Source organism: Aptenodytes patagonicus, chromosome 2 (genome assembly GCF_965638725.1).
Source record: "Aptenodytes patagonicus chromosome 2, bAptPat1.pri.cur, whole genome shotgun sequence".
NCBI lineage: Eukaryota > Metazoa > Chordata > Aves > Sphenisciformes > Spheniscidae > Aptenodytes > Aptenodytes patagonicus.
In genome coordinates, this window is record NC_134950.1 from 95,591,490 (window position 1) to 95,728,659 (window position 137,170).

General features: G+C 43.2%; 5 protein-coding genes across 10 annotated transcripts; 3 read left to right on the plus strand and 2 right to left on the minus strand.

Annotated features, from left to right (window-relative positions):
• The first annotated feature begins 42,189 nt into the window (after positions 1-42,189).
• On the plus strand, positions 42,190-55,874 carry NQO2 (N-ribosyldihydronicotinamide:quinone dehydrogenase 2). 5 transcript variants are annotated; one of them, XM_076330459.1, is made up of 8 exons: positions 42,190-42,266; positions 42,860-42,919; positions 44,565-44,729; positions 46,233-46,363; positions 48,556-48,669; positions 50,081-50,182; positions 51,336-51,516; positions 52,776-55,874. In XM_076330459.1, exons 2-7 carry the CDS (start codon positions 42,913-42,915, stop codon positions 51,507-51,509), a joined length of 693 nt encoding a protein of 230 aa, XP_076186574.1. In that variant the 5' UTR covers positions 42,190-42,266; positions 42,860-42,912; the 3' UTR covers positions 51,510-51,516; positions 52,776-55,874. The 5 variants fall into 5 exon arrangements, with proteins under 5 accessions (XP_076186574.1, XP_076186573.1, XP_076186576.1 ...); XM_076330458.1 differs by having other exon boundaries at positions 42,867-42,919; XM_076330461.1 differs by having other exon boundaries at positions 42,867-42,919; positions 53,231-55,874.
• A 4,702-nt stretch (positions 55,875-60,576) lies between these two features.
• Positions 60,577-84,169, plus strand: RIPK1 (receptor interacting serine/threonine kinase 1). Of its 2 annotated transcripts, XM_076330463.1 has the most exons (12): positions 60,577-60,656; positions 65,271-65,482; positions 67,162-67,315; positions 67,782-67,919; positions 69,524-69,752; positions 70,603-70,752; positions 71,990-72,066; positions 75,258-75,348; positions 77,636-78,196; positions 79,916-79,987; positions 82,225-82,377; positions 83,287-84,169. In XM_076330463.1, the coding sequence occupies exons 2-12, from the start codon at positions 65,331-65,333 to the stop codon at positions 83,571-83,573; spliced, it is 2,064 nt and encodes a 687-aa protein (XP_076186578.1). In that variant the 5' UTR covers positions 60,577-60,656; positions 65,271-65,330; the 3' UTR covers positions 83,574-84,169. The 2 variants fall into 2 exon arrangements, with proteins under 2 accessions (XP_076186578.1, XP_076186579.1); XM_076330464.1 differs by lacking the exon at positions 82,225-82,377.
• A 9,018-nt stretch (positions 84,170-93,187) lies between these two features.
• Positions 93,188-111,290, plus strand: BPHL (biphenyl hydrolase like). Its single transcript, XM_076330467.1, has 7 exons — positions 93,188-93,290; positions 96,449-96,552; positions 99,109-99,275; positions 103,289-103,442; positions 105,816-105,947; positions 108,541-108,664; positions 111,182-111,290. Exons 1-7 carry the CDS (start codon positions 93,190-93,192, stop codon positions 111,267-111,269), a joined length of 870 nt encoding a protein of 289 aa, XP_076186582.1. The 5' UTR covers positions 93,188-93,189; the 3' UTR covers positions 111,270-111,290.
• Positions 111,291-111,556: 266 nt separating this feature from the next.
• LOC143156652 (tubulin beta-1 chain) lies at positions 111,557-114,270 on the minus strand. The gene is made up of 4 exons (XM_076330466.1): positions 114,172-114,270; positions 113,418-113,526; positions 113,045-113,155; positions 111,557-112,831 (listed from the first exon to the last, which is right to left on the minus strand). Exons 1-4 carry the CDS (start codon positions 114,226-114,228, stop codon positions 111,771-111,773), a joined length of 1,338 nt encoding a protein of 445 aa, XP_076186581.1. The 5' UTR covers positions 114,229-114,270; the 3' UTR covers positions 111,557-111,770.
• Positions 114,271-127,381: 13,111 nt separating this feature from the next.
• Positions 127,382-130,017, minus strand: LOC143156654 (tubulin beta-2 chain). Its single transcript, XM_076330468.1, has 4 exons — positions 129,910-130,017; positions 129,289-129,397; positions 128,889-128,999; positions 127,382-128,675 (listed from the first exon to the last, which is right to left on the minus strand). Exons 1-4 carry the CDS (start codon positions 129,964-129,966, stop codon positions 127,615-127,617), a joined length of 1,338 nt encoding a protein of 445 aa, XP_076186583.1. The 5' UTR covers positions 129,967-130,017; the 3' UTR covers positions 127,382-127,614.
• Between the last annotated feature and the right edge of the window lie 7,153 nt (positions 130,018-137,170).

Sequence of the window (137,170 nt, forward strand, 5' to 3'; positions counted from 1 at the left end):
TTTAGCATGGCCTGTAATCCTACAAATCCGGGGATTTTTCTACTTCTTTGTGATATGAGGATGATAAATTGAGTAATCCCCACTTCTTGACTTTGCACGCAAATGTATCTGGCAATGCCAAGTCTTCAGCAGCAACGACCGTCTTCTAGGTAATTGCCTGAAAACTAACAAACAACCAAACTGATACCGAAACTGAACCTTCTTAAAAAAATTAGACAAAACTTCTGCTTTGACAGTACGTTGAGCTTACTATGTTAAAATAAGTAAGTAAATACTCTCTACTTCTTATCTTCAGATCTCACTTTCTGTAAACCCTGAGCTCACATTCAGCCATCGGCAGAAGGCATGTCGGCTATCCATGATCTGTCAGGAACTGATAAGACCTAGGCTGGGTTCCCCTGAAGCAGCGTCACAACTTGGTTCTCAGAGGTAGCAAGAAGGGAGATAAAAAGGATGACTGGTCAGAAATAGCCAGTGCAATGGTTTTCCTCTGAAACAGAGTGATTTGACAGAAAGGAACTGTTTCACCAGAAAAAAATAATGAAACCTTAAAATTCATAAATAGCACTGGGCTTGTTTTCGAACTGTGCTGAGAGGGAGGTCAATGGAAGGGAAAGAGCTTGGAGGACTCATTGCCCTCTCTTTTAATACTTCTACTTGGTAATAAACATTGCCAAAGCATTTCAAAGCCTGTTTTCTGGATAGAAGAGATAGCACCCTGATTTACTGCCATGTATCCACAGAGCAGAATTCATTCATCATTTGATAAATTCACTGTCTTAAGGCCAAATTTGGCTTTTATTATGTCACTGTGAATCTGCAGTAACTTCATCAAAATCAAAGATGTTGCAGCAAGCTTTAAGTCCTGAAACTGAAGGGAGTTACCAGTGTAGTTTACTTTAGCAAAAATCAGCTTGAGAGAAGCTGCTCTCAACAGGCAGAGTAGCTGGAAGACCATCATCTCCTTCTGCCTCATACTCCTCTCGCTTCCCCTTCCATTAACGGATAATATCAACAGAATGTGGAGTATGCCAGGATGAAAGGGCCGAGCCAGCAGATGAGGACAATGTGGCACAAAGGAGGGTTTTGCGGAAGGCAGGTCTCAAAAAAAAGGAACCGACAATTCAGACAGGAGGAACAACGCTAGAGAATGGCTGAGAAAAGCGTATAGGATAATTTAGATGTAGGTTAGCTGCCATGGCAACCATGTACCAAATTACTGCACTTCTGTGTCTCTAAACCTGCCAGCAGCTACTTTTGTTTGTATGTACTTCAGGCTTTAAAAAAAAATGAATCCACCTTAAAACTCATGATGGATTGCAAATGAAGTGCAGATACTGGGATTGCTGTGGGGTGCTTGGTTTAAACATTTAGAAAATAGAGATAGAAAAAACAATAGGCCTTGAAAATTCTGATTTCACTAAGTGATTAAAAAATACATAATTTCTTTAACATTTATAGCAGTCAGTTCTAACCCTTAATTTATACTGCTTTGACTTGCACATATTTACCAGGTCAACCTGACAATTTTACCTCCAATGCGTATATAAGAAAGAAATTAGTCCTAGCAGCAGCTCTGTTTATTTTTCACTATGAGAAACTGCCATGTTATAAAAAGAGTAAGACATTTTCTTTTAATCCAGGATTCTTTGGAAATATGGTAAAATGTTAGATCCCTAAAGAATAGGAACAAGGCTATCAAAAAGCATGCTGCGAGGCACATGTATATTATTAGTTACTAAGAATAGTCCATTGCTGAGTGTGAGTGAAAATATCCAAATGCATTTGCTTGATAAGCTAGGTATGTATTCGTTTCTCTGGGCACACGTCAAAGTGTCCTCAAATGGAAAAATAACGTTATAATAACCTAACCTCTGCTTCCAGTTCATATACATGTAATCCTAGGGAACACAGCCTTCACAAGACCCCTCTGCAGGAAGACAATAGACCATAATATCCATTGGACTTCTCTTATACAGTCCATGAAAACTCTTCAGAGAAGAAAGCCATCAGTTTTGAAGTTCCCATTGAAACTTGGTGAACATCACTGAGATGTCCAGCCATCAGTTGAGAGCCATTAGGGTGTGACCCGCCAAAGTCAGCAGGAATCTTTGAATCGGCCACAGAAGCAGCTGTGGTCACTGCCAGGAGGTAGCTCCTCATCCCTCCGCCATCACATGATACTCAAGTGTAGACTGTGGTATTCAGTAATCATGGCCTGCCTCCAGCCAAAACACTGGGCACAGATCTTTATTTTGATGACGTTTTCCCAATAGCTTCTGCTTAATGGGATATGTCTTAAGATTTCCTGTGTGTGAAAAATTGGAAACAGTTAAAGCTGCAGTTCTCTATTCCATATTTTGTTTTCTCAGCCAAAGTCTAAGATAGTAGCCCTTAAATACCGCTTATGAAAAACACAACCCAAATACTTACATTTCCAATATATTCACTACATTCTCCAAGAACATTCAGTTACTCTTGAGGCCCTTGCACTGTTGCTTGTACTGGTGGCTTGCTCTTGATACAACAATATTACCATCCAGAGTTAGTTATTCGATTTTCCTTGCAGAGTTTTCACTTGGTTTCGTTATTTTGGCCTGTTGCAGTTATCTATCTGACTGTGGCAACAGAGTCCCTCCAAAGTTGCCTCCAAGCTACCTGGTTACCTAGAAAGTCTGGCAGTGTGTCTCCAGTGCATCTGGGATTCTGCATGTCCAGGACACTTCAGTGGGCTGTCTGTGAGCCGTCTGTGGGGCAGCTGAGAACAGGAGATGAGTGGGAAGCAGAGCACAGAGCATGCTTACAGCCAAGAAACATGCCTCTTTGGGTGTATAGGTGTAAACCACTAAGATGTTCTCAGGTTAAACAGTGCCCCTTGCCTGCCTGCCTTCTGCAAGTTATAATAAAAAATGTGTTTTCTCTCTAAGTATATGGCCAGCTGAGACACCCTGGATCAGTATGGTTGCAACTACTCTCAGCAACTGTTTAATACCTTTGGGGATGTGAATCATGTCAAGCTCAGGAAGCAGTAACAATGCCAGGACTTCAAATTCTAGTGTTTGCCTCTGTATCTGTCTCCCCATACTTCTGCAAATCCCCATTCTTCTAACGTCACCTCCTGCTGAGCACTGTGTCTGCTGAGCAAAGTATCAACTGCTGACAAACTATTCCACTGTTGTGGCCCAGTTAAGTACAGATTAACATTTGATGTTGGTATGTAAACCTGTATTCCACTGCACACGGTGTAAATTCTGGGTCATTAAACTAAAGACATTTTCAGACACTATAATATCCCATATGCCTTGTCCAGCACAACAGGCACAGTCATCAGTAAAATTATGTCACAGAAGATAAGAATTACTAGTCTGGGATGCGTCCCGTTTGCTTTCAGGTTGACAGCTCATTGATCTTTTCAACCAGTGTCTTTTCCCAAGGGAAGAGCTACTGGAACTGCTGATACTGTCTTCCTGGTATACACTCTGTTCACTAAGCTGATGTCTGTCTCTTTCTGCACCTACTGGACACCTTGCAGTTGCAGGATGTATTGCTCGCATCTGTCTCTGAGCTCTTCAAGTGTTTCTGTGATGTTTTATTGTGGTATTTTGGAGTCTCAGTCATCCCCTGTGCTAAAGCACCAGCAACACCCAGCAAGCTTCTAACCTCTCAAGGGTTAATTCAGGGTCTCCTTGTGGTCTCTTCTGAGGCTTTTTTGTTTGTCCTGATCCTTTGGTCCTTTGTCTGGGACTTGATTACATGCACGACTTGAGACATTGGTTCTCAGGTTGTATACTTCTCTATAGTTTCACTTTCCTTTGTGACTCCAGGTTAGATCTACTCTCTCGAACTGTTCATTTTATGTAAGGCTATAAGAGCAGCTGTTCTAGGTCATAGCAAAGATCCATATAGCTCCACATCTTCTCTCAACAGTGGCAAGCAGTGGACACCTGTAAGAAACAGGGTGAGTACAGAGGATTCCTTCCCCTTTTATATCTTCCCGTTTCTGGCAACCAGCAGGTCAGGTTTGTGAGCCAAGGGCACACCCTGGTCTGAATGTTAAGCTGGTGGTTTTACGTTAACATTTACAGTGACTCCAAGATTTCTTTCTTGAGTGACAACTGCTCATTCAGAACTGTTTGCATTTATTAGGGCTGTATTCTTCCCATTCTTCCCATATGCACTGTTTTCGATTTATCAGCATTGTATTTTCTCTGCCATTTTACTACCCAGCCAGTTGATAATGTGAGATCCCCGTGCTACTTTCTCAGGCAGCTTTTGGTTTTGACTATTGGAAACAACTTTGTATCATCAGCCACCTTAGCTATCCACCATCTCTTCCAGCCCATTTGTGAATGTGTTGGACAATGCAGGACTTGGCACAGTCTCCTTCCCCTGCCTTCCTCTTGCAACTTCCTTTAATTGTGAAAAATGATCAGTAGCTCCCACCTTTGCTTTTCATCCTCTAACCACAAAAGGACCTTCCTTCAAACTAAGGCTTTTTAATGAGCCTTCTGGGGTTTGGGGAATCCTGTGAAAAGATTTCTGAAAAATACCATTATACAAATGCTGGGGGAAACTGGAATGGGGAGAAGGGTGGGGAGCAAGGAGATGTATTTGTCTCTGAGACCAGAAAGTTTTTAGTCTTCCTTCTGTCTAAGCTTCCCCTTAACCTGAGAAAATTGTGTAGTCTGCCAGAGCACTACTTGTGAAAAAGCAGTATATTTCCACTGAAATCCATCTGGCAATGCTGATGACACAGCCTGAATGTTCTGCTTATCAGTAGACTACTAAGTTTTGTTTCATTAACTCATGTCTTTGAACCTGGTTCTGTAAGCAAAAATACTTTTGTCTCTTCATGGTGAACAATTGTACTTTGTTCAGAAAGAGTCAAACCCACCTGGAGGGAATGCAATAGTCAAACTCTAGTTAGACTTGGGTAGGGTTAATGCAAATTTACACTGAAGTCCACGAAGGCACAGTCAGGGTTTGTTTTTTTACTAACAGGAACAGCTTATGCTGCCAGTGAAGTCAACAAAGCTTTGTCATTGATTTCAGTAGGAACAGGAACACGATTTGTCATACAAGATTCACTTGACCTAAGCTTTTTGTAAATAAAGAAATAAGACATTTCAGGAAATGTCACAGTGTCTTTTTTCATTTGATTATTATTTCACCTGCTTTGATGGTTACTTTATTTGTCGTCTGGCAGAAAATGAAACTCATTTTATACTCTTTTAATATCTGAACAGAGCTATAATGCATGTAGATGGGCTTGTATTTAGGAGTGGTGCCAACAGTGAGTAATTTTAATATATTATATAGTTGATAATATCTGACCAAATATTCTAGAATAAGTCACTATAGAAATGAAGGTAGGTTTCCTGTGTGGCTTACAACATCATACTAAAATACAAAAGAAACCTGGCTGGGTTTCAGTTATGAAATAATAGATACTGAGCCATTTTCAGATTTGCTCCATATTGCCAAAGTGTTTAAGCAGGTGTGTTTCACAAAGTTTGTGAAACAAAAGCTCAGCTGAAAGCAAATCAACATTAGGAAGCAAAACCAGTGCTGAGTGATAGTGCTTAAAAACTGAGAAACAAGAGTGGTTTTAAACAGCAACTGAAAAGATGCTTTGATGTTTTTTAAAGCACTCCCTTATACTCTAAAAACATGTTACAGTGTTCTGCAGTTACGTACAAGACATTGCATCTTGTATTAGTGTTACTTCTGTAGTTTGGATTATACCCATAAAACATCGACTTTTTTCTTGTAATATGAGCATGTCAGCAGTTTTTGAAGATTAGGGAAACATGTTCATGAACCTAACTGCTAAAAACCATTCTTTTTTTTCCAGAGCATTATCTTACGTATACAAATGGGGGAAAATGGCAATGAACCTAAAAGCCTCAGTATCTTCACATGTCCAGCGATTATCCTGCCAGTTTGTAGGAACAGGCAAACCCCTTTGCCTCGAATGCAAGGGTAGGCCAAATATTGTTTGCTGAATTCAAGTGATATCTGTAATCAATATCTTAACTCGACCTCAGCTGAGAAAGTACCCTTCCCTTGCACTGCGAGCTGAATGCCTTCCATCATCGCACAAAATGACAAGCGGTCTCCCTCTGAAACATGACAAGGCTCAGCAGTAGCACAGGCAGAAGTATTTGAGTCAAAGACTGCTATCAGAGGCAAAGGTGGACAACATGACCTGAGGGGAAATTAAGAAAGTCTTAAGAATTTTGACTGATTTTACGTAAGTCCCTAAAAGCCTTGAATTCACTTGAATTCACTGAAGGCAAATCACTTCATACCTTAAAGTGTACAGAAGCCTTTTGACAGCAGGGCTTGTATTGTGTAGCTCTCTGACATGACTTAGGAAGATAAGACATGAACAATGGAGAGTTATTAACATGAATAACTTTCCATGCAAATTGGAAAGAGATTTGCAATCTCAAATCTCAGAGATTTGAGATCTCTGAGATCTTTCTTCTCACCACAGAACAATAGGATGGCTGTGGCTTCATGGCACCAGGTTGTCTGCAGGGCTGAACATAAAATATCACAGTAGGAAAGAAATAACAAAGACAAAAGCTACTAGAACAAAACTGCTTTCAAAAATGAGCTGGGGCAGCTGGACCACAAGATGCCTTTTCCTGGAAGTGGTTCCAGAGATTCAGTGCCCAGAAAACATGCCTGAAAAGCCAGAGCTAAAAAACAACTGCAGATTTGCTAGACCTGAAGAACTTCATGAACCTAACGCATGAATCTAAACACCTTCGCCAGATTCACCTTCATTCCACATCTTGGGGTCAGCAGGATTATGACAGATGTATTTGCAATAGGCTAGCATCTATACTAATCAAATATGTTGGCCTCTTCGATACAGGAAACAGAGAAGCAACATAAAGAGATGAGCAAATTAACATTTCCACATATCGCTTTGTGTATTCTCTTTTCTGAAAGAAGAGTCTTCAGTAGAAAGGATGTAGGAAGGAGGAGGGCTAGTGGTGGTTGTAGGTATTGGGATACACGTCCCCTGGGGTAGGTAGTTGCTGCTGTGACTTTCCCAAGACATATTTCTGCTATGTGTGTTGTTACGACTTACAGCTGAGCAGCAGAGCTGGTGCTAGTCCAGGTGGCAATAGCTTGTACTGGTTGAAATACCAGTCCCAAGAAGCTCAAGGGAAAAGAAGTTCACACAGCAAACAAAGAGATAGCAGCTGTTCCACTGGCTCTTTTGTCCTCTCCTTGCTGAAGCCTCTTCCGCTTACACATAACTGACACCCATAGGAATGATCATACAGAAGAAAGGTATTTCCATTTGATGTTTTGGTGGACAATCTTTGTAGCAGCAGGATGCTCTCTGAAACACGCAGACCTCTTTGGTTTATTCACACCGACACTGGGGATTATTTTGGAACACAAGTGACAGGAAATAATGTTTTCTGCAGTTCGTCAGGAAACGGAACAAGGCAAAGCACCGACTCTCGAGGAACAGGCGCCATGACATCCTGTCCATGGTGCACAGTCAGTGACTGTCCCTAAAAGAAATCTGAAACAGGCCTTTTGTAAAAAGGGTTGATTTTGCTGAGTCAAATCAAACTACTCTATGTCTCTGTCTTCAGAAACTCCCAACATAGTTTATGTTCTATTGGAAACCAAAAGGTGACAGTCGGCCAGCTCCGGTCCATCAAGTGCAACATTCACTGACATGAATAGAGCTGTATGCCTTGCCCCTAAGTCTGAAACTTTTCTGACAAATTGCTGATACAGAAGAGGTCACTCAACCATTTCTAGTACTGAGGAGGGGAGGGGAGGTGGGACGGACGGAAGGAAGGAAGGAAGGAAGGAAGGAAGGAAGGAACGGAGGGAGGGAGGGAGGGAGGGAGGGAGAGGAGGGAGGGGGGAGGGATTCCCTCAGAGTAAGATTGCTGTATGCTGATGCTTGGAAAGTCTACATTGCTGCTGCCTCTATGAGCCTTTCTGTGGTTACACAGAGGATTTCGGTCTCTGTGCTATTAGTCTGGCACCTTCAATGCATACTTGATTCTCTACTGAAAACTTTGATGCTAAATCTTAAAATCAAGAAGCTGGTTTCCTCTGCCTGTGTGGCAACGCCAGAACGAGGAAGAAAATGTCAATGTTTTCTGTTGCAGTGATGAATCGTTACTCAATCCAACAGCCAAAGCACAGGTTTTCTGCGTATGTGGAAACAAGATTACCCTGTTTCTGCAATACATATTTAGCCAACTTCCCTTTTATCCTTCCCCTTAATCTTTGTCCCTCACTCATCTCACCATTCCTCCTAGTCCCCTTCTTGCTCCCAAATCACAGCTCCAAGCCTTACTACCTTTCATTCTCTAGAGACCAAACTGCAGAATGAAACATGAAGGGTAGATGGGTCAAACACTAATTACCACTGACTGCTTGCTTCCCTTTTTATGAAAGTCTGCCTTTTACCTTCATTTCTGCCCTCCAAGAATCTGGGCTTCAGCCACTGAGAATGAAAGCAACCATGCAGAGTAGTTTGATTTTGGACCTTTTTTCCAGAGGAGTGGCTGAATTTTTATGGCTAAACTGGTTTCCAGTATAAAAGTAAAGTTGGGCTTTCGAGTAAGCCAAAATATCTACTTTCTAAACCAGGTTATGGGAAGAAATGGGATGAAGAGAGATGAGAATGAGTATTGTTAAAACTTTAATGCTTTTACCACCAAATTAATCATTTTCCATGAAAATAATATATTATTTAAAATTAATCAAAATTTTCTATGGGGAAAACACATCTCAAGTCAGTAAGCCTTCCTTCCAAACTACCTGTTGATCTGGAAGCTTTGGAGCTTGAGAATAATTCACAGGTACATATATTACCTAAACGAGCAGGGAACATGCTGCTGTGTAAGATACGGACTCAGAAGACTCCATCATGGAAAAGAGGTGGCTGACAAAGGATGTGTTTAGAGATCTATTAAAGTAGGTGCCACAGGGAAAGTGAATAGGTAATGGCTGTCCCTAGTCTCTCCTCCAATACAAGAGCTAAGGGGCATCAGATAAAACTTGCACAGAGCAGGCTGGAACAAAGGAAGTGGTCCTTTATACATTGAGCTAAACTGTGGAAATCCTTGCTGCAAAAGAGTGTGTGTACAAAGGTGCTGTATGGGCTCAGTAAGCGACTGGAAAAATCCATAAAGGATCACTGAATAGGAAAGCCTTTGGCAGTGGAAGTCCATGAGCTACACATTACTGAAGGCCAGAAGAAGATTCTGGAAAAATTTCATTATATCCTTACCTTACCTTTTAATTCCCCCCTAGGCATCTGCTCTCAGCCACCATTGGAAAAGGGCTAAAAGGACATTCCATCTGACCAGTCTGACCAGGCACAACTGTTCCTTCGTTCTTCAACTTTGACTCAAAATAAGGATCTTTTATATACAGCAACATCTACTGCTCATTGAGCTCACCAAAGGTATTGTTCAGCTTTATGAATTCAGCCAGACTTAACATCTCAAAGGCAGTTCTACTCTGTAAAGTGCTTCCAGTAATGGGGTTTCAGGTTTGTCATCTTCAGTACTTCCCACCATAAATGTTCTTATTTTCATGTATAACATGATAGCATAAATCCAGCCTGATCTCTAGAGCTCGTGATGGCTTCTTTCCTTCTTGAAATTTTTCTCCAGAAGATCATATTATGTCCCTTAGTATTTTCTATGCAAACTCGCTGCTTTCAGAGTGACTGGAATATAATGTGAAACAAAGGAAGTGCTCCTGTATACATTGAGTCAAGCTGTGGCAGTCCTCGCTGCAAAAGACTGAACTTTTTCACACAGAACTGAATCAGATATCGCCTCCTTTAGTTGGTCATGACTGCAAGCTGGGCAGAGATAAAATCAGGGGAAAACCCCTTCTCTGGTCACCAATGCAAGTGATGATGTCAGCTGTTCCTACAGAAGGTGAAATTCTTCCATGGTGACTTCAGAACAGAGTCACATTTAAACTGGCCTTTGGCTCTTGGCTTTAGACACAGATCTCTTTTTAATGAGCCTTCAGTGACCCTATCATGATGTTAGTTTGGTGGCTGACCAGAGAGAAGGTTGCTATTTCAGCAAAAATGCAGGAGAAATGGTGACAGTTATATGGGCAGCAGCAAAGTCAGAAGCACTACACTTCTTGGAAATGAAAGACAGGCCTTGAAGTTACTTATAGATTAAGAAACAGAAGAAAACTATCCAGTTCCTGAGACCAGGTACCCACCTTAGCTGCATCCTAACATCAGCTTGACTGGAGTTTGACCTCAAAACAGAGCTACTCCTATTTCACTGACACTTTGGCAGTGAAGCCTAGATGCACAATAATCTAGAACTTACACAAGGTGCAAGTCTCTCCCTAGGACCTGAAATGTACTACTTCTACTATGAATTTTACTTACCAGCTGAATAAACGTCCAGGTTGCTGTTTAGCTAGAAGTCAGCTACATGCTTTGCATGCTTGTTGTGTGCTTGTGACATTCAAGCTGTTGTTTCATTATGTTGTGGCCCCCTGAGACACCCTTTGATAATAAAGTAGTTCTGCCTTGCCTCGGGCAGGGTGTCACTCTGTGTGTGTGGCATAGAGGTGAGAAAACTGAGTTGGTCCGGCACCTACACAAGTACACGGCATTACTAGATTGTGAGATGTAACTCCCAGTCTCAAATATTATTACTTATGCATTTTTTCCATCACAGTTAATATTCTGAGTAGTTTCAATTGTCATCTATGGGTAGAATTTTCAAAACCGCAAAGTGTCAGCCTAACTCTGCTTCCACCAAAATCAACAGCATTTTATTGACTTTGGTTTTGGGTGATGGTTGCGCACTATGAGGCATTTCATCTTGTATTTTGAAAGCCAAAAAGAACCTCCAAACAGAATACCCGCTGTTGAAGGCATTCTGGCTAAATTAAATCCTTCTTTTTAATTCTGGCTCTCATTCCCCAGAATATTTTAAACATTAGGAAAGGTATCTGACCATGAACATTTCAGACAGATGGGGACATAAACCTGGGTTAGAAATATGGGCAGGTCAGCCACTGAAAGAGATAAATTCTGCAAAATCACGTAAGAATTAACTGTCTATCTACCAATGTAAGTAAAACTTAAGTTCTCTTATCCCTAGAGCTCATAGGAGTTTTTTAGAAACGTCTCGATTATTTCTGTGCCATACTTCAAGGGCTTATACGAAATTGCTTGTGACCTGCCAGTCCTGAAACCTCATTCACTGACAACTTCTGGCACTTTATCCTAATGCTGAAATCATCCTTTTAAAATTAAATGATTGTACCATTCTCCAACATTCAACACAGTCCTCTCGAGTTTCACGCCTGGTCACAGGGCGGGTGGTTAAGCACTCAAACAGGTGCCCAGAGAGACTGACTGTAACCAAAACCCAACTGGGCAAGGCCTGAGCAACCTGATCTGACTGTGACATGCTCCCCGTTTTGAGCAGGAGCTTGGACTAAGTGACCTCCAGAGATCCCTTCCATCCACAATTAGTCTCGGACTCAACGATTCTGCTTCTTTTTCCCTTATATTACTTACTGCTAAGGGATCTCACATAAAAACGCAGCTCTTGTAGCTCTCCCCTGCTAGCCTTAGCCTTTCACAATTTTTTTCCCTGGACCTTTCCTCTGCCATCCTAATGAATACCCTATTTTGGTATTTTCTCATGGTGTCTAGCCATCAGCTTTAAAGACAACACAGACAGAACTTTAAGCCTTTCTCCCAAAAACCTTCTCCACAATCTCAGTCATCGAGACAACACAAACATCTTCAGCTCAGCCTCGCTGTTATGAGCCATCTTTTACTTATGCAGCTCTGTAAACCTACATATTCAAGCTGTATCTAAACATTGCAGTTTCTTTGTACATCAGATCTCTTACACTCATCCCTTCCTTTCAGTCACCAGGGATCTAAAATAGGGATCCAGAGATCTGAGTTTTATATTTGGTATTATATCTACTTCTATACATCATTTTGTGGGTTTTTTTCTGTAGTCTTTGATGACTCACTTAAGATATTCTACAGTATCACAGAATTTTTGCTTTCCATTATTTTTTCTTCTGTTAAAAGAGTTCATCTCCTCAGTTGATTAAAAAAGATAATTTCTTTAAGCTAAAAATGAAGATTAATGATCTTAGCTCTCCTTCCAGTTCTCATGTCCCATCTTTATTACTGGATGACAGGAAGGGTGGTAGCAAAGATACTGGATCTGAGATTCATAAAACTTGGGGTTATTTCCTGCATTTCAGTAGGTCTACAGTGCAGAGCTTCATATGAATTAGTTCAAGGACAACAGTAGTTCAGCTGGAATACATGAAGACTTTGAAATGTCTAATTTACATTGTGAAAGTAGAATTCTTTATGTAAAGCTACCTTTGGTATCTATTTACCTATTGAAGTCTAAAGGGTAAACATATCCAACATCTTTGCAGCCAGGAATGTATTTATTATATGTTTCCAAAGCATAACTGGACATCCACTCTTTTCAATGAATGTAGGGATCTAAGCAGAAATTAAGGAAAACACCAACAGGTTTTACTGCTTCATCTTTTAAAGGGCAGCCTTTTAAGAAATGCGTCTTTCCTTATGCTGCAGCCTTTCAGAAGAGATTCCTACTTTCTAAGAGAACCAATGAGATTAACTTCTGTCATTTCATCTTGGTCCTGTAAGTAAGGCTAGGAAATGCAGCTGAAACTAAAACCTTCCATACGGTTTCTGTTTTCTGTGCATATTTTTGATTATCAGGTGACATATGTGGGTGGGGGAACTTCAAGATTAGCCTTAATCAAATCTCAGCTTTTGCTGGAAGTTCCCAAAGCCTTTCTCACCCTTTGCTCCTTACTGAAACAGTTTGCTAGTTTTGGGTGCATTCCAATTAGAACTTAAAATATTTGGGTTTGGTTTGTTGTCTTGCAGTGTTCCAAGTACTTCCAAGTTTCGTTTCATCATTCAGATATATCCCTTTAGTCTTCCATCCTGAAGTTAGCTCTAAGATATTACCTCTGTATCTGAGATACAGACCACATTCCAACAAATCTTCTGGTGATTTCCAAAAGACTTTTAGGCTGAATAAGGAAGAAAAAATTGATCTTCTACCACAGGCAATGGAGACAAAATTTACAGGACTGAAGCAGACTGAACCCATACTGACGGCAGCTTCTTGATACCATTTTAGAAAGAAAGGATGAAAGATAACTTTACTATGTTTCTGTGTAGAAAGATCACTCATTCCAGTAATGATCAGCAGAAGAACTTTCTAATATAAGAGGGTGGGTTCATAAAGCGAGAGTTAGAGAGTGAACAAATAATCCAGAACAAAGTAAACTCTTTTAACCATCTTTCTCAGATGAAAAAATTAATCTTCATAAAAGGAAAAGGAAAATGTAAACTTAGAGCTAGAATTTATGATCAGAAAGAAGATATTTGTGAAAGAGGTTGATTTCACGCAAAAAAGCCCAGCGGGGCAAAAATGTTAAGACGAGTCCTTACAGCTATTTAGTGTCTAACAGAATGGGTCTCGTTCTGGTTGAGAACTTTAAGGATGTTACAGAGTATGTGCTAAATCATACCAGAAGCCATCAATTTCTTTCAAGTGATAACTGATTAAATATGTTGTGATTTTCCACCTCACTTTAGCTTGCTTTCAGTTGCTCATGCCTTTTCTTTAGCTTTCTCCTCCTTCTCACCTCACAAGTAGAAGTTTTTATCTGCTCTCCTCATTTAACATCTTCTCTTGCCATCATGATCCTTCCCTATTCCAGCTCCTGGTCTATTTTGCACCTCCTTGCACCACTCGTCTCTCTTTTTCTTAACCTTTTTTCCTGTCTCTCTGTTTCTCCTCCCCACACAAATAACCTTGATTATATTCTATCCTTAAGTCTGCTACTTCTACAGCTTTTTCTCTCTCATGTCTGTTGGAATAAGATTCACTAGGGAGCAGGTAAATATAATTTTTATTAATAAGGCAAAATGCCTAAAATTATGGCCAAAATTCACATATGAGAAATTGATACAAATATGAGCCACAAATTTGTCTCTTCAAAATCAGTGCAATGTTAACATAGCTCTTCCTGTTGATTTTAAAATGTATTTTTCTGAACTCTATCAATTATTTCTAGTTGTTAATTTCCAATATCTGTGTTATTTTTCTTCCTTTTCACCATGTACCTTTATTAGTTTGGGTTTGTTTTGACTAGTTTGCATTGCATTGGTGAGGTTTTTGGTTTGCGCTGGGTTTTTTTTACCAAACCAGCTACTCAATTTTTATTCTTTACATGCATTTTCATTTCTTTTGACTAATTCATCCTATACTACCAGTCTTCTCCCTTAACTAGCTACAGCTGTTTCCTGCAGGCTTTATGCTTGGAACATGGAATAACTCTTTCTTTTAGAATTATTTAACAATGTGGTCTCACTTAGCAAGTAAACCTAACTAATGACTTCGGATACTCCAGGTATGTTGAACATGGCACCTATAAGCGCACTGTCTAGAGTTGTTTTTTTAATTACATCTCAGGCCTCCCCCAGTTCAGTTCCTGGCAATTGAATTTAACTAAACTATTTTCAGCATAGTCTCTAGTGACTTCTTCTTAACCGAAGCTTACAATTCCAGCGTTGCAGGCTTCCCGTTCTTAGTCTGCCAGTTGTTGTTGACACAACTACAATGTCATTTCTGAAAATTTGACGCTCATTGGCTTCAGGGTCTCCATTCTCTCCTACTTCTCCCCCGCCCTCTATAAGAGCTCAGTGCTCCAAGGGGGGCGGGGTGTTCTGTCAAACCTGGGTTTGGTTCCCTTCTCTTCTTCTGCCCCTTATCTCTGAATAACCACTCCCCGGTGCGCTTAACAACTTCATGCTCATCGCTTACAAATCCACATTTCCACTCTAGGCATGAATCATTTTAGCCAAGCTAACAACTCAGCCTGTCTTTCTGACAGCTCACTGTGGATGTGTAATCATCAGTGTAAGCTTAATATGGTTAATCATTCTCCCCCACTAATTTCTTTTCCTAGCTTTGGCAACACAGTCTTGCACCATGCAAATGTTTCAGCAAAGACAAACTTTCTACCTTGATATTTTGATTTAATCTCCTTTCTTGAGACATCTCTTATTCTTGCTTTTTTATCATATTAAGTATAACCCTACCAGTCTTCTGTTTGAAGGACCTGACACAGTCTAGCCCTAATCTACTTACTGCGTTGTTTGCTATTGAAATGCTGAGTGTGAGAGGGTCCTTCCAAATAACGTGTGATACAGCCACCTATCAAATGTTAAGATCTACACCTTTGTATTTTCTTCTATCCTACTTGTGTGTGCCTTCACATTTCCCTTTAAAATGTTCCTTTGTTGTGAGTCCTAAAAAATTATGCTATAGTGAGATCAATTCAAGTTCCCTTTTCCTTATCAGACTGTGTTTCCCTGTTATCTTTTGGGGTTACTGTTCGATTATAAGCTCTAAGAGGAGAGAACCACCTTGATAGCAATGGGTTTTGCAGTACCTGAGTAAAAATTCTGAGTTTAATAGAAATATATGCAAATTAATAAACAAATGAATAAATAATATGTTGTCCTTGTATTAATGCTATGGTACTCTACAGTATTCCTAAACACTATAACACTTCCGTAATTTATACATTTTCCAAATAAAATTTGCTTCTAAAGAATCCTGGCTGGGACTTGTAAATGTTTGCATAACTCAGATGATTGTGTACCAAATTATACAGTTTAATCATACTTATTTACTAGACTAGCTGCATCAGTAGCTCCCTTACTCTGCCACAGTCAAGTAAAATGAGTATACTGTAAAGAATCTACTACAATGGCAAAGTGTTGCACAAAGCCTCCTGCAAATGAGTCTTACTCTAATTTCCAGGCACACCACCATATAACATGTATTTTCAGTCTGGACACCCTGGGAAATCAATAAGCAATAAATAAATACAATACAAATGAAGAGCTCTGATGAGCTCCCTAACACTTATATCTGAGCAGATTTTTAAAAATACTTTTTTATAAATCAGCATCCAGTGCATTGCAGAGATCTGTCTACATGTGCCACTACTGGAATATGATATGAGTGCCAGGGAAGGTGATTATGCTGTTGCATGACCCAAAAAAAGGCTTTCTACATATAGAGATTTATTTAACCAGTGCAGATTCTTGATCTATATGTAAGATTTTACAACAGTATAATTGGAAAGAATAGCTACAGAGGAACATCCTAAAACTGCTAGAAAATAAAAACGTGAATTGGCAACTGAAGATCATCTATAAATATATCATGTAACCACTTACTATACAGAGACACATGTAAAAAATTTAGGAAAAGGTGGCAATGATAGAAAGAGCTTAAGAAATAGAAATTCTACAGATTAGACAAACTTTTTAAAAGGCAGAAGTAATTTGACTTTTAGATTTTTTTCTGAATTTAAATGAATGAGTTTGCTCTCATTAAATGCTGTGTGGCATGCTATAATTAATGTAACACTGCACTCTACTGAGTGACATACCCGATTTGTTTAAGGAGATGCCAAGGTAAGGAAAATAAAAGAAACCTGTGCTTTTCACCTTTCAGGGAAGTTCTTACGGGATCCAAAATTGATTGACATTTTAATCAATATCTGAATATTTCTTAATACATCTTCTGCTATCACCTATATTATAGTTTCATAAGATGGGAAAAAAACAGCACCGTACTCTTTCTAGTACTTCATCTATAGTAAGATCAAACCACTAACACTTCCATTATCATTCAGCTAGAAAATTATATTCTGGTCTAAAGATCCTAAAAACTTCCATTGGCTTGGATAGGTTCAAAAAGACTTCTTTTTCTGAGTTGTTCTCACAGAACAAACTACTTAAATGGAGGCAAATGTATGTATAAATTCTTATCCTCAACACAGCGTAGGATGATGTCCACAGTTAACTTGACTTAGTGATATGTTAGATCAATGGCATAATGCCAGTAATCAAAATTGGACCTGGAAAAAAATATTGAAAGAATGTGTTCAACTGCTAGATATATTGACAAGCAGCTGAGCTACACAGCCTGCTTCCTATTGTACTGTACCTGCCCACGTATTCACACACATACAGGTATCTTCCCAGCATAACGTCTTACCAGCTGGTGACCCAATGCGGTAGATAAAAGTTCTACATCCCAACTAGTGAACCTAAGCTTTATTTTTTAATTCTGCAAACATCAGAGGCCTCCTCTGTTCTTCCTTCATCTGGTGAAATCCTGATGTGTTTACTCAGCTTTTCCCCAGTGCTTTATCAGGCAAAAATTCCCACCACTTTCCACAACTTGCTTTCACCAACTTTCCAAACTCACTGTTTCCAGGGAGTGGGACCAAGCGGGGCCAGCTTGTTTCATCATGGAACAACTAGTAGGCTTAGCTCTCAAGTCTTCAGGTCTTCCAAGTCCAGTTCCACCTACTGGTGTGCACTGAAGATTGTCTACACAGATGCCTTTGTTTCTCTGAAGCAATTTCTAGGTCCTTTACACCCCTCTCTCCTCTTGTCCAGTTGCCTGGGACTCACCCAGCTGTGGCTGAATGTGGATTTCCCCCTAAATGGGGAAGTTCCCCAGAGCAGACAGGACTTACAGAGAAGTGAATGCAAGTCTCCAGTTGTACTGAGCATTGAAAAGATTCCCCAAGGGACTAATGGAGGGACAATGAATTTCTTTCCTTGAACTACCTCCTCTCTGAATCTTGTGCTCACACTTCAGAAAAAAAACCCCAAAAGCAAACACTGGAAAATATGTACAAGAATCATGATAGTCTAGCAGAGGATGCCTAGACAGAAGCGGAAGCAGGGATAAAGAGTATTGTGAATGCAGATAGGACATTTCTTCAAATACTGGTTTTGACAAAATAGCCTGGGCTTCTGGGAGCTGGACCTCAATAAAGACTGAGGAAAACCTGAGGACCACGTTCTGCTCTATCACACTTGAGAAGCAGAGAGAAGAGCTGAAACTCTCAGGAAAGCTGGAAGAGAGAAAGTTGGCCCAGGGAACAATTTCCAGATCCAGCCCAGGATGTCTCTGGAGGAGGTAACTCAGAACAAGAGGACAGGACAGGCCAATCCAGCTGACCTTGGAAGGAGTCTGGCTGTGTCTGCATATATAGCTTTGTTGTTAATGATGCTCCTTTTGTGAAAACGCTGCCCTGCTGCTTAGCCCGATTACAACACATGAATCCAGTCCTACTTCCAGAAGAGGCAATAGGAGTTTGACCTCAATGGGATCATGAAAATTGAGATCCATACTGTACCAGACATTGTTCTACTACATTTAGTTTAACCCCACCGAAACATGGATGAGGGCAAGAAATAATCTCTGTGGTATTATTTTTCCTCTAGTATCTACTGCTTTGACACTTCCCCTTTTGTTCCACTCTATACTGTGTTCTGTCTCCACAATTCACAAACTTTCTATTCTCCATATTCTTCTTCTTTCATTTTGGTTTAATGATTCACCCGCATCTTCTTTAGGGTCAAGAACAGGTTCACATGATATGATGTGTGAAACGTGGGGGCATTTACAGGAACTTGGAAGTACTTCTGTAAACATTCCTATCAAGAAAGGAGCTTTGTAAATCAGAATTTGGGGTTTTTTCAGATAAAGTAGTTTCACAGTGTCTTCAGTGGTTTCCCTTTGTAGAAAGAAAGAAACTAAAAATAATCATTATTATATCATAATGGTATGATCCAAATAGTATCAGAACAATCTTTAATTAGCTCAATGCTTTTTGCATCTGATAGTGACATCTTTTGTTTACACTGAAGTAGTGCAACCAATATTCTTTTCTTTGGATCATTGCTTTGAAGGGTAAATTTTGTAGCTGCAATTCAGTGGACACATGCTACATAGTACGAATTCTTTCGCCCACAATTCCAGTTCTGCCTTTTCTCTTGTGTTAGTGATGAAATGAAGATTCAGACAAACACTGAAATTTATATCTGGACTTGTAACTGAATCAGATCCTGGAGCTTCTCACTTGACATCCCACTTCCTTCCTTGTCTCTACACTGCATCTTGAGATAAAAATCTTCTACTAGATCCTTATGCCACAGATACTAATTCATGCTAACTTATTACTTTCTCCCCCTATTTTAAGAAGGCATGAGTGAGAAAGAGCCATAGGGAAAAAAATCTATATTAATCGTTTCCTGAAGGGTGTCTGTCAATATATCTTGTCATAATCTAAATCAGGGACTGACTTTTATGTGAAGAATATGAAAATGGAAGAAATTAGAAATTAAGACCGTGAATCTCAGCTCTAATATTCTCTTTTTTGTATGCACAGATAGCTTAATAGCAGCTTCATTACCAAAGAAAAAATGAACTTAAATCAATCATGTAACCAAAAATCCTAGAAGGAAAAAATGCTGTTCAGACTAAAATAGAGTTATTTTGCTATTTTGCACTAAGAAACATTTTTTTTTAAAAAGACAATAAAGCAGTAAAATGAATTTCAGTTAGATACTGGACATGACTTTACTCACACCAGTGTTGCCTGGAGAAACTTGGGTCCAGATTTAATCTTTCACAGACTATTATGCTCTCCTTCTCTTCAGTTTGATAAAATAAGCAGCGAACAAACAATATAACAAAATATTTAGGTCCATGGCAAAGGAACATGACTCTTATTTGTACTAGGTAGTGCATCAAGATCAATGCACTGTATTCATGACAAGCCTTTTCAACTGTAATTGGTTTGTAGTCCCTGTCCTAGAGTCTTGCTCCGTTGTTGATTTGAATGCATCCAAAATCTCAGTGAAAAATACCCCAGATCCAGGTTGAAGTGCTGCCAAATGGCCATACTTTGTTTTACCTCAGTGAATGACCCAAGTCAAGCTCTTCAAGAGAGTCAGCCATCAGATTGCACCTTTTGGTTAGCCTGACCCGCAGCCTGAGGCTATTGTCACCACACTGATCTTCAGTACCTAACTTACTTCAGACTGCTAGGCAGTAAGTCTGGGTACTAAAGGCCACAGTAAGAGTAAACGCTGCATGATTTTAATCAAATATGCTTACATTATAACTTTAAATAACTTCTGCCCAGTGTAGCACAGTTATGGGCGAAACCAGCAGCTGCTCCTAGTCTAATGCCGCTACACCAAAACCCCTTGACAGATTTGACTCTTCCTCTCCACCGTCCCCCGCTCTGCTTCCCCCTCTACAGCTCACCCTGTTCTAAGGGCAAATTCCCAGAGACCTCCGTTCCCCTGTTTGTCATTTTCTCCAGAAGGCATCTGACAGCTGTTAGCAACAAACAAGGATTTATTTTCAGACTTCAGACAGGTGAACCTTTCTTTCACCAGCCCCAATGTATTGCTTACTCTTGGGAAACAAGTAGCTGTGTGGCAATTGAAAAGAGTCAGCCAGTATTTTTGCCACTTGAACAAAAGTGCAAAAACGGACACAAGCACCTCCATGTGAAAGGCTGATGCCTTGCAAATGCAGCCAACAGAAGAAACAGCCACCTTCTCTGCTTCCCTGAGTGGCCACACTGGACCTGTCAACTGGACTGTGCAAAGCGTTTGTACCCACACCCAAAGCATGGAAAATCTCTACAGTGCTGTGCTAGGTTAAGAAAAGGGACCCCCCTGCAATTACATCTGCAGCTCTTCTCTGCTCTGAAAACTTTTCTGAGTGGGAGTAGTGAGATGAAGCAGAAAGCTGGCTTAGCTCCTGAAAGTGCCAGATGGGCACTGGAGAGAAAGCTTGCCATAAGCTGCAAGCCACAGAGGACAACTTTCCAGGAAGGGAAAGTCCCAGAAACTATCAGCAGGAAAAAAGCCCGTGGGAAAAATGAGTCACAGCCTTTTCTAACCAAAATTAACCTCACTTCGGGTATCATTGAACATTCATTCTCTCGTTCCCCTGAAATACTGAAGGGAATGACCAAGTACCAGACACAGATGAAAGTAACTGTTTTCCAAAACCTGTGTGGTATCTGCATGATGTGCCTTTCCTTCATGCCAAACATCTTCTAAAGGAATTCTATTAGCACTCTAGGGTGCACACAAACCACTTGCTATCGATATAAAACATCAGTCTATCTACTTGCTGTAGCAGGGCTGCAGTGATTTTCAAATCATTTCAGACAGGGAAACACACCAGATAATGACAGCTATTTAAAGGAACACCACACAATTTCTACACACTAACCAGCACAAGCAGATTCCTCATAGCGCACAGAGGCAAAAGAAAACCTTCCACAGCAGGGCCACTTCTATTTTCTTTGCTGCCAAGTCAGTATCATACTTGCCTTTTGACTGATCCCTGAGAAACTTATCTTTGCAACACTGCATTTTGCTATTTTCCCATTACCTCCTGCTTGAAGCCTGGAGGGAAGCACAAAATGGTATAAAGATGATCCCAAATTTGTGGCACTTGCAAGATATCCAAAGCTATTCAGTTTCTCTTTTCCACAGACGCCCTCTGAACAGCGCTGGGCAACTTGAATCATCTCTGTGCTCAGTCTAATGCAAGAACAATTTATTTTTCACAAGAGTATAGTAAGGTAATTATATCAAACACTATGCTAGTGGAGTCATTCAGATACCATAAAACAAACAAAACTTTGTTCATAACCTTTTACATGCTCTTCAAGAAGAGAGGCTGGGTGGGGAGCAGAGGGATTCTCCTGGGTTGGAGGCCAAGCAGTAACATTTAGGAGTTTTCTGTAATTACTAACCTCATCTTGACCTGTGAGTTTCAGAGAAGGCATGCGGTGCCTTTATCATCCTCGTTACCTATTGCCTCTCACTTGCAGAGGATGTGGGTGCTGTGGGCTACCAGAAAATGTTGGTAGAATATGCTCCTCTTGCTTGAGAGCACATTTCACAATGAAACTAACCGTTCATAAATAATTCCATACCACAGCCTTGGACCTTGTTCGTATCTGGATGGGAGATATCAAGCAAGCCAAAATGCAAGCGCAACGTTGGGACCTGCACAGCAGCACTCTTGTCTCTGAGTCAACCTTCCCTCAGGTACAATGAGCTGAAAGCACTGTGCTACTGCCCTGTGAAGGAGAGAAACACATCAGGGATCTTCTGTCAGTTTTGGCAAATGTAGGCTGTAAAGGTCAGTGTGGTGGTCAAATTCAAGCCATCAGTTATGGATTCCCAGTAGTACAGATTCTAACTGGATCAAATGCTAATTGAAATCAACCTGAACTAAAACTGAAATTGCGTTTTAATTTCATTCATAACTTTCTTCTCTAGCTGGTTGGATACCATTGTTGAGCACAGTAAATATAATTTGTCATCCTCCTGTATATTTGCCAAACCTTTAGATCCCTGGTAATGAATGGAACTACATAAATGTGAGATGATTACTTTCAAATTTGCCAGGCAACTCCTAAATTTACACAACTAATTGACCTTCCTGCATATTTGCAATATTGTGAAAACTGGTGGAAACTGGGTTATTGAGTGTCCCAAGTGGTCTCCATGAAATTAACTTTTCTAATAGTGGGAGAGAAGAAAAGGAATTGTTTAGAAAGGGAACTGTATAAGCCCTACAAATAAAAACTGAAGAGCTACAGTTCTAGATGGAGGAAAAACCCTCTCTGTAAAAAGCATGTGGGATTGCACCAAGCAGCCAGGGAAGATCCAAGGTCACAGAACCAGTAGAGATGCATTGATTTCAGTTCAAGGTTTTTTTATGTTTTATATCCAGTCAATGTATCAAGCTTTTGGACCTTTCACAAAGGAAATACGTATTATATAAATCGAGGGGAAAATGGCTACCTCATCTTCCTTCAGTTAGTTACGTGCAAATATTTCGCAACAAATTCTACTTCAGAAAAAAAAACGAGGATTCTGTGTTTTAGTGCAGGCCTTATATTCTGTCCTTTGCTTTTATTACTTATGTGAATACATGCTTTTCATACAAGTACACGCATATGTACATATATTTAGTGACTAAAAGAAAAAGAAGATCACAGAAAATGAAGGCAAATTTATGTGACTGGAGATGTACTGGTTTTACTCTTACATACTAGCTCACTGGAGACTTGGATCTGAATAAGCTATGCCTGGCACACCACTGAAGTAACATGGCAAGTAAAGGTGCCTTCTGTAACATCTGTTACGTATCCTGTCCCCTAATTACACGGGGGGAATGGGGGATAATGACAGCATAAAATGATTTTCCTGGAGCCGATATGCCAGAGGGGAAATTTTTTCACATGCCTCTAAACAAAAAGTGTCTTCAAGGGTCTAGCTTTGCTTCACCATCAAGTGGGGACTTCCCTTGATGGGGAAATCCCTAGCTTCTCTGTCATAGTGACTTTCCAGCCGGGTCTGAAAGGGACTAGAGTAGCCCCTGCTAATCAGACCCTTGACATTAAATTGAACGAATTACATAAAGTTCAATGAAAAGATTTTTTAGCATACTGCATCTATGTAAAAAAAACCCCACAAATGGCAGCCCATCAGTACACCACTATTCAAGTTCTGATAACGTCTTTGAAGTCAAGACTCAATTTCTTATGGTGATCACGGAAGTGATTGGCAGAAGTCCAATTTGTATAAATTGTAAAGTATCGGTGATACATTATAACCTCATGCAAAACATCCTTAGCAGACTTTGTCCTAGTAACAGTCACAAATAAGTTGAACTGAAGAAAGACCGAGAAGAGAGGAAATCATACTGGTTTAATTTTTTAAAAGGACAGTTAGCAAGTTCGCTGGAAGATAGGGCTGGTCTTTAATAAACGGACATGGTGGCTTTTTGGTACTTTTTTTTTTTTATTTTGTTTCAAAATAAATTACTGGAATTTTATTTTAGGCTTTATCCCATGCTTTATCTCCACACACACTTCTAGAATTCCTCCAAATCACAAATTAATTTCTTAGCAGACAAGCTTTTTAGCTTTTCCCCTCTCTTCTCAGAACTCAGACATTCTAACCCGGAGCCTCTCACGTTTCAAGGCGGCCAGACTTTACACTCATCGGTAAACTTGAGACATGCTCCTTTACCAGGAAATACCTTTGTCTTCATGCAAAGCTCTTCTAAAGCAATAGGACAACAAGAAGGTGGTAAATTTGGTGCAGACAGCACGATGTAGCAGTTCACATTTCTGAAGTAAAATTATGGCTCTCGGTATTTTCTTAGAAATTAACCACAAAATCACTATACGAGTCTGGTCAACTGGCTGCCTGCTAGAAGAGCTGATACAGAATCCCATTGCTGGGACCACGCTGGCCCCGGGGAGCACCCGTAGGGAATATAAGAAGCGTAAAATGAGAACTGTACAGCTTCACTCGATTTCTGAAGAATTAAAGGAAAAGATGGTATGCATAAGGTCCAGAAGACATAGGAAGGATATCCAAATGGCCGAATTTTGTCTTTGTCAAAACCCTGGAAAGCAAGGCTGGCTACTAATGAAGGGATGGGTGTACTCAGAGAGGCAGCAATCATCAGGGCAACAGCAGCAGTTGCTTCCACCATTATTCTGTTGCCCCAAGAGCATCTGAAGTCTCTCCTAAGCCCCACCATATCTCATCTCCAAATTCTTCCATCTTTATCTACCTCTACCCAGCCTTGACATCTTCGGGCAAGTACTGGTACTGGGCTGGTCCTGCCTAACATGCTGCCTCAGTAAGTCACGGCAGTGAACGTGGTGGCACTACTCACGTGTGAGACATTCTGAGCCACCAACAAGGGAAGAGTTTTCTGAACAGGCACGGAAATGAAACAACATCCAGTCATAGAATACAGATACAAGGAAATGAAGGCTCAAACACCTCCTGGAGAAAGGGAGGCCCATGGGCTAGGTGGTACTTTCGTTACTCATAATGTAGTTTCATTATGTATGTGGTCCCTTTGCTTTCTCTCACAACTTCCTTTTCAAAAGCTTGTGCAGTACACATGCTAAGATACCACGCTACTATTGCATTGGAGGCAGCCTCTGCATCACTGCCAGACTCCTCAGGATCTGTCCCTTTCTAACCCCTTCATACAGTCTCCACTATTTTTGTTGCACTTCCTAAGCGAGCTCAAAGTCTCTTCTCTTCCGAGCCCTTCCGCATAACCCTCAGCAAGGCAAATATAAAGAAAGTCAAACAAACCCCAAAGTATGCAGCAGGACTTAGATACTACTACAGCAGCCCAACAGGGGAAGGAAGGAAGCACAGGACTTTTAAACAACTTCTCCTTTTTCACAAGGTCTTCCTGCGAGCGCTTTTGCAGGCCAGCATTGTAAAGTAAGTAGCTACAGTATCAGGCTGCAGTCTGATGCAATCGATTCACTACATAGGATTTTCAAACTCATGGGGTTCAGTATTAAGTTGGGTACTTTGAAAAGCTTGTTGCTGTAGGCTTTTTTTTTCCCTAGTATTTACATGGAAAAGACACTATACAACAGAGCTGAGCTCAACTCCTCTGCAACAGTTCCTCCATAAAAGCCGTGACTGACAGAGGTTGCAAAATGTCTTGGTTTTGTTTGTTTTGTAATGCAGACTACTACCAGGAGCCTTAATATTATTTATTAAGAATATTAAACTAGCACGTCCCATGGATCAAATCCTACAGAGTCAGCTATTGGCAGGGTACGTCAGCTGAAGTTCTGTCCCTAGGTTCATGTTAGATTTAGTGACAGTGGAGGCTCAAATCCCAACAAGATCAGCTCATCCCTCCATCTTTCAAACTAGAAAGGTGAGATACAGATGTGAGACTTTTTCTGAATATGGCTTCATTCCCAAGGAAGAGTTTTGGAGTACAGACACTGAAATATAACTTCATTAAAAACTGGGATAAAACCTTTTGGCTTCTCTTTTATAGAGGAAGTGTCTATGATTGCAGCTGTGCTTAGACTGTCCACAGTAATTATGTACACTGTTGCATAGCTATTTTAATTAATTCTAATCTATGATCTCTTAAACTGTATGAGGACTTCCGACATTGAGTAAACTGCCAGTACAATTGAAGATTTTTATGTCTGTGACAGAAACGGTATCTTGAACTACGTACGTTAGCTTAATAAACACAGGCTATTAAACAGTAAAAGCTGACGTTACATTAGGTAACTCACCTGAGTGCTTAAACCTTGTACCCCATGAAGTTAAGAGTAAGTAAAGACTCGTACCCAAGTCAGGGTGAGCCCTTCTGTTGACAAAACAATGATTTCATTTATTATCATAGTGAAGATTTACATCTAAGACTCACAGTGTTAGTTTCATTCAAGTTATTTGGTTTTGATTCTGGGTCTTACTGAAGACTTTTTCTTGGTTTTCATGCCTACAGCTGTTTTCCTGTTAGTCCTGTGCTATCTCTGAAGGCAGCGCAGGTCACTCTATTTGGAATATCGCCTACGCAGGGAAATAAAGGCTCACTTTCTTTCTTCTTTCACAGTTGCATGAAATCGCTTGCATACAATAATTTCTCTCCACACACCCACACTCTTTGTTTAAGAACCAAAATTATTAATAAGATTTGGCACATGATATTGTACAATCTTGGGATCTGGGGACAAATAGAGTTAGTCTTTAAAGCCCCAAACCCAAACTCACACATGCTGCAGCTTAACCCTTGGCTCTGCAAATGTCTTTCTAACTCTAGGGGAAGCCAGAGGAAACCTTCCTGAGTAGCATCTCTCACACATGGCAGCACTGCTACAATTGTCATGATTTCTGCTAGATGCTGCTGGTTCTGAGCCATCCTCCCCTTTACATAACGCGCCTATCTGTCCCCTAGTGCGGAGGGGTTAGGTATCTTGTGTAATACACTTTCAGCCTAAACTATTCTTCTGCACAGCCCCCGCCTGTGAGTTCTGCTGTGGCCAAGGAAAAAGTGATGCACATTTGACGTCTGACTAGACCACTGCCATTTCCTTCTCATCGCACAGATTCCCCACCTCAAGAAGAACTCTCAGCGGGGTTTAGGGGAAGGCGAACAGTAGGTGACGCTGAGTGATGATGATGATATGGACACAAAAAATCATCAGAAGGTGCTTGGAGACACAGACAAACATGCATTCCCACATCTGTTTCAAACAATTTAAATGGTATTTTCATAATCTTTTGTATGAATCCTAGCATGTAATTGTAAGCGGGCAGTTTTCCAAAACACAACTGTATTGTGGAAGTGGGAAAGCAAATAATCAATGCTATGGGATACACAAAGAACTATTAAGACGTAGTTCTTCTCCAGAGACCTTTCAACATAGTGAAAGAATGATTTTGGGCTTTATACTGCTCCAGGGTGGCAAGTCAAGCAAGGAGGTTGGATATGGTAATCAAAACGAAATTGAAATTTGTCTTAAAGAACAATACTTTCCAAAAGCAATGTCATGAAGAGAGGACACTGGCATTAGCAAGTCAAGTGTCAACCCACATCAGAAACCATAAGAGCTTCAGGAGCATTACTTGCCATGTGCATGCATGCACGCAAAGAAATGAGTCACTACATCACAAGGGATGAAACCATTAGAGTTAGTGAACACTGCAGGCAAGATATTCACACAGCCTTACCTCAAGTCATGCCCCAGCACACATAAGGCTCAGCAAAAACCTGGCGTGTTTCCAGCAGGCCTGAAAACAATGCTGTACTTCGGAACGTATTGCTGGGGAGAATGGTTTGACTAAATGTCTCTGCAGCGTAACCACTGACACCTAGGAGATTATGCAAGCAGTTTGGTATTTGTCCTATGATTTTTATTAGAGGAACGCCCAGAGGAATCCAAGTGTGATCTGTACCCCATCATGTTAGGTACTCAGTATTATGCAGGTCTGCCTGTACTGCTACAGATAAAGTAAGAAGTCCTGCCATGAAATGTAGGTGTTTAAAGGAGAGCAGCGTAGACACATCTTGGTCAAAGGTTTTGGTAGACAAACAAAAAAAGGAAGAAATTGGTTTCTCTTAATCCCAGGCTAAATGTTCCTGCTCAACTCCTGTCATATTGCTAATAAAGCAGATGACTAGTTATCCACAGAGGTTTCTATTACCTTACTATTTTTTTAAACTCAATTCTATGACGCATTTACACAGACCAGGAACATGTAGTACATGTTCCTGTTATTCCTCTCATCTTTCCATTGATGTTTATTTTTTTATATCCTTTCTTACAGTTAAAAAAATAACTCAGGTCAAGAGATCGCCGTATTGCATGGCAGCAAGACCTCCTAAGATCAGCTCAAAACCACCATCACAATTTACAGCTCTCCTGTGAAGCAACACAAAATTGCTCGGTCACAGCAAAGTTATCCTTGAGCAGGGAGCATCCAAGCTTCGTCACCCTTGGGCCCTTCTCACGCAGGGGGGCATGATGCTGTCAGCCTTCATACCACGTGTGGACCGTGATTCCCCGGAGCGACAGCAGCAGCAGGGGAGGTGCAACAGAGGTGGTGTCTCTCCTGCAACCAGCTGAGGCAGAGGGAAAGCAGGTGTGAAGGAAGACTGGGAAACAGCCGTGGATGCTTGGCTGCCCTTCCTCCCCTCACTCTCCTGGAAGACTCATCTTGGGCACTAGCCTACCTTTTGAAATAAGCATTCATGATAGCCAGCATTTTCATAACACTAATGCTTTAAAGCCCTTTTTTCAAAGTAGCTTTTCGTTTCTGGGTGCCCAACCTGAGCTTGCTCTCAACAACTGCCTACTGCCAACGGGTCTCTAAGGAATCCACTGGAACAGAAGCTGTGTGGCCCTTTGGCACCAACCCCCCCCCCGGTCTTTTTCAAGATAGGCATCCAAAAATCAAGATGAATTAGCTTATATTAAGTGAATGAACGCTCAAAACAGGAGTCTACGCAACTTTCCCCTGCCCAAAGAGATTGTCAGTGGCAGAGATGAAGTGTTCATGCTTCCCAGTCCTGCACGTCTCTCCCTGACTGTTCTAAACCTCTTTTGGTTTTGCCTCTAAACCAAAATAATTTTTCATAATTGTATTCACTATCACAAACATTAATGCACACTTTTCCACATAAAATTCTGCTCCCATAGCAGCAGTTAGAGAGGAAAAAAAAAGAAACATATCTTGCTATGCTATCTTCTCACAAGGTAAAACTGCAGTAGTGAGGGATTCTGTTACGGGACAGAACAATTACAAGAAAAAAAAAAGAAGACCATGATGTCTCTTTATCCAAAAATGTATGGAGAATCCTTCAGGTTAAGTGTTTGAGTTTGCAGGAAGAAGAGAGGGAAAGGAGCTCATCTCTCTTTCAATTTTCCACTTGGGGTTTTGTTGTCAGCTTTGACTGCTGTATAGCAGCTGCTACATTGCTCTTCAGGTTGAGCCCCTGAACCACAGCAATTAAACCCAGAACAAATTATTTGGGCTTGTGAGGTGGTGTGACGCAGGATGCTAAATGACAGTAGGCCACAGAAAAGGCCAAAAAACCCAATGGGGGAAGTAACGCATATGTTGAGTGCTGTGAGAGCTATGCTGAGTAGCTGCACGGGTAACTGAGTTTGGGGGATTTCTCAGCTCTGCTCATTGCTCTTGGGGTTTGCAATACTGCAGGTAGCAAAGAAAAAAGGGGGGAGGGGAAGGGGCCGGTGGCACAGATGTACAGTAAGGAGGTACTTCTAAAATGTGACAGCGCTGTTCAGTGGTGGTGGATCTGCACGACTGGTTATGGTGCTGCAGGGAAGTAAGTTTGTGCTTGTGCCTTTTGTGTAGGAGGTCCGGGCACAAATGGGGATACCCCACAGCAATGTAAAATAAAAGATAAAAGCATGCATATAGCTATATGATTAATGCCACTTAGTGCATGGGACATATCTCTTTGAACCATACACTAGTCTTTGCCAACTATGTCATGCAGACCAAGCGTAGAAGCAACCTAAAGTAATCATGATTTTAGTTCACATTATAGCAACGAACTTAATCAGTATTTCTCAAACCAGAACTCTCAAAGAGTAAACACTAAGCACATGCAAATAATTGAATTAACAACAACTTGTATGAATATGTAGTTTTACATCACCCTAAGGTACCTCCACTCTGCCATTTCCCAAAAACTCGTATTGCTTGGTCTCTAAGACTGTAATATTCCACCTTGCAGGGCAGCTTACCAAGCCAGGTTCTGCACCTGTACTGCAATAACACCTCCTTCTGTGGGAATGCCTTTCTCCTTTCTGTGCATGTGGAGGAGGCATATATGGGCAGCGGTTACATTTCTGTTAAGACTACCCGTTCACACCTCTGATGACTGCAATCCTGAGAGGGGCGGAGTAGCTATCAGATATGGTAATGCTCCAGTCCTGCAGAAGCTTACATTATATATTTAGTATTATAAAAGCTTGTATTTATCTGAGCGCATCAAAACAGCGAGCATCACAGCCCAGGCCTGCTTCAGGCGTGAGCAGTCCACGGCAGCGCTTCGGCCCTGACCTGGCAGGGGCTGAGAGGTTGGGATACAAGCAGCCGTTTTCCCGGGGGTCACTAACCGAACCCCAGCTGCTCCCCAGGACAGCCCCTTTGCTGGCTGCAGCCTGCATCGGGGCAGTTAACAGAGAAGAGCCGACATGGACATCCAGGCGAAGAGGCATCAGGCTCAGGAGTCACAGGGCCACAGAAAGGCAGATTACCTGCAGCTGGGCAACAGTAACGCAAGAGCAAGTAATACCAGGAATATGTCTTGAATCATCTGCTTCCCCAACCATTTTGGCACATCCTGAGAGAACAGCTACCCACAGCCCCCGACTCCCATACCCAAAAGTCAGCATATATCTTTTTCTGAGTGTGCACGTGCCAATTTTTTCATTTTCTTCCTTCTATGTTATAGCCCAATGATTAAGACTGGATTCAAACCCTGCCTCCCCAGAGAGGATTTTATCACTGGTTTCACACCTCAATGCACCTCAGCCACCAAGCCCCATGATACTGCAGAAGAGCAGGAGGTGAGGATGGGGGGGAAGCCAGACACCTCCATGCTGAAGAGACTTCAACCAGTAAAACAGAGCTGAGGAACCCAGAGCCTTCACACAGCAAGGCTGTAGCCTGGTGGCTGACCCTGCTAGTGCAGAGAGAAGTTTGGATCCCAGCTCTGGCTCCAGGGACCGTCCCTGCATTTCACACTACACAATCATTACCTAAAACATTCCTGGGCAAATCCTAAGTCAGAAAGTTTGCTCCAGGTGGATTTTAAGCATAACAGATTGGCCAGCAGAACAGTTTAGAGGGCTGAAATTTTGCACATAGGCAGACTGGAGGTGGCTATATTGTTTGCTGAGTCTCCCTTAGTCTCCAAGCATCAGTTTGCCTATCCATCAGATATAAATTATTATTCTTCGTTTGTATCAAATACCATGGAAACAATATCTGTTCTATGAGTAAACTGTTAAATGTACAAGTGAAAGTCTATCTACAAAATAGACCAAGAAAGGATGGTGGAGGTAACAAAATAGCTGCTCAGCAGAACCATGCAGAAATGAAGTGATGAAAAGGAGTCATGAAATAAATCTGAAAGACGGCACGTGTAGGATGACCATCCACATACATAAGTATCTGGCAAACACAAGAAAGATTTTGACTAATTCCCTATTTGTTTTGCAGCTTCACCAATACAGGCGAAAACAGACTGGTATGGGGGTGGATCTACTGCTCAGCGTGTCTCAAGTAGTTTAAGGCACGTAACAGTGCCGTTCTCGGCTCTCCAGCACCCTCCTCTGGGCTTCGGCCAGGCAAGCACCGTCCTCCCTTTTCTATTGCTCACCACTGGCCGAATTATTTAGAGTCGCGACACTAAAGACAATAAAACGCTGCTTTGCTCCTGTTGAAGCCTTAGAGAGTCTTTCTGTGGCGGAAATTCAGAGGAGCCTCCCCCAGAATTATGTCGTCTGCAAAATTATTCTTTTGAACACTGGCTAGATAGTTGGATTTGTTTTGAAGCTAATCATCACAGACTTGCTCGCTATTTCCAATGCCAGGTTGTTAATCTTGAGCATGGGTAGAAGACTGTGTGTTACAACAATTTTACTTTGATGACTTTTTTACCTTGATGGTCAACATTCAGATCACGGGATGATGTGTTCATGTACAGGACTTGATCCCATATTATAGCTTGATTCCAAGTCAATGAAAGGCTCGACAGTAACCGGGGAGCAATCACCAAGTTACTGTCATGGGTACGTCCCATAACAAACCTTGCCAGGGTGAGCTCACGGCACACTGAGCAAGTGGGTGCTCCCTCTCATTTTCCTGGCCTTCTCCCCAGGTGGTCTGCAGCTGCACAGAGGGACTTGTCAGCAGATGTTTCAGACAAGTACTCTGTCATGTAAGAGGAACCTACAAAAATCCTTTTGGAAAGAATACCTAAAATTAGTTGCTTCTGAAATACGTTATGTCACACATCACTGGACTCACCAGAGGCAGCACCTTACGTACCTGCTGATGCCTAACTAGAGCTTATCAACTTTATAGAATTATGTTCATCCCCCACCGCAACAGGCTTCAGCCAGCAGCTAGCCTCCTTTCCAGCCTCACTTTTCAAATCTAAAGAAGCATCCACTTGAATATGAAAACAGCGTCATCTTGATGTATGACCTTTTCTCCATAATAGACATGTAAATCTTGTATCTGGGATAGAAAGTAACTTTGAAGCACAATGACTATAGAAACAGGTCTCCCAAGTTTTTGTTTCAGCTAAGGGAAGAATTATTGGCATAGAAAATTTACTTTCTCCCTCCTCTGCCTCTCCCCTGAAAAAAAAATATCCCTTTAAAACTCTGCTTGGAGCTAGTGTTCAAAATCAAACAGGTAGAGCTGAGGAATATCAGCAGATTTTAAAGTACCTTCTCAGAAAACTACGCTCAGATGTAGTCATGTTTTTTAATATCACAGCTAACGCATTGCCACTCTCAGTTCAAATGCTCCATAAAGTGCCTTCCCTTGAAATCAAACTGCCTATTTATTACCTCTTTAGGTACCAGTTAATATTCATTCCACTCTATATTTACATGAACAATTCCACAGGAAGTTGAGGGAGAGTGCAGACACACCCTATTGCCTTTTGCTATCACAAATGGGGCGAAGAAAGACAGTCACGCTTGGCAAAGATTCTCATTATTCAGATGAAAAGGCAAATCCTAGATCTGCTGTGCTTTACACACGAAGACTGAATCTATAGTCAGATGTGAAATTCCAGCCTGTGTTCAAAAGAATATCTCAGGCCAGACTTCTCAATCAAAAAGTACAGAAGAGATTACTGATTTACAAGTAACAGATTTATGTATCCCAGAATTCGTACTTGAATGAACTAGTCCCCTTACTTCCTGGCAAAAATCTGCTAGCAGAAGCTGCAATTAAGTTTCAAATAGATAAAAGCCTTAAATACATATTTCATTTATATACTTTAGTAGTGTTAAATATTTAACATTACAAGGTTTAAAAACAAGCTAAACAACTGATAAGAATTGTTTCCCGGGACACTATCCCTGTTGATGGTTTGCTTTTCATTTAGATACTATAGACTTGTTAACCCCAGAGGTTACCATTTTCAATTTCTGTTACTTACTACCAGACAGAGAGACTGAGAAGAAAAACAGGTCACAGTAAGAGGCTGTTAGTCACGCAGACCTCCTGCTTCCTTCCTTCCTGTTGCACAAGTCCGTCAACTCTTCTGCTCTAAGGAGAGAGATCGATATGAGGTCAACTGTCATCCTTATTACCTGACAAAAGAAGCCTAGGAATAACTACAGTGTTATTGTGACACGTATGGGGATACAGACCGATGCAAAAATATTTTCTGTAGGATATTACTTCTCAACTTCTCTTTTTTCCTTCCTTTTTCAGTGCAGAACTACAGTACACACTGGTTAGAACTGCTCTCCCAGTGGTCGTGTTCTCTGCAATAGTCCCAGAAAACTAGTATCAAATAGGATTTCTCTTATACTAATAATTTGTTAGCATCGTTTTTCCTTGCTGCTTATTATAACCGGTGACAAAGGTTCTTAAAACATTTCCTCTAGGACAGAACTTGCATGAAAGATTAAAAAGTCATCCTTGGTGAAGGCTTCACTTCTGCTATAAAGACAAACCCTTGCACTGGGCGCTAGAGGGCACAACAGATATCCTTTGGATACACGGTATTTTAAAACCTTAATATACTACTCCAGAGACAGAACAATGTGTACAATAAACTTTGTATTAATCCTAGGAAAAGGCATAAGGAAAGCTAAAATAGTTCCTGCATGATTATATTCTAATTAATTTTTTTTCTAAGATAGACGACTGTACCTTGCACCCTAACACACGTTTTGTAATTTGTATGAAGAAAATGCACACACACACAAATATGATATTAGCATTTCCACATGAATTTATACAACAGATATCAAGGATCACAAAATTGTGTGCTGTATCATCTGATAAAGTGGGGGAAAAAAGAAAACGAAATGCTAATCTAGTTCAGTTGCTGAAGGAATCAACCAACCTAAGTGCTGTATATGTTTGTATTTTACACTGGCATCTATAATGTTTTTGATTGTGTTGATGACTCAATTCATTGTTGGCTTGAAGCAACAAACCTGATTATTTCAGAGTAGTTTAGGTCTTGAACTTCAGAGAGTCTTATTATAATATCCAGTAACGTATTTTTAGCATGCAGATTTTAAAGTTAGGCCATAAATGGACATAACTTTGAGGCAATAAAATGTGTTAGTTACTTCCTCTCTCTTAGATGTATTTGAAATGCAGGATTTTCTTATCTTTCTCCTATAATCAACTCAAAATTTTTATTTCAATGCTCGCAAGATATTAGAAGAGAATGTAAATAAAAGCACTTAGTTGTTTTTAGGTATTCAGATACTCTTGTTTTGACCCTTTTTACTTTTTTTTACCACCAATTGACAAACAACTTTTTTTTTTCTTACGGGATGCTAGTGTAGGAAGTATTATTCAGACATGTCTGGGGAACGAAGGTCTTTGTCTCTGCACAAAGCAGTATGACGCATGAAGTAGACGCATGATACAGGGACGCAGATGTCCCTGTATCACTGTACCAGCATATCACAGTTTTGACCTGGAAAACTCATTTCATTTCAAAGTGTAATCTTTTGGTGCCATGCCTGCTCGTGGCTCTACCTAGTTCCTTCTCCCTGCAGCCACTTTGTTAGCTGCAGTTTTTCAGTCTTCCTCCTGCTTCTACTGTACTTTGTTTGCTGTATAAATTTTGCTGGCACCATCACAGCAATAAGCACTAGGCTCACTCTAAACACTTCCCAGCAGAGGCCTTTCTGGTTTATAGCTTCTGACTCACCCTAAACTATTCTACCTCAGGTATTTTATAATGCTGTTCTTACAGCACCCAGTGCCAGAGAGTAATTAGCCTCAGCATGGTAGTGAAATACGAAAATATCCCTTATTTCCTTACCCTTTGACATTATATAGCTCAGTTTTATACACTTGGAAAACTTGGGTCTTTTACATACCACTGACAATAGCTATGGCTCAAAAGGCTGTGGGAATCCAAGTATTCTGGCAGGGGAGGACAGCATTCATCTCCCCGTAACCACCTAGATGCTGCCAGATGTCTGCTGTAAGCCAAGTGGTGGGTCTCCTTCCACTAGCGTGGAAGGCAAGAGAAGGGAATTGCATCTGAGAGTGACTAACTCTCTTAGCTCTACAGGGAGTTTAGACTTGATGCCCTAAATTTTACACGGCTAAAATTAGGAGAGAAGAATCCCACCTGCATGTCTACCTAAGTGGAGAGCAGTTACGTGGGTATAGGTTAGAGCGAGAAGAGAGAGGTTGACTGTTCTGGGTCCCACAATTTAAGAAGGATGTGAAGGTCTTTGAATGCATCCAGAGGAGGGCGACAAAGCTGCTGAAAGGGCTGGAAGGAATGTCCTATGAGGAGCGGCTGAGGACTTTGGGCTTGTCTAGTTTGGAGAAAAGGAGGGTGAGGGGTGACCTCATTGCTCTCTACAGCTTCCTGAGGAGGGAAGTGGAGAGGGAGGCACTGATCTCTTCTCCCTGGTATCCAGTGATAGAACGCATGGGAATGGTTCAAAGCTGTGCCAGGGGAGGTTTAGGCTGGACATTAGGAAGCATTTCTTTACCGAGAGGGTGATCAAACACTGAAACAGGCTTCCTAGAGAGGTGGTCGATGCCCTAAGCCTGTCAATGTTTAAGAGTCATTTGGACAATGCCCTTAACAACATGCTTTAACCTTTGGTCAGCCCTGAATGGGTCAGGCAGTTGGACTAGACGATCATTGTAGGTCCCTTCCAACTGAAATAGTCTAGTCTATTCTATTCTTGACTGTAATCCCCTATGTCATAACATTTGCACCACTACAGCATCTTTGAAGTGGGCTTCCTAAAGCAATGACAATATTTTGATGTCCTGTCACTGTTCAAAGGGACTGTTATGGGTTCAGGAAGTTTAGTTCTCTGAAAGCATAGCCACTGGACAAGTATTTCAGGTCACTGAGCTGGTTCTCTCCAGTTCTTAGCTGAGTTATATACACCTTATGATCATGGACATTTTTTATTACTAAACTAAATAACTTCAGAGCAATATTAAGAGTAGATACTTATTACTGAAAATAGAATACAAAAGCTTCTTGGGAAAACAGAGAGGATTTTAAAAGTACTTTGTACAAAATGGAGCTTTGTTGGTGTGCGGAATATGACTGAGTGGCTTAAAATCAGTGATTGCTCATGGGACTTAACCGGTAACAGTTCAAGAAAGTACTAATGGGCTCATTAAGGATAACAGCTGGTTTCAAAGAAGCATAAAATACTTAGGAACAAAATAAACTGCAGATAGAAATGTGTCTGGCTTCTAGAATACCATTTGGCAGCCCGAGGCTATCCAAACTGACATCCTACCTGTCAACTAGTGAAGGAAGAGGAGGGGAAGAGCTTGCAGACAGCATGACCCTACATCTCAGCATAAGAAAGGAAAAGAAGTCAGTGAAATTTGTCTCCATACTGGGGAAGAGAATCAGGAAGCAACTTTTGATGAAAAGGTTTATATGAATGATTCTCTCCCTTTTTAGTTACATGTCCTTTCCAATTTTGCAAGATACTTCATTTCACTAGAGGACAGGACCAAGCTGTCAAATATGCCTTGTTCCTAGCTAAGAGATTTCTTGACCAGTACTTAGCAAGTTTTTACCTTGGAAAACCACCTAGGCCCACATCAAGTCCTTGATTCCCATTTTGCTATAAATCTCTCTATAATTGATCATCATCCTGCTAGGGCTACTTTGCTGCCTTCCTCATACTTCCTGGTTTTTTGGGTGCTTTGTTTTCCCTTATTTTTCATATCTCAGTCTTGCTTTGTCACGTAAACTTTATCCATCTGACCACGCTCCAAGCCTATGGAAGACATCCAATACACCACCACCAGAAGCATAGCAACAGAATTATCTGACCTGGGAAGTAAAATATATCTTAAAAGGAAAGGGAAAAAGTTAAGGTTAATGTCCGATGAAAATTCCTAAACTAAGGCCACTTGCTTAAGATTTCCAGGTGCGGTCTCTTAGATTTCAGTTTAAATGTTTACCTTGACATGAACCACAGTTTCCTACTTATGAGAACTTTCTCTTTTCCTTCAGTTAATGCTAATTGTGCTTCCTTGTAGTAGGAATGATTGAGTCCTCAGAGGGAACTGTGACAAAACAACTAATTTTCTTTCTAGGCCAGATATTTAATTAAAAAAAAAAAAGACAGACTTAAAATCACATAAATGACAGTTAGGCAAAATTGAGCTCCTGCTACCTTCAAAACTTTCACCCAGTTGATGCCTAACCTTAGGTAAAGAGAGCATGGGCTTTTCTTTTACAGCATAGTAGGGGCTGTGTATGTACCCAACTGCTGTTGCACGTTAAAGGTTTCAGCAATGCTTGACACAAGGACTGGAGCCTTCATGTTCCAAGGTCATCCCAGTGCCTAAGTGACAAAATCATGCCTGCATTCTCTCTTTTCCTTCACCGAAACCCAAGATATTTTTCTGCAGTGAAACACCTTCACCAGGAACTGATGATGTACCCACTCCAGAATAGCCCGCAGTTTGATGTGGAGTCACTCTTTAAGAATGGGTGTTTGGTTTCCCTCAAGCTGAAGACAGAATTAAATCCAGCTCTTGAACTTCCTAAATAAGTGGTCCAATAAGCAAATACTGCAACTGTATAAAAAAAGAGGTATCTCTGCCCTCCTCAGCTATGTGTCCAGCCCCCTGCCCCAATAAAACCAACAGAAAAGCATGTTCCTTGATTAGTTTTTCAGAGGAAAAACATAGTTATTTATCTTCACTAGAGGGTTTGGGGCTACAAATCAAGAGCAAAAGTATTTTAGATAACAGTAGAGAAGTGTACCTAGAATATCTCTGAAGAACAATATTTAAGCTACCAACTTGTGCCAAATTCCTCCTATAGGTGAGTCATTCACAGAGCAGAAGGGTTGTTTCTAACCTATATGGGAACTAAGACTAGCACCGTGTTCTGGATGCCACTCAGGAGGCCAGGCAATTAAAAGTTATTTTTAGTTTCTTTGAATCTTAAGAGATGCTTATAGGAGACAAACCATCCAACCTGGCCTCACATTTAAAATAAAGGGCTCTGAGCTGACTACAACCACGCAGAAGTAAAATCTTCTAATTATGACAGATAATTCCACACAGACATCAGCTCAACACTCGGTAGCACTCAAAAAAGCAAATTTTACAGTAGGAATTATTAGGACCACAGAGCTGAAAATCATTATACCACTGGGTAAGTCCAAGGCGCATCCATACTGTGAATACTGTATGTAGATCTGGTTCCCTCACTTCAAGAAATGATACAGCAGAACTGGAAAAGGGCAGAGAAGAGCACTAGGAAGGACTGAAAGTACAGAGCGGTTTCTGAACAAAGACTCCCTGAAGAACTCTCTTCGGTCCAGAAAAGAGGTGACTCAGGAGACACATGATGCAGGTCCACAAAATCACTGACAGAGGGGATGAGCAGGGACTGATTCTTCACTGTCACTTCCAGTACAAGAACTAAGGGGCATCAAATGAAGCTGATAGGAACCAGATGCAAAGCAAAAAAGAAACCCAGTTGTTCCTCACACAGCAGGAATTGAGTCTGTGGAAGTCCTTGCCAAGGACAGTGCACTTTTAAGGAATTGGCATGGATTCACAGGGAGACTGGGAAAAGTGCTTGACAGAGAGGTAAATTGGAGGTTACTATATAAACCAACTACAACATGCCCAGGCCTGAGCTGAAGGTAGCTGCAGGCTGAGAGCAGTGGGGTCAGTATCATACGTGCTTACCTGCTCTTACTCTTACCTAGGCATCTACTTGTGAGCAGGGTTGGAGACAGGGTACTGGGTTGGACGGACCCTTGGTCTGGATCCCTACCATAATTTTCATTTTCTTATGTTCTCTGTCTTGTGTTAGAGAGATAAACAGTTCGTGTCAATTAAAAGCAAGAGAAACTGTAAATATCCAAGCTTCCTATGAAGTATGGCTCACTCAGTCAATGCTCATGAACGGCTGACAGCAACAGCCAAAACAACAAAAAAACAAAACAACAACAAAACAAACCCCTTTTCTTACTGCAAAGGAGGACTGGAGAGAGGAATATCAAATGCGGGGGGGGGGGGGGGGGGGGGAGCAGGGGAACAGATAATAAGAAACATTCCCAACCTGCAAAATTAGTATCTCAGAGGGTGTTTGAGCTACTGCAACACTTTCCTGAGTGCTAATTAACTTTAAAGGAGGTGGGGGAAGCAGGAGAGGGAGGAGGAGGCTACAAGAAACTTCACTCTCTTCCACACAGTTGCCCAAACAGCAAAAATAAATGGATTCCTAAAACTATGCAATTTGAATTTCATAAAGAACTCTCTGAAGAGCTCTGAAAAACTAATGGGTGCTCACAAGATTGTTAAGAAATTGCTGAATGTGGCTGCTGAAATCCTTATAATGGCCAAAGACAAACATGAAAGGATTTTTTTAAATTTTGTAAAATTATTAGAGATCATTCCAACAATATTTGAGAGAAAAGTATCTTAGGATATATTAGGAATTAACACAGAACTAATCCTGTAAACCTTTACAACGTTACTCAGTAGGGGGGTGGGGGGAGGAGGGGGGGGGCACCTCTACAGTGAGATCACTGCTGTCAATCTTAGGTGGAGAAAGATTTAATGATTTTATGCTCTTCAAATTCATAAACGCCTCAAAGCTGAGACTACAGCTTTCATTTGTCTAAAATCACAATGCACACCTACAGTGTTGTAGTATTTTCATTTCAAAAGCCTGTTATTTATCAGTAGTGAAATAAAACATCTTTCCTCTTATGCACCTGTGAAATTTTTTAACGTAGGTGTCTATCCATCTGATGCATCATTGATGTGTTCTCTGAAGTCCTTCCTCCACAAAATATATTCCCTTTCTAATGCTGTTTTTATATTCAGGTAGACCTTTTCAAATGTTGTTAACATTAATAATATATATTGGGGAGGACAAAAATATTTTGCGCTCCAAAAGAAAATCGGCCATTTACTTTATACATGTTATGCTCGCTCTTTACATTAACCTCCAAAAGAGACCAAGATAATTGTGAGTCCAGGAGCTATGTCAAAACCTGGGCGGGAATCCAGGAGTGTTTCTGATACTCCATGTAAAGATAAGACTGAGCATGTGTTGGCTCCCACCCAGCCCAGAGAAAGCTTTGGATGTGTGGGCTGGGCAACAGCCATCATTCACTCTGACCAGGCTCCTGATAGCAGGAGATAAGGATAGGAAGGGAAGCGGGACCCCAGAGGAGGCTGCATGCTGGCAGAGACTCGGCCAATGCGCAGGTGATGTCCAGGCAGAAACAATTTCTAATGTAGGGTGAATGCTGAGGAGGAAAGCAGGAACAATTCCTAATATATTAGGAATTAACACAGAACTAATCCTGTAAACCTTTACAACGTTACTCAGTAAGGGCGGGGGGGGGGGGGGGGGGGGGCACCTCTACAGTGAGATCACTGCTGTCAATCTTAGGTCAATCAAAAAAAAGACCCCCTGGAAATACTCTAATATTCAGTGAGTTTTGAATGGAGAAAAGTTAGCAGGAACAGTGTAATTTTTTTTCTTTACTGTTTCTGTGAGGTATCCTATTAAATAGTCTGTCAGATAATGTTATGCAGGTACAGTATGTAAACTACTAGCATTTTTCCTTTAGTTTGCCATGTCTTACCGTAAATAGACTTATGCATTAAGGGGGAAAAAAATGAAGGAAAACACATACTTTTGGCTTGGTCATTTGTATGAGATATAAAAAAAAATTCTAATAAAACAACAATAAAACTCAAAGTCTTTGGGCTACGTCCATTTCAGCTTCTTTCCTAGTTTTTGCCCAGTCTTCACAAAAGTGAATTCTACTTGCTAGCAGTAAACAATTAAGAGCTGTTGGTATTAGTATAAACACTGAGTGTTTTGTCAGAAGGTCTCATTATTTCTGTTACCAGAAGGGATGAAAAGACAAAAATAAGACATCCTACCTGAGGGGAAGTAAACTTTAATTCAAATCTGGGTTTCTGGAGCCCCTGCCCAGTTCTTTACCACACTGTTTCCCGTATTACCAGGAGAGTGCAGCCAAGCAGAATGTCGCTGCCCGTTTCCAGAGAGGGCTGTCCCCTGTGCCTGCAGCACCATGTGTGTCACCTTCTCCTTGGGAAGCTGGGGAAGATAGCTGAGGGATGTGTGTCTTCCCTGATCCTGACAGCATAGAGGGCAGAGGGTGAAAAACGCAGATGGTGCAAAGTTTGCACACAGGTCGTCTGCTCACCCCACTGCAAGAGGACACAACTCAGCCGCTTATTGCCCTGGGCTTTCGGCCCAGTCACTTGATTTCCGCCTCAGATTCTCCATGCAAAAAACACGACTGGTGGTACTCGGCCCCTGGTAGATGCATGAGGACTCGCCGAACGCCTCGAGGAGATGGAGGGGTACCCATTGATGAGCCGCCGCCGTTCCCCTCCGGCGGCACTCGGGGATGAGCAGCACCCGTTATAAAGAAACGCCAGTAAGTATGTGATACACCGTGTGTATTAGTAGTACTTATCAGGCGTAGTAACAGCAGCGGGTGACGCGCACCTAACGGGTCCGATGCCTCTAACGGAGCCGCAGCAGCGGGCGGCGCCGAGCCCGCCTTCACCCCCGCCCCGCGCTGGCGCGGCACTTTGCGCCGGGCCGGGCCGGCCAGGCCAGGCCAGGCCGAGCGGGCAGCGGGGCCACCGGGAGGGCCGCTCCCAGCCCCGCCGCGGGGGTACACCGGGCCTTGGGCAGCAGGTAAAAGCACCCCGGGCCGCGCCCAGCGGGGAGGCGGGCCGCGGCGAGCGGCACAGCCGGTGCTGAACTGCGGGGCGGCGCCGGCAGCGCCCACGGCTCGCGCTGGGGCCGGGGGGGTCGCGAGTCGTTTTGAAACCGGTTTTTAGCGGGTAGCACGAAAAACGGGAGCAGCGCCCAGCTCTTTCTCCGGGGAGGCGCTCCGATGCGCCGTTCAGTCCCTGGGCGAAGCGGGTGTGCGATAGCCGCTGGGCGCTAGTCCGACGGCGAACCCACGCTCGACACTCCCGGCCGAGAGCTGGGTGAAGCCGAGCGTGGGGCGGCGTGCGGAGCTCGCCCCTCCCGCCGGCGGCGAGTCCTTCAGCCGCCGAAAGTCACCGCAGGACAACGCTTACGGCCCGGCACGCCCTCGTCCTCCGGCGGGTCGCGCCGCTGCAGCGCACGCCTGTGCATACACACGCACACGGGCGCTCACACAGCGTTCTCCCCTCGCAGCCCCTTCGCGTCCACACAGAACGGTACATTTCCTACTGAAACAGCGGTTTTCCTTGTGCCTTTTCCTGATGTTTCTCACATAAGCAAATTTGTCGGTTGAGTTCACAGGCCATAACAGATTCCCGAGACAGAAGCTACTCGGTGCTTCCAGAAAATGGCAGGTAAGAACAAATACTAATAAAAATGCTGTTCGCTTCAGGCCTGGGCACGCTGGTATGTGGCATATCTGTAACGTTTAGTTGGGATACTGAGGTATTACTTTTTCAAATGACTGAAATTACTTCGGTAAGTGATGCCTTTGAAAACTCCAGTCTCTCTGAACACTCTCTCTGAGTGCCCTCAGCTCCACTGGAATGGGAACAAACCAGCAGCTTGCAGGATTAATCTTGTTGCACCTGTGAGATTGCGTCAGGTCCAGCCACTGAACCACCTGTTTGCTGAGAGTTAGCAGCAACAGCAAAGAGGTAACTGCTCTTGATATTCCAGAATAAGTTATGGAGCAGGGGTTTAAATAGTTTATACACGTGTTAAATTTATCATAGCGTTTGACCACAAATTTTAATAGACTTTTGGCAAAGCTGTTGTTTCATGGATGCTATGCACACTGGAGAAATAATAACCCCTTATAATTTAGGTTAAAAATGAAGTATTGTTTCTTCAAGCATTCAGCTCGGGTTCTATTAATTAGCTCTGACACCTTAAACTTACCTGTCACCCTGCTGGTGCTCTGGGCCGTACAGCTTCTGTGTCCCCTGGAGAAACTGAACTCAGGAGATGCCTGAGTTTTTGTGTCGGCTGTTAGGAACCAAGAGCTGCATGTTTTGCAGATCCAGTCATTTTCAGTAGTCCCTGGAAATTTCCCTCTCTGTAGTGTTTATGCATAAACAACTACTACCCCATAAAAGTATTTCACCTTTCCCTTGTGTTCAGTGATGAATGATTTTTTTAGAGAATTATTAAAATTGAATGGCCTATGTATAAGAAAACTTTGAACAAGTAAGCTCTGATACACCTTGTTACATCAGTTTAAGAAGCTCCATCCCAACGTATCTGTATTGCCACTCAGCTTACCTTAAATCCACTTTGTCAGCAGCTTGAGATACACTAGACAGCTCGCTCCCACATCTAAGAAAAAAATCATGTTGCTTTCTACTGAAGTCGCTGTGATGATGCTGAAGTGGGATCGTGGCATCTTAAACATCTACCCTGATGTTGTCACTTCCGCAGCACTGAACTGGAAGATGAGGGGATCCCACGTTGCAGTAAGGAAGATGCTCTGAGCTCTCAGAAGTTGTTTCCACAACATTTTGAGGGAATCTAAGCTGGCACTGCTTTGATCCCAGCCCGCCCCTCACGCTTGTGCTTAGCTTGTCTGACCCAGCCTAAGGAGCTAAACCAGCAGACAGCTTCTTTTTTTTCTTCTGTGGATGTGTGAGTTTTTTGGGGGAGGGTAATGGAATCGGATAAACACAAATGCTGACTCAAGAGGAGGGACTGGCTTCTGCTGATGTAGAGCAGTGTGACCTGCTGTGGAAACGCACCCACTGTCCACTGAGTTCCACCTAGGAAAGCCCAGTGTAGCACAAAATTGCTGGGTTGGGGGTATTCACTGATTAGTTCCTCATGAGTCACTCATTGCTGCCGAGCAGGAGTCAAATGCTGCCACTGTCATTCTGGTTTCACTAGTTTTGTGCCGCTGGGAAAACACACTACAGATAAATGAAGGACCAGGCCCCGGCTCCACAAACTGTTTCATATCTGCCTCCTATACTCAAAGGTATCTTCTGTTTTTCTCTCTGCCTCCAGGGAGAAAAGTCCTGATAGTCTATGCACATCAAGAGCCCAAGTCCTTGAACGGATCTTTGAAGAGGGTTGCTGTAGAAGAATTGAGCAAGCAGGGCTGCAGTGTCACAGTGTCTGATTTATATGCCATGCAGTTCGAGCCAAGAGCAACAAGAAATGACATTGTTGGTGAGACTAGCCAAAATACACTTTTTTCAACAATAACGACGAGACAAACTTTCACCTTGTCTATCCTGCTGCATTAACAATCCAGAATCATGCTCTTAGGTGCACTCAGAAAAATAGTTGCTATTATTTTGTACAAATATCCCTTAACTAACAAGACCCAGCTTTTTATTTTCTATTAGCATTGACTAAGAAATGTCAGTGTAGGAACCCAACAAGTATCATCTTTATTTAAATAAATCTGATCACTAGAAATGGCCCCTCAGTCAGAAAAATGAAATGTCTGTATAGTACGGATTTGTGAAATGGTGTTTTGCCTTTAGACTAAAGTGAGTGAGGGAAAATATTATTACAGTATTTGCAGTCAGCTGCAGAGACATTCTACGAACCACCTTCTCTTAACGAAGACTACAAATGCTTTCTGCCAGTTAGCTCCAGTCACTTAAGTGCTTGGGCTTTTGAGTTGTCTTGGCACCTCCTGACGACCTTGAAGCAGACAATATGATTACTAAAAATGACTAGATGATGCAGTTAAGACTTGAGAAAAACTGTGATGCTCTTGTTAGGTTTATGTGATATTTTCACTGTGCTCTTACTAGCATTTAGCCCCAGTATTTTTCCAGGTTAGGAAACACAAAGCCATAACATGATCTGCGACGGCTGAAACTCTCTTTCTTTAAAACAAGAATCAAAAAGAAATAGCACAGGTCCAGTGCAAGCACTGGCAAAAACAAGAAGAAACTTATTAATGACCAGACATAAGCATTTCGAAAAGTCCATGCCTGAATACGAACCTGGTCTCATAGTGACATTACTGAGAGGGAAAAACGCGTTAGCACGTGTCCACAATCAATCTCTGAAGTCCATTTCTCATGGGTGAGAAATGCCTTCAGAACCATTCTGTGACTTGCTAGAGTTTAGTTCATGAGGCTACTGCCTCTCTCTTCTGCTAGAGATTGATGGTCTACTAGTTGAATCAGCAGAATGAATGTATGTGTCTGATTCAGCCATACATGAATCAGCTCACCCAACTGTAGTGGAGTCAGCAGAGCCGGCCAATACTGGTTCCCCAGGCCCTGATGAGTTTCCCAGTTACAGAGGCTGAAAAGCAGCTACATAGTGCTTGTGACTGCGTGGTGGTTTCAGTAATCCCTAATGCAGAGGCAGGGCAATTAGCAAAATTCTCTTAAATCCTCCTAAATCATCCACCTGCATCACCAGAGTCTTGAGCCAAGCTTAGGTCCTCTTACTGCGCTTCATATGTTGCTACAGAAAGGCAAAAGTTGTAGTACTCTCAGACACTACATTCCTCTCCAGTTTAAAATCAAATCACCATCAGCTGTGATGATGCTGAATATCCACCAAAAAAAAAAAAAAGAAGGAAGTGGGGAAAAAATGGAAAGCAGTAACTCAATTTAGAACTGTAGATTGTAACCTGTATTTAATTCTTATCTGGCTATGATGCTAGAAACAAGGCAAGCAATGACTGTTCACTTCTACCCACAGGTTGCTTGCATAACTCAGAAGAGTTCAATTACGGCGTGGAGACATGGGAAGCTTACAAAAGAGGAGGTTTGTCCAGTGACCTGATTGAAGAGCAAAAGAAGGTGCAGGAAGCAGACTTACTGATTTTTCAGGTCATTATTTTAAATTGTGTTAAAAGACTTCAGTTGTAATGTACAGGGTTGAACAAAAGAAAAGCAATAGTAGGTGAGAAAATTATAGATTGCATTAGGAACATTGAATCTAGCCAGAGTAAAAAGAGGCAGTAGCTCTGCCATCAACACAAAACAGTCTGTATCCAGCGTAGCAATTTCAAGGTGTCAGGTTTATTCTGATAGGATGTGGATTTTAGAAAATATCAGAAATACCAGATCATGTGTAAGCATTATTCGTGCTAGCACAGTATGAATTTTTCATACAAATAATGGCTCCATGCTGGCATTTTTGAGGAGTAGGAAGGCATCTGAAATTAGAACCTTAAAATACCTGAGTAAAATTCACAGCAGTGCTTCACTTAAAAATTAATATTCAAAAGTAAGTCTGATTGCATGGGTTTTGTGAAGACTGGTCCAAATCGATTGCATTGAGCAACTCAGACCAGAAAGTATTGAGTGCAAAATAATACTATAATTCTCAGTATGAGAACCATGCCATGTTATCAGGCAGCCCGATACTATCCCTTTGTCTTGGAGCTCACACAAAGCAAACACAGATTGGCAGGCAGAAATGTGCGTAAGGGCTTAAGGCAGCCCCGCCAAGTTATAGGTTTGGGATACAGTAACAGACACCAGACCAACAGCTTTAGGAATAAACACTTTATCTCTAAGTAATGGTACAGTAACAAATACAGATCAGTAGTACAATTATGCGGGTCATTACAACAGCAAATCCAGTAATTCAGTAGCACAACTGAAAAGACAGCAAATCTACTCATTCACCAACACTGGGCCAAACTTAATATCTGGATGCATATACACGACCACGGATGTCAGGCAGGCTGGCAGAAAGCAGGGCAAGGCTTATTTTCTGGGCAAGCAGCTGGGAGCAGCCAGCAGGCTCGGGGAACTTGGACCTCCCCGACCGGCCTGTCCTCATTTATTGCTGAGTTGCAGAAGCTCTATCTGGATTTGCTAATGGATCATTAAACCCCATCTCCGGTCCCCACTGTGCCACCTCTGTCCTCGGTGTCTACAAGTCCCAGAAGTACTATATAAGGCAATACTAGCCTTACATTTCTGTGTGTGCCTGTGTGACTGTTGGCCTTAGGCATAGCCTGTATGTATTCCACTGTCCGATTCTAGATGAAATTTAGGATGTGACCATATCTCAGTTAAGCATTTCACTGTAAGTCTTCATCATTTTTACACTATTGCTTCTGAGATAAGTATAGTAAAACATCCCCCGAAGGAAGTGGTTGCTTTCTACTTTCTGTCTGTAGAATGCTATGAAGAGTTGAGTATGTTCTGGTGCAGAAAAAAATAAGAAAGGAAAAAGCCTCTGAAAGACACCATAAAGTAATTTAAAATTTACAACAGACTGAACTCACCATTTTTAGAGACAGTGGTGATTGCCCAGTTTCCACATTGTTTTCATCTTGAATTAAGCCACATGTGGTTAAGCTTTTACTGAATTTCTTCTGTACTGCAGTGTGTACAAAGGTTTAGGGGTAGCGATGCATCCTAGAATAAGAGTCCGTAAAGCATTCAAGATAATGCAAATAAGACGATAGCTTTAGGCTGTAGTCACATGGGGTAACTGGAGGATCTAGAAACAGAAGGTCCTACTGTTAAAGAAGAAGTTTTCTTCTCAATAAAGTGATTCAGGGTCATCATGGCAGCAGGGTGTGAAAGACAGTCTTTCTTAAGATCCCATGGCATTTGTCAACAGACTGTCAAATCAGAACTGATCACCAGATGTCAGTCCTGGTAATAAGGCTCTCTGTATGCATTTTGGCCACATTCTCCATTAGATCCTATGTTCCTTTTGCATTTCAGCAATAGGAGACACAATTCTGTAGAGTCTTAAGTTTGAATTAAATGGCACCTTCCTGCTTCATGATATTCCAACTTTAATTTGTGTGGAAGCCCTCACATTCACCATCGTGTTAGTGTGCTATAGATGCTCGGGTATGTACCTGAGACTACTACAAACAGAAGGAACTTCAGTTATTTTTGCCAAGCATAGTTACTGCCTCTCCTGACAGAGAGCTGGAAGAAGGCATGTACAAGATCCGGAACAGATTAAGAGAATAGGATTTGGCCTGTAGACCAGGCCTAAGGATGGCCTGTACTCTCTGTGCTAACGAGGTAATTTACTTTTTGCCTAGTTTCCCTTATATTGGTTCAGCATGCCAGCAATCATGAAGGGCTGGATGGACAGAGTCTTGGTCCAAGGATTTGCTCACGAATTTCCAAACTGTTACGATTCTGGTTTGCTCAAGGTAGGTTTTTGAGATTGTTTTATTAAGATCAAGGTTTGCACAATGCTCTTGAGGCTATTGGTCTTCCTTTTCCATTATATTTGTTTAAAGCTGTCACTTTACGCTCTCCTGAAATAATGCTTCGGTAACATGTTGAGTAACTTTCTGGCTTGTTAAAACTGTCAGAAAGGTAGTACAATAAGGAGAATGCAGTGGTTCCTAAAGATTTAAGCAACCTCCTAGAGATTTTTAGTTGGCCTACAAAATGGGCTTTATAGGTGTATCAGAGTGCACTGGGATGGCATACAGCTTGCAAACAGTTTAAATCGATCCATTTCCTAAAACTATAGTCTGTCATTCTTCTCACCACCGTAGGACTGCACAAATCTGTAATGAGTGACATACTAGAATAGGTGACAAGATCCTGTTCTGGCATTAGATGTCAAAGATTGGAATTAAATGATAAAACTCAATCAGAAACCTGAAATACCCAGTGCACGAGCCTCTGTCCCAACTATCTCCTTTCAACCTTTTCTTCTCTGTAGCTTATAAATTAGGCAAGATCAGTATCTCTAGATGACAATTCACAAATTTTTAATTTTCCATGGCACCGGGAATATCCCTGGAAAATTTGGCCCACTGTCTGATGGATCGTATTTGATTACAGCTGCAGCATCCAGAAACAATCAATATTAGTTTCACATTTATGTTCGCTGCATATTAATCTCTGTAATTTCTGATCTTCTTAACAATTGAAACATTCCAGTTCGTTTAAATTTCAGAAATGGCTGCCTCACTGAGATGAACAGGAGTAATCCCCAATGATCATAGCTGCATGCTGAGTGCAGGCTCAAGGCAGTTTGGGTACTGCACTAGAAAAATGTTATTTCAATTACGGAAGCTAAAACTGAGAGGATAGAAGCTGAGCACAAGCCCGTGGCTAATACCATAGTTACAGAAGCAGAAGAAACACAGGGGTTTAGAACACCTGAGGACTATTTGCTCTCAAATTATTCCTTGGCAAGGGACAAGCAAGCCCAATTTTGAAGGGGAACTGTAGCATTCAATTTCTGCATTCAGGAAGGACAGGAATAAAGATATTCTCAGTAACAGAGTGCTTTCCAGCCACAGTTCTCCAAACATTGCACAGGGGAGAACAAGGGTGAGCCCTGCTTCATGCAAGGGTGTCAGACATGTAATTCCTTTTCTTTTTAACCTGTCTCTGCCCAAAGGTGTGACACACACTCCACTGTCTATTTGTATGTCATTAATCTTTGCCTCAGAGCTGCCACTACACATAAGGTCTGGGAAAGAAGAGGACACCACCTCCTCTAGAAATTTATGCTGTCCAGGTTCCCCTGAATATCTCTTGAACTACTCAGCCACTCTTCTTTAAACATGCCTAACTCAAGCGCTGCTTTCTTAATTCTAGAACAAATTAGCCCTGTTTTCTTTCACCACTGGAGGAAGCAGAGAGATGTATGCAAAAGGAGGTATCAGTGGTGATATTCGCTATCTCCTGTGGCCCATGCAGGTATAATATATGAATATTTGGTTGTTGTTTGCCTTAATTTTTATTATTCCAATTATTTTTAACAGTTGTATTATTGTTTATTTTATATGAAACATAATATAAAAAGAACGAATTAAGTTGTCAATTCCAAGCATCTGCAGGTTATAAATTGGGCCCTAAAATCCTGAGGCTACTTTAAAAATTCACAGAGTTTTAAAGTTGTTTTGTGCCCCTTCCTCCAGACTGGGATCTGGAGAAAGCTTATACTGTCAGCCTTTTAAGTTTCTCTGGTGTTACAGGATTTCCTTTAGCCGTAGCGTGCAGGATTTCTTTTCCCCATAGCTACCTGATTCATGTAGGATGCGGGGCAGGAGGGGAGTCACACATTATCCTGGCATTAATGATGAAGCATATGAAAGTTAGCATGCCTTTTCTTATTGCTACCCTTTTATCAGAAGTAGCAAGCATGCTTTGAGAAATTTAGGTGGTAAGGCAAATTGTGCCAGCTACTTCTTGATATAATGCAACGGATGTACTTAAATTCTAAAACTAAAAATGGGTCTCCTACCCATTGCGATTACTAGCTCTCTGCCCTTGTGAGGCTATCTAGCTGCAGAGCTTGCAAGTCAACGTGACAAAGAACGTGAAACGCAACTGTGAATTCAGAAATACACATAGGGAAGATGGCAAGTTGAGTGGATTTGAAAGGCACTAGCCTTCATTCAGGATTGTCAGAGGCAAAAGGTTAAAAAAAATACTTAGAAGTAGATGAGAAATACACTGCAGTTCAGGAACAATCTGTGGAGATTCAAACAGTACAATGAACTTTAGGCTGTCTCTTATCCTTGCAAATTTAATGGCATACAGCAGCCGAAGAGAACAGTTCTGTAGGTTTAAGAGCACTTAAAAATAAATTCCACAGAGCAGAATAAATGTAGTTGACCTTATTTTTCAGTGTACTGTATGTCATTCTGCTTAATGCCTAGCCTTCAACGATGACTGCCAGGATAGGTAATGAACTTTTGCAATTTATTTCCCTTCTGATAAATGCACAGGTTTAGAAAACCTGCCTTACATTGGGTCAGAAAAACAGTTTCAGATTTGAATCTTCCACATTCTTGAATTGAGAGACTAACTATTTCCTGAGGCGTTTCTTTCTTTGCTTTGAGTCCAGCATGGAATCATGCACTTTTGTGGTGTCAAAGTCCTTGCACCTCACATCTGCTTCGCTCCGGAGTATGTCTCTGAGGAGAAGAGGAAGGAGATGCTGACTGCCTGGGCCCAGCGTCTGAAGACTCTTTGGAAGGAAGAACCCATAAACTGCTCTCCTGAGTGGTATTTCAAGTAATGTTCAGGTACAAGACTACAGAGAGAATATTTTTTTTTTTTTCCCCCTCCATTCTTTCTGGTACTTTATCTCAATATCTGAATGCTAATCTCCTAATTCAAATGTATTATAAGTATCTTGAGTACTACAGCTAGCAGCTTAACTGACAAATAGCATTTATCTTCATTGATTCCTGAGGGATTCTCTTCAATTATGGGTGCAAAACTCTTTGTGAAGACTTATCCTTGCTCATATAAACAGTGACATCCTGCCTACAAGTGTTGATAACGCAAGCGGTATTTAATTGCAGATTATACCGTTGCTGCTTATGAAACAGTAAAGTACATTGCCAAGTTTATTTTAACACTTTTTGTACCAGCTGCCGCTTTTTTTTTTATTTGCCAGGGAATATACTGCCCATAGTCAACCTTGTTATGGCCAATCCTGTTCTTTTAAATGAGAGCTCTACACTTGTGCCTTTGAGCTATGAAGCCAGATCATGATATACAGTTGTAAAAAAAGGATATACAGTTGTACAGTGACTTAGACAGCTGGAAAGCCTTGTGGACAGCCTTAGGCTTTTCCACATATTTACAAAGCAATATTAAAGCTATGACATATACCAGAAAAGGAAAAAACCAAATACAAGTATCATATAGCACCATGTGCGTGTATTGCCTTTCTTTATAGAATGTAGCTCCCATTTGTAAAGTATGTAGTTTCCTAAAATCACAGGGAATTCTCTATTTTTGTTACCCTAAGTAGAGACAAAAAGGAATCCTATCTGTTCACTGCCCCTTCACACCAGTCAGTATTGCTGTTTGGGTCTGGAGGGCTGGGTGCATCCCCTCCAGCGTCAGTGTAGATGGGCTTCCTTGGAGATCTCCAGCACTGGCAGTCGGAGAGGCAGAGCGCCTACCCAAAAACCTGCAGGAGCACTGTCTGTCTACGAGCCAGGATCTAGTGGGACAGAATGACTGTCTGGCTCTTAACATCTGTGATTTTTACCTTGAACTTTAGCGGGATTATTTTTGTGCTTGAGAGCTGTTAACCCTTTTTGTGCATGTGACAAAGGGTGGGTTCCTTGCTTAGCTACATAATTTCTTGCTTTGATCAGCTTACCTAACAGCTGGCTTTGCACTTTGATATTAAAAGAATGTGGCCTGAATAAGAAACGGCCTTCTGAGTCACTGTCAAATGACACTTAGGCCTCTGCATAGAGAGCATGCATTGGCCATATGTCCTTTGTAGCAGCCTTGTCATGCCCCACCCTTATGTTTCTTTAAGGACTATTTGGATAATAAACATGCTGAGCCCAGATTCTGGAGTGGCAGTGTAAGCTGATACACCAGACCGTGACTTGCTGCTACCTCAGGAAAAGAGTCACATGTTCCTGTTTGTCACCGCATGAAGTGAAGAGCCACCTCTAAGCAGACAGACCCCTGGAAGCAGTGCTGCCCTGAGGTGCTGCAGATGTCTGCTTCAGTGCGTACGAGTCAAAGTCTTTAGGTTACACAAGCAAGAAATTTGCTTTAGCTCAATAACTCTTCTGTAGGAAAAAGAAGGTGAAAGGGAATAAAATGGAAAATGTTATACACATAAGTTGTGGGGAAAGCAGATTCTTGCCTAAAAGACTTAAGGAAAACAACTTTAAGTTATCTGAAGAGAGACTGAAGGACAAATGCGAATATTAAAATTGTATAGGAGAGGAATCATCCTTATGTTCACTGTGTTGTTACCAGACTATTCAAGAAAGAAGGAAATGGATATGAAAGCAGAAGTTGCAACTGTCAAACCAAATGTCACTGCGTTGGATCAATCGCAGAGCTTAGTGGGTTTAACTGTTAGATGAAGAATCTCAGACTGACCTATATGATGAAGATACACTTCTTGACGCTATTTGGCAGATGCGTGCCAGCTCCCGCACACGTGGTAGCATTAAGTGCCTGTATTAGACTGGATATTTGTAATGTAAGTATACAAGAGTGGCTGTGCTAGGTCAGAACAAGGATCCTCCAACCCCGAGTTTTTTCGCCACAGTTCTCATAGGCCAGGAAGAGCAAGCACTTCCCCTGAATACTGTCCTGGGTTCCAACTATATTTAGTTTGGGGGATTTCCTCAGCTATATGTGTTTTCTCTATGTTTACCAAGCCAAACAGATCTCTGCTCTGAATTTCATTCAGTCTTCTCTTGAATTCATGCCAACTTGCAGCAGCCAATATTTTTTGGCAAAGTTCAGCGGGTCACCTTTTTCCTTGCATGAAACATTGGAGTGGGGAGGGATCCCGGGGAGGGTGAAGCACCTGGTTCCCAGTAGCTTCGTTTGATTCCTCCCAGTCAACAGTAGGTGATCAGTCCCATCCATTCTTTTACACGGCACTTAGGGTTTTGTAGATGTGCATCACCCTCCCTCCTAAATAATCTCCTTCCCAGGCCATGCAGTCCTGTCCGGCTCAGTTGTTCTTCCAAGAGAAGGCATTGGCCTTTAGTCACCCTTGTTGCTCTTCTCTGAACTCCTTCAGTCTCACTATCCCATTACTGAGAAGAGGGGACCAGAAGCGCACACAGAGTCAACTCCGTGACTCTTGGATTCATATGACTTTCTCTGCTCCTTTCCTAATAATCTCTGACATACAATTTGCTTTAGCTAATGTTTTAATCTGTTGTAACTCTAGATCTTGGCTGTCAGTGGTAATGGTCAGCCTAGGGGCCATTATTTTATACATCAATTTAGGGTAATTTTTTTTTTCCTCATGTGCACCCCTTTACATAACTTGAATTTCACTTCCTGTCTCATTGCCCGGTCACTCAACCATTTTTCCAGAACTCTTCACAATCTGCTTTCCTTGTCCCCCCTCCTCTGAGTAATCTGTATCATCAGGACACTTTCTCAATCTCATTGCTCATCCTTTTCCAGATCATTGTCAACAGCTCAGATCCCTGCACTTGTAGCCTCCCTCTGTTCTGACAGCTGACCATTTACTGTTGCCCTCTTTGTCCTATCTTTTAAACACATCTCCATGCCATGACCTTCTTTCTTATCCCCTATCTTCTTAGTTTCCTTAAAAAAAAAATTTGATACGGAACTTTGTCAAAAGCCTCTTGGAAATGCAAGTAGACTATATCAGCCAGATCACCATTCTCTACATGCTTTTTCCTAAAGTAATTTATTCAGGAATATCATTCCAATTTGAAAGCCATTGTACAAGGAGGTATATGATGGGGGAACTGAGAGCCACTATTCAACTGTACCTTTCCGCAGTCAATCTCAGTCCTGGTCTGCGTAGTCTATTTTCATACAGAAGTTGTTCCACGTGCCTCATAATTCCTGTCACTTTCCTTTATTTCATGTCTAGCTTTCTTATATCTGTTCAGAGAAGAGGTAATCAGAGCTATATCTTGACTGTGGACACATAACAGATTAAACCACATTTGCTGAAGGGTGCTGCTCTTGCAATGCTTTGGAAGCCAGTCAACTGTGCAGCAACAGTGGGTGCTGAGCCAAGATTTAACGTCCTTGTCCTGACATGCTTTCAGTGCCTGCTATACACCACACTGCGCAGGGGCGCAGTGTTCTGGCATGTATGTTCTGGCACATGCCTTTCAAAAACTCGGGGGAGAATTTTACCATGTAGCAAACCAATAGAGTGGTCTGTGGTTAATAAGGAAAGAGAAAGGAAGTGGCAGTATTAGTTTCTTAGTAGTACTGGAAATGTTACAGCCATTTTGATCTAAAGAATGATTGCCCTGCTAAATCACATTATGCTAAAAGTCAAATGTAGTCCTGTCAAAACAGCATTGATTTCATCAGAATAAAGCTAGAATTAGGCGAGTAACTTGTAGCTGCATTTTAGGCTGGGGAGAAGGGTATAAGGGCAACATGCTTTCCTCTTCCATTTAGTCTGGGGATTTGTTTTTTGTTGCTGGTGGTCCTCCTCTCCCACACACCTTCAGGCAATGCTCTGGTCTTTTTCTCTGACAGTTTGTTCCAAAAATCATAACTGAATTTCTTTTATTTGATGTTCTGAAATGGCAGGTGAAACATGCTTGCAACTTCAGAAAAACACAGGGAAACAAATAGATCCCCATCTGAACTATGTTATCAAGAAGCCTCGTAGCCTAGAGAAACCAAGACTGATTTCTTGCAGTAAAGTGCTTTTAATCCAGGTTTCAAAAAACTAACATTTAAAGGCAGGTGTAGATAGTTTTTTCTTTGGTTTAATATTTGATTCCTGGAACAATGTCACTGAGGTTAGCTGCTTGCTTGAAGAGGAATATACTTTGCAATAGACAAGTTATCAAAAGGTTGTGCTGAAGAGAGGAACAGCCAATAATAAATACCATGCATAATTCATGTATGACTTTTTTTTTTTTTTTTTTTTTTTTTTTTTTTTTTTTTTAAGAAAAATCCTGCTATGTTAGTAGATATCCTAAAGCCTAAAGAGCCTATGCTCCACAAAAGGAATGCAAAAAATTTAGGCTTAGGGCACTCTCTAGTTTTAGTGCTGGATAATTGTCTCATCATTCTAAGGGTATTAAAATACCTACTGTATCCATACAAAAATGAAGCTCCAAGATCCATGATGTTTTCTTTTAAATTAGGCGAGTCACTACAAAGAGTAGCCAAGAGAGCTATTCCAGCCTTAGTTCCAAAACTTGAGTTAAAAAGTATAAAAGAATCTTTGACTACAAATGTTTGGGGAAGCAGAGGACTTAGTCCAGAGCAGCAGCCTCATATTTCAGCAGTCTCATTTTAGGTCCTTTAACCCAGTGGCAGTAGTTGATCATCTCACAAACAAGTTGGGGAAATGTCTATTCCTGCAATACTTTTGTTGCTTCCATCTTACTTGGCTGGTGTTCATATATTTACGGGAACATTCTCCACAGAACAAAATACCAAGGAAACACTTATTAAAGAATTTGTCTCACAATGCTTGGTGCAGACTGATGTAAAAATAAAAAAAATACTGGTGAAGTTCTTATTTCTTTAAACAGTAAACTTTAATTAAGTAATGTTTCATGACCAGTTACTTCCAACCATCCTAAGATAAAATCCTCCAGACTCAACAGTATTGATTTAACACAGTTTGAATGCATAGGAATTCTGATCTCTTTGGAAAACTCAGTAAGGAGACAGAAGACCAGTTTCTTCCCTAGGATTGTGCAGCCAAAATACCCCATAGCTTTTTCTGAATTGCCAATTGCCCTTGATGAAATGAGAAAGCATTTTGTTAACATCAGACAGAGAGAACAAACCAAGACCTAACCATCTTGCCCAAGTAACGGATTGTCACAGAGAACTGCCACACCTGCAAATGCTATGTACTCCAGTGAGATGTGCAGAGCAAAGGTGGTGTCTTTACTGGAACTTAATATGAAGCCAAGGGGAAACGAAATCCTCTCAATCTACCCTACATGTACACCCTTGTATTTCTGTCATCTGCTGCTAGGCCACACCTCAGCGTCTAGGGGAGACCGCGGGTGGTCATCTTCTGAACGTAACTACAATGAAAAACTGCGGCTGCGGTCAGTCACAAACAACAGTGGTTCCCAAGCTCTTGGGGCATCCCATTTTGCCTTCGGACTCCCCAGCGTGGTACGGCCCTTCTCCCCATACGTCAACACTGTTGGTTGCACAGTGCTGCAGTTTCTCCCACCTCAGCCCTCTGGAGCCTCAGAGAAATAGAAGTTTTGTTGCATTGGTGAGCCAAAGCTAGCTAAAATCATGGCTTCTCTCTGTAAAATCATCTGTACAACATAATATCTTGACAGCTGTTAGACAGCAGTGGGATCAGTCAGGCCAGATAATGCTTTAGCTTTAGATTAAAAGGTAGATTACAGACAAATCTCTGCTTAGGGTTTTGCCCACCGATGATCCCCCTTCCCAGTGTTCTGGGCAGGGTGCTAAGCCCAGAATTAACATTTCAGCATTGACTCATCTCCAAAGCTGGGAACCTCCTGTGTGAGGAAACACTCATCCCTGCTGGGGACAGCCACAGCACCGTTACGCTCAGGTCCCTACAGAGCTCGCAATTCATGCGAGACATGGAGAAGGAAAAGCCTCTAAAGAGATACCTGGCAGCAAACTGCAGGTGGAGAGGAAGGAGTGGGAAAATTTAAGCCTCTGTAGGCAAAGCTTACTACAATACAGCCTTCAAAGTTAATACCAGGAAAATACCCCTGTGTAAAGTCACTTTCCCATTATGGCACAAGCTTACTGTGATTTGATTTTAGTTTTTAGGATTAATGAGATAGGTAACCATTCCAGGTAGCCTTGATCTAGCACTGTGGAGTTTTGACACTTTTTATTTATCAACCCCTACAATTTTTCCAGTGGTGCAACGGAACCTGCAAATTTCACATACAACAATTTTCATCCTGCTGACAATAAAAACAGCTACATGTTTAAAAAGAAAAAAAGACGTTTAGAATTCTATGTATTTACATTTTTTTCTGTCAGTTTTAATAAGATAGCTGAGATTTTTAGTACAAAGTAAGTGAAAGTTTGGTCAAGATTAGTGAAGTTTCAGTTAAAGTAAAAAGAGAACTAATGGGCTTATTTTCATTAATACTAAAATTGAAAACTTCTGCTCACATAAATGCGTTATTGTGAGAAGCATTAAAACTGTACTGGCCTTATCATCCAGTTCAGGATAACCTTCCTTTCTTCTCAACCAGAATTAAGAGATTTCTCCATAAATTCAGATTGCATTTTTGGGTCAGTTTATTTTCCCTATTCATTTCAAGAAGGAATGTCATACTGGCAACACTGACCTCTAAGCACAAACAAATAAATGCTAATTTCTGTCTTCTTTTGCCTAGCGCTTGTTGGCAAATCACCACTGAATGAGACTGAAACCTTTTTAACCATGCAATTCTTACAAATTTAGCCATCTTACTACCTGCCTTCAGCCCATGTCTTCAGCCACATACGCAATGCAAAGCTGAAAAGCAGAAAAACAAACCAAAACAAAAAAACTCAGAAGTAAAATGTTATCAAAAGATTTCTGTAATGTTTGGGATTGCAACAGAAGATCAAAACTGCATGATCGGCCCACCAGAGATACCATGTCTGGATTTGCTTTTCCTGTATTTAGTTGGCAAACATCCCAGATGCTCTGGACTGCAGGTTTGGTAACACCCTCCTTACGATACCTCACAATGTGGGTGGACGCGAAATGTCTGTATTCAAACTATGATGAGCTTAGTTTGGCAATTTGGCATAGCCGTCCTGAGTCTCCTCATTACAGTAGGTGTGATCAGCCCTTGCATTTGGAGCTGTCAGAGCATTAAACTCCTGTTCTGGCTCAACACCAGCTGATCCAGAATCAGTGGAAAACGGGGATGCACTTGGCACACACCAGTTCCATTGCCAACATTTTTTTTTAGAGTGGAAACGATGGCACTCAGCATTGTTTTGAGAGTTCCTGGAAAGAAGCCGTTTGTTCAGGTTGTCCAACAAGGTGCGGAAAACTGTCTCGAGACTCACGAGAGAAAACTTCAGCTTGAAAGTGATCACCAAGGCTGTTCTACCTCTCCAAAACTGCAGCCGCCCACATACTACTGTTTCCCATCAGTCTTTCCAAAGAGACATGTTTCAGAAAGCTGGAAGGTGGTAGCCACCTGCCCCTCGCAGATGAACGTGCTGGCCAGCAGAAGGCACAAATCAGACTGTGCCTTCCCCTAGAAGGGCAGATAAGGGTACATGGGTGGATAAGGAATTCAGATACTACGTTGCTGACCATCACAGTGAGAAATAAAGGACGAGTTCTGTACTTGGAGAATGCCAGGGGCCCAGAATATGCCAGCATTACACACCAGCGCACCCATGTAAATCTCAAAGGCCTCATAATACTGAATGGGGTTCTTTTGCTTGCTAATGTTTTGTTTGTATGTGGCAGGAACAGGACAGGTACAAACATAGCCTCAGAAGTCCTCCACAGCTGAAGAACCCTGTCCATGAAATCCACCACAGGGCCTAGCACAGAATTAAATCAAACCCTCTGTGGCCATTGTGCTTCTTCCAGATCTGACAGTCTGGGCCCTCAGTTTCCACCAGGAAACAGGACCAGGCTCCTGGACCACTTTCGTTCTCTCATCACTATCAGGCTTGCCCTCCAGCTTTAGAAAGGCTCCCTCCCTTAAACACAAGTTGTGGGCTGCTGTTGCCCTCCCACATGGATCTGCTGCTGCTGTTCTAGTAGTGCCTGGTAGTACTGAGCTGTGAACTCCACAGCATCTGCAAAGCACTATGGGGAACACAACAGTTCCCCAGAATGGGAAGGGTCATGGCAAAGAGGGTAGACACTCATCATCACCATCATTTCACTGGAGGAAAGGCGAAGGGATCAGTCTTACGTAAAGAAGCTGTATTAGACATTATTTCTATATTAGAACAGTTTTCCTAGTAATAGAATATGTTAGTTATGGAATGTTCTTTGCTGTTAGGACAATGAGAAACTACATAAAATCTGCCAGAGATGCCGTACACACACCTGACCTCTGCAAGAGGATGAACTAGATGGTTTATGACGGTCCTTTCAGGTTACGTATTTCTGCAGCTGTCCCCAGGACTGTTACCGGTTACAGTTATTCTGTTGACAAACAGAAACTCCTGCCTCCACCCTTCCTGAACGAAAAGCTGCCTCTTCGGCACCAAAACCACAACAAAGAAATGCATTTCCACCACCCACCAAACTCCCAACTGCTGTCAGTCTCGCTAACGTGGCCAGATTTGCACCATTCATAGTCTGCACCACGCTCACCCAGGCGGGTGGGCACTGGGAGCTGACTCCTTCCAGGCGCCAGCGGCTCCGCAGCTGGTAGAGGGAGGCAGCGGTGCTGGGAGACGCTGGGTACGGCTGCCCGGCCGGCTCTGGCAGGCACGGCTCGCACCCTTCTTCCCGGTGGAGGGCGTGCGTTATGTCGGACAGACCGAGTCACTTTGCAGCCCCGGGAGCGGCAGCAGCTCCCCGACACCCTCGGACGAGCCCGAGCCGCTTCCTCCACTTCCGAGCAGGCGCGGCGGCGGGGCGGGCCGGGCCAGGACCTCCTCCCGCTGCCGCGGGGCCGGGGCGCTCCCCAGGGGGCGGTGAGGGCGCCACCCGCACGCCGCCGGGCCCTCCCGAGGGAGGCGGCAGGACGGAGGAGAGCGGCCCGCAGGCACGGTAAGGCACTGCGGACCGGGAGTGGGGTGGCGAGAGGGGGAGGGGTGGCGAGAGGGGGACCCGGACTGCCCCGCCGAAACCGAAAGCCCCACGCCGCCCCCATGTTGCGAAGGCGCCGCCGCTGCGGTGTCCGGGTCCGGGTCCGGGTCCGGGTCCGGGTCCGGGTCCAGGGGGGCTGCCGGGGCCGGGCCGGCGGGATGACGGGCCCCGGGACGAGGTGGCCCGGCGGGGATGCGGCGCATCCCGCCTCCCCCCCGCCTGTCGTCGGCGGCGCTGGGGAGGGTCGCCCGGCCACGGGGGAACCCCCGGCGCGCCCCGACGGGAAGCGGCACGGCGGGGGAGCGGTGCGTGCGAGGAGAGACGGCCTCGGCGGCAGGAAGCCGCCGGGAGGAGGAGGAGGAGGAGGACGACATGTCAAGTCGGCCAACGAGGAACTAGGGCAGAGAGAACCCGCGTTAGGGCTTCCCGGCCCCACGTCTCCTGCCGAGGCCACCGCGAGCGGTTGCGTTTGGCGCTCCCCGCCCAGGGCGCCGCGGCTGCCAGCCGGGTTGCAGGGGCCGAGCTCGGCCTGACCGGAAGGGCCCGGCACCGGCTAGCGCCTTCCGCCGACAGCCACGGCAGTACGAGGTGCCTCTGCCGAGGCAGCCTGTTCTAATTCCCGTACAAGAATACACATTTTTGTGACCACTTCTGTTCTAAAACAGAAGCGACTGTGACACAGTGGTACGGGTGCAAGCCACTGCACAGACCCCCTCCTTTCCCCGTTCCACCCTCCCTCTGCTCTGGTCCTATGAAAACTCGCGTTCCCTTTGCTTTCCTTGTCTTGGCTCCTCCTCACGTTTGCACGGGATCCCTTCTGTAACCTGCTGCTGGTCTTTGCTATTTCCAAAGGAAAAAAAAAAAAAATCATTCCTCAGTGAAAAGATGCTGGAAGAACCTTAGCAGAAGGGAGAGGTTTAGACGGAGTGGGTTATGAGAGTTACAGCAATAGAGCTGAGATGCACTGACAGCTTTTGAAACATCTTCTACACATGCAGTATTTTTGTCTTCAGCTGCAGGGACCCTTCCGTTTATCTTCTGTTACCCGTATTGGTGATACCAGCTTTGGTGTCTGTTTGTTATTCCCCTCTGTTCCTGACTGATAACTAGGTGGCCACGAGTTTTGGTGCTTGCAAACTTGTTCGCTTTCTCCGATTATACCTTGTAACACTTCTCAAGAACTCGTGCGCTGTGAGTATCGTTGGACGAAAAGGGCTGCAAATACTGCGTGACCTTTTTTATTTTACCCTGCTAATGCACTCAGCAATCCTCCTTAATCATGCAGGCTACATAAGATCTACATCAGATCAGTAACAAATCATTAGAATGGAGCAAACCGCTTTTGAATGGTGATCAGGCCCGATATGACCTAATGACCAGGTCATGATTCTTGGGAGTTTATGTGCCCTTTGGGGGTTAGAGGGGAGAACATAACCATGGTGTTAAAAAGGAAAATGCCACAAACCCACTTATTAAACTTGTATCCCTCTCTAAAGAAAATGCAAACATATTAGTGGGCAAAAATCCCTCTCTTCTAGCAACCAGTGTTCAAAATTTTCATAATACATGTTGGCACTTGTTAAATATGAACCCACCCTAATACAGATGTTCGTAATAGTATATTAAAAAAATTGCTTTATAATCAATCAAGTATACGGATGAGGGCTACCTCATAAAACACAAATTAACCCCTAGAAGTACACATAGCTTCTGTAAGGTTAGGCTAAACCAAACCACAAAATTTCTGTTCTCTTAACCACAGGTACATAATGTATGATACACCAGTGCATAAGTACTGAGGATACATTTGAATTACCATGTATCTCAATAAAAAGCAGTAAGCTTGGAATGAACTTGAGCCTTTGAGCTTCCCTCCTTGATTTCTTTATCATCTGACATTTCCAGGTAATACCAGCCAATACCTCATGTTAAATAGTATACCAAAATAAATAGCCTTTGCTTAAAAACCTGGCTAGAGATTGCTTTCCTGTGACATCCATCCTACAAAAACCTTTGTGTTTGAAGTAAGATCAAAGAGCTTTTATTCAGAGTACCTCACTACTTAATAACAACCACCAAAAAAGTAGTAGCATCCTAGTAGTAGAGCATGCCCAAGGAGGAGGGTTCCCTCCCATCTTATGAAAAAATTCCCTCTGTTGAATGTTATCCAGCTCATTTCAGCAGATATGATTTCAGGAGTTATTACTTCTTCTGAATTTCCAAGCCTTCTGGTTACAGTGATTACATGCTGCTTGGTAGGAATAGGTATTAGCAATGTAAATAGGAACAAGGTCCTATATTGTTGCAGTTTGAGGCAGGGCTGTTTTTCATGAGGTTATATAGTATTGAATGGCAGCACCAAGCTATCAATAGTATTAATGTAAATTCAGAGATTCAGCATTCAAAAATACACATCTGATTTGCATTCACAAGAAGAGCACATGCAATTCTTACAAGAATAAGTACTACCTTGATGCAGAATTACTGTTAGCATGGAAAAATTACCATAGATATGTGACTTTGAACCAATTCTTGAAAGGGAGACCCCAGATAAAGAAGCAAGATGTTACTTCATGCCACGTTGAAGTCTCATGACTGAATTCAGGCCTTTGTACCTGTGACATCCACTGCACCTGCACAACAGTCAGTAGCACCACCCCAAGAAAGCCAGAGAACCATCACCAGAAACTTCCAGGGAGACAGAAGCTTGCGTGTGAAAGCAGCAGTGAGTGTTCTTGGCACTGCTATGAGTCATTTGTTACTCAGCTGTTTGATTAACTGTAAAGGACTTTTTAAAAAAAAAAAAAAAACAACAAACAAAAGACAACAACAATCTCCTCTCCCCTAACAATTACTAGGCATAGCAGAGCTTACCTTCTTACTAAATGAATGCAGCCATATCCTCAGTCCTGTGCTCATGATGCAGGCTAGCACTCCAGCAAAACAAAATCTGCATCCTTTCAAAGTCAGGGAAGCCAAAGAAAAAAACTTTGAAGAGAGCACACCGCACCAAACGTAGAGAGGATGTTCCCTGTCTATACAACAACAGCCCATTGAGTATATATACACTTGGAAGAGGAGGCTCTTGCCTTCTCTCTTCTACAGGCACAACCTTTTTTTTAATCAAGTTTACTCTTCCCTACTTTGGCTTGTCAGTGTTAGAACCAACCAGACAATTCCCAAATCTGCACATAAACATCTCTCTTCCCTCAGACACCTACTTTCTACAGACACTTTCACTACCTCCATAGTTCCCAGGCTCCAGAAAGAGACTGTGGTAATTAGGCTGCAGTAATTAGGCTGCAGCTGATGTTCATAACAACATTAAGCAATCTTTTCAATTAGAGATTTGATGACACAGGTGCACAGTAGTTCACAGGAGTTAGAAGTCACTTGTTGGTCTGAAAAATTTGGGAATCCCTTTGCTACGCTATTTAGAGCTCTTAATTACCCGAATGAGCCAATCTGCTGTTGCTGATAGTGGCACTTTGAAATGGTGCCTTTCTCTCAGCTCTGTATATCTGTGTCGTAGTCACCCAAGAGGAATGGAAACTGAACAGCCCTGCTAGTCTATTGGTCTTTCTCTTTTCTCAGCAAACTCTTTCCTTACCTGATGTAAGGTGCTTAAGGTAAAAAAGTTCAGTAAGCAAAAAAACAGAGCTTGTGGCTTGCACCTGTGCTAGCAACTCAGCTTGCTGGCGTGTGCCGAAGGTACTGGCTGTCTAGCCTTCTTTTAACATTTTACCTCCTGAGAGACATGTTAGGCAAGAGAGCACCACAGCTTTATCAAAGGCTTAAAATTATTCTGGCATCCACTGGGGTTTACTTATCTACCTATTTCATAGGCTCCCCCAAGCTCTCTTTTCCTCTTGGTGCACTTCGGAGTTACTACAAGCCTTCACAATTTCTTTGTTCCTCTTCTTTTTGAGGGGCAGGGGAGAAGTTGCCTTATATCCCCACCACAGTCCTTCCTAGCACTTGTCTCCTTAAATTCAGACAGCTGTGAAACAGGTTTCCCACAGAAGCTGGGTTCTGTGTTTCACCCTCCAGAGAAACCATTTGTTTGTTTGTTTTAAGCTTAAAGCAAACCCTTTAGAGCTGGATTTGCAAAGATGCCTAAAAGGAAGCTTAGAATTATGTAAGTAGCTGGGCACCTGACAGGCCCATGTTCAGGGAATTTAGAAAATGAGATACCTGTCAGAATCATTGGGCACTACCTGCCTTTGGGACCGTGGCCCTTGATTTTTCTGGGTTTGTTTTTGCACACGTGAAGTGTAGGGACAGTACCGATCTACTGCATGTTGCATGGATAAAAACTATTTATTAACAGCACTTTGAGATCCTCATGTGAAGAAATGGTGTTACATCGACTTAATATAACTTTAATGGGTTGACATTGTGGTCTTTAGGTCTGATCCCATGAGAACCACAGCATCTTTGGTTTCAAACTGAGGCCCTTGGTTCATAAGGGTAACGAGAGTATACGCTTGTGTCCCACTCCTTACATGGACGCTGATTTAGTGGAACAGCTAAATGCTTGATAATTACACTTCTTTTTCCTCCTTTATACTACAGGTCCAGAAGCACTAGGGTACTTGATTTTGTTTTAATTGCTGAGCCACAAAGACTGCAAACATGTCTCTGGAAGACATCCACATGAACAGCCAGGATTTGCTTGAAAAAAAACTATTAGACGCTGGAGGATTTGGAACAATTTCTTTATGCTTTCACAAGAAACATGGATATGTAGTATTAAAAAAAGTGTATACAGGACCCCAGCGCACTGAGTAAGTTACAGATCTTAGTTCTGATTTTTATCTTTCAGTTAGTCTAAGGAATCCTCTAAACTCAATGGAGATAAATCTAAATAAAGTGTAATAATTTCAGACGTTTGGATTATGGAGATACTGTATGTGGGGAAAATACTCTCAAGACAATACTAGCAGCTGTCCTGCAAATTTTCCTTCTTTCCCTCACGAGCCAACTTTTTTAGTTTTTAACTCATTGTTCTAGTGAAGTTCCTGTTTTCTGTTGCAAGGTGAGCACTACTGTGAATTGTTAAGAATTGAGGGGACTCTTGCACACTTAAGGAAATGCAGGAACTCAGTGGGCAAATGATATTTTCAGGCTGGCAGACCAATTTTCAATACAATTGTCCAACCGTAGATGTCCACTAGGAAGTAAACACACATGAGCTATCAGCAGGACTCCAACCCCACATGTATGATACCAAGAATGTAACCCTCTCTGCCTTGAGAAAAAGCAGAGTGAGCCAAGCCTACTGATTTAATTCGAGGGTTGAATTAGCTGTTGATTTCAGTGGGTTCGGGTCACATTGCAGCTCTACTACCTCAGAGCCATAACAATCTTAAAACTCTCCCACGAGTCATCCACTAGAGAGAGACAAAACCCCATGTTCTTCTAGTTTGGGTTATAATAAATAAATTAACTGAGTTTTTATTTCGCCAGTGGAAAGTGAATTAAGAGATTCTAGTAGTTTGCAAACTGCATTGACAGTTTGGGATGAACGCAGTTAAAATGGACAAGCCTGCCCGGTTTATTTTTGGGTTTGTGTTTTTACTTTCTCACAACACAGGCTCTTAAGTTTGTTATTCCTTAAAGTCTTGAACCAAAAGTCTTAAGCAAATTTACAACTGAGCCTAATGCAAACAAAACAGCCACTTTCTTCTCTAGTACGAGGAACACAGAGGGAGAAAGCAGTTTCTTTTTAAGTCACAGGATGGGAAAGCATTAGCAAGCAACATAGTCTCAAGATTTTCTTACATCCTTTTGCCCGATGACTAGAACAGGAGCAATAGTAAAAAGAAGACGATTTAATATAATGGGTACCATTCTTCTTTAACACCCTTAGTGAGCTCCCAGCTGTGTACCTGTGACTATTGATGGGTTGTACTGAGGCCCAGGTAAAGAGTTAGGCTTTGAATTCATCCTAAACCAGTAATCGTTAGTAAATTTTACCACCATCCAGTATGTGGGTGGATCCCCTGTAATAAATCCATTTTCAACATGAACATGAATACCAGACCTTTGGGGGAGAGAGCTGTGTAGTTTCCTGTACAAAAGGTAGGGAAATGTGTCTTGATCCTCCTTGTCCAAAGGCTCTTTCAGCCCTGCCCTGTCCTGATCCCACCCCAGTTCAGGGATTTGGACATACACAACCAGCAGTGCACCTACAAAAAGAATGCTTATGCCCTTTCTGAAAACCAGGTCTTAAAATCAGGCTAGGTGGACAGTCTCTGTGCAAGGCATTTGAGACTTAGAGAATATAACCTGGCATGAACAAAGCTGTATCCATTCAAAACCACCTGAAGGTATGGTTCATCTTACAGTTGCTCTAGCGATGTTAACATTTTTAGCCATCATTTTCATTATGAATCAACAGCATTTTCATCCCTGTGTTTTTTCTAGCCTGGCACCTAAGTTCAGTGTAATTTCTGTTTTACAGATATAATGCTTCCCTTCTTGAAGAAGGCAGGATTATGCACAGACTGCAGCATGACCGTGTGGTAAAACTACTAGGTATAATTTTGGAAGACGGAAACTACTCACTTGTGATGGAGTATGTGGACCGGGGGAACATGATGAAAGTGCTACAGAAAGTGAGCAGTGAATTGCTTCATCCCTTGCCGCTCCTTAGGGTTGATAAGATGCTTGAAAGGAACAGGATGTTACTGCTATCTCCAGAGAATGGAGTCTTTAGTTTCTCGTTCTGCTTTCTGAATTAAAGAGCCAGTGGCAGCCCTGCCTTCTGTAGAGACAGCAGAGGACAGCTATGACTTTCCTGCGCATCACAGAGGAGCAGACCATAGTAATAGGTTCAGAGTTATAGGAGTGTTTGTAGAGATATGTAGAGAATTTGCTAAAGAACACTTTTGTAAATATGGAGTGACTCTAGAATTACTTTAATGCGAAAATTTAGATCCAAGAAGGACCTTGGTTCTTTTTTACCCTGGCTTGAGCAGAGGTACTCTTGGGACTGAGAAAGAAATTTTTTTAAAGACTGTTTTTTAATTTGATGGTTGTAGTAGCATTTTTAATAGATGGTACTTCTGTTCTTTATTTTAGCTCTCACTGCCTTTGTCAGTGAAAGGGCGTTTTGTGCTGGAGATCACAGAAGGAATGCTTTATCTGCATGAGCAAGGCTTTGTACACAAAGACCTAAAACCAGAAAACATCCTTGTGGACACAGACTTTCACATTAAGGTACTTGTTAGAATGTAAATGGAGAAAGCTGATGCTCTGGGTTGAAGAACCCAGTTCAGCTGCATTGGTTAGTATTCCTGATTGGTAGATGAACTCCTTTGTAGTCTAGCGAGCTATCACTAAGAGAGTGTTAGCAGTGGATCACTGAAGTATAGTGCCTATAAAACCTCTGAGCCTGAGATTTGTATAATCTTCCCCATCTGTGGAAAAAAAAAATCACTAAGAATATTAAAAAAAAATTAATAATATTGTTGAAATTCTGATTCAGAATCAGATCAGACTTCCTTAAGCAGCTTAATCAAAAGTATCATTTAAGGCAGCAGTATGATTTATCTGCTTGAATGTGTCTAACATTGCCAATATTTATAAAGGGAAATAGTTGTTCTAGGAAACTGCAAATGTAGGAAGATTTATCTCATATCTTCCTCTATCACATTAGACCTCCTCTCACTCGTAGACATGAACTTGGACTCCTACTTCCTCTAGCGGGATGTCACTTACATTTTCCTCTTCCTCTGAATACATCACCTCAAAATTTAGCCCAAAATTTCAGAAACTCAAGAGGAACAATAAGGTAGAGGCAACAAGAGACTAAAGAAAGGCAAGTTAGAAGTGAGGCAAGGTGTCACCTCAGTTTTATCTGAAGTGATTGGGTTACACAACTCAGTTTGACAGCTGCCTGTGGCCAAGAGAGGCAGTCCCATTTTCTTCCATTGTTCCTCTCCTGTTGATCTCCTGTTCCCTTGTGTTAGCACTGATGCTAATCTGACCACCCTGCCCTGATTTAGGAAGCCAAACCAGCAGATTACAGTTTGCCTTGTTGGCAGTGCTACCCTTCTGTTGGGGAGCACTTGATTCAGCAAGCCATTGGAGGGCCTTGCACTATGTCTTCCCAGTGTCAGATGTGTGTCAGTGCTGGAACCAGAGGCTGTGGGGAAAGGAGGGAAGGATTACTGTCTTCACCGTCAGCCATTGGTCTAGTTGTAAAACTGCACGCTAAAGTTTCAGTAATGTCACCTTGTCAAGCGCACAGTACCCAGGTATCCCTGCTTTAACTTATTCCATGCTATCCTTTTCCATATCTCTTTGCCATACACATCACATCATTTTAGATCTTCTTCCTCCCCCTTTCTGTAGGAAGATTGAAGGAAGTTGAGTTAAATGGAATCTAAATGGAAAGGGCAGTGAGGGAGGAGGGATATCTGCCCATCTCATAGATTACTTCTGGATTTGAATCTTAGCTTCTCATATGGATCTTCTGTTCTGCCATGAGCACTGCAAGCGTATCTTGAACGTGATTGTCAATATGAGCAAAACCAAACTTCTTTTTTCCTTACATTATGCAATTGTTCCCAGTGGGGTTAAGTTAATAATGAAGGTTCAGCCTAATGGTTCCCAGTTGGCAGTGATACATTATTTAGGCAAAAAAAACCCCCATAAAACAGCAAATAGTTTGTTTTCCTTTCTTGTAGTTGCATTTTTTGCAGTGTTTCATTTTTAGATAAATTATTACCAGCTATTCATTATAAAATTGAGCACTGCATGAAATACTTGTTTATGTTCTCTTCATCACAGCACTAGCTCTGATGTGTCTCATTTTTCAGATTGCAGATCTTGGTGTTGCCTCCTTTAAGAACTGGAGTCGGCTAACCCAAGAAGAGACTGTCCGACAGAAGCAAATCAAGACCACTCGCCAGAACAATGCTGGGACTCTTTTCTATATGGCCCCAGAGCATTTACGCTGTCTTAATGTAAAACCTGTGGAGAAATCAGACGTTTACAGCTTCAGCATAGTGATCTGGGCAATTTTTGCTAACAAAGAGCCATATGAACGTAAGTTACTTCCAAAAGGACTCTATCACAAAATTAAGTTACAAATGTTAAGCCTTTAAAGTCATAAAATTAAGATTAGTAGATTAAATCGCCTATGCCCAAGAATAGCGCCTGTTAGGCACCTCATGGCCAGTAAGAGGCATTAGTTGCATCATTCCTGACTTCTAAGCATGGACAAGAACATCTGAATTGAAATGCAGGCACGAGCCCAATCTATTCACATCGACATGGTGTGGGCATAAACCTGCACTCAGTGGCAGAAGGTAGACAAACCTTGGGCAGGCCAGGATGGAAACATTGATGTACGCTATTTCCTAAGGTGGGCTAGTTACGTGTGGTTTTTCTTTGAACAGGAATGGTCACACAGCCAGTTACCGCTTCTCAGCTGTGTGGTGCTAATTCCTCAACATGCAGTAATGTGCTCATGTAGAGCAATAGGAGCAGACTGTGGAATTCCAGAGTAACGTGTTTATCATTTTGAGTGGATTTTTTGCTAACTAAATGGCTAAACGTTGCCTATGCGACCATCTTTGTGTTTGTACCCAGTGCAGCGCATAACCGAGATTCAGGTTCTAGAGAGCTAGATCTGTCACCCTTACTCACACTGGGCATGTCTTACATATAAAAGTAAATCCATTAATCTTAAAATAAATCTCTAATCTGTGGAAGTTAAGGCAATGGATTCAAATTCACTAGTGGGAGAGATTTGTAGCTGTAAATCAGACATCTTTCTTTGAAATCTTCTTTTACATATCCACAAACACACAGGGAGCTGCTTCACTATTTCTTTTACCTACAGAAAGGTAGCAAAATCCGTGATCAGGATCTGATAGGAAATTTTATTTTTCAGATGGTATAAATGAAGCCCAGATTTGCTTTGGTGTCATGAATGGAAACAGACCAGACATAAAGGAGATCACGGATAAATGTCCAGTGGAAATTATTGACTTAATGAAACAATGCTGGGAGCAAGAGTCAGAGAAACGGCCAACCTTTGCAGGTAAGGCATTGCTTTGGGATTCTTCTTGTTATGTGTCTGTCAATAGTTTGTAATGCAGCAAAACAAACTTGAGTGTTTTCCTCTTAAAATACAAATTTTTGCTTTGAAAATAGACATATCAATTCACATGTCCAGTAAAGTGTGCTCCCTGTACCCTGACTAAAAATGGCATCTGGTCCAACATTTACAGATTTGAGAAATACTAGTGAGTAGATGGAGCTAAGACATTTTATACCTGCTGATAATTTGTCTTTAGCATAGTATAATCTTATGACTGAAAAAGTACCCTATCGAAACTAGCTTCAAAAGCTGTCTCAGTTTGGCTTTCTGTGAGCAATGCAACAGCCTTTGACTAGCTAATCATCCTTTCGTATGGTCAGATCCCAAAACACTTGCAGTCAGTAAAAGTCTTGACTGAGTGGACTAGGAAGGAGACTAAGAGCATTCAGCAAATAAGATTCTTTATCTCTTCCTGTCTCTTCTTTCTGCCTCAATATCTAGTGCCAAAAAAAACCCCAACCCCAAAAAACCAACCAACCAACCAACCCTCACCCCCCCCCAAACCAAAACAACAACAAGCAAAAAAAACCCCAACCAAACCACAAAAAACTCCTACACATAACAGGAAATGGAGGTTTGGATTTAGACAGGGGCACCAAAAGCTTCATATACAACAGGCATGTACTTACATACTCAGAGGAAATTTGTATACCAGGAGGAACCCATCTACTATTTCCACATTTAACCTGCATAATCTACTGCTAAGGGATTGACTTTATGCTTGCACTGGGTCTTAGCTTCTAATTTTCCCATATGCAAAATACTGATATTTACCATGTTAATAGATTATTTCAGTAATTACATCTTTAGCAGAGACAGGCTAGTTGTTTATAAAATAGCTGAATGCAATTGAATGTATCTTACTTCTTAAAATGTGGCAACCAATCTTTTGGCCAGTGAAGTCAAGGTGCTGTCAGCCACAGATCGTAGACAAGAGAGCTTTCACCCTAAAAAGCAATACAACGACAACAGAAAAAATCCCTAGAAAACATCCTGTTCTTGTTATTATATTAAGGCCAAGCGAGCCATGTGAACAGATTCCAAATGTATGTATAATTTTCCTGTTTCTGACTTAATGCAAGTCTTTATTCAATCCTTACCCCTCAAAATTGTTAACAGTATAAATCACTTATTTTCCACTGAAAACCACTTTCACTTAGTTCTTTTCTTTTTGCAGAAATCAGTCAAAGATACAAGCCATTTTACTATCAAAATCTAGGAAAAAATATTGAAGATGACCTGAAGAAGTTAAAAGTGAGTAACTTCCTAAGCATTTTAAAGTGTCAGTTCCCCACATCCCCTCTCCCCAGCCTCAGTTATGGCCAGATTCTGCCACTTCACATCATGTTTCCTTCTGTGATAAAATGGCTGGATTTGTGAACGAGGGGAGAGCAGTGCATGTCATTTACCTCAACTTTAGGAAGATTTTCAACACTGTCTCCCAAAATATTCTTGTATCCAAGTTCGGGTGTTACTGTCTGGAGGGGCAGACAAAAACAAGTTGGATGGCAAGTCTCAGAGGGTAGCGGTTAATGGGTCCTACTTCACCTGCAGGCCAGTAACAACTGCAGTAGTGCAGGGGTCTACTATACTGGGACCTTCCCTGGTTTATTCCTCTATCAGTGACCTCAGGGAGGTGATGGAGTGTACTCTCATAAGGTGTGCAGGTGACATCAAACTAGGAGGACCAGTCAATACAGTCACAAGGGCAAGTCTGCCAGCTGTAGGCTGGAGGCATGGGGTGACAGAAACCTTGTGAAATTCAGAAAGGACAAATGCAGCGTGCTGCACCTGGAATAACCGCTGACTTCAGTGCCAGCTGGGGGCTGCCTGGCCAGGGAGCAGCACCGCTGAGAAGGAACAGGGTGGTGTTGAGCAGCAACCTGGGCACCAGCCACAGCCTGCCTGGCAGCCAGGAAGGCCAGCAGCATCCCAGGCTGTGCCAACATTGTCACAGGCAGCAGATCTGCTCAGTGCTTGTTAGTCCTGCCGTATGAGATGAGGCTGGGGGACCGGGGCTATTTCAGCCCAGACATGCAATGGCTTTGGGGGGACGTAAATAGCAGCTTGCCCCTACCTACAGGGGGTTTATTGAGAAGATAGAGGCAAGCTCTTCACAGCAGTGCATAGTAGGATGACACGAGATAGGGGACAAACTGGAACAAGAGAGATTCAAACTGGATGTAAGGGGGGGGGGGAAAGAAAAAAAACACCGAACTTTTCCCCGTGAGGACAGCCAAGCAGTGGAGCATGTTACCTAAGGAGGTTGTCCAGTTACCATCATTGGAGGTGTTCAACACGCAACTGCACGAAGCTCTGAGCTACCAACTCTGATCCCATAGGTGACCCTGTTTTGAGCAGGAGGTGGGACTGAGGTCCCCCCATGGAAACAATGGTTTCCCACCTGAGTGACACTCTGATTCTATAATACTTTGCAAGAACTCCTAAGTCTCACTCATGAAATAAAATGTTATTCCTATAGATTCAAAAGTGGCAGAATCTGTTTTAGAGTAAGTGTAAAAAACTCTGTAAATTCTTGGTAATTTTTGTCCTGTGTTCAAGCAGTGTCTAATGAGTCCCAGCCTGCTTGAGACCAGGAAGCTATACCGCAGTAATAACACCAGGGAAAATTTGAAATCAGATGTTTTTCCTGAGTGTCCAAGTTGGTTTCTCCTGCTTTTTTGGCTGTAGGTTTATAAATTATGATAAAAAGAATGATTTCCTGACTGAAAATAAGAGAATGAGAACTTCTTGAACAATTGGGCTGATTATGGAACTTTTTTATCACAAATTTGATCAATTTACTCACTTCAGTAGTACTGACAGCTATCAGTGAGAACTCCTGGCATTAGGGGTTTAATCTTTGCAGTGAAGTGAGGTTCAAAAGACTACATACGCAGTTATTTTAACTAAGAAAAGAAAAACAACTTCCTTTAAAGAAAACTGTAAATGAATGGTTTCACAAAGTGCTTCCTTCTGTCACCAAGTCTACAATTGTGGAAATGAAAGTTTCTGGTTTAGAGAACATGTGATGTACATGAAGCACCAATGACTGTTCAAAAAAGCAATAGAGTTTTGCAAAACGAAACTGATGAAACAAATTTCCTGGACTGATTTGACCCAACTAACTCACAATGTGAAGTACATACGTCTAATTTATGATAGCAGCCCAAAATCAGGATCATGGCCAATTATACTAGCTGCATTAGCTCTCTGCAAATATACCTCTCAAATCATAGGGACCAAAGGACTATTTAGAAAATGGGCCACGAGTCTACTACTTTCTCAGGAAGAAAAGCATCCATTCTGATCAGGGCACAGAATGTGAATACAGCATCCAAGGCAAGTCAATGTGGTGAACTTCAGTAGCAACATGAGTTAGAGGGTTTGGACATAGCCTTTTTTTTCCCCCACTAGCAATTGTGGAAGCAGAGTCCACAGCCTCCTAACTAAAAGGACCACGGAATCACAGAATGGTTGAGGTTGGAAGGGACCTCTGGAGGTCATCTGGTACAACCCCCCTGCTCAAGCAGTTCAGTTATTCAAGTAAAATCTAGGGACCTAAGGTTGTAATGCACCTTAGAATGTCATCTTTTGCTTTCGGAAGGAAGTAGATTTTTTGGGAAGATAACAGTAGTTGTTGATTTTTAATCTGTGAAAGTACTTCTTGGGTTTAATTAAAAAAAAAAAAAAAAAAAAACCCAAACCCTACTTTTAGAAATTATTTTATGAGTAAGAAGCACTGGGGGAAATTGAGAAATAATTTTTCCAGGTAAAAAATTTTTTTACTTCCAGTGAAGTCTGAATAATGGGAACATCAAAAGAATAGAACAGGAATGGGTTTTGCCTTCACTCTAGTGAAGTGAGGATGAGGGTTTACAGAAAGGAAATTGTACTGCATCTTTCTGAAGATTTGCTCTGAACTCCTTGTTCCTAATACTCTTCATAAAAGTCAATGTAACCATACCTGAATGTAAATCTTCTTCCTCACCTCCTCCCTGTTGATGAATGTACTTACTAAATATAGATGCACAAAACAGAATGCGCGTTTGCTACCCTTACCTCAGCAGCATCCTCTCACTGAGATTGCCTGCTATTCTATTCGAGTCTAGCTATTAAGTACAAGACAGACAATCCAAAACCACTCTGTCTGGATTAAGCTCATACTCATGTAGACAAGGGTATTGTTTGGCCAACTCAGAGTATTATGTACTGCAGTTGCATTGCAGTCCTTCCTCCCTTCATTGAAGAAAAGATTTTGCCCATCTGTAGCACAGCAATGGGTATTTTCTGTCAGGCTGTGCTCTCTGTAGGAGTATGGGATCTCTCCCCACAGATTCACAGAATCTGTTCACTGTGAAGCTGTGCTGTTTCCCATTCTACAGGTAATCCCTTTGGTTAAGCTTTTGCCTATAACTTGATCATTTGTTATCTCTTACATGCAGAAAATGTGGCCCGAGTCAAATGAACTGCTGAATAGGATGCAATCCCTTCAAATAGATGCTGTAGCAGAAGATACCAGTAATGGTCAAGTAGGTAAGTCAGTCACTTACTAGCACATCATTATTCTATGTATTCTGCCAAAGATAAAGTTGTGTACATGTACAAACTAAGTACTCTTACCATTAGGGGATTATGAAGAGACTCAATTATTCAGCGCTTCAGAGAGAATTGTAATTACTGAAAAGATTAAATTTGCTCCCGGGCTCCCGAAAGTCATACTTGCTATTTCGAATTTTCCACAATCTACAGTTTGAATCAATTTCATTTTACACTCTTCTGCTTTCCTCTCCCATGCCGAAAAATTTGTTTAACATTAGACTTTTCAATGGTCACTTTGATAATTACTTTTCATACTTGATCTTTCCTCCCATCCTTTTAGTGATGCCAACTGCTTTGTCTGTAGGCTTTAATTTCATGAAGACTTTTCCTTTTTCCCACTCCAGCGTTTCTTATGAATGCTCTGAATATGACCAGGACGCATAATTATAACGTATTCCTTTGTTTATGATCTCGCTCTCTATGGAATCTATCTGAGAAGCACTAATAGATGAATTTTCTCTCCTTTCTCTCATATTTTCTGTCAAATCTTGGATGAGTTGCATGTTTCATGATTTTATAAAGCTGTCTCACTAATATGTGATGATATAGTTACAGTTTTGTAGTAGTCTATCTGGAATTCTTTTACCAAAGTTTCTTAATGGCAAAGGACATAGGATCATATTTGCAACACTGATTTACAAGCAACAATATCAAATTCAGTAGAAACAAAATGCTGCTAAGTTTGCTCACACCATTTGAAAGACATTATTAAATGAATGTTAAACTGTAACATGCAACTAATAAATCTTCCCTAAAGCTAGGTTTGCCATAACTGTTCTTCAGTAGAACTGATGGACTTAGTAGGGCAGCCCCACTGCTGTATTTTTAAATGAGTATAATTACATTTCCCTAGCAGAAATAATCACGTATAACTGCAGCAGATTACAGATGCTCTTGTGTTTTAAATACGAAAGGCTCTATTGTGAATCTACCCTGCAGAAAGATACTATCTTGACAACCTGTCAGTCAAAGTCAGTTTTTTTTCTCCAGTCAGTGGTTGTTACTCAGACAGTGGTAGTGAAAGATATCCCCCAGGATCTGTTCATACACCTCAAGCTTGCCCTGGAGAATGGATGCCACATAGTTTATGCTAATACTGAATTGCTAATAGCTGTCACTTTTGATGGGGTTGTTTCTGTATTAGCTTATTCCTCCCACTCCCTCTCTAGCAGTGATAACAAAAGAAGCAGAGCGAGTCGGACTGAAGGTGTACTAATATACAGCCATCAAAAGGAACTAGTTTTTGTTCAGCCTAATATGGACTGAATTCATGTAATTTGGAAAAAGAAAAAAAACCAAACACAGTTCACTGGCATTATCTGAGCTAAATAAAAGCACATACATACACTTTATTACAGTTTTACAGTGGTCTGTAAGAGTCCCTTGCTTTAGGCAATGTACAATATTTTCTAGACAACTATGAAGCTTTCAGAACTTCTAAGAAAGCATCTGTAGTCCTACCCTTAAAAAACACAAGAACAAGTAGTAACAAGCAGATTTTTACATTCTTGTTTAGTCTTGGAATGCTGCAGCATGATCCAGATCATAACTCAATCTAGTTCAAGACTGAAGTAGAGCTTCCTTTGATAGTGAGAATTAGTTTGAAAGATGTAGATGACACAGACTATTTTATCTGGTAGGTGTTACTTGTAAAAATGTATTTTTTGGGACTATGAAGAATAAACTAGACAAAAAGGATTCATCACTAAATACCCAGACAGGATATGTTACATAATCATTTGCAAACATAACTTTAATGACAAATTATTTGTGCTGTATGAAGTAACACTTATTACAGTGCTGTTATTTTCCATCCTATTACACTCCAATTTTGCACTGATTAAACTCCAGTTAATGCCAGCGGAGACACACTATTAAATCAGACCCTACAAATGCCTCCAGGAACTGTTTGTTTCAGTGGTTGAGAACTTGATGTCAATATAAGCAGAGTATGTGGTGAATTCTGACACCACTTGACTAAGTGACATTTTGACACTGATAGCTTAAACAAGCCTGTACTTCCTAGATAAAAATCTGTAATACTTCTCAGTAAAGGCATTCTATAAAATAAAACACAGCTTATGTAGGAAGTAATGTTATATTTTCATCTTTATATATTACCGTAATATTAAAGGTAGATTAATAGATTCTAGTGTCATCGCAACAAACTATACGCTGGCATTTGGATGTATTTCAAGTATTTAATTTTCCTCCCTTTTAGATCAGCCTAATTCTCTACACAGCTCTCAAGGTCCCACGACCAGTCAGGTTAACGAAGCCCTGTTTGCTGCCTCCCCTGAGAACCAGCCTGTTGAGAGCTGTGAGACCTCATTTACATCTGGTGATAATCTAGAAAGAAAACTTCAGTGTGAATACAACTACCATGTATTTGGGAGCCGGATGGATAAAGCAGTTCCACCTGTAGTATACACCCCTGAAATGAGAGAGGAAGAAAAGAGACGAAGAGTTTCCTACGATCCGTTTGCAAAGTCACCTCCTACTCCTCGGAGTGAACTGTATCCAAGAGCTGAAAAAACAGGATCAAACACTAATCCGTATTTTTGGCCACAGCCAGCTGCAACAACACCGAAACGGGGAAATGTAGATACCTTTTATGGGCCAAACCCTAACAGTCTTCTAACGGGAAACACAGAGGGTCTCTATGGATTGTGCTCAGCCAATACCTTTAGCCTAAGTAAACCTCCTGTGCCTGAATCTGGCCCAAACCTGCAGTCACCATCCAACGTAAACTGGTATCCACAGAATGCAGACACAGATACGGGTGAGATTCCTCCTCCCCCAACACCTACGTTTCTGAAGACATACTTGTTCTCTAAAAATGAAGTGGCCAAGAGTGTTTTGTAGTTTATGTAACAACCACCTGCTTATTGCTAACAGTTGATCTGTGATATAGCAAAGGTGAATTTATTTCATGAAGTTCTCTTTGCTTACTTGAAGTTAATCCAGGTTACTAAAACGCTCTAGCTTTGACTTCATTATGCTGCTTTCACTGATTTCAGGCTGTTAACTTCAAGTGAACCATTTCTAAAGCATCAGTGTAATAGAGGAGCATCAGACCCAATGCCTAACTCTTCAGCTACTGGCCAAGTAATAGCAGACAGCAGATACTGCTACAGCAGCTACCAAAACCAAGAGCTGCTACCGATCATTCTAGGAAAGCAAAGGAAAACTTTTGACTCAAAAAATCTAACATTCACGCCATAGGTTCTGCTTGTGCAGAAACAACATTTGTAGCATTTCAGAAAATGGATGGGTATTTTTAGCTTGATTCGCAGCAAGGTAAGAGACTCCTGAGCTCAGGGAGCCAACAAGGAGCTAAGGCTCATAACCGGTTTCCCCAGAGAGCTCTGCCTGGATAAAGCATGGGGGTGGGGAGCTTCTGTGGGTATTTGCTGGTGAGCTGTGGAGTAGAAAGGTATGGAGACAAAGAAGGAAGAGAACACTGAGCATTGGCAAAAAGTATCAATAAATGGTAACTAGAGGCCTATAAGATGTAACTTTTAGGAACTAGAGGTAGCATGAGATATGCTAGCCCGCTCCTACTAAATATTGGATATTTTTAGTGTGGCATTCTTTTCCAGATCGTCTCACAAGAATATCAAGGATGCCTAGCTGTTTACAGGCAGAATGCCACAAAGGTGTTACTCTGTTAAATTATTTATGCAGAGGCTGTGATGAGTTGTTTATGTGAGTTTATTTACTGAAACGAATCTGAGAGCTGTCGTGTCAGAAGGCAGGGATTAGAACTGTCGACATCACTAATAAAGTAAAATCCTCTGTTTGAAAGAAAAAAAGTAAACAGTTATTATAGGGAGGCTGTGTGCAATAGTATGGCAGATATGAGACTGAGATGCAGAAGAGCTGCATTGCAGCTCTTCCATTGACCTGTCAGGTGACCATAACCCAGTCACTCCTACCCATCATGAGTTGCAGAGCTCACCTGTGGGCATCCAAATTGATACTGCCCTGGGCAGGAAGTTACATCTCTGCCGGACATTACTGCCACCGGCAGAAGATGCAGTGGCGTCCCATGTCTTTGCCAGAGCCGGTCACAAGCAGCCTGCTAATACAAACAGTGGTCAGTCTCAGCAGTAAGCAGGAGGAGCACACTTGAGAGTTTGGACTTTTCCAATTTGAATACCCGATACCTGACCAGCTCAGTCCATAACTGTGGTGCGCTGTGATCCCACACTGCCATCTACTAGCCAGGTATTCATATACCCACATGGAAGCCCATTGCCCTACTGAGATCCAAGGATGGTTAAGGCTATTAGTCACTGAGCAAAACCACGATAAGATCATTGCTTTAACTAGAGTTATTCAAGGAGATACAATCCTGTTAATTAAAAAGCTTCTCATCTCTTTAAGAGCACAAACTATGTACTCATACTGTTACAAATATGGCAGTCATTTTTAAGTACATTTGCTTTTTTATTTACATAATGCTTTTGGCATTTTTTTGTTTTCCCTCTTTGTTTAGGTAACAAGGATTCCACTTCTTTCACAAGGGGAACTTTTACATATTATCCTACTGCACCCAGAGTAAGCACAGGTAAGTGCTGTAGCCTTCAGCTGTCCTGGTAGCCAACAGGCTGTGCATTGCATCCTGATCAGTAAAGCAAAAAACTTCAAGATCTTGAAATACTTTGTTACTGCTTAATAGCTCTAACCATAGCTGAAGTTATCAGTACCAGTATGTAAAACTAATTCCTGTCTCTAGCAGGACCTGTACACGCCGTTAAATGTGTATTTGATAGATCAAGGACAACATCATCTTTTATGTAAAAGAGCTTTTAAAAACATGAAGGCATTGTAAGATCTCCTGTACACCTAAACCAGTCACTTTCTTAGATTAAACGTCAAGTTACTGCGACTCTACCCAACTCCTGAACCACACATGCATTTGAGACACCTGTCCTTTCTTGCTCTGGATTTCTAATACAAATCTCTAGCTGCAGGCTTCATACTGATCAGCCTTCCTTGGGGCACAGGTCTCTACAGTTCAACTGTCTTAAACCCCTGAAATTCTGTCCTGTCCTTCAGGAGTTGTTAATATATGCTCGTTTCAAGTTGTGTTGCTTTGGGCACCCTGAACTCTTTAATTAACCCTTTCAAGGCTTGTCCAGTTTGTAAGTGGTTTACACTTAAAAAGAAAACTTGAAACAGCAGGTTTCTGTCTTCTTGACTATACGCCCCTTAGAGTCTTTAGATGATGACCCAAACGTGACAAGCAAGCAAAGTGTAGAGGCTTGGGAAAGGAGATTTATAAGCACAGTAGCTTTTACTGTTAATTGACAAAGCATTTGTACGTGTTTTTGTATCTTGTGCTAGATTTATTTTGTTAGCAGATAAGAAAATAGCAAACATAAGATTTCTTCATTTTTTAGCTAAAAATATGAACGTATTTCCTGGGTCCTTCACCTCAAAAAAAAAAAAAGGAAAGGATACAGGAATCATAATATTTTGAAACATGATAAAATGCATTCCTTTTGTGCAACTTCTAGAAACTAATCATGCATACATAGAAGTATTTCTGACTAGCAGTTTCAGGTTAACAAATATTAAATGCCTTTAGTCAGATTTTCATACGTGACCATAGATTTCCACACTTCATATTGCAATTGTGTGTAACAAGGATGTTTGTGCATCTAACCATCATTTTGGGTGATTAAATACAGAGCTTGGTCTATCATTTTAAGTATCTGTACTTCAATTTTAGACCCAGGTTGTGATATTCATCATTTAAACTAGAGTTAGAATATTTAATGGATGATTATCCAAACAGGGTTCAGCAAACATTGTCAAGAGAATAGAAAACTGATGTCACCTAACATGACTAGAATAGTCACTTAATTTCATGTTATGTGTGGAAATCGGACAACTGTAAGCAAAAGGCACCAAATTACATATTTAACTAATCACATACAGTAAACCACAGATGCAAGCTCCCAGAGGTGCACACAATTCAGCTGTGCAATCGGTGCATATACACGTTGACTTTTATTGCTGAGGATTCAGGCCTTAAAATAAAGGAGTAGGGTTTTTTGGTAAAGTATCTCAGAAAACATTCTAGTCTTGACTTGGAACCAAAAGTACAGAAACGGGGGGGGGGGGGGAATTAAAAAAAAAAAAAGAGAAATGTTGTTGAAATAAACACTGAGCAAGTAGTGCACTGTGATTCACTGTGAAAATAGATACAACTGAAGAATATACTCCTAGATAGCAGGGATGAAATACATTGTGAAACAGAGAGATGCCATCAAGACAGCATAGTATAACATGGAGTATAGAAACCTTATGAGCAACTAGAAGTGATTTTCTGTAGTTTCACAGAACTTTGAAGTCATAACTGTAAACCTGAACTTACATCTATGAAAAGTAAAGCTGAAAGGCAGAAGTAAGGCTTTAAGATTTAAACGAAAAGCACTTTCAAGTGAAGACCTCCTGAAGCTGTTAGCCAACAAAAAGTTAGGCTGCTACTACACATTCCTAAAGCGCTGGGAACATTATTTACAGTCTAGTAACTACCAGCATGCAAGGCTTAGTTATTGCACTTTGTTATAGAATAGTATAGGACGGGTTTTCACTAAAATATTTATGTCACACTGCATAATGAAAATATGCTCACAGTTGCCAGTAAATGGCCATTTCTACATTAAACACAATAAAACCATTTAATCACTTCCCTGATCAGAACCTTCTTCCTCCTTACCTCCTCCTTATGTTACTTCTTGCCATTTTGAACCATGTGCAGTTGTTTATGAAATTGTATTAAATACCCTTATACAGAAGATTCAATCAAGTACAACATAAGTAACAGTTCTGGAATTCAAATTGGATCCTACAATCACATGAAGATTGAAGAGCACAATCAACACATCAGCACTTCTCCTGTTGCTACAGAAGCAACTTACATGCATTATGAAGCAATGGGTATATTTGGTAAGAGAAATATCTCCCTAGTTTTGATGTATTCTCCCCATATACTTATCTGGTACAGCTTTCTCCCTCTGATACTTGAGAAACAACTATTTGGGTCCTTTTCTACTACATACTTAAGAATGTATAAAACAAGTAAGGGTTTATGCTAATACTGTTCTCTAATACCATGTACCTCATTTGTCCTGTAGTTTCATGACCTCTTATGAGACACCAGACGCAAGTGTAGATGTATATGCATCAAGAACAAGAGGAATAACAACACTCAGATTGGTAGAAGCAAGGTTAGGACTGGTGGTCCTCACCTGACTTGTAGTTTAAAACATAGAATATCTTGAGTTGGAAGGGACCCATGAAGATCATGGAGTCCAGTGCCTGACACCACACAGGGAAACCTAAAAGTTAAACCATATATCCAAGAGCATTGTCCAAACGCTTCTTGAACACTGACAGGCTTGGGGCCACAACCACTTCATTTGGATAGAAATTGGAAGATTTTGAAATTTAGTTTATTTTCGTTGGTCAATACCAAATTAAACTATCCCCATGCACTCCTAAGTAAACAAATTAATAGTGTCCCAGAATATAAAACATATCATACAGACATCAGTCAGCTGTATAAGAACTCTAGGAAGGAGCTTCTCAATTTTGCAGGTTTATGTGACAAACTATGATAGCCTCAGATCAAAAAGCAAGTCCAGCAACTGACCTGTGAATACACGTGTTCTGACTGGGAGTTTCTTTCCTGGCATCACTGGGTAATACTGCCTTACCGAAACTCACTTCTGATTGTATCACTAAAATTCTGTCTCTAGATATTACCAATAAATAGTTGGGGGAGGACACGTGAGATAGCGAAAGGAGCAGAAGATATGTTAAACAATGCCATTTATACTTTTTTTCTCTTTGCAGACAATACTACTGTCCTGTCCGAGAAACATCTGAATCTAGTGAGAGAAAAGTTGGCCAAACAGTGGAAGCGCTGTGCTCGTAAACTGGGCTTCTGTGATCCCGAGATTGATGAAATTGATCACGACTATGAACGAGATGGACTAAAAGAAAAAGTTTACCAAATGCTGCTTAAGTGGGTAATGAGGGAAGGCTCCAAAGGCGCTACAGTTGGAAAGCTTGCCAAAGCCCTTTTTGGCTGCCAAAGACTGGATCTCCTTACTAGTTTGATGCAAGTCAATGAGCAATAAGTTGACTGAGAACTGGGGGAAAATGAGGGATTTTTTTTCCTGAAGGCCTCCCAATAACAAGTAGTAATTCTGAACAGACTTTCTGGAGCTCTCCTTTTTGCACAGACTTTTTGGAACACGTTTTTTCTGCCAGGCAGTTTTCAGTGAATACCTCCAGTAAATCCAAAAGTTTATGTCAAGATAATTGGTCTTCCAGAGGATAAAAGAAAATAAGCATCTTCCTTCTGAATAAAATGATTGTCTGAAGATAATAACCAAATGCAACAGTAATATTGATTCAAGGAGAACGTGTTATACAAAATTTCTAGATTCTATCTTGAAACATGTTGGTACCCTTGTTCAGTTCTGAACAAAAGCGTGCCATTTCAGCAAAGCTAATATATCAGTAATAATATGTGAAAGACTGACTCACTCCTTGAAAAACTTGGACAGAAAACAAAAATCAACTCTTAAATTTTGCCAGAAGTGCCAATACTTACAAGGGTACTATCCCAGATTGCTCTAAGTCAATATGATATTATTTTTTAAATCTTTTTATAATGTTTATGAAAGAGCAGTGTGAATAAAAGCAAAAATTATTTTTGGCTTAAAAAGTATGTAATTGATAAAATACTCTTCTTTCACAGGTTAATATTGCATTCGATTTTTACATTGCTTGGTAGAAAAGATTTTACATGATAAGTTTCTCATCTGCTTTGTGAAATAGTGAAAAAAGAAATTCAATCATTATGCAATCCAAAGTAAAAACTTGGGAATATGAGAGCTTTGGGAAGGGGAAAGTGCCTTATTACCACATGACAGAAGACCCATTCTCCTACTCACTCTGGGGGCTCAGAGTGCTACTAGTTTCTGAATCTCTTAGGCCACATTTATAGTAGTAAATTAAACGTGCCTGGGAATGTTCCTGGGTGCTGAGGTTAACTGGCACGCCACAGCCTGCTGCCAGGATAGCAAATTCTTTAAACCTCCAAAATATTGTGCAAGGGCTATTTCACAGTGCTGAAGTTGTGTCAGGGAACACTGGAACAGCTCTGTAGCGTAGGTGATGGTATCCCAGTGCCTGGGAATGTTCATTGCCACTTTAACTTACTAGTATTGACATGATCTCAGGATGCGAGATCTATGAAAGAAGAATTACTGAGCTGTAAATTTTTATGCCCTAAGAATAATTATGCCAAACTCTTCCTATGAAGGACGGTACCTCCTACTTCCAATATACTTCCAATATACTTCCATCTACAAATATTTCCAGCAGATGTTTTGGACCAGGTCATTCTTTATATTGTAGAAAAAGCAGTAAGTGTTCATAAGCTTCTGGTTATTGTCAAAAAAGCTAACAATTCAATAAAAGTGTAGTTAGAATGGATTTCTGGTCTTTGATGCAGCAGCCACCATTTTAGTGGAAGCAAAATGAAACTGGAATCATAGCAAGCACCAACATATTTGTCATCTTTAAACCTACTTAGCACAAGGCAGTAGTGGAAATGGCCCCCAAAATGGAGAGTTTAGCAGAAAGCAATACGAAGAGTGTGTCACCCACCCACATACTGGAGCGTTTATATATTTATTGTTAATGTATGCTAAAACCCATACTTTCCACTGAGGCTTGCTTGGGGTGTTTCAGTATATACCACAGTAATATTTGTATTTTGAATTCCTCAGAATTTATTGCATTGCCTTACTGTTTTGACTTAGCAACATACTAAATTTTCTATAAACTCTTGAGTATAATAGACAGATAAAAGACATAATTCTCTAGTATAATGAGCATACACTTTCCAGAAATACTAATTTACTCTTCTTGGAGCAGATAGAGAAACACATGAGGCGGGGGGGACTCTTCTCCTCTGTGTCAGTTCACAGAGTTACAACCACCAGCTACTACACTACTTCTTGAAAGAGATTCCTGAACAGATCTGCAAGGTCCATTTATGTTCCAGTGAGGTTGGTTTCACTGTATTGCTACACCAATTCCCTACCCCCCATTTGCTTTTAAGTCTCACATACCTATAGTCTTCACACAACATGCTATTTTTCCCTCGTAAGATCCTCGTCTTATTTGGTACACAGAATCAATTGTGATCATTTAATGGGCATACACTAAATGCTTCATTTTCTCTTTATTAAAGAAAGCAAGCCTGGACCTTATGTTCTGAAACAACAGCAAAGATGTAGAGCACAAACATGAAGCATCTCAGAACAAGACTTGGGCATAGGGCAGTCCTAGATCTTTGAAGTGGAATGCGGGAGATAAAGGTCATTTTAGCTTTGATGCTGTCAAGTTCAATTCTAGACTAGTGCTTATAGTTCAGGTGACACTGTAGATGGTATAGAGAACAATCACAAAACTGAAAGCTAGAGACAATCTCTTTCAGAGCAATGCTTACAGAACTCAATCACAGAGATGAAGATTCAGCTTCCTGGGCAGAAAATATAAAGTACTACAAGCTCTTTAGCATATTGTGGAAAACCACATAATAGGACCCAATGCCCGGAAGCTGCAGCCAGGCATGCCAAAATTAGAATACATATTTAATACTAAGGATGATTAACTACTGGAATAAACTACCTAGGGAGTCTGTGGATCCTCTTGATATCTTTTACTTAAGACTGGTCTTGTTTCTTAAGATGAGTATAGTCAAAACCAAAGCTATAGGTCTCAATATGAGGTTAACTAGGTGAAATGTAAAAGTTAATGGCATACAAGAGGTCCAAAGAAAAGAGTTCGTGCTCTCGCCTGGCCTAAAAATTTACAGAAATGTTAAGTATGGCAGAGAGAGATCAGCTAATACTAACTTACTGGGTTGCTCATTTCATCTACCACCCCCCCCAAAAAAAAAAAAAAAACCCAAACAAGGATGCAGTTGATTTTTGAAAAGCAACCTATCATGACAGATCAAAAATGCAGGAAATTAATGGGGGCAAGGAAGAAAGAGAGATTTTATGGCGCAGATCAGATTATCTTCTTTCTTTTGCCATGAAGTGTAAGGACAGAACAGTAATTTCACATCAAACTGGCAAGTTATCAGCCTCAAGGGCAGAGGTGGTAGTAATGCAGCAATCTTACAGAGATTTTTCATAAGATGGGTGAGGTGCAAGCCAGGGAGAAAAAGGCTGTGAGTTGCAGCAGCAGACCTCCTTCTCATGGTCTCTCCTTGAAGAACTTGCACAGCAGGTGAACTCATCCACTTAGGCACAAGGACATTATGTTTTCCCATTTCAAGAGAGTAAGTGCTTTGAGACTTCAGATCATGGTTTTATTGCTAGTTGAGTTCTGCTCACAGAAAGCACTAGCATAAGATATTAAAGAGTTCCCTACCTAGAATTCTTGTGTTCCTTGGAATCACTTGCTTTTGCTTTCTCCTTTACTCTAGGCAACAAGTCTAGGAGCTTTTTCTGCCGAGGCAAAGCTAGAACACTGTTTAACAGCAAATGATCAAATACCATTCAAGTACAGCCTCCACCCCGTAGCTACGGTCATCATTACATAGCAGCCAATCTGTGCTGAAATTCTTAAATGCAGAAAGGATTAGAGTCCATGTAATTCAGAGCAATTTATTTGGTTAATTTTGTAACTACGTCCCCACTAACAGTGTACAAGCAGCTAAGAATTTTGGAGAATTTTTACTGCTTCCAAAATAGTTGCTAAATAATACCAATTAATACTACTGAATGAAAAACTCAGAGAGGACACTGTTACAAGTATTTGATATGTGAACTTTGAACTGAGCTGGCAACATACAGCTCCTCTTCCTCAGAGGCCAGTTTCCAAGGAGAGGCAATACTTGGGAACTTGGCCTCTGACTGATCAAGCAGCTTTAAATAAACTACGTCACTTTTCTCTGATAGATTTTTCATCATTATACTACAACAAATGAAAACCTTCTTTCGGCCTTGGAGGCACATGGAAAATAGAGTAAGAATCTCTGAGTCTCTGAAACATGCCCAGCCTTGTACACAGTAAGAAGGAGCTACAGGGAAACAAAGTGGGAAGGATCATCCAGTACAAGCAGGGCCACATCAGAGGTAACTAGCACTTGGGAGGGCTTCCTTCCCTGGATTCTAATGCCCTCTAGGCATTTCTTCCACCCCTTCCTTATCCCAGTCTGCAGACTACAGAAAGTGCTCTTTGCAGCATGCCAGGTTTCCCTCCTAGCATACCAATGAGCATCAGGATTCAGCAGACTGATGCTCATTTGTTCCTCGCCACAAAACAGCAGCTAGAGAAAACGCAGCTCTCGCACTCTATCCTTAATACAGCCCCTGGGGAGAAGGGAAGGGGGAAGTTAGGATCAGAACAGGGTCTAGGGTGCAGAGTCTAAAAGCTATCTTTTTGCTGGAGGAAGTACTACATATGAGTGAAACAAAGACCAGGCTCCTGACTTATGCTGGGTTTCCCTCTCCTCTCCCACTCCTCCTCTAAGTAGGTCACTTCCTTTCACTTTAGCACAGTTTCCTCATCTCTTTGGTACAGACACTAACTTCTGCCAGAGCTAAGACGTGATCAGATAATAAGCATTAAAGCTTATAGAGCTCAGACTGATGCTTGATGAGAGCTGTTTGAGACAAAAATCCACACTAATCACCTTAACAAACCAGTAATACTGCTTGGATTTTGAATGATGGGTTGCAATTCCTATGTGCCACACACACATCTCCAATGAGACACTGAGTTCACGAAAACAGATTCATACAACCCCTTCCATAAACATATCAAGAACCATCTTCTGAATGTTACTCTTGCCCTCTCCAAGGGAGAAGCTGTTTCTGCTTTTGTACCCGAGTATTTGGAGCCATTTCAGGTCTCTGAATCTAAAACACCCTGAATCCGAACAAAAATTATACCAAGACTCTGCTTAGATTTACAGGATGTAGATCATATTCAACTTTGAAATTATGAGACCGCCTCACACTGACACGTTTGCACTTGAGCACTTTGGATTTATAATGCAGTTATTCATGAACATTCATGCAGACAGACAACTATCCTTTGCTAGCATAACAAAAATACAGGCAAATATAAAGAAAACAATTCTTAAATGCATGTCTGCATCTTAGTTTCTTCATCAGTCTGAAATGTTCTTTAAGCCAAGGCATCCAGGATCTTTTTCTACTAGCTGTTCTGCTTATGACAAAGCATTGTTTTCTTTGCAATTTAAGTCCGGTTGTTCTCAACTTGGCTAATATTCTATCTAAATAGGCCTCCTGCTACAAAAACACATGCTGCTACTCTCCACGCTTCACAGCTTCAAAAGTCATTCCCCGTCCACTCAGTCTTTCTTGTTTGGAAGGTCAATACCAAATCATAGAGACATCAGCATTTTCACATCTTTGTTCTGAATTTGGCAATTCACCACTATCCAAATCTTACCTCTTTGTGGAGCTGGAGCAATGAGGTTTTGTCCTAAGGTGAAAACGTTGTCTGTTCTAATGCTCAACATCCAAGAGGCACAAGAGCCCAAATATCAAAACAGGCATGAAAACAGCAGGATATTTCACTTCATAGAAGCAGCTAAAATAAAAGAGGCAGAAATGATCAGTCAATGTGTACACAGGCTTGGGAAGCAAGTCTGCAGCAAGAAGCAAAGTCTCCAACAGTATCTGGATCAGTGGGGACCCCCAACCAGATACGGCTGTTACACAGCAGGAGTTGGGGCAGGGACCAATGGCCCTGTGCTGAGCTGAAATGAGGATCCTGGGCCCATGAGCAGAGGGTGTGGGAGGAGACCCTAGCTGAGGCTGATCATGGCCATTAAAGCGTATAGTGCCCTGACAGCCCTGACAAATGAGTTCCTCCTTGAAAGCTCCAGAGTTAAAGCCCCACTACTGGTAATGATTCTGGTGTCTTCTATGGGATCACTGCTCCTGATATGAGAATCCCACGTGGGTGAAATTAATGCCTCTGGAGACCTGGAATTAGTCTTTCTGCCGGATGTTACAGCATGTCTCAAGGGACCCACTCTGTTAATAACTGACTAGGTCTTTTCTAGATTTTCTACAACCTGAGGAAGTGCAAAAATTGTAGATACATATTTTCTATCCAACCAGAAGTCAGAAGAATACTCTGTCTTTGCAATTTAATAGGCATATTGAAAGATCTCGCTGTTCTGCAGTTCTGTCCCTCACAAGAAGTTTGGGAAAATAATTGTGGGCTGGGAAATGGCATTTGAATCAGCCTTTTCACTGTTGTTCAGTTCTATAAGGAACAAATCCATGCAGCACCAACAGTGCAGCCCGGCTGCGGGGACTGTGAGGGTTGATCACAGGTGACAAAGTCCCACCATGCAGCAGTGATGCCCTCCAGAGCCTTGGGTGGATCTCAGAGAGAAATCCTGCCAGCAGCAGCAGCCAGAAGCTGCCATTAAACGCAAGTTTCTGACTGTAGAGATGACCATGCTGGAGAGATGGGGCAACACCAAGGGGGCCGAAAAAATGACAGGGCAGTTAAGAGGGAAAGGGAAATCTGTGTTCAGGGACACATCACCAGCAGAGCAGTGCTACCTTTTTCAAACTTTTTTTTTCTTTTCTTTTCCTTTTCTTTTCCATGCAATGGCCAGAAACAGTTAGTTCCCAGAACCTGAACCATCAGCAGTAACCAGACAAATAAAAACATTTTATGGGAGCGCGCAGGAGAACTAGTGCCCCAGTTGTTCTCAACTCTTTCCACAGGCTATGTAAGAGTAAGCCTGTGTCTAGCTTGCTCAAAGCATTTTCTCTCCTTTCAGCCATTAATTTATGAGGAGAACATTTTTGAGGAAATGGTTGAGCTGAAATACTTAATTCTCCCAGCTGTCCATCATTATGTCCAAATCTGCTTTAGACTGGATGTTCTGGTGAACTGAGTAGGGTGTTTCTCACAGTTTGAACCTGTGAATTTATACTCTTTTTGTCCCCAGATCATCTGCCACCTGCATCCAGCCTTGGCAGGGTTCTACTTCCACAGCTGCATCTGGGGCCATTGCCCTGTGGGTCCAGACAGCAACTCTCTCCTGTCACCCCTCACGGAGCCGGTCATTTTCCCCACATATATGGGAAAGGGGTTTTTGCCAGTGCCATTTCTGCCCCAACTGTCATGTTCGTTTTCTCTCCCCAGGCTAAAGAAGGCAGTATACTGCCTGTGAGAGGGGTTGCACAGTCCAAGCACTTGGGAGAGGAATGGACACTTTACAGGCCTCATATGCTGCAGAGCTGTGACTGAAGGCCTGGAGATGACACATGGTGCAGCACCTCGACTGTGACAGCCTTTTCTGCAAAGAGGCCCCTCAGCTTTTGTCACACTGATGGTGGGGGTTAACCCATCTGGAACTACCCCATCCTTTTCTTAAGTGGTACACACACCTCCTCGTCTCCCTTTTCTCTCATCTGGTGAGGGCTTCCAATTTTACCTTTCTACCTCTTTTCTCCCCCTACATTGTGTGATGAACCCTTTCCACCTTATTCATCAGTTCTTCAGCACAGGTTCTGAGAAGTTGTTACATCTCCTTCAGCCATAGTAGGTTGAGGATATATAGGAAGATCAGACTGAAAGGCATTTTAAGAGGAGTGAAACTGGATACAAAAAGTTTGAGGCCTTTCTCTCTGAAGCTCATAGTGAAACATGAAATAAGAGCTCCTTTTGATTCATGGTAATTGCAGAACTCAGAAAAAAAAAAAATCAGTTTGTGTAGCAGAAGACCAAGCTACCTCTATTTCCCTAAATACAGAACAGTCAGCTGTCACCTCCAGTCATTTTCCATCAGAAAGAAATGTAGACAGTGACATTCACAACAAAGATGAGCCTCTGAAAGTGGCCTAAGAGCCAAGGAAAGTGTAGGGGCTTGTAGATGTCATTGGGCAAGAGTGAAGGCAGCTTGTCCTGATGATGGATTGCTTGTGATTAGCCATACTAAAGACCTTAATCTTAAATGGTTTGATCAGCTCAGGGGATAAACTGAACCAGTATGCTCACACAGCTGAGTTAATTTCTTTATGCACTGGGATTTGTTATGACTGTCATTGACCTCTAAGACTTGCTAGTCCCATGCAAACAAATGGCAATGGAGTGGGAAGGCTGACATCTATTCACTCTTGGGGCAGTCACTGAGCTCCCGCTGGGCTGGAGTGAGTATGTAACACTGACTTGTCTTGAGGAAATCCCTCTCATCCAGGTATGAGGCAGGAGACCTTGTTTCCTGGGTCTGTTTCAAGCCTGGTTACCAGCTCTACAGCTTTCTGCTGTTTTCCTCGTGACCTTCACAGCCCTCTACACCATTGCGCTGGGCAGGCCATGACTCAGGCTGGTCATTCTCCTCCATAATTGGAAAGCAGACCCTGGGGAAAGTGGTCAGTCTCCTTGGTGCTTTATGAGCAACCTGTGAGGAGGTCCAGAGGAAAGTGAGTCCAAGCACTGTGGTGAAGAGTCAGGCCGCTCCAGAGGTGGCTGGCCCTGAGTAGTATGGGCACTTGCCAGGCCAAAGCCCTTGGCCAGGGGATGAGTGCTCTCCCGACAAGCAGGCCCTACAAAAAACATTGCTGAGGCAGAGTTAGTAATTCCTGCCGAGGGCCCGGGGTCAGCTTGCTGAAGGTATTGCCTTAGGGGAGCTGCAGTCCGCAGAGACGCCCTCACTATCCTAACTGCCCCAGCTGCACAGGGAGCTTTTCTCCAGGCAGACCTGGAGTCAGAGATGACCACCGTGTCTTCTGTTTTCTCACAGTCCATGGAGCTTCTCGCATCATGGGCAGAGCTCGAGGTGCAGCTCACAACCTGGTCCCTTGTATTTCCCAGGGCAGGGATCTTCACTCCTTGCAGACGCCTCAGGCAGAGGACGGAGGTGCTCACACTGCCCTACTCCCGGACACAGCTTGCGGTGCAGCTGGCCACCTGCCGCAGGGCTGGGCGCTGCTCTCCTCTTCTGAGGCCGCAGGAAAGGGCAAGGCTCTGAGCCCCCACCTCCTGCCCTCAAGCGGGGCAGCGATTTCCCTTCTGGGGGTCGCAGGTGGGATCAGGGATCACACTGCGTGTGGGGAAAATGACTCGGGAGGAGAGACCGGCGACACCCACCTCCCACCCCACAGCTCCCTCACCCGGAGCGGGACCCAGCCCCCCTCACGCGCGGCTCCCGCCGCGGGGTGACCGTTAAGCCCCGCCGGGGGGCGGAGCGCCAAAGCCGAGGCGCCAAACCCTCCTCCCAGCAACGGCCGCCGGCACGCCGCCCTGCCCTGAGTGACACCGCCGTCCGCCAATCAGAGCGCGGGCAGCAGCCGGGCGGTACCGCCTGTCGCCCCCCCCTCACGTCTCGGAGATGGTGCGGGAGCCCCTGAGCGCGAAGGTCGCCGGGGTCCCTCCTGCCTCCCGGGGAACGGTCTCCAGCGCCCGGAGGGTGGCCAAAGCGCCCCAGTGCCCCGCTGGCTGCCCTCAATCCCAGGGCACCCCCTCAGCGCGGCGACCGTAGTGCCTAGCGCAGCCCGTCACCCGCCGAGGCCGCCGCCCCCGCGCACCGACACGGCCCCGAGCTGACAGGGCAGGGCGGCAGCGCGCTCTGCCGGGGAGAGGAGGAGAGAAGGAGGGAGGCGGGGAGGCCGCCCCGCCTTCGCTCCTCTCTCCTCCCCTCCCGGCGGGGCGGCCCCGGCGGGCAAAATGGCTTGGCGGAGCGCGGGCCGGGCCCTCCGGGCGCTCCTGCTGCAGCCGCCCGACCGGGCCGCGCCGCTCACGCCCCGGGGACCGGCCGCCTCCTACGGGTAAAAACCACAGCCGCTTCCTTCCCCCCTTCCCCTGTTCCCTCGTCCCTCCCCTCCGCTCGGGGCTTGCGGAAGGTGACATTTGACAGGCCCGGGTGGGTGTCACCGGAGGGGGGCGGGGGCGGGTGTGAGCAAGGTGTTTTAGCAGAGTGGGTGTACACTAGATTTGGGGGGGTGACGAGGTGGGGACTCTGGTGGTACCATGAGGTGCCTGCTTCTGCGGTTAGGCGGGGCGGTTCGTCTCGCTGGGGAGGGAAGAGCTCTTGGCTGCTTTCCCTGTGCTGCAAGGAGCTGTGCAAGCAAGGCTCCGCAGCCCCTTCTCCTCAGTGTCTGTCATCCTCCCCTCTGCGAGTCCATTTTTCCCCTGCAAGGCAGGACGTGCTGCTGACCACCCTGCTTCTCTGCCACCTGCCGATAAGGTGTTTCCTGGAGGTCGCCGAGGTTGCGATGAGAATACATATACGTAATATATATATATATATTATACTGCTTATTCTGCAAATCCTATTAGGGAAAACGGACATAATACCATTTTTTTTCCCCCTGCACAGATAAAGACTAGCTTGTATTGTAGCACAGCTGGAACAGAAAGGTAGTTCCCAGATTAAGCTCACTCCTACAGAGTATGAGGTGAAGTGTGGCCTCCAACAAGGCAGAGTACAAGACCTGCCTCTCTGCATCTGTACTGTCTTGGTAAACATAGGCAGTAGGTATCCAACGCTTCTCAAAGAGCTACAAACCTTAACACTACTAATTCAGTTACAAAATAGTGGGGCTTTTTTTTGTTTGTTTTGACATGGTTTCTGCTTATGCCAACCAATGGAAAATGCAGTCTTTATGAAAACTTGACAGAAGTGAAATCATCATGCTGACAAGCACACTGAAGTGATTTCAGACTCACAGAAACTTGGTGTGGGGAAGACCAAATCTGTCTTAGGTGTAGCCAGTTCCAGTACAGTTTCTCAGCACATTAAAAAACCCAACTCATTTGTTCTTAGTCCAGAAAGAATTGAAAATACTCTCTGTGAAACTCCTGGATTTCATTGGACTTTACACTGAGGCACAATCCAAGAATAGAAAAGCATCACAAACTCAGCAAAATTCTCAAGCCCCTGATGTTAATAATTAATCCTAAAAAAATGTAGAACTGTGTAAAAAAATCTAGCATCTGAATTGGAAAAGCAGAATATACACCCCTTGTCTACAAGGGATATACACCCCTTGTCTACAAGAGATGTATATTCTTGTCTACTACATGTTGGTAACCTTTTTTAAAAAAACGTAACAGGATGGTGATTATTTCAGTTTTGTTCAGAACTGGAAATGTTTTTGGCAGTTACTAAACAGAAGCAAAAAAACCACCACGTATTTCTATAAAAATTAGTAAGAGCAAGGTGCTCATTTGCTGTGGTGAGAACTATGATAAAATAACCTGAAATGAATGACAAACCCAAAGATGGTATATCAAGAAAAAAATAACAAAACATTTTCTTTTATAAATAGAAAAAAGCAAAAGTCAGATATTCAAAAAGGGGTAAGAAGGCCATCTGAATGCTACATTCAGAATTCAAGTTGTGAAGTATATAGCCACATTAGGTGTGATATATGGACTTAAAGGAGGTTTGACATGACAGTCAAACTAATGACTTGAATCACATTTGCGTAACAATTCAGCAAAACTCACTGAAGTTATAGTGACACAATGAGTTTCTTTGAGCTGTATTCTTGCCACAGATCTGCGTTTGTACTCCAGTTCTCAAATTGCATCTGCACAGGTGGAAAGAGCTGATCCTATTCTGCGAAGTCACAGTTTATATTTATGCACATGGCACGATTGGTTGTGTTATGTCAACCAAGATTTTATGTAAAATCCAAATGGCTTTGTGTCGAACAGGTTCTGCAGTTTAGCTGCCACTTATGTACTGGGAACCTGAGCTCACAAGCTATTGTTTATTTTCATTTTCCTTATAAGAAGTGTTTAAGTTTATGGGATTTTTTACCTTTACTCCACTCCCATCTATACAGGTGGGACTATGCTTTTGTGCTGTAATTAGTTCAGAATTTATATGTTAAAAATGAATTTTTAATAAGTTGCACGGTACCTGTCATGGAATAGAGATTATTGTTACATAGAAGACTGGCAAACAGCATTTCTGTATGCACGTGAAATTCACGTTGATTGAATTCATGGGGCAAGAATATTTAATATAGGTAAACTGAGAAGCGCAGGGAATAAGGGTTAACCATTAGAAAACCAAATGGCAAAATTTTTATGATATTACTACCTTTAAATAAAATGAGTTAAGTTGGTGAAAAGATGTCTTGCAACCATTAGGGCACAAATTTGCTTGGGAGAACAGATGCAATGGTTTATACTGTTAAGATACCTTCAATCTATGCTACTTTTGCTTTCTCCGTAGGTGTTTGTATCTAGACACAGTATCTCAGGTTACCTGTTTGCATTTACACATATGTCTTGCTTTGTACTGAAGGTTAAAGGGCTGGGAGGTGGCCTATGCGGTCGGTTTCTGTGGTACTCCTTTTGTGGGTGGGTTTTTTTGGTCATGTGGTATTTTCCGGTTAAGCATTATCTCCTGCTGAGATTACACTGACGGATATATTATTATCACATTTTTCTTCTCCACCCTCATCTCAGTGCAAGGTGGTTTTCATTGTAGACTTTCTGGTTCATGAGGAACCGTAACAATAGATTGTAGTTTCTTTGGCAGATGGAGAGGCTCAGTTTAGTAATTACAAGGTCAATACCAGCTGTTTCAAAAGTTATGCTGTGACAGAATGAGATTTCTCCTCTCTAATATCTTTCTCTCAACACATTTCTGTAGCCATGTAAAGCTGCTTTTATATTCCCCTTGTTGCACAGTCCAGACTTTTTTTTTCTCCCCTTTAACTTGTCATTTAACTACATTTGTGAATCCTAAGTACAAATGTTACATAGTGGTCACAACTGAATACTTCTCTGCTCCTGACAAGTTTTTTATTTGGTCTTCTGTGCACCCATGAAAGGCAAGTGACCCATTTAAATCTCACTGTATTGTCATTATTATCTAGAAAAAGTAATTATTCTTGAATGACCGTGTAGTAATGAGAATTAACTGTCTGAATGTTTGCCTATTTCTCTCCCCTTTCCCCATCCCTAGCACCTCAATGACATCTGCCAAAATCCAAGTGAATGGAGTCCACCTGCATTATCAGCTGACAGGAGAAGGAAGCCATGCAGTTCTGCTGCTTCCCGGAATGTTAGGTGTGGAGATTTTGTCTTATCTTTGTAGAGCGACCTCCTCTTCTGCCATCCAGTCTTAAACTAGTAGGCACAAAACTATTTTGTAATATGTTCAAAACCTGATTATGGAGCATTGTCATTAAAAAAATTGCTACATGTACAACAGACAGGAAGAGGCAGAGTTATTGCAATCAGTCAACAGTTTTTAAAGATTTCATTTATCTCACCAGGCACCTTTTATACAATGTCTTGACTTGTGAAATAGTCACTCGCACTTTTGGATTTAACTGTGCAAAGGGAGTGTCCAGCACATGTGGCAAATAGCTACACAAGGTGCAAAATAACAGGGGGGGGAAAATCAGGTCAGCTATATTTGTTACACAGACTGAATTATGCATTCCTTTTTAGAAACTAGGTGCATTCCAATTGAATTAATAGACATAATGCAGCACTTGCAGTTTATTATCATAGTGAAAAAGGCACAGCTGAGACTTGCTTTTTGCTTAAAAATGTGTTTTCATGTTTTGGTTATTCAGGGCAACGTCATTAAGATTCTTGATGGCTTTTTCAGACAGACAACAGGTTCTGCTACCTAAGTGGTATCTGTCCATTGAGACCACTGCTTTTGATAACAATCTTCTAAAATTAACGCAGGCTTTTTTTTCTGGGTTCTTGCACTTCTAAAGACTCAATCAGACTTACTAGCAGTTCATGGCAGGCTGTCAGTAGGACCATTACTGTGCTCAGAGTTGGGCTTATGCTTAACTGAATTGCTGGATCAAGATGATAGAATGTCAAGAACTGAAGAGCAGGAGACATTTGTTCTTCTTGGCAGCAACGTTTTCAAGTCTTTGTGAAGTGGTTCTTTCTTTCAAAGAATTCTCAAGGGGAGGGTGGAAAAAAGTTAATGATGTGAGGGGTGCTTTAGTAGTCATATGTTTTAACCTATTCATTCTAAACAGCTTTTTAAACTAGTAATCCTGTTGCTAATGCTAACTCTTTAAATAAAAATAATGTATTTCTTCAGTTGTGAGTAATATTATTAGGTGTACATTGCTATTGTTCAGTTACCATTATTACAAACAGTAATAGTGTTACTGTCTTTACCGTTACTAAGTTTATGCTTTAATATTTTTGGACAACTTGTGAGGGTGAGCTTTACTTTCCAACTGTCACATACTTCTTCCCTTCGTACTGATACTAAGTTTTCAATATTATTATATACTACTTACAGTATTAACAGACTAATAAGTGTGTTGTGGCAACAAGATAAGTGTTTTTAGGTCAATAGAATTAATTAGTCTCTAGACTACTTGTAAACTACATTAAAACAAAAGCGATGCTTCTCTTTCTAACTAGAAAAATACTAAGAAAACCAAGAAAACACAGCTCTCAGCCTTGTGTATTTTTTAAGTTACAAAAAAATACAGTATAACAAGCATTTGCATGATAGTGCAGAGGTTCATACAAAGCCTATGTAAGGATACATGATTAATATTAATCAGGTTGCACTGGTATTTTTCAAACAACCTGATATTTTGCTTCTGACTCTAGCTATTAATTGGTGTTGCAAGAGATCGTGCCAGGCTGTAGTCGGCTCATCATAGCATGCTATATACAGCCTCTTTTATCATTTAGACCAGTTGATGGTGTAGGAGGAGGTATCTAAGGACATATTTCTCCAAGTAAACAAAACCTTAAATGCCCTTAAACAGCCTTTTTAATAGAGCGCTGGATAGCCAATTTTATATTTGATTTACATCATTTGAATATATTAGACCTGAATAGGTTTCAATCAAGTAGCGTGTGATACTGTTACCATGACCATAATGCAAATAAGAAGTAAATTGCAGTCTTACCTTCATGCTAGTGTTCATAGACAGCTTAGTGCAATAGACTGGAGTAATTAATTTTTTGATCTTTGAAGGTCTGAGCCATCAATAAAAGAAAACCGTTCTGCATCAGAAAAATTGCTATATTTGACTTATTTTGGTAACATACGTATTACAAAAATCAAAAGTTACAGTTTTGTGCTTTTGTGTCACCACTGTCTCCTCAAGCAACGGAGTATTTAAAGCTCAGCTTTAAGCACCAGTATTCTCATAGAAGTGTTTTATCAAATAAGAACAACTGTCTCGCACAGCGCTTTTCATCTACAAATTTGTAGCTAGAGTCAGTATATTCTTTCCCTTTCAGTTTCATCTGTGCTGTCCAGGTAAACAGCAATGACCATGCTAGTGCTTTAAATCTGTTAAAGATAAATCCCTACCCAGGTAACTCAGTTTAAGATTCTGTATTAAAGCATCTGTGTAGAGCACAGTTTTTGATAAGCTTACATACCTACCAGAAATTATTTGCTCTGAGCATATTGCAGATAGTTCTAAAGATTTTTATTGCGGTACTTCCTGTCTGAGAGTTGCAATGGTTAGTTACAATTAGAGATAAAGTGTACTTCAGTTGATGGATAACTTCCTTTTTAGAATTAAGATACAAGTTTCCCCAGTTTCCAATTAGAGTATGTATACTATGTATGTATTGTATGGTAGTTACTTTAACTGAAAAATTATGATGTTTCAGGGAGTGGTCAAACCGATTTTGGACCACAGCTTAAGTCTATGAATAAACAAATTTTCACAATTGTTGCTTGGGATCCTCGGGGATATGGACAGTCCATTCCTCCATCTCGAGACTTTCCTCCAGATTTCTTTGAGAGGGATGCAAAAGATGCTGTGGATCTTATGCAGGTAAATCTATTCTGAGATTATTTTTTTTAAATATATCTATATATTTAAAAGCTGTTTTCCTTAAATTTTGAGAAGGAAGAAGAGTACTGTTAAGCAGGTTGTTTCCAGCAGACAGCAAGTTATGCAAAAGAGCAAAAAAATGAAGGCTTAAAACTGGGCAGATGCACACTATTCTGGAAAATATTTTCTTCTTCCATATCTTCTGCAATATACATAGAGGTTCAGCAGTGGGAATTAATTATAAAACAATATGTTTTTATTCCAAGACCCTGCCCTAAGAGGTTTGCAGCCAAGAACCATGTAAGTTTAGGTAAAGTATATATAAAAAACAAAGTCTATGCTAAGTGGTTTAACTGAAGGGATTACAGTAGTGAAACGTTCTTAGAAAATTTTCTAGCTAATAGAATCTTGGCATTTTGCCTTGAACAGCCCATTTCAAGAAACATTTAATTCTAAAAACTAACTTGACACTTTGCATTTTACAGCATATTACTGAAATAATTTGTGTGGGAAATCGAAGGGTTCCTGTGATCATACCAGATCTTAATAACTAATACAGCTATTGTAATTATAAAGAATATGACCTAAAGCTGTTATTACTTCTCCATCTTGCAGAATTTTTTACTTCAAATCTATGTTTCTGTGTTCCTCTCTTATTCCATCCTATAAGTGCTAACACTATTTTCTGGTTTAGTTTTAACTAACATTTTGGCTTTGTTATGTTAAGCTATACAGTCTCTTTGGCCATGTTAAGAAAGTTGGCAGAGCATTAAAATTCCAAAAATATGAGACAAGATTCAGACAGTCAATCCAACTGTCTTTCTGTAATAAACAGTAACCTTGCAGAAATCTGTCTGAAACTGGAAATGCAGGCTTCCTGGAGCATTCTGCGTAGTGAAACAAAATAAGTCTGACAGCAGAATCAGGATTAAGACACAGTCTTGCCCTCTAACCATAAAAGCAATCTCTCTGCACCCTAAATCACCAATTTCTTCTGCTACGCTAACAAAGAAAATACAGATGCTGCCATGGATAGGTGACAAACTTTCAGTCTAAGTGGTTGTAACCCCCTTTCCTGCCTCTGTCCAAATACTGATAAATGCAAAATAGAAAACAGAGCTGTCCCCAAAAAGAATGTGACCGTGTAGCGTCCAGTCAAACAGGACAGCAGCCTACCAATCTCTAAAGCTGCCAAAACAAGTGAGACGTAGCATCCTGGTTTTTTTGAAGATGTTTATTGATATATGCATATAATAACGAATTATTAAAATCTTCCCAAGCATGGAACTTGCTTCTATTTTAGCATAACATATAAAGGTTAGCACAATCCCAAAGAATCATCCCCACTAGGATTTCCAGTATAAAACAAAGTAATAACTCCTGCAGAGGTCTTTATAATGTATATGGTTTGCCTACACTCAGCCATAAAACCCATCTGTATAGGTGAGCCTTCAGAATCTTTATTCTAGGCTCCTTCAGATTCTGGTGCCTCTGCTGGAGCTGTGAGTGCTGCAAGGTTTCTGTCAAATAACAAAAGCTGAAATTCTGCAGAGTATTTAGCACCTTGATGCAGATGACACTGCTCTGTATCACCGTGTGCGTTCTGTGAAGTAGCTTGCTTGAAATAAAAGGAGTATAATGCAAATAAGTCCACTTTGCTGCACTCCATCTCAATGTCTAACAATAGCAAAGGCCAACAGCATTAAAACAATCATGGAAATAATTAGCGTTGATATTTAAGAGGTTCTTACTCTTCAAAGCTACTGTCCTAGTGAAAGGATGGGCTTGGGCTTCTCCAAGTTTTTGTAGATCAACTGCAACCCTTACTTGTGGTGTACTCCCTGTGATCCAACAGAAGCATACGGTACAGAGTACTGTTGTATTGCAACTCACTGTTGTAAGTTACTTCTGTCATGGCATACGTGATCATTTGATTGCATTTCACAAAGGTCTGGATGGAGGAGGTCATTTCAAAAGAGATTTTGTTCACTACGGGGTAAGGCCAACACAAAATCACCCACAGAATTGAGGAGGTGCAGTCAGCTCTCAGGTTATTGCCAATGGTAGGTAGAGGCCTGCACTGTAAGTAGTTCAAGATTAAAGCAAGCACACATGCATATCCTATCCAACACATCTGTTATATCACATTGTTTTTTGGAAGGCTGCAAAGAATAAATTAAATTCCTCCTGCTGCAAAGGCATCCTGAGACAACCCAAAGAATGCATCAAGATAATGGCTAGTAAACCAGAGAAATACTGGAGGCAAATAGATCTCAGTTGAAGCATTGGCAAATAACCTGGCATGAAGAATAAAAATTTTAATCAGCTATTCCACCCATCAGCTGACTTTGAGATCCGTAATTTGCTAGTGGTGGTAGGAGAACAGCAACAGCAAAAACTTAAGCTTTACGAGCACTGCTGCCAACTCCTGAAACTTGCCAAGACACCAGTAACCCTTCAGCAGCACGATACTGAAAGTTGGTCACAGATAACTACTTCTTCATCAGGCCAGGGCCAACTTTTGATCAGCTGCTAAAATTCAAGGTTCTCTTTTCTTGCTGCCAGCTCTTACTTTACGTGTCCTTTTCTTTTCCCTGCCTTGTTTCTCTTCTGTTTAGTAATTATAGCTTAGCAGAGTGAAATCTAATATTGAGCAACACTACAGCAAGCCTAATACCAAGGAAGAAGCCAAAACCAGAAAAGCCTGATAGTGATAGAAGTTTGCTAGGTATCGAGTTGACTGATAAAGTTCTGCATCACTTGAGCATCAAGTTTACAAGCAGACGAGAAACTGCTTTTTCTCTCTCTGTAGTTGTTTCTCTTATTGCCTGCATTTTTGCTTTCTTCTGTCCAAAGAAAGCAGGCCTGGACTTCCAACAACAAAACACCAAGCACCAAAACAACTCATTCAACTAACTTGCTCTTTTTCCTCCAAAAGTAAAATATCTTCCTTAATCACACCTAAAAGGCTGTAATTTCTGAAAAACAAACAAAAAAAACCCCAAAACCCCTTTGAAACCTTTATATTTGTTTGCAAAAGAGTTCACAAACTGAGGCTTCTATATGCAAAACTGCAAATACTGCTTAACCATTGAATATCGTCCCTGTGCAACCTTCAGATGCATTTGCTCCTGAATGCCTTTACCTTTCCCACCCTTTGCCCACTGAACATCATACACACAAAATCCTCTCCTGTCCCTGGCTGGTCCCCCCTACCACAGGTTGTGGTATATGAGGAAACGAGAGTTTCAAATTCTAGTGGAAAGCATTGTACAAGTCAGAATGAACTAAGGTCTTTGTTGTCATATTTTTTGCCCTGAGCCTTCCTTTTCGAGAAGGAGGAATTTCATTATTAATGTTTTGAAATGCAATTCACCATGAAGTAACGTTTAAAAGTACACTTAAAAGCTTCAGAAAATGTGAATTAGACACTAAATTTTGATACAATCCTGTAGCAAATACTTTAAGCATTTTTTGGTTGTTACAGAGCAGATTATTTTTTTTTAGATCAGCTAGCATCAGTAAATTAGATCACTGGGTTCCATTTTTCAAGTCTTAACTTTTCTTTTTCTTAAGTTCATCTTGGTCTTGGATTACCTACCATCCCACACTGTGATAGTCTTTGCCAACTTCATACCAAAAGAATCCACAGATTCTTGATACCATCAGGCTCTCTGAAAAGGTCTTTACTCTCTGTTGTAAATAACCATTTCTTAATTTCAAAAGGGCTTTTTTAAATGCAGTGAGAATCTAATATGGCTACTGCCTGTTTCATTAAATAGTTGTCAAAAATTGGAAGGGCAGGTATAATTTCTTGTTTTCTAAATATTTGACCTTTTCTTAAGTATTTTTATGTATAGCAGGAAAATTATATTTTCTAATTATGAAAGCTAACTATAGTTCAACTATGTGGTGTTGTATCTAAATCTGTATGGTTAGTTTTCAAGAAATATTTGATATTTGCTTGTAAAACCAGCTGATGATTTGCATATAACTTTCTTGTACAAATCAAGGCACTGAAATTTAAGAAGTTCTCTTTGCTGGGGTGGAGTGATGGTGGAATTACAGCACTCATTGCAGCTGCAAAGTATCCAACTCTTATCCACAAGTTGGTTGTCTGGGGAGCAAATGCCAGCGTTACTCAAGAGGATGTGAGAATTTATAATGGTATGTACAAACTGAATATCGTATCCTAAAAGAATTATTTTCGTTTCTTCTTGACCTAAGAATCTTAGTCTTGTAACAGCTAAGTAGAGACAGAGTTGAGGACACAACAAATCTAAAGGAACAGGACACAAAATTCACCAAGTTGCTAAGTATAGGGCTAGATTAAAATGATAGTGAGAAACTCCTTAACAATTACTTTAGGGGTAATATATTAGAAGTTTTAAAAAGTCCTTACCAACTTACGCTGCTGAAAAGCATAAGTTATAGTAGCTGATCAGTAGTTTTCTGAAAGTCAAATTTTTGTTGCTGTAACAAATTCCTGAAAACATATTCCAAATAATACTATTGACCCCAGGCTTGATTTCTTTTCTCACATCTTGCACAACCTTTAAACAAGGTCCACAGAAAATCACTGGGCTAGCACATAACAGCTTTTGCCTCTGGGGCCTATATAATACATAGACAGTAAGAAAACAAGTTCATTGCAAGTAAGCTCATAACTTAGCATTTGAGTTCAGGAAGCAAATGAATCATTCAAGTAAGCATCCCAGGATGCCTTTCTAATTGGCATTCCTTTAAAGTTAATTATTGTGGTTACAAAACCTTTGCATAGTAGAGAAACATGGGATTTCTGATCCTTATTCCACTCATATGAAATAGAATCTGATCATTTGTCACTCTAAAGGAAAATAGCAAAAACTGCTAGTGAACTCAGAAAAGGAACATATTTCCTTTTGAAATTAGAAATTAAGAGAGTTAACCATGCAGAGTCTCAACAAATGTAACCCAGTATAATTTCATTTTAGTGATTGGAGTTTGATTTACACCAGCTGTGAAATCTGACTGTCTGGCTTCAGCTAAATTACAAGTGTATGTATTGCACATGTGTACTTACCTCACCTATACTAAAGCACTTTCATTGGTAGTACTAGTAGTATATTTTTTAGTTCAGTAAGCAAAATGCTTTTTAGCTCTGTAAAAGTGCTGCTTTATTTCTTTACGTGCTTTTGTATTTATGATGTTTTTATTATGTAATTATGAAATGCACGTCAGTATCAGCCAACAGGCTAAAATGTAAAAAAAAAAAAATTAATAAGAAAGAAGTCTTACTTTACACAAAGCACCCACAGCAATGTTGACTTTTGGCCTCTTCATGGACTAGTGCTTTCAACATCTCTCTGGGTGACAGAGCTCATAGAGTAGCAGCGCAAGCCTTCTACAACTGGCCCATCAGTGCATCTCTGCTGCAATGGAGGGTTTGGTAGGAGAGAAAGGTGTTTATTTGGTATCTATGTCCTTTCAACATTGGCTTTTTTTCCCCCTCTTCTCTTAAATTAAGGCCAGCTGCAAGGATAAAACAGTAGTTTCTATAAGGGAAACAGCTGTTCAGTAACAGCTAGCCTGGGGTGAGCAAACTCATTTCCAATCAGATGTTGTTACAAAGCACTTTCAGTCACTACTGCCTTGCGCATTTGGCTGGACAGGTTCTGTCTGTTAATTAACACCTCGCTCCTTTCTTCCCTTAATTCCCATTTGAAACCAATTAAAAGCTTTTCTAATGGCATATATTGCTGTTTGATGATTCAGTACTTTTCAGGTCTCTTCCAGGTTCTCTGCTATGCCAACATTGTTTTGAGCTTTATCGATACAAAGCTTTACAGCTGAAATATAGTTTAGTGAAAGTCACCCTTGTGGATGTCTGGTTTGTGAGCAGTACTGAAAAGTTTAGGGGAAAAAATAGGTAAATCTGATAAATAACTAGAATGTCAGATTATTTGTACAGCTTTAGCCAGCCTGCCATGAGTCATGGGGCTCTACTAAGTAGAGTTGCTTGTTTTTCTGTAAGACTATGGCAAATGTACCATGATGTCAGCCTGCTGGAATGCCTTAGTAAGAGCTTCCTTCCTCTGAATACTGGTGGGAGCCATGGAAGAACTTCCACCCATGAGCCAAAGCAAAAGGCTGCGAAGGATATAAAAAAGAATTGCCGGCTCTGGCATGCTGTTATAAAACAGTCCCTTTTTTATACACAAGGTACCTCCTTGAGCTCCTCTTCTGCAAGCCCTCCAGAAAGAAGCATCGGAAGTTTTAGGACTGGGTCCTTTGATTATTATTTTTTCTTTGTTGTTCCTTGTGACCATAATAACAAGATGGTCTTCTGCAACTCAGAAAGGCCCCAGCAGAGATCACAAAACTATGTTTTTTATATCCTTCCCATGCTATCAATTATTTAAAACCATTCAGTGCAGTTTCAAGTTTGAAATACATATCCGCGGTCTGGTTTGAAAACTTACTCGTATTAGGTGTTGACAGTACTGGGTTATATCTTGTTGCTGGAAAGGACTTAACACATTTCAATGTTATTTTATGTAGGCATCCGAGATGTTTCAAAATGGAGTGAAAAGGTCAAGAAACCACTGGAAGAGATGTATGGGCATAAGTACTTTGCAAAAACCTGTGAGGCTTGGGTGGATGGAATATCTCGCTTTGCTGAAAAATCAGATGGTAAGGCTTTTACAATGTTAAACTGAAGCAATTATAGTAGCAGACAGTTCTGGATAAAAAAAAAACCTAGCAGTACTCCTAGCAGCCAGTAAAGGAAGGACTCTGCATATGGCATTAAAAGCTGGGTCTGACTCACACTCATGAATAAAGCAATTACTTTGTAGATGGTTCACAGATCCAGCAAGGTACAGGAGGAAAACAGTTTATGGGAAGCATTAGCTGATGAGTCCCTCCTCTTGTTCCACCACAAAACTACATTATTAAATCATTGCTTTTGCGCAGAACGAACAGGAGGGATTCTGCTCAACCTTTTTTCTCCTCTCTTCTCTGTGTCAAAGGATTACCTCTTGGTGACATTGTTAAGATATCCCAAAGTGAGCTGTGTTCATTCTAGTTTCTGCAAAGCAGAAAACACTATTTCAAAACTAGTAGCATATAATGAGTTAAAAAAGAAGGAAGTTCAGATTTTGGGAACTCGGAATTAACAAAACACATTTGAAAAACACTATTGACACAGCTTAGGTGTTTAAAATCCAAAAAGAGTAGTTAAATTAGACATTATAATAATTATTAAATGTTTATCTCTGAAGATTTCTGCAATTACTCTACATAGACTTTTGCAACGAAGGATATAATGAATAATAACCTGCAGTTCTGTTTTAATTCAGAGGAAAATTGCTTTTAATTTGCCTAAAGCAGAAATACATAGTACGTAAAACAAGGAATCTATAATTCTTTTATATACATTTTCCTGTAGCTCTCATAATGAAAGACAGGAGGTGCCATACATTAACAGGCAGCAGGTACTACAAGGAAAATAATCCTTCATTTTGTGTTTTTTCCATAAAGTTTTGCACAGGATCATCAGCGTGGTACTAGAATTTCTCCCAGTAGAGAGATGCAACAAATTATGATCTGATTTTACCTTACCCTTTCTAGAACGCATCTCCTTAAAACTATTTTATTCTTAAGTCCAAAGCCTAGGTTGGTCTGGCTGTGACATCATTTTACTGCATGCACGTCTCAAACACTATGAGATGGAGTGACTGTGAAAAAGCAGCCACCTGGAGACATGTAACAAGGAGCTGAATTACCTAGATGCTGTAACCGGGTCAGATATTGGGAGAAGCCTAACGTTTGCTAAAAAAGATGAGCAACCATCGGACTGCAATTTTTTTCCAGGAGTAGCTCAGGGAGGGCAACTCCGAACACAAGCAGGCCTCCTTTGAATTAAACACACTGCACAAAAGGTTATTAATGGCAAATACAAGAAAAGGGGTTAATAAAACCCATCAGAGATAAAAGGAGGACAGCAAAACCTCTGTTGGTCAAAAACAACTCAAGCTCTTTTTAAGAAATAAGGTTATTTGCCCTAAATGGGACAGCTTTTAGTGTGAAAAGCTGTAAGAAATGGATTTTTAGAAGGTACCAACGCTTAATCAAACTGAGTAAGCTGCATAAAGCTGCAAAATTCAAGATTCTTCTTGCTGTTCTGTGTTATTGTAGTAAATATAATCTAGTGGTTATAGTACAAAACAGTTTTAGGACCTGGAAACTAGGGCTGACTGGTTTGACTGCCGACTATGTCCTTAGGTAAATAACTTCAATTTACTTGTTACTTGTTCTGAAAAACAGTCAACATTTGTGCAGGTGTTTAAGGAAGATGGGTGAAATGTTCTAAATGAAAATATTTAACTGGTAGAACTGCAAACTAAGACTATATAAATAACTAAACAATTGGAAAAACTCTATGAAACAGTACGACTTCAGAGCTAAGGTATGAGCATTAACTGGTACAGCTGTTGGTAGCTGCAAGGAGGCAACTACAAATAGGACAAAGTTAACTCAAAGATAAGTGGAACATAAAACTCAACAAGTATGTTTTGCCCACAGAATCTCTTGCGACAGCATGGAAAGTTAGGCAAAGAGTTTGGAAACTAGGTTATTAAGGGATGAGGAAAAAAGAAAGGGGGAGAGGAAATAGAAGAGTCTTTAAGGAAAAGCATTCAAATTACTTCTAGTGAGATTAAAGACTAGTAAGCATAAAATTATCCTTGAGGTTCTGTAAGACAAATGGGCAGGGAGAATAACCTTTGAATAGTTTTGTACAATTTGTATTAAATGGTTATTCATTTCAGACAGCAAAGGGTCAGGAAGGCCAACAGGCATGAGTACAACCTAAGTTAGCTTGTTGATGAAAGTAGCAAATCTTGTAATCTGACAACCGATGTAACAAAATGTAGCATAAACATGAAGAATGTAAGACTCTAAGGCTGAAAAGAACAAAGCCAGGAAAGAGATGCATGTGTTTGCTTTGAACAAAGAGAACCCGGGGAAACGTGGGACAGAAGTACTTCATTTGCTATGTTTGTGCTATGATCCATTAATGAAGCAAATTTCAGTGAGGTAACATTTTGGAGAAAGCAATGTTAATTAAAGTCCTGATTACATATTTCTGTAGATTAGTTGCACCCTCTCTACAAGGAGAGGCAATAGCTAGAACACAGCGGAGTTCACGGTCCTTCACAGAAGCAGTTTCCGTCTTTCATACTATTCTAAAACGAAGTGTGACCTTCATTTATTTTCTCCCTAGGTAGTATCTGCCAACAGTTGCTGCCAGATATTAAATGTCCCACATTTATAATTCATGGTGAGAAAGACCCTTTGGTTCCACAAGCTCACGCAGAATACATTCATAAGCACATCAAAGACTCTCGGTAAGTTATATGATGGAGTATTTATAAACCATTGTTGAAAAAAATGAAGCAGTTCAGACCCACAGTGTAAAAAAAAAAAAAAAAAAAGAGTATTGGAATAAGTTGTCTCTGCCACAGACAGAGCTATTCTAAACTTCCCTAGCAAGTTACAACATAAACAGTGTAGCTGGACCTTTCTTGCAATATAAAAAGCATAATATTTTCATAAGCTCCTTCCTAAAGTCCTCCAAGAGAAACCAAGTAAGGTCTTTTTCCTCTTTCTACTTCACACACAGAACCACTCCCTAGCATTTATCGAAACAAGCAAATTTCTCCTCTGTTTCTCTGTTATGGCCATTGCATTCCTTTTGCTGTGAAAGACCTCATTTCTGTCCCATTCAGTAGAGCAGTGAATTTATGCTATGACTGGAGGGAGATTCCCAGTTCTTAGAGAGAAGCACAGATACCGATGTTTGCTCTGCCTTGTTGATGTGAACAACCTCCTCAAAGATTTTGTTTTTCCAACTGTCCCGTCAATTTTCAGTGTTTTTAAGAAAACCTGAATAAGAAAAAATGTACAACTATGCTCAGAGGTATTACTTTATAAACAAGAAAAATCTTTGGGCACCATCTGCTTCATTTGAAAACTCCAGAAATGCTTCCTATAAAAAAAGTGGGATTTCACCAGCTGAATTTTCTTCATAGATTTGCACACAAATTAAAGAGTTCTATTACTACTTAATAACAGACTGTGATGATTAACACTGGAGAAAAGAATTAGGAGAACAAACCCCATTTTTATGAATGCGGAGTGTAGGGAACTGTTTCATTGGTGTCATCTCTGTGAAAAATTGAGTGATATATTTACCTGAAAGTCAGCCCCGCTGTTCATAGAAATGCATTATGCCACAGGAAAGATGAGAACAAGAGACCTTCCTAACAATCACATGGAATTTTATTCCATGTCTGCTGTTAGTTACTCCCACATGCCTTGCTCAGAACACCTATCATCCTGTTAGGTTTCACTGAGCCCTGAAAAGCTCCAGATGCTAAGGCAAGTCATCACAAAAACTAGACAAGGATCTGATAGCTTCTCTTTGGAAGGCAAGCCAAGGAGGAAACAGTGTTAGCAGTTGCTATCCAATAAAGTGTGAAGTGGTTCTTTGCATGTCTTCATGCTGGAGTGCTCCCCCATATGTGTATTTATCAGAAAAGAAATCAGACTAATGGTGTTCTCAGAAATTAATACTTAGGTACATGGTCCCTTTCTTCCTTTGTTGTACTGGAGATGACATGTTCCATTGTGAAGCAGAAGGAAAACCTTAAATTTAGCATATTTTCAGTAACACATGCTTCTACCGTCAGCTTTTCTTGCCTTGATTTTTACCCAGTAGTAAAGTAGAAAAAGCTTTTGCTGACTGTAGTGCAGATACATTGCTTGTTTCTCTCAGGATAAAAGAGTGCACCATCATTCTGTATTTGCATGGTATGGCTAGAGTTATGTAGCATTACAGTGGCTTAACAGCAGTAGCTGATAGCATACACAGTGCTATCGGCTTGTGCATCTGTGTGCTGCTTGGTCTTTGAAGAAACAGACTTAATGAAATTCAGAGAGAAGTGGTAGAAGAGCTGGGTACGTTCACACGCTATTGCTCTTTTCCCCAAGACAAAGGAGTATTTGTCACCACCAAAAGAAGAAAGATCGCCCTCACATAGTGGGACTTAGATGACATGAAGGCAACATAGCAAAGTATCAGTCAAGCTCGCTTTAGCTCTGTTGAAACTGCTTAATATGTGGTAGGATAAAATAATTTAAAGAATTTCCCAGCCCCGTCTAAAAAGAAAAGAAGTGTTAGAAGTACATACCTGATGTATAAAGTTTTTCCCAGATAGAAAGCAATGGCAAGTAGTATTTTAGGCTTGTCACACTCATAGCTGTATTACAAAGATTTAACTTTCTTCACACATACTACTTCTAAGCTTTTGTTATAGCTGAAGAAGTCCTGACTTCCCTTTTTACTTTAATGGATGAATGAATGGTGTTAGTTTTGGATTGTCTTTTTACAGAAAGATTAGACAAAGTTCAAATGCTAAGTTTGGGTGGTGACAAGAAATCTACATTTCTGTAGTGATCTCTTCAATGTGTTCACTGCCCAGCACAACCGCTGTTCTCTGAAAGAGGCAAAAGAGCTCAGGTACTTTGCATACCTTTCGAAGATGCATCCTGCTCACATAAGTTTTGGAGTGTTATCTTCTTTGCAGACCACCAGAACAGTACCTAGAAACTGGGTCTAGGACACAAAAATTCATTTTAAGCTCAGTTTATTGTCCCCAAAGTGGGGCGAGTAGTATGCTTGTTGCTTCAACTGTTGCTGTGGTTCACATTCTAAACAATGTACATAGGGATAGTACTTAAAACAAGAGTTACTTCAGTTCTGTACTTGGGTAACCAAGAGCAAGGAAAAGGCAACAAATATTTTAGTTACCTGTACTCACAAAATATAATGTATATGCAGCATTTGATTTTTTTCTTTTAAGGTTGCTTCTGATGCCAGAAGGAAAGCATAATCTACACCTGCGTTTTGCAGAGGACTTCAACAGAGAAGTGGAAGATTTCCTACACTGACTTAAACTGTAAAACAAGTTAGAGGTGTTTGTCCTTGCCTTGTTTAGGAATTTTAGTTGGCTTTCCATTTTCATTCAAGTTGCAGGTAGGTTTGAGTCCTGTAGCAAAAAAGATGAAAGATATTTGCATGAGAAGCATACATTTTGAGAATATGTAAGCCTCAGTGGATCAGAGCACACCACTGTGCTGCAAGATTTCTGACATGTCTTTAAATTACTTCTCGCCACACGGGCCGAATAGCTGTTCTGTGTCCAATAGGGGTGTAAAGAAAGACAGAAAACATCATCTAGAATACATGCCTTTATGTGCTCTTAACGTTAAAGGACAAAAACATTGTAATAACTGGGATTCAGAAGTGTTACATTGAGAAATCTGTCAAAGTTACAAGTGCTGAGAGGATAATTGGGTACACAGTTTCTAGAGAACATGCTTCACCACCACTATCAGAAGTCATTCAGTACACATGCCTGCTTTAGAGACGTTCCGTTGATACCAGGGGACTTAAGCCTCATCCTCCTCTCCTTCCTCTTCAAATTCCCCCTGCTCATCAGCAGTGGCATCCTGGTATTGCTGGTATTCAGAGACCAGGTCATTCATGTTGCTCTCGGCCTCCGTGAACTCCATTTCATCCATGCCCTCGCCCGTGTACCAGTGCAAGAAAGCCTTGCGCCGGAACATGGCCGTGAACTGCTCCGAGATCCTCTTGAAGAGCTCCTGAATAGCCGTGCTGTTGCCAATGAAGGTGGCGGACATCTTGAGGCCGCGCGGGGGGATGTCGCAGACGGCCGTCTTCACGTTGTTGGGGATCCACTCCACAAAGTAGCTGCTGTTCTTGTTCTGCACGTTGAGCATCTGCTCGTCCACCTCCTTCATGGACATGCGGCCCCGGAAGATGGCGGCCACCGTCAGGTAGCGACCGTGGCGGGGGTCACAGGCAGCCATCATGTTCTTGGAGTCGAACATCTGCTGCGTCAGCTCGGGCACCGTCAGGGCTCGGTACTGCTGGCTGCCACGGCTGGTGAGAGGGGCGAAGCCCGGCATGAAGAAGTGCAGCCGGGGGAAAGGCACCATGTTGACCGCCAGCTTGCGCAGGTCGGCGTTCAGCTGGCCGGGGAAGCGAAGGCAGGTGGTCACGCCGCTCATGGTGGCCGACACCAGGTGGTTGAGGTCCCCGTACGTGGGAGTGGTCAGCTTCAGGGTGCGGAAGCAAATGTCATACAGGGCCTCGTTGTCAATGCAGTAGGTCTCGTCCGTGTTCTCCACCAGCTGGTGCACAGAGAGGGTGGCATTGTAGGGCTCCACCACCGTGTCCGACACCTTGGGGGAGGGCATGACGCTGAAGGTGTTCATGATGCGGTCGGGGTACTCCTCCCGGATCTTGCTGATGAGGAGGGTGCCCATCCCAGAGCCCGTGCCGCCACCCAGCGAGTGGGTCAACTGGAAGCCCTGGAGGCAGTCACAGCTCTCCGACTCCTTCCTCACCACATCCAGGACAGAGTCCACCAGCTCCGCGCCTTCCGTGTAGTGCCCCTTGGCCCAGTTGTTGCCAGCCCCGCTCTGACCTGGAGGGCGGACCAGAAGCAAGGTGCCCCGTTAGCGCCCCGGGGAGGAACAGAGATGATCCCACTTCTCCTGCCCCACGGGGTTCACCCCTCACTTCCATCCCCGCCGCGCTGTTGGGATTCAGGTCCCCCAGGTCGCTGGCATGCTCGCTCTGAGCCCGTGCTGTGCACAGAGCTCCCGCTTTGGGACGCCTCCATCCCACGCTCACTCACCAAAGACAAAGTTGTCGGGCCGGAAGATCTGTCCAAAGGGGCCGGAGCGCACGGAGTCCATCGTGCCGGGCTCCAGGTCCACCAGGATGGCACGGGGCACGTACTTGTTACCTGTGGGAGGAACCAGCACCAGCATTACAGCCCTGCAGCCAGCGTCACAGGAGCCCTGCTGTGCTCCCTTCCACCTCCCCACATTTCACTGGAGAGACACGCCGTCTCAATCAAGACTACTGTGCTATCAGAGCCATTCTGAGAACAAAGCTCTCGGAGGCGTCACTGGCAGATGACAGCTCTTGTTCAGGGATTTTTCCAGCCTCAACAAACTGGCATGTCTGCCCCATTTAAGGGCATCTGAGGAAGCAGACACACTTACCAGCTGCTTCATTGTAGTAGACGTTGATCCTCTCCAGCTGCAGGTCGCTGTCCCCATGGTAGCTGCCAGTGGGATCAATGCCATGCTCATCACTGATGACCTCCCAGAACTAGAAGAAGTTTTTGGAAAAGGGCAATTATTAACCACAGCTGGCCAGTGCCAATCACGCACACCAGCGCAGTCTGTGCATGCCACAGCCCTGACCACTCCCTCGCATGGCAGAGCAGCTGCCTGGGAGGAAGGTGAGTCAGTGCCGAAGGGCTTCCCTGGCCGCAGCAGCTGAGTTAGCAGGGGACAGGCAGGCAGCTGGAGCACCGAAGCGCAAGTTAATTATTTTATAGCTTGTATCCAAAGGATGACAGTCCCCGGGTATCTCAATTTGGTGGTCTCCCATTGTCTAGCAGTGGCTTAAGACCCCCTAGCCTCTACAAGAAGACGGCAGCACCTCCAACACCCTCGGGGGCTGATCCGTGACACCGAAACACCTCCCTCGGGAGCCGGCGCCGTGGCTGCAGAGGGGCGAGGCAGCGGGGGGGCTGCCGCCGCTGCCTGCAGGGAGGCAGGGCAGCGACGGACCGGAGCCCGGGCACATCCCAGCCAGCGCCCACGGGAGCAGGACCCGCGATGCCTTAGCAAGCCCCGGGAAGCTTTTCATTTCGGGACGGGGCTGCGTGCTCCCCGCGGGGCGCGACTCCGGGGCCCCCCGCAGCCCCTCACACCGGGAAGCGCCCCCTCTCCCCGCGCCGGCCCGTACCTTGGCGCCGATCTGGTTGCCGCACTGCCCGGCCTGGATGTGCACGATCTCACGCATGGTGCCGGTGTCCGCCGCTGCCCCGCCGCTGCTTTCGCCTCCTGCACCCGCCGCTGCGGCGGCCGCGCCCCGCGCCGCGCCTTAAATCGGGCGCCGCGCCCCGCCCCGCCGGTGACGTCATGCGGGAATGGCGCGGAGCCAATGGGCGCGCGGGGGCGCGGCGGGGCTGCGGCATTGTCTCCCGCAGCGGGGGGCGGGGCGGGGCCCGGGTGCGGGTCCGGCGGGCGGCAGGGTCCGGGTGCGGGTGCGGACCCGGGCCCCTCCGCGGGCAGAGCGCGGCTGGCTTGGGGCGCGGGAGGAACCTCGCCTTCGGCGGGCGGGAGAAAGGCCGGAATCGGACAGGGCGTGGCGTGTCTTGGGCCGGAAAAAGTGGAAAAACCCCAAACCAAAAAAACCTAACTCCTCTTTGCACACCTGTTGGAGCTTGTCCCCTTTCCTTCTTCACCTCTGCTGCGCCGCAGCAGCAAAGCATGCACTGCTATGTTTTATTAGCACCCTCGAGCCTGTATTTCTAGCTCAGGCCTGCTTAATCATGTTTTGATGCGTTTTAAGCACAAGAATCATCTTTCCATAGGTCAGGCACCTGAAACAAGCCGGGACTGGGTGGCGATGATAGAGCCCACAGCCACTTTCAAGCAGCACAACCCTCCTTTAGATAGTGCTGCCAAACCTGTATATGTGGGCCTCTAACTTCAGGAACACAGAGGGCGGGCATGAAACTTTACGCTGCTATTAAAGAATGGCTTTTTCTAGAAGTGGTCCGGCACTGATAGCAGTTTGAACACCCATAGGAATGGGATATCTTTTCTTCTATAAGTGAAGTTATGTTCTGTCTTACCAGACACCCACCACGCACCTCATTTTGGAAGATTTTGGATCCTCCTCCTAGCATCTCTGCTTGTTCCCTCATAGAAATAAACTGAACTAAGAACATGGCGGATGGCTGAGGGAGGAGGGACAGTTCAAGAACAACAGTGAGAACAATATATTTGAACCAACTGAGATACACACCTGTATCCGCACTGCTGCCGAGAATATCCGAAATAAATTTCAGCAGGGTCTATAATGGATTGTGCAGAAACTATTGAACTCGGCTGTAAAACGTTAATCGATTCGCAGCTGTAAATTTTTCAGTAGTGAAAGTATCTTTGCCGCGCAGCTGGCCAAGCTAGTGAGGACAGCTTTACACAAGGACCAGGGAAGGGAGACAACAACCCACAATCAAACGAGGAAGCAGTAGAGCAGGTTGGCAAAGAGGATGCGAAACGATGTACCTAGTATTCAACACAACGGAGCTGGAGGGGGTCCACCTCAAGCACAATATGGAAGTGCCGAGGGGACAGCATGGCAGGGCAAGCTCTCGCACTTTTCCCGGGAATCAGCAGGCTTGGGTGCCTCTCTGAAGTGCCTCTACACTAACGCACGCAGCATGGGCAATAAACGTGATGAGTTAGAGATTTGCATGCAGTTGCAGGGCTGTGGTCTCACTGGGATCACAGAGACATGGGGGGACAGCTCACACGACTGGAGTGCTGCGATGGAGGGATGCAGGCTCTTTAGGAAGGACAGGCGAGGTAGGGGAGTTGCCCTTTGTGTGGGACAGCAGCAGAAAGGCACAGAGGTCTGCCTGGGGGTGGATGATGAGCCAGCTGAGATCTAAAGGGTCAGGATTAGCGGGCAAACCAATGTGTGCTATGTTGTGGTGGGTATCTGTTAAACACCTCCTGATCAGGAAAAGTAGATAAGACCTTCAGACAACTGGAAGAAGTCTTGTGTTCTCAGGCCCTAGTCTGCAAGGGGGACTTCAACCTCCCCAATATATGCTGTAGGGACAACGCAGCAGGGTAGAAGCAATCCAGGAGTTTTGTGGAGTGCATTGATGATAACTTCCTGACACAGATTATCATGGAGTCCAAAAGGCAGACACTCTGCTGGACCTGATACTTACAAACCAGGAAGAAGTGGTCAGGGTTGTGAAGGCTCAGGGCAGCCCTGGCTGCAGTCACCGTGAGATGGTGGAGTTCAAGATCCTGATAGAAGGGAACAAGGCAAATTGCAGGATCACAGTTCCCCTGGTCTTCAGGAGAGCAGACTTTAGCCTCTCCAGGTTATCTGTCCGGAAGAATCCTATGGAAGATGGTCCTGGAGAGAAGAAGAGTCCAGGAGAGCTGGTTGACTTCCAGGGATCACCTCCTCCAGCCTCAAGAATGGTCCATGCCAACAAGCGGAAAATCATGCAGAGGTGGCAGGAGGCCTGTATGGATGAACAAAGAGCTCCTGAGTAAACACAAATGTAAAAAGGAAGCATTCAGGAGGTGGAAGTAGGGTCAGGTGATCCAGGAGCAACATAGAGTCACTGCCATAGTGTGCAGGGTTAGGAAAGGGTTAGGAAAGTCAAAGCAAAGGATGTGATGGACAGCGAGAAGGACTTCTACAGGTCCATTTGCAGGAAAAGGAAGTCTAGGGAAAAATGTGGACCCACTACTGAATATGACAGGAGACATTCAGTGACAAAAGGACATGGAAAAAGCTGAGGTACTCAGTGTCGTCTTCACCTTGTTTTTCACTATTAAGATTTGCCCTTAGGAGTCGCAAGCTTTTGAGACCTGTTGGGAAGTCCGGAGTAACAAAGACTTACTCTTGGTAGAGGAAGATCAGTTTGGGGAACATTTAAATAAATTGAACATACAAAAGTCCATGGGTCTTGATGAGATGTACCTGAGTGCCGAGGGAGCTGGCAGATATCATTGTGAGAACACTCCTGATAGTCTTTGAAAAGTCAAGCCAATCTGGGAGGTTCTCAAGGACTGGGAAAAAAAAAATGGGTGTCATCGCTGACTTCAAGAAGGGCAAGAAGGGGGATCTGAGGAACTACAGGCCAGCCAGCTTCACCTCGATTCCTAGAAAGATGGTGGAATGAATTAGTCTGAAAACCATTTCCAAATATATTAAGGTCAAGAAGGTGACTGGGAGAAGTCACCATGGATTTATGAAGGGGCAATCATGCCTGACCAACTTGATAGCCTCCTACAACAAAGTGACCGGCTTGTAGATGAGGGAAGAGCAGTTAACATCATTGTTTATTTTGTGAAGGCTTTTGAACTGTCTCCTATAACATCCCCATTGGCAAACTGATGAGGTATGGCGTAGATAAATGGGCAGCGAGATGGAGTGAAAACTGGCTGAACTGCCAGGCTGAAGGGCTTGAGATCAGCAATACGAAGATCAGAAACCAGCCACTGATGGTGCACCCCAGTGATTGATCCTGGGGCCAACTTCTTCATTAATGACTTAAATGGCAAGACGGTGCACCCTCAGCAAGTTTGCTGATGATACAAAACTGTGAGGAGTGGCTGATTCGCCAGAGGGTTGTGCTGCCATCCAGAGGGACCTCGACAGGCTGGAGAAATGGGCTGACAGGAACCTCATGCAGTTCAACAAGGGGAAGTGCAAAGTCCTGCACCTGGGGAGGAACAACTACAGGCACCAGTACATGCTGGGGGCCACCCAGATGGAAAGCAGCTTGACAGAAAAGACTTGGGGATCCTGGTGGACACCCAAGTTGAACATGAGTCAGCTATGTGCCCTTGCAGCAAGGGTGTCCAACAGCATCCTGGGCTGTATTAGGAAGATTGTTACCAGCAGGTCAAGGAAGGGGATAAGCCATGGTGAGACACATCTGGAGTTTTGCATCCAATTCTGGGCTCCCCAATACAAGAGAGAGATGGACATATTGGACTGAGTCCAATGAAGGGCTATGAGGGTGGTTAAGGAACTGGAGCATCTGTCATGAGGAGAGACTGAGAGTTGAGACTGGTTGTCCTGGAGAAGGCTCAGGGGAATCTTATCAATCTGTATAAATACTTGATGGGAAGGAGTAAAGAAGATGGAGCCAGGCTCATCTCAGTGGTGCCCAGTGACAGGAGGAGAGGCAATGGGCACAAACCGAAATACAAGAAATTCCATCTAAACATAAGAAAAAAACCTTCTTTGCTCTGGCACAGGTTGCCCAGAGAGGTTGTGGAGTCTCTGTTCTTGAAGATACTCAAAACCCGAGTGGACACAACCCTGATCAACCTGCTCTAGCTGACCCTCCCAGGCTGAGTAAGGGACTGGACTAGATGATCTCCAGAGGTCCCATCCAACCTCAACAATTCTGTGATTCTGTGAAAAGGAGAGAAAGGAGCGGGAGGCTGTGTGTGACCAGCAATACCAGATTGATGGTTTATTGATCTCGGTGCCACAGTACACTGTAATGTTCAATTGCAATTATAACAGCTACAAAACCAGCAGATTTTTGCAAAGGTGATGTAATAATTAATGTGGTAAATCATTACCACTATCAAGAAGAAAGGTAATTGCAGCCAGAATGGACAGGGTTGTTCAGGTTAGCTGTGCTTAACACAATATAAATCAATGCATAATGTCACCAGTTTCACTCAATTTTTTCACCCACGGCAGGACGTACTAGTGGCTAAAGAAGTACCATATCTTTGCCCAGCATTTGGCTGCTGTGACCTTGGAAAAATACTTTGGCCATATTTGCAAAAGTGACTCTCAGTTTGCTCCAGTGAATTGACTTGCTTATGAACCGTGGCTCTTTTTCTCCCCTAGTGCAGAAACCTCAGCTGCTGGAAAATGTCGTGAGCATGGACTGGCTCAAGCTTTGCAACGCGTGGAATTACCTGTGGTGTTATTACGCGTGGCTTTTGCAATCACAAAATATCCAAAATTGTGCTGGCACAGAGACCTTTTCACCAACTTCTCTTGAATTTTGTGTTCTTTAAATCCCGGCTGTTGTCAGTATTTTGCTTTGACACATTTCTGCAATACTTAATCACAGGCATTCTTTGTTACTGCTCACACAACCCGTGTGTATATGTTTGTTTCTACTTGTTATAGGCATAACCTGCCCTTTTGGGCCGCAGTAGGCAGTTACATCTCACTACTGGTGGAACTGCAACACAACTGCATCTCTGTGGGATCCGCACAGGTATTGAAGAGCTTTTTGGGTGCCAAAGTATTCCTGGCAATCTACAAAGGACCAGCTTGAAGCACTCTCACTCCCCTCCTGAAGGCACCTGGATACTCCTTGCCATGCCTTCTTCCCACATGCACGCAGTGGCTTCCTAGGCTTTATAGTTATTCCATTAAGGATTTTGAGCTTCTATTAGGAAACTATCTAATTCTTAGATGCTAACTGGTCTCTTTGTAAAGACCAGTTTTTTGGGGGTATAGCTCCGGGTTTTAAAACAGAGTACCTAAAGGCAGGTACATGTTTATGTGTCTAATAAGTGCCCTCATCTACAGCAATGCTGAGCATCCGTGAACACACAGTGAAGCAAATTAAATGTCAATTACTTAAATGTCAATTCAGAATCCCACACTTTGGCAAACCCTTTAACGAATATTAGCCATCAACGCTATTTAAATAGATATGGGGGTTCCCTATTGCATTTTTTAATATAGCTCCATACATTCTAAATGTTCAGACTTACAAATGACAGTCAAAAATTTCCCATTCATACAAAGGCAGCGCATGTGCCCAGGAACGCCCATGTGCCCCTCGGCAGCCAAAACTCTGCCGGCAGCGCCACAGCCCACTCCCTGCCTGCATCAAACCCTACCTTCCCAGTTTCCAAGGCAACGACGGAGCCAGGGCGATGGATGCGCAAGGGAGGAAACAGGGATCCCACAACATTTTCATGTCTGTCCGTAATTTCCCATTGTTCGAAAAAGAATCGCCAATGTACAAATGTGAAAGCTGCTCAAGCATACAAAATGTCTGCCTATGGCTTTATTCTCACTTATTTGTGATGGGTGACGTCATGTATTGCTCAGGCATGTATACCAGAGGCTACATGACTTTTTGAGTCTTTCTGTTGGTACTCGAATGAGCAGGCTCTGTTCATCAGCTTATTGTTTGCCTTCTACCTGGTAACTACGATATTCCCACCTGATGAGGACTGTCTGAGTTCACCTTTGGAAGCTGATGCTTAATTGCTTGCAATGTGTATTAAGATAGAAGAATATATCTGCCAGCAAGAGGGTGGAATAATCGTGAAGGTATTTTTAATTCTAGTAATAAAATACTAAAAAGGAAAATCTATTTTTATTTCAAAATTACAACCCACTGCAGGCACTAGAAGCAACTAAATACTACAACGCTGAGTGTGCTTTTATGAATTAGCAAAAGCAGCTTCATTGTAGAGTCCTCTGTACTTGTGTTTATTGTACCTGGGGGTTTGTGTGTTTGGCTAAGAACAAAAGAGGAGAAAGGATGAGCACGTGAGAGAACATCACATTACAGAGCAATTTAGGGCACTGTCAATTCTAAAACGACCCATGCTCCTTTTGAGGGAAGGATTGTTTCCTCATGAACTTAATATTTGTTCCATTCCCTATGGTTTCTCTTGTGAACTTAGATTATAACCTCCAAGAGTCAGGAATTTCTGTGAATGTGGTCGTACAGGACACAGCAAATGGAACCCCACTTGTCTGGCTTCTAAAACTACCATAATAAACAAGATCACATGTCACAAAATGACTCCAGAAAGGGAAAAATATGTTGATCATCATCAGGCAGCGATTTACTGGGAAGAAAGGCAAAACAATGCAGCCTCTCATTATTTCCGCTTGGCACACCAGATGTGATGGGTAGCAGCCAGATGGCTCCTGCCGCCATCCAGGCTGCATCTACCTTTTAAGATTGCTCGGTGGATGAAATACGTCTGCTATCTCTACGAACTGCGTCCTCCAGTCAAGGGATGACTAAGATTCCAACATCAATATAAATGAAATGCTGATATCACGTTTTCCAGGGTAGCTTATTACCTGCACGTCATTGAGAACAAGGCACAGATAGCGACATTGATCTGCTAGTCACCGTTTCTTTTGTTCCTTAGCCTCCTTGCTTTATCTTGCAAGCCGATAGTTACTTGTAATTCAAACTGACACCGAGCAAACTCTAAACTTCATCTTGTGATGTCTGCTAAGAGATGCAGCAGTTTGTGGTGGGATTCAATGTACATTGTTTAAAATTGCTCAGGTTCCCCACAGGAGAGTTCAGGGTGCCGTTGCACTAGGTGGCTGAATCGACCAAACATCTTGCTCTGCTCTCTCCTGCTTCCAGCTGCCTGCCTTCTCCTCCTCCTTTGCACCAGTTCTCCCTCTAGCACACTCCCTAATCCAAGAAAAAGCTTCTTCCCCACCCCCAGTTTACTGTCCCTAACTGTGGAGTTTAGGGAGCTGAACTGACTGGTAGAGGGGTCAGACATGCCCTGGAGCTGCCTAAAGGAAATAACACAAAGGTAACACCTGAAGCAGGGCAAGCAAGCAATAACACAAAGGTAACACCTGAAGCATAGCACCATCCTTTTTAGCAGCTGAAGGATGTTGCATCAGCCCAGCCCACGGAGCTACCCACTTCTGCAAGTGGCAGTTTTCTCAACGCCCTGGAAATCTCTAACCCAAGCTTGCTCTTTCTCCCTGCCTGCTAGGGTGGAGCTGGAATTTCCAAAAAACAGCCATACAATTAATTTATTTATTACAAGACCAACATTACGCCGGCCGCAGAGAAGCAGACTGTAAGAAGTCAATGCTTAAATTTCATTTAATGTTTGTAAAGCTTGTTGTGAGACCATTTGAATTCTGCTTGAAAACCCTGTTTAATTATTCACTACGAAGGCAGGCAGTATCTAATACGTTCATGGAAAATGTGGAAACATTTTTCAGTGCAAAACAACGGAGAACTGCTTACTGAACAAGCTATATAACCTCTGCCAGGGTAGCCATTTCATCTTCTGGGGCAAGCGTTTTCACATTCTGCTTAAGCTGGATTATTACTAACATTTCTGTTTGCAATGATAGAGGTATTCTTGCCAAAAAGAAAAGAAAATATGCCTTAAACTTACCAAGGAAGCCAAGTGAGAAAACTAATCTGATTGTAAAAGATGACATATGGATAAATTGAGATCGGTTAGAAAATCTCTACCATACAAGAGTCAAACGTTAATAAACAAGAATTTAACAAAGCTAACTTGATTTCCTCCCTTACAAGTGGAATTCTGCCTGTAAGGGAAAAGTGACTTAGAGTGGGGAGAAGGGAATGACCTACTCTTAAATTATTACTTTTTTTGCTTAGATACTGTAAATAGATAGCCTTCTTATACACACACTTCAAAAAGACACAATTTTTCTTTCTGGCAGATTCACAAATAAAATACTGGAAATAGGATTGAAGCTAGGAGCAGGGAAACAGTTTGCTTCTTGTTAAACTGCTCAGGGAGAGGAAAGAGTTGTCACCTGCACTATGTCCTTTGCCAGCAGAATGGCGGGGGGGGGGGGGGGGGGGGGCAGGCTTTCACAGCTCCCCCCAGTATCCTCCCTGCACCTCAGATTCAAATGCTCAGAGGGCGCCAGCTGGACAAGTGTCCAGCAGAGTCAGGGCCAAGAAACATCTTTTTCCAAAATGCACCATGGTCTCAGGCACTTTCCTGTGACCAAATGCTTCCATTCTGGATTTTCATGTAGGCAAGCTAAAGATAACAACCATCTAAAATGGAAGTATCTGAGATCCCATAGTCTGCTCTTTCCCATCTTAATAAATAACAAACAGACCAGGACAGGTGATTGCTGGAGTATCAAAAGGCAGGTGCTTAGCATGAATGAATTTTAGATTGGAAGTGGGAAAATTCTCAAAAATCTTTTTTTTAGTCACATACAAGATTAGCTCCTAATACTTATTTATAAAGGTTTGAGTTGAAGAAAGAGGAAAAAAAAATGACCTTACTTGGATTACCTCAGGCACATATAACACATCAAAAGGCTCACAAGCTTTGTTCTGTGGAAACGTAGAAGCAGCTGAAAAATACACGGGAAGATTGAGAAGGGGATTATTTGTAATTAAGAAAACACTGCCTCCCCTACAATGAGCAGGTTCAGGGAAACAGCATTACCTATAGCTCCTAGGCACGCTACCACATCTGAACGGTCCCTAAAAGTATACCTTCATTATGATTTAATGTGGAACAGAGAAGTAGAATAACATTCCTTGGGAGAAAGGCTGTGTACCAAATACAGGGAGTAGTCACATGATTTCGCCAGAGAGGATTTTATCTCCTCATAGCTTTAGCAAACAAAAACATTAGGCCCCATTAAACAGAAAGCAACAACTGAGGCACCTCCCACTGCAAAGAAGAATTTAATATAGTTTAACAGTGCTTCCCCCAAAAAATGTAGTAAGACAATAAGGTGTGGCTTTGTTTTGGGGTTTTTTTGAAAGTGATTTCAATGGAACAACCATGAAACTTTGCCCTACTCAAAGCCAGTACCAGGGTTCATCCCGATCTTACACATAACTTTGTCATGGGGCTTACAAGGTAGGGCAAAAGTTGAAGGAAGCAAGGGGAGAACTCTTTCTACTGCAGAGAGTATTGCTAGATGCTCCAACTCTTTCTGGTGAGTTAAGAAAGCTTGTCGCTCTTGCGCCACTCTGCCACACTCCCTCTGGGCACCAGAGCTGTGTTTTGCAGTAGTGTGTTGCAGCACTGTCCTGTAAGGACCGTGTCAGTCCATCGCGGTTTCTTTAAGCATGTAGTATTTGCACAGATACCTAGAAGGACCTGCCGGCGCTATACTATTTTGAAGTATGCAGCATGTGATATCATCATCCATGAGCAGATTTCCCTGCACAGAAAATTAGAGTTTTGCCCCATTTTTGCAGAGAGTTGTCTGGAGAAGAGACTAAAGATCTGGATTCCCTTCTTTCTTCAGGTTATAAATCCTATTGCTACTTTGGTTTATTGTGTTCTTCACCTCATACCTTCTGGAAAGATACACCTGTCAACAGGATGGGCCTCAGGTTTGATTCTTAGATTATCACATCACTGGGACCATTGTATGTTTAATGCAACCCAATTTCTGATGTATATGGGCACCTCGCATATGTTGGGAAGAGGAGAATCGTTATTGCTCCCACTTGACAGATTGGAAAACATCTGTTGGAAAACAGATGTAGGCCTATGTTCTCAACAGATACTTAAGTGTTTTGAAGAACCAGACCACATATCGGATTATCCTTCCACAGCACTGTTGGTACAATGGCTTAGACTAAGGTCCTAGAACTAAACAGGGAAAGGAAATTAGGAGAGATGGCATCTCAGTGCTACCACACCCCATTCCATTCCTATTTAAATTAAACCTACATAGTACCTAGCTGCTTTTACAGCCTTATTTAGCTTTACCATCTTGTATCTACCAGTGGACAAACATTGTTTGAGTTGTTTGCCTTAGTCAAGACATTCTGCTAATGTGCTTAAAAATGCCACACATTAAACAAAGGGAACCAAAAAAAGAGATTGTTCCCTTCCCCAGCACCGTCAGCTCTAATTGTCACAGAGGAGAATGCTTCCCTGCAGGCCACCATTGGTATGTTGAAACAAAAATATATTGCTTGATATTATTCATTTCTATCTCAACACAAATGAATCATTGTAAGTGGCTTAAGCTGCACACCACTAAGCCTGTACTACCTATCCTTATTTCTTCCAGACGGGATGCCTCATGCAAGACCTTCAGCCTTAGAGGTGTTCATCACATGGACAAATACAAATCAACACCCAATAGAAGTTAAGGCAGTCAGATTACCTAATCTGAAATCCCTTCAGTGGTTCTGCTTTCTCTGTGAAACAGAAAAAGTGCAACCATGAGCACTTGTGAAGACATCTGTTTATTGTTTGACATACAGCAGTCAGTCTCCAGTTTTTAAAGTGAATGGTCTCCTGGGTGATAGATACAGCTAAAGCTCAAAGACCCAACAGGAAAAAAAAAAATGGTACTGCAGCCTCCAAGCCCAGCATGAGGCTCATCCTCCCTTATAGTTGACCTACTGTTCCTACCAAGGAGTTCTGAACCTCCCCTCTAAATCTTTCAGTATCTCCTTTTCCTGTATTTCCCTCAGCTCCTACTGAAATGATGATTTGATATTTTTTTTTAATGATTATGACTGGCAAATAAGCTGTGTAGGATTTATGAAAGGACATGTTTCTCTCTAGAGTATCTCTATTTATGGTTTCTCTTCCTCTAGAAATAACAAAATACAAACAACAGCAAGCGATGTAGGATGGTGTCCTACTTTCTAGCAAGGGAGCTGTACTGAAATGTGTCACTTAGGTAGCTATATTTAAGGGTTAGCTAGAGACAGAGTGTAATTAAACTAAGAATTAGAAGCTAGACATGCTGAACACTAGTGAAACCTGCTACAGACCCACAGCAGAAAGGAAGATCTTTACTATCAAAGACTGGGTTCTCATCTTTTGGTTAAACTTTGTTTAAATCTGTTTGCTGGCTCCCCTTCTCAGCTTTACAAAGCTAGATGATAAACGGTTTCAAGTGCAACCCAGGTAGGTAATTTCAAGGGAAGGTTACTTTGGCAACCAGATAAGCTGTTATTTCCCCAAAGGGCCTGGGGCAGCATGTAGTAACTCAGTTACTAAAACAACCTCGATTTGTTTAATGCTTAATCCTAGAACTGCTCAAGTGCTAAGAAATACAAGTACTGTTGTGGGTATAAATAGTTGTATTTGTTTACTGACAGTTCAGGCAGTTTAAGAGCTTCTCACCCCTCTTTACAGGGTGTACACCAGAAATGAAGCATATAGATGAGAGAAAAGCTTTAACAAGCGCCTGTTGTCCTGCACACCATCGTAGATCTCACTGTAGGATAATAAGCCCATCAGCAAAGGAACAGGGTACACTCAGAGCAGTGTCTGCAGGCAGCGGTCAATTAACAGAGCCAAAACAGGCAAGATATTAGTCATGCACAGTAGCTCCCTTTTAAGTCTTTATTCCAGTAGTGCCTTGCAAACGTTTTATTAAAGGATCACAAAAGAGGTCGCACACAGGTGGATACCAGCTCTTTCAGAGCAGTAAGGACCACAGTAGTTGTAGCATTGGTAGAAGTTCTCAAAGCAACACTTTTTTTAGTACAGGAGCACTCCCCTAAGTGGTGTTTAGGTGAACTAAGGACTAAGCTTACATACTGGGTAGCTGCTATACTCTGTGGGGGATTTTACTCTTGTTTTGTAGGAGTAAGAAAAGTCTCACAGGCCTTGTAACTACTGACAACAGCATTGTAGACTCACTCAGGATTCTTGCACCCTTTAAGCGTACGGCAACACAAATCCCCCCTCCCTCAGTGTAAGGAAGCCACACTTACCTTTGCAAAGATGCACAACAGGGTGCTGCTGCACTGCTCTCGCCTGCCTGGGTAGAGGTCCGTTTCCTGCTGCAGGGACCAAGAGCATCAAACAGCAGCAGCCCTGTAAACGCATAACTTGGATGTGGGAGACAGCTATTGTCAAGGTATCTACCCGAGTACTCCAAGATTGTAGGTATGCTCTGGGCAGCTGTTTGAGCCATGTTATCTAAAAATCGACCCATCACCTCTTATCTCCTAAAGGGAATTGATTGCCCTGAAGAGTCAACCCCTTTACACTTAAGGGCAGCTTAGTGGCTATTTTTGGGAAACACTCAAGAATTTTATGCCTGAAGAGAAAGTTCAGGTTCTTAATCAAGTTCAAGTTGTCTGCTAGTACAGACTCATGCTTCTCTGCATAGACTTTTCATATCTAGAGAGGAGGGTCAGGGGAGACAGGACAGCTCAGGACCAAGTCAAATCACAGGCAGCCACCCATATGCATGTACTGTAGGCCCTGGAACAAGTTAAATAAGAGCTGCAGAATGGCAGTGGGGAAGCCTGCAGCTATCCTGTCAAATCAGTTTTGACAGCTTGTAATGTGGAATTCGATACCTTCTCGCTGACCTCACTACCATGTATGTCCATAAATAGGAGTTGCAGGATTCTCAAGTGCAGTGTCCTGTTTCTATTAGTTAAGGCAGCTTTCTCCCCAACAATAGATTAGCTGTTAGACACAGGAGCGTCTAACAGTGAACCCTCAGTTTCCATAAATTAGCTACCATCTTAAGCTGAGCAACTGCAGTTTACTTGTGCTGCCACATTCATGGCCTGAGAAATCTTGTTTTATTGAGTTTAACCTTTCACTGAGGTTAAGGATTAAACTGAGAAGTAAAGTGACAGAAAACTACACGAGCTATTTTCTTAATCTAGAGAGAAATAAGGCAGAAGAGACAGTTTAGGACACAAAAAGCCTTTATGTTTGAGAAGTTAACCATTTCAACAGAAGACTCTGAAGTATTTTTGCAACTACTGTTACATTGGACAGTCAAGGATACAAAACTGCTGACAGAAGCAACAGTGGAGAGCACCAAATTAAAAAATGCATGCTTCAGCACAACTGCACAGATTCCTTCTCTCAATGAACACTTGCCTGTTCAGACTATACTTAACTCCTACCCATTTCAACTTTACGCTTCATCCTCCTCTCCTTCCTCTTCAAATTCCCCCTGCTCATCAGCAGTGGCATCCTGGTATTGCTGGTATTCAGAGACCAGGTCATTCATGTTGCTCTCGGCCTCCGTGAACTCCATTTCATCCATGCCCTCACCCGTGTACCAGTGCAAGAAAGCCTTGCGCCGGAACATGGCCGTGAACTGCTCCGAGATCCTCTTGAAGAGCTCCTGAATAGCCGTGCTGTTGCCAATGAAGGTGGCGGACATCTTGAGGCCGCGCGGGGGGATGTCGCAGACGGCCGTCTTCACGTTGTTGGGGATCCACTCCACAAAGTAGCTGCTGTTCTTGTTCTGCACGTTGAGCATCTGCTCGTCCACCTCCTTCATGGACATGCGGCCCCGGAAGATGGCGGCCACCGTCAGGTAGCGACCGTGGCGGGGGTCGCAGGCAGCCATCATGTTCTTGGAGTCGAACATCTGCTGCGTCAGCTCGGGCACCGTCAGGGCTCGGTACTGCTGGCTGCCGCGGCTGGTGAGAGGGGCGAAGCCCGGCATGAAGAAGTGCAGCCGGGGGAAAGGCACCATGTTGACCGCCAGCTTGCGCAGGTCGGCGTTCAGCTGGCCAGGGAAGCGAAGGCAGGTGGTCACGCCGCTCATGGTGGCCGACACCAGGTGGTTGAGGTCCCCGTACGTGGGAGTGGTCAGCTTCAGGGTGCGGAAGCAAATGTCATACAGGGCCTCGTTGTCAATGCAGTAGGTCTCGTCCGTGTTCTCCACCAGCTGGTGCACAGAGAGGGTGGCATTGTAGGGCTCCACCACCGTGTCCGACACCTTGGGGGAGGGCATGACGCTGAAGGTGTTCATGATGCGGTCGGGGTACTCCTCCCGGATCTTGCTGATGAGGAGGGTGCCCATCCCAGAGCCCGTGCCGCCACCCAGCGAGTGGGTCAACTGGAAGCCCTGGAGGCAGTCACAGCTCTCCGACTCCTTCCTCACCACATCCAGGACAGAGTCCACCAGCTCCGCGCCTTCCGTGTAGTGCCCCTTGGCCCAGTTGTTGCCAGCCCCGCTCTGACCTGGAGGGCGGACCAGAAGCAAGGTGCCCCGTTAGCGCCCCGGGGAGGAACAGAGATGATCCCACTTCTCCTGCCCCACGGGGTTCACCCCTCACTTCCATCCCCGCCGCGCTGTTGGGATTCAGGTCCCCCAGGTCGCTGGCATGCTCGCTCTGAGCCCGTGCTGTGCACAGAGCTCCCGCTTTGGGACGCCTCCATCCCACGCTCACTCACCAAAGACAAAGTTGTCGGGCCGGAAGATCTGTCCAAAGGGGCCGGAGCGCACGGAGTCCATCGTGCCGGGCTCCAGGTCCACCAGGATGGCACGGGGCACGTACTTGTTACCTGTGGGAGGAACCAGCACCAGCATTACAGCCCTGCAGCCAGCGTCACAGGAGCCCTGCTGCGCTCCCTTCCACCTCCCCGCAATTTGCTGCCCAGGATGCAGAGGGTGAGGGAATTTGGAAGGAGGTAGTTGGGGATGGGAACCCAAAGCAGCTGTTAAAGCTGTGTCAGAACGTTACCCACTGCGGGGAGGGCTGGGGCACAGCCCCCACAGCATGATGCACTGGGGACACCCTGCCTGTTCCCCCAGCGGCACCGGGCCCGGAAGGTCGTTACACAGGGGCGTTACCGGTGGCTTCATTGTAGTAGACGTTGATCCTCTCCAGCTGCAGGTCGCTGTCCCCGTGGTAGCTGCCCGTGGGGTCGATGCCGTGCTCATCGCTGATGACCTCCCAGAACTGCGGAGACCAGGGGAGGGACGCGGGGGGGGGGGGGGGGTCAGCGCCGCCACGCCCCGCCCCGCCCGCGCCCCCTGGCCAAAGCCCCGCGACGTGGCGCGCGAGGATTCGCCGCGCGTGGGGGCGGCCCCCGCCAGACGCATCCGTTACTGCGCCCGTCACACCCCCCCCACCGCCGTGAGGGGTGTGGCACCGGCTCGGCCCCCCCTTCCCTCCACCCGCCCGAGACCCCCGCAGCCCGCGTGGAGTGGATGGACGGCAGGGCTGCCCCCCTCCCAAGACGCACCACGCCCGCGCCGCGGAAGCCCCCCGCGAGGCGACAGCCGAGATCCCCCCCCGCACGGACCCTCCCGCGGCGGGGCGAGCCCGGCGATGCTTCCCAGCGAGAAGGGGGGCCCTCCCGGCAGCACTCTCCCCGGGACGCGCGGAGCCCGGCTGAGCGGGCACGGCACCACCCCGCGCCCGGCGCCGCCCCGGAGCCCCGGGCAGACGGCCAGGGCGCCGGCCCGTACCTTGGCGCCGATCTGGTTGCCGCACTGCCCGGCCTGGATGTGCACGATCTCACGCATGGTGCCGGTGTCCGCCGCTGCCCCGCCGATGCCGCCGCTGCCTTCGCCTCCCGCACTCGCCGCTGCGGCGGCCGCGCCCCGCGCCGCGCCTTAAATCGGGCGCCGCGCCCCGCCCCGCCGGTGACGTCATGCGGGAATGGCGCGGAGCCAATGGGCGCGCGGGGGCGTGGCGGGGCTGCGGCATCGTCTCCCGCAGCGGGGGGCGTGGCGTGGCACTGGGGGCGTGACCGGGGCGTGGCTCCGTGGGAGCGGCCGCCGCGCACCGGTGCCGCCGCTGACAGCGGGGACAAAGGCGCGGAGCGCGGCGGTGGGGCGGCCGCCCTGGGCCGGGGGATCAGCTCCTGGGGCCCTTTCCCCGGCCAGAGCCCCGCCCGCCCCGGGGCTTTGTTGGCCGCCCATGTGTGAACCGGCCCCGCCGCCGCGCTGCTGGCGGCCGCCGTCCCTCCGCCCTCCCGCGGCCGCCGCAGCCTTTTGTTCCCCGAGACGAGCAGCTTTCCCTGCCGCAGCAGCGGGCGTTGCCACGGGGGGGGGTGGGGTGGAGCCCGGCGGCTGCCACCGCCCCCGTCCCCCCGCCGGTGCCTCCGTTCAGACGGCGCCGGCGGGAGACTCCCCTCCCCGCGGGGGCGCCACGCACCCCCCGGCGTCACCAAGCGCCCCTGATTGCCGCCCCTCTGCCTGCACATGCCCGCGCCGGCGGTCAAGAGCCCCGCGCCCTGACCCGGTTCACCCACCCGCGGCAGGACGCGGGTGGGTTTCCCCCCAGCAGGGGCTGTGCCCTGCAACCTCTCGTCCGCCCACCCTGCCCTATATCCACCCGTCCCCCGAGCGATCCCTGCCTGCCGCTCCCCCGGCGCCGAGCTCAGCTTTTCTTTCTCCGCCTAAAAAGGTCGGATTTAGTTCCCGTAGCTGAGCCGGGAGCCGCTCTCTCCCGAAGCCACCGGCTCCGCGCTGTCCCCCCGTCCGGCTGCGGCCACCAGCGACCCTCAGCCAGACAATAGAGAACGCGGGTGCTGCCGCACGGGGCCCGGGGGCTTTGGGGGGGGCATTTTCCCTGAGCTCTGCAGCAATCGGGTCTCCCGCAAGCCCGCAGCACTCTGTCGCTTCGTTGCGGATTTACGCGTGGTGAGGGATGAAGAAAGGCGAGGAGCTGAAAGGGGGGGGCAAGGGAGGGTGGAACATGTGCGCCCCAGAGATGCTTTCCCCGGTTTATTTTCGAGCAGCCCGGTATGGCACCGCGGTCATTACCAGGGCCGCAGAGCCGGCGGGCAGGGCACACGCCCACGCCGCCGGAGGAGGAGGAGGAGGTCGGGGGGAGGAAGAGCGCGGAAGGGCGGCGCGCTCCGCGCCGCGCCCGGGGCCCTTTGGTGCGGTCGGCGCGGCGTGTCGGCTCCTCGTCGGTACCGCCTGCTTCACACCACGGTCCGTATGAGCGTGTGCGGCGACGGGAGGGTGCGGCTGCCCCGAGAGACTGCCCAGAGCCCCGGCAAGCGCAGGCAGGCTCCCCGCTGCCAGCGCCGGGCGGTACCCCACTAAACCCGGTTTTAGTGACCCGCTATTTTAAGGCTGCAGCTATTCGAGAGGTACAGATAAAGGTTCGTCACCGTTTCCAGCACATATTTCTTCAACATGCTCTTTCCTTTGTTCTATCCATGTGCCGATCCCCCTCGTCTTTCTAACCTCGTTTATGCAGATCGATACCCCTGCCCGTGGATCACTCTAGATCTGGTTTTACATTCCTCCAAGGCAATCTGCGGAACAACCCGGGTTCGTCTGATTGATATGCCAAAGCATCCGCACCTTTCTTTTGTTCGCCTTACGGGGAGAAGGCATCCCAGCTCCAAAAGGGGATGCTGGAAAATACACTCTCAGGTTTGTCTCTCTGTCGTGATTTTGAGAAAAATAAATCTGATCCCTTGCTCTCCCTGTAAAATCTGTTTTTACTGGTCTAAGCCAGGAGCAATTTAATTATTTGGTTGACTACGCTTTGCAAACAATGTGTAGCTTTAATTCCAAGCGAACATTTTTTGTGGCATGTTAACTGCATAATCAACATCCACATCTATAATTACTCGTTTAAAAATAACTTGCAGATTAGCAACTCCAGTGGACCACTGACCGCTTCAGGTAACGATTCAAAGTAGTGCCAGTCTTTCCCATGGCTGCGGTGGGTGTGCTCCTGAAAACGCTGTCGCAGCAAAACTCGGTTACAGCAGAGCTGGTGCAAAACACAGGTACCGTGAGTGCTCGCTACTATGATTTCCAAGTATTCTGCATATTGTACAGTGCATATGAGTTATTTGCTAGAAGAATTATTGACATTTCAGCACAAAAGGGTGTAGCTGATTTTACACATCCTCCATACCTACGTTAAGCTCATTCCTAACAGCTTGAAGCTTCAAAGGAAGCCATTTTAAAATCCAATTCAAGGAAAAGAGATTATTAACACCGCAATAAAGAAACCCACCCCAACTGCTTTACCTTAAAATAAATTAATTCACGTTTTTGAAGGGGGGGGAGGTTCAAGTGTATCTTCTGTATAGAACTTGTTGAGACTGGAAGAAAAAAACCAACATAAAATGTCGATTTCTAAAATAAACAGCTGCATTACTGGGGGATGAGGGAGGAAATCCAGGTCTAGCTTTTTTGCAGACCCTGGACAAGACCCTTTAAAAGGTGAACAGCAGCCATTCAGATAACTTCAGGAGACTTCAGACAAGGTCCGGCTTAACTCGAAGGTAAGCATTTGAAAGAGAGGGTTTCCCAAAGGTTCGGCGTAGCTCACTGCAAATAACTTGCTGGGAAATGAACTGTTCAGCTGTTAGCTGCCGGTGCCTCTCTCTCCCCTCTCTGTATTTGCCTCACATCGGTGTGTCTGTCAGCGCAGCCCCTGCCCCAGCCCCGGGGCCGGCCCTGGCTGGATTCCTCCATCCCCAGTCTCCCCGGCAACCGGCCCTCCCCGGCTGAAACGAGCTGCACAAAAAAGAAAGGAACAAAAAAACCCTGCAACATTTTCACTCGCCCGGCCGATTTCCCAGGGTGTAAAAGCAGCGCGGCTATGGGAGCGCAGAAACGGCGGCAGGGCGGGTGAAATGCTGGCTCACGGGGTTATTCCACAGCCATCCTCGCCAGACATACAAGAGGAGGAATAACATGACCTCAGTCAAGAGTTTGTTCAATGAAGCTCAGAGGATCAACCCAGTTTTAGCCAATGTATCCTCTCCCCCCTCGCTTCCACGCTTCCCATCCTCCCAGCTACAAGGTTGGGTGTGATCACCGCCAGAGCCTCTGCCTTAAGCTACTGAAGCGGTCACTGATGAAAGTCGCGACTCCCTTGCAGGATGCAGGAGGTTGCAACAGCCAGCTAACAAAAGCCCAAGGGAAGGACTCGGTTGTTTTACTTTATAATAGGAAATATATGCGTTTGTGTGTTGTACTGCGGCAGAGTTTGTGGGTCATTAGTAGGTTTTTCCTAAAGAGAAGCTTGCTTTTCCTTTCAGAAAACATGCGCCCGTCCCATGGCTCAGCATCCCATTTCATGGGTCACGTCCCTGCCTGTGGCTCCTCTCAGAAGGACGTGAATGACTTAAAGACCTTGAAGTTATGCCCAAACTCCCAAGAGTGGCACCTAAGCTTTCCATATCTTGAGGGGGGGATGCTGTAGTATATTAAAATGAGAAAGAAGTTTGGACTCTTGCAAGTTGAGGTCCTACACCACAGACCAAGCTAGACAGTAGATGACCTGCGTCTAGTGCGGCTCATTAGGTCATTTAGGGCAAACCAACACTTTGCTCCTCAGCGTGCATCATCGTAACTCAGAGGAGGGCCAGGCAGGGGCAGGCCGGGAGGACCCTGGGTACATTTGGGAGGAATTCAGGGTGGTGCCAATGCAGAGGGAATATTTTGTATCTATGCAAACAAAATATTTGTTGTTGGTCTCCATTTCTCCAGGCCTTCTTGGTTTTTGCAGATGGGTTGTTCGGAGGCAATACCAGTGGCTGGACCAACCTGTGCCAGCTGGTGGGAAAGGACAAGAAGCAGACAAGGCTGGTAGCAGCCATGACTGTGTGCTAACTGTGACCCTCGGTAGCCTTGACCCCAACGAAAGTCCTGGCTGTAACACGGCCCAGCTGCACAGCCTCTGCCCAAGCGCTCCAGAAAATTGCTAAGCTATGGGAAAGTCAGCAGCGCAGCACCACGCCCGATAAGAAAAGGTACAACTGCAGGTGGAGATAGGATTATAGGACCATGATCATCAGTAGCTCAAGGACAGGGGAGGATCAACACCAGCACGGAAAGCTGTGAGACCCTAAAGGAAGAAAACAGGGAGGTGGCAGAAAACTGCAGCGCGTCAATGCTGAGGACACATTCATGGGAGCAGCAGAGGCCAGCCCGCCTCCCCCTGCCCGCACCTGCCCGGCCAGCACACCGGCGGCTGTCTCTGCCCATTGGTGCAACGCTTAAACCCCAGAGCTCATCAAAGCTGAGCTGCCTTCAGGCCGCGATACCCAGGATCGATGGTGGTGTGTGCCCGAGTGCCCAGCGGGATGCACAGGCAGCGAGGGGCGGCCACACCATCGGCAGCGGCCCCACACCAGCCCAGCTGCTGGGTGGGCTCTGGTCACCCAACAAGCGGGCGAGGCTCGGGCCGTGGCCATGCTGTACCTGTAGCCCCCAGGCCCACCCGGGCAGCGCCCCAGGGGAGCAGGGGCACCCCTCTGGTGCTGCCACGCTTGCCAGAGGGCCCCGGGGCTGGGGCTGCTGCCCCGTGGCCCCCAGTGGTGCTGCCCATCCTGGGGTGTCCCTGACCGTGGCAGGGATGAAGCCGGGGTCTGCTGGTGCAGCCATCGGGGTCTGCTGGTGCAGCCATCTGGGTCTGCTATGCATCCTCCCCGCAACTGGCTTCAACCAGATCACGGGATTATTTTTTTCTCTTTTACTGCTGCTACAAACCACTGTTTCCATCAATTAGTTAAAAATTTGTGAATGTTTCAGTTTTCCTGAGAGCACCTACATGCTCGCCAGTTACTCATTATTAGACAAGCTGAGGATTGCTCTCACGAAACAACAGCCAGAGCAAGGCTGTTGGCCAGAACCCCACTCGGCACTCTTGGAAAGGAAAACCCCCAGCCTCAGATTAAGGATTCTCACTGCAGCACCTTGTCAGCACAAATTACAGCAGTAAGGAATCCCAACGGAGGCTCTGAGGGTCACACTGGCATCACACGGCACCTTTCATGTGCACAGCGGCATGTACCATGAATTCAGTCCCCGCTAGCACATGCTGGATCCATCACAGTGTTATTTCTTGTTTAATCTCACTCATACTAAGGCTTACAGGTATGCCCTTATATAAGTAAATAATAATAATTCAAGCATCTAATAATGTCTCCAACCATATTTAACAGACGAGAATATAAAACACAGAAGTGCAAAGGAAAGATGAAAAATGGTTTCCCTAATTAGGAAATTATTGAACAACGAGTAGCAAAGAGCGGGTAGGAGGCAAAGGGCAGTTTTCCTGCGATCGGGTGAGAGTGCTGATGAGAAATTGATCCGCTCTCTAACAAATCTGCTTGCCTGGCCCCCGAACATGGCAAGATGCTGTACGGATGCTGGGGTCCCCTAACCAATGATGGGAAGGCATTTTGATTCCGGTGTGCTCTGCTCTCCAGCATAAATATTAATAAGGTTTCAGCCTCCGTGCTGGTGCTGATGCAGCTGTTTCTACATTCAAGTGGAACAAATTCAGTAAATGCAAAAGAGCAAGGCATGAAAGAAAATATTCACTTGCTCATCTGAGTTATTCTTGAAATGTGGTCTTGGTCCTTTCTTTCCTAACCAGGGTTTTTTTACGTGTTTGGGCTGAACTGAGATCGGGCAAATTTGCATCGTTTGAGGACCTCGTTGCAAATAGCGGTGTCAGAGGGTGAATCCACTGTCGGACCCTCATTTGCGGTCCTCAGGTCAGAATCTGGTCCCGCAGTGATACAGAAGCCACATGCCTAGCGAACGCTCATTTTTGCTTTGATCCTTCTTGGTTAAACATTTTTTCTTTCCACCCCAAGGACTCATCCTTGAAACCCTGATAGCAACACGCTGCCCTGCATCGTTACCACGTCGAGCTTCTACTGCATCCGTTGCCTCGCTCGGCCAGCTAGGATTTGGTACATCAGGAGTCTTTGTATCCGGATTGAACAAAGCATTTTTTTCAAGGTCTTCTGCCACCACCCTGCTCTCTCCTCCCTGCAGTAATAGTGCGGCTGGCAGCGCTGCTTGCTGCAAGGAAGAGTGTGCTTGTCAACTCGTTAACACTTTCTTTTTCCCTTTGCAAAAGGCATGGCTGTGCAAATGAATTGTAAAGATCTTATCAGGCAGCTGCTGTGGCTGCACTCGGGTGCCTCTGATACCCATCTTTCAGAAGATTGGAAAGAAAACAAATACAATTTTGAAGGCTGAAAAAAAAAAATATGGCCCCAGATCACTCACATGTATATTAAATCTCTGGCTTAGTGGAAAAGAAAATGACTGTTTGGAAAAATTTCTCTCTCCCCAGCATCAGTCGCCCTCCCGTGTTGGGCCGGAGGTAGATGGTCTGGGTGCCAAGGGCCCGCAGCTGAGAAAAGCAGGATTTGGGGGAGCTGCACAGGGCTCTGGTGCGCTGTCAGTACAGCGGTACAACCTCTCTCCTGATGGCAGGACTTACACAAAGGCTTTGATCATCTGGTTTATTAAAGCTGGAAGCATCCTCGCCAAGCTAGAACCGGCGGCAGAGAGGAAAACAGTTTCCAGCCCTTCCTTCCCCCGGTACTTTAAAGGAATCCCTGCCGCTGGGATTGCAGCGATGGGGAAAAGGTGGCAAAATTGGGGTGTGGTGACACGGGGCTGCTGTGCCGGCGCTGCCGTTGTCACTCGGGGTGCGCAGGGTAGGTGGGTGGCAGGCGCTTATAGGGGAGCGCAGGGGAGGGAGTCAATCTGCGCCCGTGGAGCCGCACGGGTTTTACAGGCTGAAGCCTCATCTTCGCATGGGTGGGGATGCAGGTACGTGAGCAAGGCCTCCAGCAGTAACTCAGGAGCCCAAACTGCTGCGTTTTGGACGACTGCTAAGCGAAGTTCATCGTTACAAGCTTTATCTTCAGCTCACAGGAGCTAGCAGGTGCTTTTTCAACTGATTTCTGTAGGGGCTGGCTCAGATCCTGACTCTATT

Excerpts from the sequence above, each read along its gene's own strand:
- NQO2 (XM_076330459.1), top strand. Across the intron at positions 46,364-48,555 it reads CAGACTTACTGATTTTTCAG|TTTCCCTTATATTGGTTCAG; the intron begins GTCATTATTTTA and ends CTTTTTGCCTAG. Across the intron at positions 48,670-50,080 it reads ACGATTCTGGTTTGCTCAAG|AACAAATTAGCCCTGTTTTC; the intron begins GTAGGTTTTTGA and ends TCTTAATTCTAG.
- RIPK1 (XM_076330463.1), top strand. The coding sequence starts at position 65,331 with ATGTCTCTGGAAGACATCCACATGAACAGCCAGGATTTGCTTGAAAAA. Across the intron at positions 65,483-67,161 it reads ACAGGACCCCAGCGCACTGA|ATATAATGCTTCCCTTCTTG; the intron begins GTAAGTTACAGA and ends TCTGTTTTACAG. Across the intron at positions 69,753-70,602 it reads TAACAAAGAGCCATATGAAC|ATGGTATAAATGAAGCCCAG; the intron begins GTAAGTTACTTC and ends TTTATTTTTCAG.
- BPHL (XM_076330467.1), top strand. The coding sequence starts at position 93,190 with ATGGCTTGGCGGAGCGCGGGCCGGGCCCTCCGGGCGCTCCTGCTGCAG. Across the intron at positions 103,443-105,815 it reads GGATGTGAGAATTTATAATG|GCATCCGAGATGTTTCAAAA; the intron begins GTATGTACAAAC and ends TATTTTATGTAG. Across the intron at positions 108,665-111,181 it reads AAGCACATCAAAGACTCTCG|GTTGCTTCTGATGCCAGAAG; the intron begins GTAAGTTATATG and ends TTTTCTTTTAAG.
- LOC143156652 (XM_076330466.1), bottom strand. The coding sequence starts at position 114,228 with ATGCGTGAGATCGTGCACATCCAGGCCGGGCAGTGCGGCAACCAGATC. Across the intron at positions 113,527-114,171 it reads GCAACCAGATCGGCGCCAAG|TTCTGGGAGGTCATCAGTGA; the intron begins GTACGGGCCGGC and ends AACTTCTTCTAG. Across the intron at positions 113,156-113,417 it reads CTACTACAATGAAGCAGCTG|GTAACAAGTACGTGCCCCGT; the intron begins GTAAGTGTGTCT and ends TTCCTCCCACAG.
- LOC143156654 (XM_076330468.1), bottom strand. The coding sequence starts at position 129,966 with ATGCGTGAGATCGTGCACATCCAGGCCGGGCAGTGCGGCAACCAGATC. Across the intron at positions 129,000-129,288 it reads CTACTACAATGAAGCCACCG|GTAACAAGTACGTGCCCCGT; the intron begins GTAACGCCCCTG and ends TTCCTCCCACAG. Across the intron at positions 128,676-128,888 it reads GCCCGACAACTTTGTCTTTG|GTCAGAGCGGGGCTGGCAAC; the intron begins GTGAGTGAGCGT and ends TCCGCCCTCCAG.